The sequence below is a fragment of the Alnus glutinosa genome, chromosome 4 (assembly GCF_958979055.1).
Source record: "Alnus glutinosa chromosome 4, dhAlnGlut1.1, whole genome shotgun sequence".
In the NCBI taxonomy this organism is placed as follows: Eukaryota; Viridiplantae; Streptophyta; class Magnoliopsida; order Fagales; family Betulaceae; genus Alnus; species Alnus glutinosa.
Genome location: NC_084889.1, coordinates 15,146,215 through 15,277,477, shown reverse-complemented (window position 1 = coordinate 15,277,477; position 131,263 = coordinate 15,146,215). Strand labels below are relative to the sequence as shown.

General features: G+C 34.4%; 7 protein-coding genes, 2 long non-coding RNA genes and 1 pseudogene across 15 annotated transcripts; 6 read left to right on the top strand and 4 right to left on the bottom strand.

Moving 5' to 3' along the window:
- Positions 1-6,821: 6,821 nt before the first annotated feature.
- On the bottom strand, positions 6,822-8,136 carry LOC133866162 (phytohormone-binding protein-like). Its single transcript, XM_062302711.1, has 2 exons — positions 7,953-8,136; positions 6,822-7,111 (listed from the first exon to the last, which is right to left on the bottom strand). The coding sequence occupies exons 1-2, from the start codon at positions 8,134-8,136 to the stop codon at positions 6,822-6,824; spliced, it is 474 nt and encodes a 157-aa protein (XP_062158695.1).
- Positions 8,137-32,313: 24,177 nt separating this feature from the next.
- LOC133866161 (protein TRACHEARY ELEMENT DIFFERENTIATION-RELATED 7A-like) lies at positions 32,314-32,877 on the top strand. Its single transcript, XM_062302710.1, has one exon. It carries the CDS (start codon positions 32,314-32,316, stop codon positions 32,875-32,877), a length of 564 nt encoding a protein of 187 aa, XP_062158694.1.
- Positions 32,878-50,509: 17,632 nt separating this feature from the next.
- On the top strand, positions 50,510-51,072 carry LOC133867482 (uncharacterized). Its single transcript, XR_009900061.1, has 2 exons — positions 50,510-50,606; positions 50,682-51,072. It is a non-coding gene; the product is annotated as an uncharacterized LOC133867482 (long non-coding RNA).
- A 1,651-nt stretch (positions 51,073-52,723) lies between these two features.
- Positions 52,724-54,049, bottom strand: LOC133866160 (phytohormone-binding protein CSBP-like). Its single transcript, XM_062302709.1, has 2 exons — positions 53,866-54,049; positions 52,724-53,013 (listed from the first exon to the last, which is right to left on the bottom strand). The coding sequence occupies exons 1-2, from the start codon at positions 54,047-54,049 to the stop codon at positions 52,724-52,726; spliced, it is 474 nt and encodes a 157-aa protein (XP_062158693.1).
- A 7,566-nt stretch (positions 54,050-61,615) lies between these two features.
- LOC133866159 (uncharacterized) lies at positions 61,616-65,187 on the top strand. Its single transcript, XM_062302708.1, has 4 exons — positions 61,616-61,927; positions 64,051-64,156; positions 64,253-64,606; positions 64,720-65,187. Exons 1-4 carry the CDS (start codon positions 61,616-61,618, stop codon positions 64,752-64,754), a joined length of 807 nt encoding a protein of 268 aa, XP_062158692.1. The 3' UTR covers positions 64,755-65,187.
- A 643-nt stretch (positions 65,188-65,830) lies between these two features.
- Positions 65,831-67,376, bottom strand: LOC133867321 (uncharacterized). The gene is made up of 3 exons (XR_009900037.1): positions 67,088-67,376; positions 66,118-66,219; positions 65,831-66,021 (listed from the first exon to the last, which is right to left on the bottom strand). It is a non-coding gene; the product is annotated as an uncharacterized LOC133867321 (long non-coding RNA).
- A 3,860-nt stretch (positions 67,377-71,236) lies between these two features.
- LOC133866158 (TMV resistance protein N-like) lies at positions 71,237-83,357 on the top strand (annotated as a pseudogene).
- Positions 83,358-83,869: 512 nt separating this feature from the next.
- LOC133866157 (uncharacterized) lies at positions 83,870-84,742 on the bottom strand. Its single transcript, XM_062302707.1, has 2 exons — positions 84,404-84,742; positions 83,870-84,307 (listed from the first exon to the last, which is right to left on the bottom strand). The coding sequence occupies exons 1-2, from the start codon at positions 84,740-84,742 to the stop codon at positions 83,870-83,872; spliced, it is 777 nt and encodes a 258-aa protein (XP_062158691.1).
- An 8,522-nt stretch (positions 84,743-93,264) lies between these two features.
- Positions 93,265-97,269, top strand: LOC133866691 (abietadienol/abietadienal oxidase). Its single transcript, XM_062303304.1, has 7 exons — positions 93,265-93,859; positions 94,005-94,154; positions 94,648-94,887; positions 95,460-95,625; positions 95,841-95,962; positions 96,165-96,292; positions 97,003-97,269. The coding sequence occupies exons 1-7, from the start codon at positions 93,314-93,316 to the stop codon at positions 97,124-97,126; spliced, it is 1,476 nt and encodes a 491-aa protein (XP_062159288.1). The 5' UTR covers positions 93,265-93,313; the 3' UTR covers positions 97,127-97,269.
- A 14,070-nt stretch (positions 97,270-111,339) lies between these two features.
- Positions 111,340-117,601, top strand: LOC133867076 (uncharacterized). 7 transcript variants are annotated; one of them, XR_009899989.1, is made up of 8 exons: positions 111,340-111,480; positions 111,577-111,647; positions 115,309-115,357; positions 115,545-115,652; positions 116,494-116,575; positions 116,705-117,004; positions 117,128-117,190; positions 117,334-117,601. XR_009899989.1 is itself a non-coding variant. In XM_062303757.1 (7 exons), exons 1-6 carry the CDS (start codon positions 111,432-111,434, stop codon positions 116,991-116,993), a joined length of 648 nt encoding a protein of 215 aa, XP_062159741.1. In that variant the 5' UTR covers positions 111,340-111,431; the 3' UTR covers positions 116,994-117,004; positions 117,334-117,601. The 7 variants fall into 7 exon arrangements, 3 of the variants coding, with proteins under 3 accessions (XP_062159741.1, XP_062159740.1, XP_062159742.1); XR_009899987.1 differs by having other exon boundaries at positions 117,128-117,209; XR_009899988.1 differs by having other exon boundaries at positions 116,705-117,190.
- Positions 117,602-131,263: the final 13,662 nt, after the last annotated feature.

The window sequence follows — 131,263 nt, the reverse complement described above, 5'->3', positions numbered from 1 at the left end:
TGTTTATTTCGAAGCATAAACGATATAATTCCATCTATGACGTCCCCATATATGTCACGTAGCCATTCTTCGATGTTGTAATGTAACCATCGTTGTATATATACTTTAGCCTTATAGAAGCACAATTATCGACTACTGAATTTATTTGTTATGAGAGTACTGTTTTTATTATTATTATTATTATTATTATTATTATTATTATTATTATTATTATTATTATTATTATTAATTCAGTTCTAGCGATGTTTTCATCAATGAGAAAGCACTCAATTACGGCATTTAGCAGCTACAATGTTAATAATATAATGAATGGCTTCCTCCATATGAACTCATTTGCCCATAAGAGAAAGTGCTTCTTTGGCAAGCCTATGAACTTCTCTATTTACCATCCTTATGACATGAGTTACCTTCTAATTCTGCAAACTATTCAGCATAACTCTGGCATCGTCAATCAATTTGCCATATATGCACGAATTCTTTTCTTCCTTCCTCAATGAATGTACAACATGGAGAGCATCATCTTCATGTAACGACCCAAAAAAAAGCGCTAGCTACATTTGCGCTTTCACCCAAAAAGGACTAGTCAATTTGGAGCTTCCATATAATTCTATATAAGGCCCAGTTTCACATAATAACTAAGTAATGTAGGACTTAGCACTCATGATTATCTTTATAAACCATACACTCTATGTGAGCTACTCTTTATCTTCTCATATGGACTGGGTGTTACAAACTTCCGCTTTTAAACTTCTGACGTGCTCGTCATGCGGTGCTCCAAAACCGCAAGGCCTGGTGTTACAACCTGTCTTTGATACCATTTGTAACGAACGAAGAAAAAGCGCTAGCCTGATTTGAGCTATCACCCAAACATGATCAGTCAATTTGGCGTTTTACTAAAATCATTTATAAAGCCTAGTATCACCTAATAAGCAACCAATGTGAGACTTAGAACCCATAAACATCTCTTATAAAATACACAATCTCAATGTGGGCTACTCATTTTTTCAATATGAGACCGAAGTGTTACAAACTCCGTCCTTTAAACCCATGATGTACTCGCCAGGGCCATGTCATGCGGTGTTGACAGTACCAAATGACGCATTACTAGGTGGCTCTAGCACCATTTGTAACGACCTAGAATAAAACGCTAGCCATATCTGTGCTATCACCCCAAAATGACAAGTCAATTTGAACCTTCAAAAGAATTCTTTATGAAACCCAGTTTTACCTAATAACTAGGCAATGTAGGAATTAATACTCATGGTTATTTTTATAAACCACTCAATCTATGTGGGCTACTCCTTATCCTTTCCGTATGGGACTGGGGTGTTACAAACTCCCCCTCTTAGCCTCCTGGTGTCCTCTTTAGGGTAACTTCATGCAATGCTCCAGTACCACATGACCTGGCGTTACATGTTATCTCTGATACAATTTGTAACGACTCAAGAAAAAGCGCTAGCCAAATTTGCACTATCACTCCAAAAGAATTAGTCAATTTAGAGCTTCCCTAGAATCACTTACAAAGCCCAATTTCATCTGATAAGTAATCAATGTGGAACTTAGCTCCTATAAGAATCTCTTATAAACTACCAACTTTCTATGTGGGCTACTCATCTTCTCAATATGAGACCTAAGTGTTAAAAACTCTCCCTCCCTTAAATCCCTAGCCTCCTCATCAAGGCCATGTCATGCGGTGCTAACAGTACCAAATGACGCATTACTAGGTGGCTCTAGCTAGTACAATGTGTAATGACCCAAAGAAAAGTGCTAATTAAATTTGCGCTATCACCTGAAAATGACAAGTGAATTTGAAGCTTTCCTAGAATTCCTTATAAATGTCAGTTTCATCTAGTACTTAAGTAATGTGAAACTTATCACTCACGACTATCTTTATAAACAACTCACTCTATGTAGGCCACTCTTTATCTTCACCATATGCGGACCGGAGTGTTAAAAACTTCGTTTCTTAAATTCCTGACACCTAGTTTCAACTAGTAAACATGCAATGTGGGTGTTGGCACTCATAATTAACTTTATAAACTACTCACTCTATGTGGGCTACTCATCATCTTCCTCACATGAGGTCGGGGTGTTACAGTTTTATTTTATATTTAAAACTTCACTTATCACTTCTTACTTTTGTTGTTTCTGCAATCAAATCCATAAACTTTAAAAAAGTGTCAAGTATCAATCTTTCAATTTCACCAATTTGTTATAATTTTTCGAAGAGGGGTGTCAAAATTCATAAAATACCCCTCATTTTTACGGAAAAAATAGCAAGGATTTAAGTGTTTCAGGATTTAGTAGAATTTGTAAAAGATCTTTGAAATCATATATATATATATATATATATATTAAAAATAAAACAAGGATATTTTTAGAATTTTGACAAGATTTAACAGAAAATCATAAAATTCTAACGGAATAATAAAATTGAAAAAAATTGAAAGATGAATACACTAAATTGATACTTTTTAAAGTTTAAAAATATGATTGCAAAAGTGATAAAAGATGATCTGGGTTTAAAAATAAAATTGCAAAATAATGAGAGATTGGGATGGTAAGTGTGGTAAGTAAGTGACGTTTTCTCTTGTAGTTAATTTGAATATTACCTTTTAGCTTAACTTCTTCAACTGGTCATTTTTATAACGGAAAATGTCCAAACTGACGCTGTGGAGGAGGCCAAGCATGGTGACCATAAGCACGGGAATGGACATGGTCATGGTCATCCAGGACACGGTGCTGCTGGCGAGATAGAAACCGAACAAAATTAGACAAATCCATCGTCCTATACATGCAGTCTGTCTGATTAATGTGTCTAAGTAATATGTAGCTTATCTAAGTTTGCATGCCAATAAAGTCGAACTGCAGGTTGTATAGCTTATCAACTCCCAACCATAGTAGCAGGTTGTACTTTTTTTCATGTGTCTTCTGCAGCTTATGCTTTTTTTGTATTATAACTATTTTGCTTGAAGATGTTAAATCTCCACTGTAATGTCAGGACGTCTAGCATTTCTCTGCGTATTATTTCAATCGTTCACCCTATATATGATGACAAATTGAAAGTGACGTTTTAGAAATACAATATTACTTGCCAATTGCAAATGTTGAAAATATAGATAACTAATAAATAAATATTCCTTTAAAAATAAACAAAATCAAAAATAAAAAGTATGTACAATATCTTAGCTAGTCAGTAAAGAACCAAGGACCAAAGCAAACCCAAGAAAAAGGTTATGTTATTTTCTCCATCTCCAACCAAAGTTGACGACTAACACTAATTAACTCATTTTTAAACAATACAATTTTGTCACATACAATGCGGAGTTAAGAGAAATTTTCAGCAGGTCTCCCCACCAACTAGCAATTATGGCATAAACACGTGCTATTGTCAAAATATGAAAAAGATAAAAAAAATTGTGGCAAAATACTTCCCAACAACAATAACAAGCGGGAGAAGTCAAAACAAAATAATTGGTTACTTCTTTTAATATATATATATATATATATATATATATATATATATATATATATATATATATATATTTTATCCAAATAACAACTTCCTTATTAATTGTATATTTATTTGCATTCAAATATTCCTAAAAATTGCTATTAGTTTGTTCTTAGGCCATTAAATTTCTTTATCTTTGGTGATTAAGAGTCAGTTTGGGTTTGCGATTTTAAAAAGTGCAATTTTAAAATAACGATTTTAAAATGTTTGATTTGAAAAAAATTATTTTTAAAAACGCAGTTAAGTGTTTGTCAAGATCACAGTCTGACCTTTAAGATCAGAAGTTAGCATTTAAAATTATGCGTTTCAACAAAAGCACCCCATTGCTTGTGATTTGAGAAAACAATTTTATGTGTTTTCAAATTTGCAACTCCCAAACGATTTATTTTATGCAATTTGATTTAAAATCGTACTTTTTGTCAACGAAATATCAATCCCAAATGCACCCTGAGTTGGTTTCACTAAATATTTCAATTTTGACGAGATCATAATCCTTGAAAATTTATTATAATTAACAACTGGTATTGTATTCTTCAAGAAATTTTTACACTACAGACATTTTTCTTATACTTAATTCACAATTGTTGCTTTTTCCAGTTGAACTTTGGTCAATGGATTGGTGTCCACGAATTTTTCCACGTGACAAAGACATTAAATTTATTTGATTCCTATTTGCTTTACAAAAAGGAAAAAAGTTTACAATTTTGGACGAAGATAAAACCGTACCAAAAGATTTATGGATTTATGTTCTTTTTTGCAGTGACTATTAAGGCAAATCTATATATATATATATTTTTGAATAGAATCTTTTCTTCTTTCTTATCAGATGAGCTAGGATGATATATAGATGGCCTATTAATAGTTTTCTACAAAGCTTTAGCCGCCTCGTCTAAATGTTTCTTTCGAAGTGTAAACGATATAATTCCATCTATGACGTCCACATATATGTCATGTAGCCATTCTTCAATGTTTGCAATGTAACCATCGTTGTATATATACTTTAGCCATATAGGAGCACAATTACGGACTACTTAATTTATTTGTTATGAGAGTACTGTTTTTATTATTATTAACGTTTAAAAATATGATTGCAAAAGTGATAAAAGATGATCTGGGTTTAAAAATATAATTGCAAAATAATGAGAGATCGTGATGATAAGTGTGGTAAGTAAGTGACGTTTTCTCTTGTAGTTAATTTGAATATTACATTTTACCTTAACTTCTTCAACTGGTCATTTTTATAGAGTAAAATGTCCAAACTGACGATGTGGAGGAGGCCAAGCATGGTGACCATAAGCACGGGCATGGACACGGGCATGGACATGGTCACCACGGCCATGGACATGGACATGGTCATGGTCATCCAGGACACGGTGCTGCTGGCGAGACAGAAACCAAAAAAAAATTAGACAAATCCATCGTCCTATACATGCAGTCTGTCTGATCAATGTGTCTAAGTAATATGTAGCTTATCTAAGTATGTATTCCAATAAGGTCGCACTGTAGGTTGTGTAGCTTATCAACTCCCAACCATAGTAGCAGGTTGTACTTTTTTCATGTGTCTTCTGCAGCTTCTGCTTTTTTTGTATTGTAACTATTTTGCTTGAAGATGTTAAATCTCCACCGTAATGTCAGGACGTCTTGCATTTCTCTGTGTATTATTTCAATCGTTCACCTTATATATGATGACAAATTGAAAGTGACGTTTTAGTAATAAAATATTACTTGCCAATTGCAAATGTTGAAAATATAGATAACTAATAAATAAATATTCCTTTAAAAATAAAGAAAACCAAAAATAAAAAGTATGTACAATATCTTAGTTAGCCAGTAAAGAACCAAGGACCAAAGCAAACCCAAGAAAAAGGTTCATGTTATTTTCTCCATCTCCAACCAAAGCTGACGACTAACACTAATTAACTCATTTTTAAACAACACAATTTTGTCACATACAATGCGGAGTTAAGAGAAATTTTCAACAGGTCTCCCCACCAACTAGCAATTATGGCATAAACGCGTGCTATTGTCAAAATATGAAAAAGATAAAAAAATTGTGGCAAAATACTTCCCAACAACAATAACAAGCGGGAGAAGTCAAAACAAAATAATTGGTTACTTCATTTAATACATATATATATATATATATATATATATATATATATAGTTTATCCAAATAACAACTTCCTTATTAATTATCTATTTATTTGCATTCAAATATTCCTAAAAATTGCTATTAGTTTGTTCTTAGGCCAATAAATTTCTTTATCTTTTGTGATTAAGAGTCTGTTTGGGTTTGCGATTTTAAAAAGTGCAATTTTAAAATAACGATTTTAAAATGTTCGATTTGAAAAAAAATTATTTTTAAAAACGCAGTTAAGTGTTTGTCAAGATCACAGTCTGACCTTTAAGATCAGAAGTTAGCCTTTAAAATTATGCGTTTCAAAAAAGCACCCCATTGCTTGTGATTTGAGAAAACAATTTTATGTGTTTTCAAATTTGCAATTCCCAAACGACTTATTTTATGCGATTTGATTTAAAATCGTACTTTTTGTCTACGAAATATCAATCCCAAATGCACCCTGAGTTGGTTTCACTAAATATTTCAATTTTGACGAGATCATAATCCTTGAAAATTTATTATAATTAACAACTGGTATTGTATTCTTCAAGAAATTTTTAAACTACAGACATTTTTCTTATACTTAATTCACAATTGTTGCTTTTTCCAGTTGAACTTTGGTCAATGGATTGGTGTCCACGAATTTTTCCACGTGACAAAGACATTAAATTTATTTGATTCCTATTTGCTTTACAAAAAGGACAAAAGTTTACAATTTTGGACGAAGATAAAACAGTACCAAAAGATTTATGGATTTATGTTCTTTTCTGCAGTGACTATTTGTTCAAGCTTTTGGTAATTGGAGATTTTGGAGTTGACAAATGATGTCTTCTTTTGAAATTTGATGTAAGTTCTTTATCAAATGAATTACCTGATATATTGTATTTATATATTTGAATTTGCTTTACTTGATGGTGTAGTAAACACAATACAATCTAATATATATATATATATATGAAGTTGTTCTTGGATATTTCCGGTGTAGCTGGAGCCTTTCTAAGAGCATATATCTGGTGGTCTTCTTCTCCCTCTCTCTCTCTCTCGCTCAAACTTATGTATGTATTATTATCTTCATAATTAATATGAAATTGTTCAGGTGTGAGATTGTGACACCCATGGCATATAGCATAATTAAGAGCACAACCCTGGTTTATAATCATTAAAAGAAAAGAAAAGAAAGACAAGAATCTAGGAAGCACCATTCAAGAAATAAGATTCTAAGCACTTAATAAAATGTAATGTTGAGTCCACTGTGTTTGATGGCATGGCACTTTCTTGATTTGTTTGAGAGTGATGATATGAAACTCTGACATCAACCAAACTCTCCTGCTCTCCAGTCGAAGTCAGTATGAAAGTTGTCTTGTAGGAAGCAAAACCAAGACTCAGATACCCCCCTTCCACTACCTCCAATGTAATTTGATGCAGAGACTCATCAAGTTCCACAATCTTCTCCTTCTGATATGCCATTGCCGAAACACCTCCTCCACCTTGTTTATTTATTAACTTATCTTGTTAATTAATTTATTCTAAATTAACAGCAAATATAACTATTAAAAACTATTATTGACTTTTTAATAAGATATAATATGCATGGTATCAAAGCTAGAGGTCACGAGTTTGAACCTTAACTTTCACAATTCACTCTTCATTCTAATTAAGTATTACACATGCTGGGTCTCACTTATTAAAGGGGATAAGTTTGAGCCCACAGGAGAGTGAAAATATTAGGATATTAACTAACTAAAAAAAATTTCCTACAATAAAGCCTCTAAAAGTGACATGTGTCCATTAGCATATGAGAAACACATGTTTTTTTTAATATCTTAAATGATACATATTGCTTTTAAAGGCTGGTTTGTAAAAAATTTATGTCCTTAATTAAATAATTAAATCAATCATTTCCTATCTTCTTATTAGAAGGGATGAATTCAATTATTTAATTTAATTCTAAAACTATCTACAATTTAACCAACTTTCAATTAAATATCTGTGTCTTGGGTCTCACTTATTGAGGATGATTTTGAGCCCACACGTGAGGGGAAGTATTATAATAGTAATTAAATAGTCAATCAATCATTATTAGCTTCAGCTCTTAGGAAAAGTGGTGATTTAACATGGCATAAGAAAAAATAAAAGCCTTGAGTTCGAACTGTGTCTCCATCATTTACCTCCCATTTCAATTAAATATTTCACGTGTTGAGTCTTCCTTATTAAGGGAGAATGTAAAAATATTAACAAAATGGTCTCCCTTATATATATATATATCTATAAGCCAATTAAATAATCAACAAAATTACTGATGAAAATAGATAGACTGACCATCGCAAAATTTGAAGAGCAGGACTGAACCAAGGCCACCGTCACCTTCGATCAATTCCACATCCTTTACTAAGTTTGGGATAGCTTTTTGAGCCACAAATCTCAATTCTTTTGTCAAAGCTCTCCAGAGGACCTCCAACCCAACACCAACTTTTGCTTGGGAGGTTTGTACTTGTTGTGTCATGGCTCCTCTCAAGTCTCAAGTGCAAGTTTTCAAAGGGTAATATGTTATATATGAGAGACAATATAAAGGTTTGTGAAAGGTACTTTTTGATGAAATGGGTGAACAATGGAGGAATGTGAAAATGGAAGGGAAAATGTACTGATAATGAACTCCAATTAATGGCTGGAGACAGACCCCAAGTGAATCCAATTAAGGCTGGAGACAGACCCCAAGTGAATCTAATTAAGGCTGGAAACAAACCAAAAGACAAAAGTCTATATCAATTCTTCATTATTCACATTAACAACCAAATAACATTTAAATAGAACTACAAGTAGATAACGTCTAAAGTGATAATACCTAATATTCAAATTCAAATATACTCTGATCCTAATATTAACTAATCTTATCCTAATGAGTTGGAATTCCATTCAAACTCCACCTCTTAGGCTCTTACCTAATTTGACCCTATCAGTTCTTATATTAAGGCATATATATATATATATATATATATATATATATATATATATATATATATATTTGAATTGAATCTTTTCTTCTTTCTTATCAGATGAGCTAGGATGATATATAGATGGCCTATTAATAGTTTTCTACAAAGCTTTAGCCGCCTCGTCTAAATGTTTCTTTCGAAGCGTAAACGATATAATTCCATCTATGACGTCCACATATATGTCACGTAGCCATTCTTCAATGTTTGCAATGTTACCATCGTTGTATATATACTTTAGCCATATAGGAGCACAATTACCGACTACTTAATTTATTTGTTATGAGAGTACTGTTTTTATTATTATTAACTTTTAAAAATATGATTGCAAAAGTGATAAAAGATGATCTTGGTTTAAAAATATAATTGCAAAATAATGAGAGATCGTGATGATAAGTGTGGTAAGTAAGTGACGTTTTCTCTTGTAGTTAATTTGAATATTACATTTTACCTTAACTTCTTCAACTGGTCATTTTTATAGAGTAAAATGTCCAAACTGACGATGTGGAGGAGGCCAAGCATGGTGACCATAAGCACGGGCATGGACATGGTCACCACGGCCATGGACATGGACACGGTCATGGTCATCCGGGACACGGTGCTGCTGGCGAGACAGAAACTGAAAAAAATTAGACAAATCCATCGTCCTATACATGCAGTCTGTCTGATCAATGTGTCTAAGTAATATGTAGCTTATCTAAGTGTGTATTCCAATAAGGTAGCACTGTAGGTTGTGTAGCTTATCAACTCCCAACCATAGTAGCAGGTTGTACTTTTTTCATGTGTCTTCTGCAGCTTTTGCTTTTTTTTGTATAGCAACTATTGTGCTTGAAGATGTTAAATCTCCACTGTAATGTCAGGATGTCTTGCATTTCTCTGCCTATTATTTCAATCGATCACCTTATATATGATGACTAATTTAAAGTGACGTTTTATTAATAAAATATTACTTGCCAATTGCAAAAGTTGAAAATATAGATAACTAAGACATAAATATTCCATTAAAAATAAAGAAAACCAAAAATAAAAAGTATGTGCAATATCTTAACTAGCCAGTAAAGAACCAAGGACCAAAGCAAACCCAAGAAAAAGGTTCATGTTATTTTCTCCATTTCCAACCAAAGCTGACAACTAACACTAATTAACTCTTTTTGAAACACTACAATTATGGCATGTACAATGTTTCTTTTGAAGCATAAACCATATAATTCCATGTATGACGTCCACATATAAGTCACGTAGCCATTCTTTAATGTTTGCAATGTAACCATCATTGTATATATACTTTAGCCTTATAGCAGCACAATTACCGACTACTGAATTTATTTGTTATGAGAGTACTGTTTTCATCACTGAGTAAGCACTCAATTACGGCATTTACCAGCTACAGTGTTAATAATATAATGAATGGCTTCCTCCATATGAACTTATTTGCCCAAAAGAGAAAGTGCTTCTTTCGCAAGCCTATGAACTTCTCCATTTACCTTCCTTATGACATGAGTCACCTTCTAATTCTGAAAACTATTTAGCATAACTCTGGCATCGTCAATCAATTGGCCATATATGCACGAATTCTTTTCTTCCTTCCTCAATGCATGTACAACATGGAGAGCATCATTTTCATGTAACGACCCAGAAAAAAGCGCTAGCTACATCTGCGCTGTCACCCCAAAAGGACTAGTCAATTTGGAGCATCCATATAATTCTATATAAGGCTCAGTTTCACATAATAACTAAGTAATGTAGGACTTAGCACTCATGGTTATCTTTATAAACCACACACTCTATGTAAGCTACTCTTTATCTTCTCATATGGGACTGGGGTGTTACAAACTTCTGCTTTTAAACTCCTGACATGCTCGTCATGGCCACGTCATGAGGTGCTCCAAAACCGCTAGGCCTGGTGTTACAACCTGTCCTTGATACCATTTGTAACGACCTAAGGAAAAGCGCTAGCCAGATTTGAGCTATCACCCAAAAATGACTAGTCAATTTGGAGTTTTACTAAAATCACTTATAAAGCCTAGTATCACCTAATAAGTAACCAATGTGAGACTTAGCACCCATAAACATCTCTTATAAACTACACAATCTCTATGTGGGCTACTCATTTTTCCAATATGAAACCGGAGTGTTACAAACTCCCTCCTTTATACCCATGACGTACACATTAGGGCCATGTCATGCGGTGTTGACAGTACCAAATGACGCATTACTAGGTGGCTCTAGTACCATTTGTAACGACCTAGAAAAAAATGCTAGACATATCTGCACTATCACCCCAAAATGACTAGTCAATTTGAAGCTTCAAAAGAATTCTTTATAAAACCCAGTTTCATCTAATAACTAGGCAATGTAGGAATAAATACTCGTGGTTATTTTTATAAACCACCCACTTTATGTGGGCTACTCCTTATCTTTTCTGTATGGGACTGGGGTGTTACAAACTCCCCCTTTTTAGCCTCCTGGTGTCCTCTTTAGGGTCACATCATGCAATGCTCCAGTACCATATGACCTGGCGTTACAAGCTAGCTCAAAAGCGCTAGCCAGATTTGCGCTATCACCCCAAAAGAATTAGTCAATTTAGAGCTTTCCTAGAATCACTTATAAAGCCCAATTTCATCTGATAAGTAACCAATGTGGGACTTAGCTCCTTTAAGAATCTCTTATAAACTACCAACTTTCTATGTGGGCTACTCATCTTCTCAATATGAGACCTAAGTGTTAAAAACTCTCCCTCCCTTAAATCCCTAGCGTCCTCATCAAGGCCATGTCATGCAGTGCTAATAGTACCAAATGACGCATTGCTAGGTGGCTCTAGTACAATTTGTAATGACCCAAAGAAAGTGCTAATTAAATTTGCGCTATCACCTCAAAAATGACTAGTCAATTTGAAGCTTTCCTAGAATTCCTTATAAATGTCAGTTTCATCTAGTACTTAAGTAATGTGAAACTTATCACTCATGACTATCTTTATAAACAACTCACTCTATGTAGGCTACTCTTTATCTTCACCATATTCGGACCGGAGTGTTAAAAACTTCGTTTCTTAAATTCCTGATGCCCAGTTTCAACTAGTAAACATGCAATGTGGGAGTTGGCACTCATAATTATCTTTATAAACTACTCACTCTATGTGGGCTACTCATCATCTTCTTCACATAAGGTCGGGGTGTTACAGTTTTATTTTATTTTTAAAACTTCACTTATCACATCTTACTTTTATTGTTTTTGCAATCAAATCCATAAACTTTAAAAAAGTGTCAAGTATCAATCTTTCAATTTCACCAATTTGTTATAATTTTTCGAAGAGGGGTGTCAAAATTCATAAAATACCCCTCATTTTTAAGGAAAAAAAACAAAAGAAAAAATTGCAAGGATTTAAGTGTTTCAAGATTTAGCAGAATTTGTAAAAGATCTTTGAAATCATAAATATATATTAAAAATAAAACAGGGATATTTTAAGAATTTTGACAAGATTTAACAGAAAATCATACAATTCTAACGGAATAATAAAATTGAAAAAAATTGAAAGATGAATACACTTAATTGATACTTTTTAAAGTTTAAAAATATGATTGCAAAAGTGATAAAAGATGATCTGGGTTTAAAAATATAATTGCAAAATAATGAGAGATCGGGATGATAAGTGTAGTAAGTAAGTGACGTTTTCTCTTGTAGTTAATTTGAATATTACATTTTACCTTAACTTCTTCAACTGGTCATTTTTATAGAGGAAAATGTCAAAACTGACGCTGTGGAGGAGGCCAAGTATGGTGACCATAAGCATGGGCATGGACACGGGCATGGACATGGTCACCACGGCCATGGACATGGTCATCCAGGACACGGTGCTACTGGCAAGACAGAAACCGAACAAAATTAGATAAATCCATCGTCCTATACATGCAGTCTGTCTGATCAATGTGTCTAAGTAATATGTAGCTTATCTAAGTTTGTATGCCAATAAGGTTGCACTGCAGGTTGTGTAGCTTATCAACTCCCAACCATAGTAGCAGGTTGTACTTTTTTCATGTGTCTTCTGTAGCTTCTGCTTTTTTTTGTATCGCAACTATTGTGCTTGAAGATGTTAAATCTCCATTGTAATGTCAGGATGTCTTGCATTTCTCTGCATATTATTCCAATCGATCACCTTATAGATGATGACTAATTTAAAGTGACGTTTTAGTAATAAAATATTACTTGCCAATTGCAAAAGTTGAAAATATAGATAACTAATAAATAAATATTCCTTTAAAAATAAAGAAAACCAAAAATAAAAAGTATCTACAATATCTTAGCTAGCCAGTAAAGAACCAAGGCCCAAAGCAAACCCAAGAAAGGTTCATGTTATTTTCTCCATCTCCAACCAAAGCTAACAACTAACACTAATTAACTCTTTTTTAAACACTACAATTATGGCACGTACAATGCGGAGTTAAGAGAAATTTTCAACACGTCTCCCCACCAACTAGCAATTATGGCATAAGCGCGTGCCATTGTAAAAATATGAAAAAGAAAAAAAAAATTATGGCAAAATACTTCCCAACAACAATAACAAGCGGGAGAAGTCAAAACAAAATAATTGGTTACTTCTTTTATTATATATATATAGTTTATCCAAATAACAACTTCCTTGTTAATTGTCTATTTATTTGCATTCAAATATTCCTAAAAATTGCTATTAGTTTGATCATAAGCCAATAAATTTCTTTATCTTGTGTGACTAAGAGCCTGTTTGGGTTTACGATTTCAAAAAGTGCAATTTTAAATAACGATTTTAAAATGTTCGATTTGAAAAAATTATTTTTAAAAACGCAGTTAAGTGTTTGGCAAGATGTAACGCCCCGCTTTTACAAAAAGCGTAAGTGAAATTTTTTCGAATTTTTATGTGACATTACTAACTTATCAGAGGTAAATATTGGCAACGTAATATACGTAAATGTAATATTGACACTTTAGAGCTTCTACTGAAATACCTCAAAATATATAATAAGCCAGTCAGTAATTATACAAATAGTAGTAGTAGTTATGCCACACAGGGCAAGATAGTCATACAAGCCAAAATATCTACATATAACTGTAGAATTATAAATATTGTCTTGAGCTAGGTTAGATAAACTACAACAGGGTAGTCCCAAAAAGAAAGGCTGTCCAGCCTTACAAAAAACCGAATCTGGAACCATCTACGAGTCGGGATAGTCCTGATATCCTTCTTCTTCATAGCCTGAATCATTACACAGTACAGAGAGAAGACAATAACATAAAATACTAAAGTGAGTCCATTGTTTCCAATAATATAATGAATGCTGATCTATTTAATAAATGTAACATAATGCAAGGGTTTCATGATTATATGTATACACAATATATAATCTTTAGTCGCGAGCCACAGACATAAATTGAACATAAACATAATCATAAGGCAATGATATGACAATTTTAAATGCAGAGTTTTAATTATTATCTTTTGCACTCCCCTCATGATGGAACCAACGGTCCGGATTAACGTGTTGTGGAAGCCAACGGTTCCCCTCACTTAAAGCTTATTTGTTTGTTACTGGAATCCAAAGGTTCCAGCAGACTATGAGCCAAAGGTCATAACCCGTTTATTTATTAAGTGTCACGGAAGCCAAAGGTTCCACTGCAGCCTTCACCCCCCCGCTGCTCACCAGCTTTGTTATTAACCATTTTAGTTAAAATAGAAAATATGTAAAATCACATGTGCAAACAAATAAATAAAGCAGTAAACATATATTATAGGAAAGTCAACCAGCTTCATCCTCAGTAAGTATAGAGATACTTAATAGTTTCTGCTCCAAAGATTTTCCTCTACAACTACATAATAATAGATTAATAAAAGCATTTATGAAAACATTCATTATTATTACCATATCTTTCCCTAGAAATTGCAATGGCTATGGATTTAGATATAATAAACATGATCTCATATTTATTTATTTCAGTTTAGTGCTTACTTTCACCAACTCTTCATAATAGTACTACTAGAGTTATTCATTCTTTAAGAAAATATATATATATATATATATATATATATATATATATATAAATCTTTAGCACATAGTGAACTTTTAAAACAATAATACAAGTATCATCTAATTAAGCACACATATGAACTTGCCTTTTAATTAGCACACACATCGAAATAATACACACTTATAAATACATCCTTTATAGTGAAGCTTATAATAAAAGCGCACACACACACACACACACTTATATTTTCTTGATCCATTTTAAACACAATTCTCCCACTCCAACTTACTTTCTCATGTAGTAAACACTCACCCACATGCTTACACATATACTCATATGTCCATAATATAAGTTAGCCAATTTTTCACACAGCTTACATATATGTACATAATTAAAAGTAAGGGCAAATCATAATTTCAAAATAACAATAGGACTACTTGTTCTATGAGAAGTTTAAGGAAGAAGATACTCACCAAAGCTTCTTCAAAAGGCTCAAAGGGTGGAGAAGAGTTGCTGTCCAAAGAAAATTCCACTTATAAGGCTTGGTTCTTTAGTCTAAAAACAAGGATAGTTTCTGCTTATACTTCTCTACTGATTTTGTGATGAAAGGAGGGTGATTTGAAGCTTAAATTTGGCTTGCTAGTTGCTGGGAAGTAAGGTGAAATGAGAGGATTTTCGTGCTATAGCTACTGCACTAGAACAAGAGAGAGTTTGAGCTAAAACTTGGTTTCCTCTTCATGAAAATCAACTTCCCATGCATCCTATATATAGTGATCTTGAAGGGCTGAGATCAAGCCATCAAGGAAACTCTTCAATGGCTGGATTTGAGCCAACCAATCACCCAAAATCGTAGCCCAAATCCTCTAGGCTACTATTTCGCATCTTAGGTAATGATTATTTAATATCTATAGAAATCTTGTTAGCTTTGAACCAAATTGGGCTAACTAGACTAATTAAATGGGGGTATGATCGTGTGGTCCTAAGAGCAAGGTGTGGGTCCAAAAATCAATGGTTGAAAATTGATCCTCGCTGTTCAACGGAAACTGTGCTGCATTGGGTAAAGTCCCTCGATCAAAAATTTAGTCGATCGATCGACATCGCCCATAATCGCTCGATCGACCATAAAGTCGCTTGATCGATTCTATCTACCCGCAAATTTTAAGTCGCTCGATCGATCCACTTTTCAATCGATCTACATTGCTTCCAAAGTCGCTCGATCGACTTCAGAGTCGCTCGATCGACTTTGATTAATAACTTCTTACTAATCCAATTTCTCTACATGCATAAATATATAATTTTATTAGACTACTAATTCTTAAGCCATATGCTTATGCATGCACGTATTTTAATAACTTAAGCATGGTGTTTATCCCAGGTATTACACAAGATCGCCGTCTGACCTTTAAAATCAGAGGTTAGCCTTTAAAATTATGCGTTTCAAAAAAGCACCCAATAGCTTGTGATTTGTAAAAACAATTTTTTGTGTTTTCAAATTTGCATTTCCCAAACGATTTATTTTCTGCGATTTGATTTAAAATCGTACTTTTTGTCTACGAAATCTCAATCCCAAATGCACCCTGAGTTGGTTTCACTAAATATTTCAATTTTGACGAGATCATAATCCTTCAAAATTTATTATAATTAACAACTGGTATTGTATTCTTAAAGAAATTTTTACACTACAAACATTTTTCTTATACTTAATTCACAATTGTTGCTTTTTCCAGTTGAACTTTGGTCAATGGAATGGTGTCCACGAATTTTTCCACGTGACAAAGACATTAAATTTATTTGATTCCTATTTGCTTTACAAAAAAGAAAAAAGTTTACAATTTTGGACGAAGATAAAACTGTACCAAAAGATTTATGGATTCATGTTCTTTTCTGCAGTGACTATTTGTTCAAGCTTTTGGTAATTGGAGATTTTGGAGTTGACAAATGATGTCTTCTTTTGAAATTTGCTGTAAGTTCTTTATCAAATGAATTACTTGATATATTGTATTTATATATTTGAATTTGCTTTGCTTGATGGTGTAGTAAACACAATACAATCTAATATATATATATATATATATATATATATATATATATATATATATATATATATATATATATATATATATATATATATGAAGTTGTTCTTCGATATTTCCAGTTAGTTGGCACTCATAATTATCTTTATAAACTACTCACTCTATGTGGGTTACTCATCATTTTCTTCACATGAGGTCGGGGTGTTACACTTTTATTAGGGTTGTGTGTACATGCAGATATCACTTTTAGATATCCGCATCCGCATCATATTTTTATTAATTGCATCCGCACGTTTATTGCGGTTATTCAATGCGATTATTATCCGATATTCGGATATTAGGTAATGCGACTTTTAAGTCTTATTTGAATCTCTATTAAGATCTATTTTAAACAATTTTAAAAATAATTTAGTTCAATTTTAGTGTTTTAGGATTGTTTTAAATTTTTGTAAGCCCTAATCTTTTGAAAATATATTGATTTCATATTATTTTTACCTAATGTAAACATAACCTATACCTAATCCAAAATGACGTTATTGGGTATTTAACACCAAAGCGATGGCGTTTTAATGAATTTATTAATTATATATATAGACACACACACACACACACACACACATGCACACAAGAAATATATAAAATATACATGATATATAAAGGGTATGTGGATGCAGTTATTCCTCATAGCCTAAAACAGTTATCCGCATCAGCATATGCAGATAGCAATGTTTGTTAACCACATCCGCATGTGTCGATTGCGGATGCGGATGGTAATTCTAGTAAGTATTACTCTTGCATCCCCTTCCCCTTTTCCATGTAAACTTGCTCATAAAAAATAAAAAATAAACACCTGTCTTGCAAATAAAAATATATAATTTTATCCTTTTGGGAAACTAGTTGGTCAGAATTTAAAATTAAATGGCACTTTTTCACGAGTAATGTTAGATGGAGGATTAGAGTCCTCCTTGTGTCATCCCAAAAGTGATGTGAGTTTTAAATAATCATTAAATCAAAATCTAATATTGATCTATCATAAATCTAATAGTGATTTTAAAAGTCAAATCACTTTTAGAATGACTCAAAGGGATCTCTAATCCACCTTTGAACATTACTCATTTTTTTAAATGAGAAATGCAACGCAGTCATTTAAGTGCATAATTTTTTTAGGGGGTCAAAAAAGGTCATGAAGTAAAGACAAAAATCTTGGGCAGTGTTGCTTGACTGCAAGCTCATCCCTAAGAGATGGCAAATGAGATTTTGGCATAACAACTCGTCTGCAACGCGTCCCTACGAGATTGCAGATGAGCCTTTTTCAAAACAGCTCATCTACAATACGTCCCTACGAGATTGCAGACGAGACCCGAAAATTTACAATTTTCGGACCACCAAATTTTTGATTTTATTTCTACTTTTTCAAGTCTATTTAGAGGCTTTTGGAGCATGACTTTTGTAAGGATTGGAGGCAATATTTCAAGAGAAAAAAATAAATAAATAAATTCTTCATGTTCTAAGAGATGAAGTTTAGGTTTTTCTATTTTCTATTGTTCATCTCTCTTAGAGTTTTTGTTGTCAACTACAACCGTTCTTCATTCTTCAACAACAATTGAAGCCTATTGGAATTCAGTAAAAGAGATCAAGAAGAAGAGACCCGAAAATTTACAATTTTTGGACCACCAACTTTTTGATTTTATTGCTACTTTTTCAAGTCAATTTAAAGGCTTTTGGAGCACGACTTTTGTAAGGATTGGAGGCAATATTTCAAGAAAAAAAAAACATTTTCTTCTTGTTCTAAGAGAAAAAGTTTAGGTTTTTCTATTTTCTATTGTTCATCTCTCTTAGAGTTTTTGTTGTCAACCACAACCGTTCTTCAACAACAATTGAAGCCTATTGGAGTTCAGTAAAGGAGATCAAGAAGTGGAGTTGCTTAGAGTTCTGAAGTTACTGCGTAGGAAGCAAGTGGGTCACTTGTTTCGGTACAAGAAAGAGTCTGTTACAAGGTTTTGTAAATGTGATTACTTGTAAACCTAATTCTTCTTAGTGGGTTGATTTTCCAAGTTTGACTGCTCCGAAGTGGTTTTACTTTTAAAGAGTTCTTCAAAAGGTTTCCACTTCGTCATCAAATTACTTGTGTTGATTTTTTAATTTTTTTTATTGCTTTCATAATATTTTGTGATTGTTTATGTGATTGCTAATTTTTAAATTTTGCATTTTTTTTTTAGAACACCTATTCAACCCCATTTCTAGGTGTTCTTTGGAGTATTGAGCTAGTTTTATTTTTCACCCAAAAATCCATGGATAGATAACCAATGGTATGTAAGAACATTCTTAGTAGCCTCACCAAATTTTACTAGCCAAAATAGTTAAAACCTTTTTTTTTTTTTTTCCTATTTTGGTGAGTCACTTTTTTAAAGCACCTTCAGTAGCCTTACCATTTTAACTATTCACTATCACTATAACATTTAAATAATTTTTTTTTCACATTTCTTTATTCACAATCACTATTCCATTTGAATTCCAATTTTCTCTATTAAACTGGCATTTATTCCAAATTCAGATAAGTGATTATAGTGCTAGAGCAATAGAGATTTAGTTTATGGTTCATACTTGTAAAACTAGGAAAGAACATGGGAAGTACATCCATCATAGATTACATGTCTTGATTTTGTATTGACCACCATAATGGGAAGAATGTCGAACTAAGACATGTAAAAAATATTTATGTACACTACAAAAAATGAGCCTTTTTAAGTCGTTTTACCAAAACGACTCAAAGTGGAGTCGTCTTAAAAAAAACAACTCCATTTATAATTACTTTTTTTTTTTATCGGTTTCCTAAAACCCTACTGGTTATCCGATTGTGGCTATTTCTAGTTTTTTGATTATCCGATTAGCGGTTATTAATTGGTGGTTGCATATGTACAACCCTACCCGGTACCATTTCATTTAGTAATATATCTATAACGTACCCTAACCCTATATACTATATATAGCACTAAATTAACAAAAATATGAGTCATTATATATATAAGTTATTATTATATTTAGTATATATATTATATATGTATAAACCCATTATATATATAGTATACTATATATAGCACTACATAAGTTGTATTTAGGGCTATAATCGAGACGAGTCGAGCTTTAAGGTTTTAAGACTGGCTCGTTTATGAGTTGAGCTTAAATAGTCGATCTCGAACTACAGCCGATCTATGAAATATGTGTTCAAACTCGACTCGTTTAAAACATGAGCGAGTTCGAGCTTGTTGAGAATACCATTCGAGCTGTGCCATGTTACTCGATAAGCTCGGTTCAACTAGAGCTCAAGTTAGGTTATTAAATTTTTCAATGTGTGATTAAAGTAGAGTTCAAGCCCGAGTTTGTGAACAACCACTAAACATTTATTATGGTAAATGTATAATACATCACTGAATCGAAGCGCCTTTTTAAATCAATCCCTCACTTATTTTTTCAACATTCGCTGCCTATGTTTTTCGCGAATTTGAAATAAGTCATTTAGTGATTTTTCTGTCCATTTTCACAACATCTGTTAGTGCTACGTCAGCATTTTCTCCCCATCATCTTAAAATATTATTTTATTTTCTAATTAAAATTTTTTTTAAAAAAAAAAAAATTGAAAAAAAAAAGATTTAGGGTTGGCTATCCAAGGGCCCTAGGGGTGGCCGCAGCTAGCCCTATCCCCTAGGGTGGCCGTACACCACCCCCTGGCCCCTGGGGGTGGCTTTCGGGCCACCCCTAAGGGTCCAGCGGGTGGCGCGCAGCCACCCCTAGGGCCCCTTGGCGTAGCCCGAAGGCTACTCCTGGCCCCTAAGGGTGGTTTTCGAGCCACCCCTACACCCATTTCGGGGTGGCAGCGTCGCCATCCTTGGCCACTGTGGGTGGCCGCCTGCTACCCCTTGGCCTTTAGGGGTGGAGGGGCGGCCATGAGCCACCCCAGAGGTGGCGCCGAAGATGATGTACTTGCCAGAGGCTATGGGTAGACCAGAATACTTGGGCCATGTTCATGGAAGGGCTTTGGCCACTACCGGCTAGACCCACTTCTCACTCATCTGCATCAACGTCAAGATTGTTCCCGGATGCTGCATTAGTCTCTCAAATTAATTTAATGACGGCGCAAATGCAAGAACTACAGGAAGAGAAGAGAACCATGAATGAACGGTCCGCAGCACAAGATCAAGTGATAGCGGATATGAAGAAGATGATAAAAAATCTTGCTGCCTTCAATGCAGCAGCGGGCAACACTTCGGCTGCTCAAGACACCGAGTCACCTAATGTCATGAGGGTGAGATCTTCAGTAGCCAGTCAACCAGGTTAGCTCCTAACATGATTAACTAATTAACAAAGTATGAACTTTTTTTCATTATACGGTTGAAAATGCTTTGTGTATCGCTACTAGTTTCCCTATATATATAAAATTGCGTAACACATTTTATCTGAATCACTAATGTAGGTATTGCGCCCTTGTCTCGAGACGATGATTCGCATGAGTGATTGTCGTGACATATAGTATTAGTATTCTTTTCAATGTTGGTGGAATATCGAAGTTTATAAATGATGTAAACACTGTTTATATGGTTTTATCAGTTGGACTTGATCGGTTTGTGATTGTAGGTAACTTATATATTATGTTTAGAATTACTTTGAACGTTTTGGAGTTTGTATTATATATGTTTAGGGTTGAGTGACATTATGTTGATACAACGTTTTATTTGTTATTGTTTTGTTTTTATGGCTTGATGTACACACCACCAAGCCATAGTGATTATTTATGAGTGTATGGAGTTCAGATTATGAGTGTATGTGATCGTTTATGGGTGTATGGATATTTAAACAATATTATTACTATATCATGTATTACCAAAAAAAAAAAACTAATGAAATTAATTAATTATTTATTTAGAGTCGTTTTTGGACCAAAATGACTCAAAATGGTTTGAGTCATTTTGGTAAAAACGACTCTAATTGGAGTTGTTTTAGGACTAAAACAACTATGACCTAGACTTAACACACTATATGTTGAGTTGTTTTGAAAACGACTCAAAAAAAACCGACTCAAAACGATTTAAGTCGTTTTTATGCCAAAAAACAGCTAAAAAAAAAAAACGACTCAAAATTGCTTATTTTTGTAGTGGTACTAATCTACATATAGTAAATTACAAATTGTAGCTTCCAGTGAACAATGCTCACTATTGTTGGTGAATACTTTTCACTCACTAAAACGTTTTTGCTATAGTAGTGAGACTGCTGGAAGTAATTTTTACCAAATTGCCTTACCAAAATAGTTGAAAAGTTATTTTGCAATTAGTTTGTCCATAGGCCAATAAATTTCTTTATCTTGTGTGACTAAGAGTCTGTTTGGGTTTGCGATTTCAAAGTACGATTTTAAAATAACGATTTTAAAATGTGCGATTTGAAAAAGTGATTTTTAAAAATGCAATTAAGTGTTTGGCAAAATTGCAGTTTAACCTTTATAATCGGAGGTTGGCCTTTAAAATTATGCGTTTTAAAAAAAAAAAAAAACCCCATTTCCTGTGATTTGAAAAAACACTTTTCTGCATTTTCAAATCGCAATTTTTCAAAAACGCAATTCCGAAACGGTTTATTTTCTGCGATTTGATTTAAAATTGTACTTTTTGTCTATGAAATCTCAATCCCAAACACACCATGAGTTGGTTTCACTAATTTCATTTTCAACGAGATCATTCTCCTTCAAAATTTATTATAGTTAACAACTGGTATTGTATTCTTCAAGAAATTTTTACACTACAAACATTTTTCTTATACTTAATTCACCTTTGTTGCTTTTTCCAGTTGAACTTTGGTCAATGGATTGGTGTCCTCGAATTTTTTCACGTGGCAAAGACATTAAATTTATTTGATTCTTATTTGCTTTACAAAAAGGAAAAAATTTTACAAGTTTGGACTAAGATAAAACTGTACCAAAAGATTTATAGACTCACGTTCTTTTCTACGGTGACTATTTGTTCAAGCTTTTGGTAATTGGAGATTTTGGAGTTGACAAATGATGTCTTCATTTGAAATTTGCTTTTAAGCTCTTTATCAAATGAATTACTTGATATAATGTATTTATATATTTGAATTTGCTTTACTTGATGATGTAGTAAACACAATAAAATCTAATATACATATATGAAGTTGTTCTTGGATATTTCCAATGTAGCTGGAGCCTATCTAAGAGCATATATATATATATATATATATATATATCTGGTGGTCTTGTTCTCTCTCCCTGTCACACATATGTATATATGTATTATTATCATTATAATTAATATGAAATTGTTCAGGTGTGAGATTGTGACACCCATGGCTCATAGCATAATTAAGATCACAGCAATGGATTATAATCATTAAAAAAAAAAAAAACAAGAATCTAGGAAGCACCATTCAAGAAATAAGATTCTACGCACTTAATAAAATGTAATGTTGAGTCCATTGTGTTTGATAGCTTGGCACTTTCTTGATCTGTTTGAAAGTGATGATATGAAAATATGACATCAACCAAGCTCTCCTGCTCTCCATTCGCAGTCAGTATGAGAGTTAATGTCTTGTAGGAAGCAAAACCAAGACTCAGATACCCCCATTCCAGTACTTCCAACGTAATTTGATGCAAAGACTCATCAAGTGCCATAATCTTCTCCTTCTGATATGTCATTGCTGATACACCTAGCTCCTCCACCTTGTTTATTTATTAACTTTTCTTGTTAATTAATTAGGTCCAAATTAACAGCAAATATATCTATTAAAAAGTAGTATTGGCCGTTGCGTCTCAGCTCTTTCAATGATGTTAAAAGGTTGACCATGGGCTTCTCCGATTTCCATTGTCATCCATGTACTATATATATGTACTTATTTTACTAAACACAAACACAAAGGAAGAGGATAGGGGGAGAGAGAGAGTAATTAGGAGGGGTCAGGGGTCATGCACCAGTGAACATGACGAGGCTGAACTGAGAAGAAAGAGAGACATCTTTTCAGTTTCTCTGCCGCATCACCACTAGCCTGCTACACTACGTACGCGTTTCCTAGGGTTGCCTTTTATTTTCAATTTCTTTATCTTTTCTTTTTAAGAAATGTTATCTGTTTGGCAAAAGAATTTTGGACATATCATATTTTATTCAACTTTTTATAAAAAGTCAAACCTCGAAATTCGTAAACTGAATAAGAATTCAATTTTGATTTCAAAAATTCAACACCCAAATGGACCTTTTCATCCACTGATGTTAGCTAGCATTCATTTTTTTTTCTTTTTTTTTTAAGTTGATGTGACTTTTAAAATTATCATAATGGTAATTTTAATTTTTGGAGGGTAAAAAGAAGAAAAAAAAATAGTTTTTACCATAAGTAATGCTATAAGGAGACTCATATCCTCCTTAAATTGATGTGGCCTTTAAAATCACCATTAGATATGTGATATATCACTATTGAATTTTGATCTAATGGTAATTTTAAAAGTCAAATCAATTTTGGTAAGACTTAAGGAAGACATGAATCCTCCTTATAGTATTACTCTCTCACCATATTACTCCATAACCATCTCATACTCATTTCCATACAACAAAATTTTAAATTTACTATTAGATTTGTGAGATCTACATTGGGCCTCGAATATGGGTCCCATAAATTCAATGGTGAATTTGAAAACAAAATGAATAGGAAATAGATTTGTATCATTTTCCTTTCTTTTTAGATAACTGGAAATTACTTTCTTGGGGGCTTTATTTTCACTTTTTTATTTTAAAACAATTATGTTTGCTTTTATCATTGGTTAGCCGGATAATAAATAAGATTAATGCTACCTACTAAAGAAATATCATATCTTACAAAATATTTTAGAAAATTCACATGACAAAGTCTAACGGCTCTTAAATGAACCTTTGTATTAAAAACAAAATCCATTGGTTTGATAGGGGGTTTTTGCTTTTATTATTGCCCGTTGGGTAGCTGAAAAATGAATATAAATAAGAGTAAAGCTGTGGTACAACACAAACATCCTACAAATATTTTATAAAGTTCACGTAGCGAACTTTAGTAGTTATTGAATCAACCATTGTTTAAAATAAATAAATATATATATAAAATGACTACTAAACCTTACCACAGTGGAATATTTATGTGATATGTAGTATTATTTTATAAATACATATTCAATTTTCGTATATGTCTGTCAACGGACTCTAATAGATTCGAGTTATTATTTACTTGATAAATGTACCCTTTCTATAAATATCCATTCAATTATTTACTCTTTTTTCTCCATGTGTTAAATTATTCACTTATTATGCCGAATCAAATCCATCTATTTGATATATATTTAATAAAAAAGTAGTGAAAAAAAAAAGAATAATCAATAAAAATTCAACTATTTGATGTATCATATCCTTTTTTGCATAAGTCTAATTGTTATTTAGTTGTAAAACTTTTTCAATATTTTTGAATGTTTGGTTGCGTTTGTAAAATTTGGTCAATCGATCGAAAAACATTTTTCGTTAAATTTTAAGTAAAATAATTTACATTCTCTTAAGATGTAAAACATTTTCCATTCTTAAGTCCTTTCTTCATACCTTTCCTCTTGGCTAGCTAATAGTAATACCTTCAATGATATTGAGAAATAGAACAAGTATGATAACATCTACAAGGTTTGTATGATTCATTTTTCGATTGAACATTTGATGCACTATCATATGACTAAACGGTGCATTTCAATTGTTCTTGATGTTAAGCTTGCGTTTGGGATTCTTTCTCTTTTTAATTTTGAGATTCTTTTGGGAGCTTTCTATCATACAACAATATAGTGTAATAGAAGACTAATTACATCTCTAGCTTATATGTTTACAAAAAAGAACTCCATTTGTTAACAAGGACGGAGCCAAAAGTTCTTATGGACAGGGGCCAAGGGCAGTAGGCTAAATTTTTATTTTTTACCTTATAATTTTTATTTTTTACCTACATTTTTATTTTCTTTTTTGGAATTGAGGGGGGCCATGGCCACCCCTAGCCCCCCTTTAAATCCGTCACTTTTTGTTGTTATGTGTACAAAGTAAGGGAAAACAGTTATATGCTGGCAAGATGTTTGATGAAATACTTGAGAAAAATATAGGGTTTGTTTGGAAACACGATTTTGATGCATTTTTGCTTTTTAGCAAAAAAGCATAAGGCAACATTGTTTGGTTAAGTTTTTGACCTTTTACTTTTCCTTGGCCAAACGTATTTTCCCTCCTTGGCCAAACGTCTTCTCCCATAAGTTTTTGACCTTTTACTTTTCCTTGGCCAAACGTCTTTTCCCTCCCATAAGAGATGCTCTCTCTACCCCTTAAATTGTCTTTTCACCTCTCTGCCCCTCAAAATCCACTGCCCCAAACCCTTGAAGCTCTCACCACCACATGTAATACCCTGAAATAATAAAATAAAATAAATGAAAAGATTATCCGCTTGAAACACGTTTGGTTCCCTTATATTATTTTAATATAAAAATAAATTTATCTTTACTCTCTTATTCATTTAGCATTTATTTAAAACAATATTTAAATGATTTCCTTTTCTTCTTTTTTTCTTCTAACATTTAATTTAAAGAATATTTAAATGGTATAGTGAAATGATAAAGGAAGCTATTGTGGAGTGCATTTAAATAGAGAAGCAAAAAGTGATTTAGTTCCTTAAATTGAGGAAAAGTTTAAGGGAAGCTGCTCCTAGTGTTCTTATGTAGTTACTTCTCTTCCATCGTGAGATACCTTAGTGTCTTTGAGATTAGCAGATTGCGAGGTGGTAGAGTGAGAAATTTGCTAGGATGAAGATGCAGAGAGGATATCTCATATTGTTAGGTTGGATTAGTATTAATTAGCTATTATTGTGAAAGAAATGTTTATTTGTAGGCTCTAAATCTATGATTAATGATACATATCCTGTTTAATGACTTATTATTAGAATCTCAAATCCATTAATTATGCTTTCCGCTATAGTATACTCTGACAATTAGTGTAGCGTGGTTGATTCAATCAATTGGTTTGATGCCACTACGAGTGACACTCCAAATTAAGTAAATATAATTATTTAATTTTGGGGGTGTCGTTACACCAGCACACCCAAATCCACAAATCTCTGCAACAATCTCCGTCAGAGAAAAGCTCTTAGACACTATAACGCACCAACTTTTACAAAAGGCGTAAGTTATGATATATATATATAAAGGTAACCCTCACAGAACACTTCAGAATTACTGTATAAACCTCAATTAAATAAATATAAAAAATGTGTTCTTACAGAATAAATACACTATAGCATTAATTACACATAAGTGCCACAGCCGGCACAATAGCAAATACAAAGAAAGCGTTTACACACAATATAGCAAACAAATACATAGTAAGGGAAAGTAAATACATAGCAAAAGGCAAATTAGATATATTAGTATTTCATAAGAAGGCAACATATATTCTCATTCGTAGATATCAAGATCGGTAGACGAATCCTGGCTGACTTGATCTTCCTCCTTCATACCTGCACATCCATTTATGCGATTGTAGACATTATCACAATAATATATGCAATTAAGTGAGTCAATTGTTTTAATAATATAAGGGTTACTGATTGCATTAGATATCTTATTAAGAAAATATCATATTCATATGATTATAATGTCAACTAAAGAAATTTCCAATTGGAAACCATTAACGCAACTAATAAAATAAACATATATATGAAGAGTTAATAAACAATATAACTTCAACCATACACGTATACATGCATTTCATAAGCCATAACAACGCAACACTTACATACGTATATGTCTTAATTAGCAATAAAACAATAATGAGACGAAATGACAATTTTTGAATGCAGTCTTAATACTTTTTTTTATCACTCACTCGTATTAACGCCATTAAATCCCTATTCGACTTAATACCCATCAACCTTAAAATCCTTTTTTTTAACTGGTAACATGTTACTTATTGTGCTTTAGATAATCAAAAAGTTATGTATGTAAGATTTTATTTCCATATATGGCCTATATGCCACATAAGGAATCATTTATTAATAATTTAATAAATAAATAGTATATACGGTATTACGGTTAGGTAATTTAATTAATTAAATTACCGTAATGGAATCGATTAATTGATTTAAAATCAATTAATAATATTGTTTCCTTGATGGGAGGAACAATACGGTATTTACCATATTTGAGGGTCCCTGACCTAGCCTATAAATAAACAGCCTGTGTACACCATCAGTACGGCAATACAGTCATAGGTATAGGTTAGAAGATCCCTCAAATAATCTTTCTTGTTCTTCAGATGGATCGTGGAGACGCTTGAGTAAATATGGCTAGAGGTAAGCCTGAATCCTGTTTTATTCGTTTTCCGCTGCGCATGTTAGATTAAGTAATATGTTGATTATTTCTAACAATGTAATTTATAGTGGAACAAAGTTTATCCATATAAGAAAGCTAGCTAGCCAATTCTATGGTCCTTCCTCCAAGTAAGGGAGTTTCGAATGGATATTGGTTTTTTTTTATTTATTTATTTATTTTTTATTTTTTTTATTTTTTATTTCTTTGAAAGGTTACGAAACAAGTTGAATCCCAATCCCCTTACTAAATGCCTACATGAAACTTAAGACATGGATGCACATATCCGCACCAGCGCATAGATGGTCCTATAAGTTTTTCAAAGTGACTTAGTGCCCCCTTACCAGAATTCATGCATAGAACAGTATGGAATGAATGGCTTATGGCGTGGCAAGTTGAGTTGAGAATGTCCTAGATACCACAAGCATTGTTGAAGGAGGCCCGGCCCTCTGAAAAGCGATTGCAAGATCTTGTGCCATATATATATATGAATGTATTATTAACATATCAATTAACATTATAGCTAGCATACATATGCCAATACTAACATCTATTAACATATATGTGTGTGTACATGTGTATTAGATGTACGATAATATATAATATTATATGTAAATGCATGTTATAGTGTTTGGCTTAGATATTTTATGGCGTAAAATTAATATTAATTTACCTAGTAAAAATAATTTGAAATCTAACTCGAGCTCGAGCTCGGTTTGTTTAATTAAACGAGTCAAGCTTATGTCCAGCACGAACTTGATTGATTTTTGTTTAGTCGAGTTTGAACATAAAGTTTGATTCGAGCTTGAGCTCATATTTGTTTTTCCTGTTGAGTTTGAATAGCCAATACTCAACTTTGTAGTGCAAACTTTTTCTTCTTGATTTGCTCTTCTTATATGTGGCCCATTAAAAAAGACATCAGGTATAATTAATGTGGATCAGGGTCAAGTTTGCATAACTATAGTTTTGCAAACTAATCCTACTTGTATCTTTCATAAATTCTGTACTGATGAAAATGTTAGAAATTAAATTTGTATAAGAACTCGTACTTGGGAAATTCTGAAGCATATATTATTTTTGAAATGATAGCTTCCATATATTTGTAAAGGTATCTATCTACCCGGTTGATTTGATAATTAATTTTACCATGGGACAGTAAGATGAACAAAGGAATATATATATATATATATATATATATATATATATAACACTTTTAATTTGTTGTAGTTGCTCGTCAATGTGACTTCTTTCTTAATGTTTTTTTTTTGGGGGCCAATTTATAATACCTTATTGATTTCTTTACAACTAAGACTGATCAAGACCTTCATCTTAATTAGGGGAAGAAGTAACACTTGACCTTGGTAATTTTCAATAAAAAATATAAAAAAAATAAAAGCAAGAAGAAGAAGAAGAAGAAGTGCTTACCTCATTACTCCATGACGGACACAACTTTGAAAGCCTTTCACGATTTGGTTAATTTATAAAGGCCAAGGCTTACGCAAAAATTCCTTAGATTTTGTTATATATTCTCCTATATTATTGGCTATATATGTGAATATGACTAGAAGTGCATGCATGCGAAGGTGATCAGATTAATTTATTTCATAGGTCTTGTTTAATGCGCCATCATTTTCACAAGATGACTGTAACATATATATAATATTACAACCAAATTTTTTTCTTTGTTATCGACTAATTAAGGGATAACATTACTAATTCATTCCAATAATCTTAATTAAGGCCATTGATGTCTAAAAGGTCTGTACTCTTTGGTAGGGTTTTGCTCCCAAATTGGCTGAGACACGGGCTTACGTACGTAAACCAATATATTTATTGTCCTTAGAATCTTTTTAATTCGTTTATTCTTACAGCTACGTACGTACCTACTATAGTACTATTGTCATCATTGATCTTATAAGATTACCGGATCCCTATCAAATCTCAGTATCTTGTGCCAAAGAAAAAAAATTTGAGAAGTGTTTTCCAATGCAAACAAACCAATCCCAAATCTTGAAATGGGAGTCAACTCACTCGATTATCGCAAAAATAGCAAACCAAATACTCCCTACAAATAGGTGCTCAATGCTGCCCCATTCTCCACAACTCAATCTATCAACTTCATATATACTAAAAATCTGACTATCTGAATTGATCGTCATCAAGATTGAAAGAAAACATAAAACTAAAATAAAATGAAGTGGAATAATAGAAAATAGAGACTTGCAAAAATAATAAAAGACACAAACTTAAAGTGGTTCGGTAGTATGCTTACATCCACACACGAAAGCCCTATAGGCTACATAATGCTTTTATTGAATGATTGAATACAAAGAGTGCTCTCTTATTTATAGAGAGAAGAATAAGAATGTGTATTCTATCTTAGCAATGCGGGACTACCAACATATTATCTTTAATATTCCCCCTCAAACTCAAGGTGGAAACTTGTGAAATCTTGAGTTTGCTTCTTGAACACAACACTGAAAAAGGTGATGGGGCCAGATTTAGCTATTGAACATCGGCAACTTTTGGGCTAGAACAGGCTAACTATGGGCCTTACATGGAAGCCAACTGAGAGCTGAAATGGACATGGGCTTAAAACAATACCACAAATGTCAAATTACAAATAATGGGCAAACAATGGACCAAATATGAAAGTCAACAATGGACTGAAATGGGCCTGGGTTTGAAACAATACCATAAAGGCTGAGTGTAAATAATGGGCCAACAAAGGGCCAGAACAATGCATGTGGGCAACTTTTGCCTCTTTTTTTTTTTTTTTGGGGCTTTTTTTTTTTTTTTTTTTTGCCTCTTTTGATTTTGTTTTGCTTTGAACGAGAATTCCTTTTTTTTTTGTTCTTCTCGTATTTCACTTTTTTTTTCTTTTTGTTTTTTGTTTTTTGTTTTTTGTTTTTTTGTTTTTTTTCCTTTTTTTGGCTGTCTCCCTTACAATTTTTAGGGTTTAACCACACTTTGAAACTAAGAAAAATAAAAAAAGAAGTGACGCGCCTCCAAAGGAGGCACTTGAAGCCAATTGGCTTTTTCTTTTTTCTTTTTTTTCTTCATCTTCTCTTTTTCTCTTCCTTTTTTTTTTTTTTTTTTTTTTTCGTCATCAAATTACAACAAAATAAAATCAAATAAAAAAGGAAAACGATCTACGGTAGCGAAACGATCCCCTCCACCGGAAAAACTTGATAGAAAAATGTATTAATTGATAGAAACGATCAATTAACCAATGGGGCTGAAAAAGTCGTAGAGCTGCGAATTGGCCATGTTCTATGTAAGATCTCCGACGTACAAAGGCGTGAACACAAACTGGCCCACTCTGCAAGAAACGACACTGGGCAGAACGACTCGACACCTTTTTTTAAAAAAAAAAAAAACAAAAAACAAAAAAAAAAAAATAAAATAAAACTTTTACTGTCTCATATGGTTTTGTCGTATGATATAATGGGATTAGAGACAGAACCATGAGAAAAATAAGGAAAGAGAGGAAGAAGCACAAGCCTTTCCTAAGAATATAAGCTTAAAACATAGAGACAAGAAAAAGAAATACTATTCTCTGTGACTCAGAGAGACATGGGCAAGAAACCAAGGAACAGTACTAAAAGGATTTCGTGATTGTAAAAACAATCCAAAATAAAAATGAAATTACAGAAAAATAAAAGAAAATAAGGGTTTCGTGATTGTGAAAACAATCTGAACCAAAAAGAAATAATAGGGAAATAAAAGAACTAAAAAAAAAATAGAAATAAATAAATTACAGAAAATATAAACAAAAAAAAAGACTTAGTCCAGAATCTAACAATTGGCGTTAGCCTATTAACTCTGATACCATGAAAGAAAATATAAAGGTAAAATAAAATAAAACGGAATAATAGAAAATAGAGACTTGCGAAAATAATAAAAGATACAAACTTAAAGTGGTTCGGCAGTATGCCTACATCCACACACGAAAGCCCTATAGGCTACATATTGCTTTTATTGAATGATTGAATACAAAGATTGCTCTCTTATTCATAGAGAGAAAAATAAGAATATGCCTTCTGTCTTATCAATGCGGGACTACCAACATATTATCTTTAACAAAGATGGCCTCTCCCTAGACCAATCACTTCAACTATCCATACTTCCCTCCACCACCCCTCGCTTTCCAACCACCAAACCAAATACTCCTTACAAATAGGTGCTCAATGCTACCCCATTCTCCACAACTCAATCTATCAACTTCATATATACTATATATCTGACTATCTGTATTGATCGACATCAAGATGGCCTCTCCCCAGACCAATCACTTCAACTTCCCATACTTCCCTCCACTACCCCACACTTTCCAACCACCACCTCACCACCCTTTTCAGCCGCCCACTCCCTCAAGGTCACCGCCACCACCACCCCCATCTCACCCTTTTGCTCCACCACCTCCTCATGTACGCCCTCCGCCACCTGCACCGTCACCAGACAACAATATTCCCACAGTAATAGTCATTGTGTTCATCTCATTTGGAGGTCTTTTCTTCCTTGCATTCCTTGCAGCTGCTGTCTTTTGTTGCATTAAGAGAAGAAAGAAGAAGATGGTTGAAGAAACCGACATCATTCACGTCGATGAACAAAGGAAGGTCAAGGAGGCTATCATAGAGGGGGCCCATGGACCTCAGGCTGTGATATTGTCAATTGAGGATGATGTGCATATTGATGAAGTGATTAGGAAGAACGAGAAGTTTGGTGAAGGTTTGCATGATAACTCTGGAGACGGCAGATCAGCTGGCAACCTTGAGGAGAGAACATCTTCTTCAGGTTTTGATCATCACCACCTTGAACACAAGGCTAATTGATCACGTACACGTCAATTACATGAATATAATATCCCTCATCAGTATGAGGATTGCAAATAATTATGTAATAATTAAGATTGTGATTATTTTATTTTATTTCTCTTGCTTTTAAGAATAAAAGTTGCAGCCCATCAGTAATTGCACTACAAAAAATCATGCAAGTCACCACGTGGTCTAGATAGCCACGTCACTAAATGTGGCACGTGGCCATGTGGCCACGTGGATTAGGGCATGTGGCCACGTCCAGCCACGTGCACAAGTACCACGTGGCCAATATGTTCCACGACCACGTGGCTAACTGTTGTATTTTTATTTGTTTTTTGGACATTTGAAAAAATAATCTAATACTTTACATGTGAAATAAATGTTTTAAAAAATAAAAACAACCACTACAAAAAAAAAGGGCATTTTGAGCCGTTTCTGTTAGAGCTGTTTTAAAAAAAGGCTCTAATTTGAGCCATTTTTAACTAAAACGGTTCTAATTTGAGCCATTTTTAACTAAAACGGCTCCATTTAGAGTCGTTTAAAAACGCGGCTCTAATTAAAGGCGTTTTAGTTGAAATGGCTCTAATTAGAGCCGTTTTAATAAAAAGAGCTCTAATTAGAGTCGCTTTTTTAAAACGACTCTAAATGTTTAGAGCCGTTTTTACTAAAATGGCTATAATTAGAGCCGCTTTAGTTAAAATGGCTCTAATTAGAGCCGCTTTTTTAAAATGACTTTAAATTTTAGAGCCATTTTAGTTAAAACGACTCTAATTAGAGCTGTTTTAATAAAAAAAGGCTCTAATCGGAGCCGCTTTTTTAAAACGGCTCTAATTAAGTTGAGCCGTTTTTACTAAAATGGCTCTAATTTGAGCTGTTTTTTTGTAAAAAACGGCTTAAATTAGTTTAAGTCGTTTTAACAAAAGCGGCTCAAATTAAAGTCGTCTTAACGAAATAACAGTAGCCAAAGAGAAAATTCAAGTTTTGAATTTTACTTTACTTTTTCCTTTCACACACGTAAAATATCTCCTCACTCTCTATGATCTGTCACTCTCATCTCCCCATATTTTCCTTTCTCCCTTTCTTTCTTCTTTCTTGTTCTTCTTCTTCCTTCTTCCTTCCCCTCTCTCTCTCTCTCTCTCCGACCACCATCTCTGGGTCTCTTGAGACCCACGGCGTGGGTCTCCAGACACCCAAGTCCATGGGTCTCCAAAGACCCACCCAGCCAGAAGTCGATTTTCGGTGATTAGGAGCGATTTCCGGCGACTGGACAAGGGTTCGACGACGACAGAACCAGGGGAGGCTTCCGGTGAAATTTCTGGTGACCTGATTTCCGGTTGATTGTTGTAAAATATGTTGTTTTATTTGTGATTTCCCAGTTCATATTTGATCTCTATTTCCTTTTTTTTTTTTTTGTCTTTTATGATTATGCAGATGACAAGGGGTGTCCCAGTTGCGATAAATAATGCTACCAATGCAGATTTGCTCGCACTATTCTTGATATTAACTGGATGTTTCTCTGTTTTGGTGTTCTTGATGGACTGAGCCGTGAATATGATTATGCTTGACGGTTTTCTGGTGGTGTGGTGTTCTTGCGAGGTGTGGGTTGTGGTAATGTTAGTAACCTAATGGTCTTAGATGCTGTACTGATTTGGGGTTATTTTGATCGGCTGTATGTGGTGTACTGGAAAGGGATTTTGATATATATAAAATTTTTTTATTTCTTTTTATTTAGAGCCTAAAACGGATTTAAAAATTTTTTAATAAAATTTTTTATTTAGAGTCATTTTAGAGTCCCTAAAACGACTCTAAAAAAATAATTTTTTTTTGAAAAATTCTTTATTTAGAGCTTTTTTTGGGTGCCTAAAACGGCTCTAAAGAGATTAATGAATGTTTTTTTTAAAAAAATTTTGAACCGTTTTAAGTTCTTTAAAACGGCTCCAATTATTTAGAGTCGTTTTGGTAGAAAACGGTTCAAATCGGTTTGAGCCGTTTTTTACAAAACGACTCCAACCGATTTGAACCCTTTTTTACAAAATGACTCCAACCGATTTGAGCCTTTTTTTACAAAACTACTCCAACTGATTTGAGCCGTTTTATAAAGCGGTTTAAACTGGTTTGAGCCGTTTTTATTAAAATGGTTCAAATTAGAGCAGTTTTAATACAAAACGGCTCAAACTGAGATTTTAATACGCTATATGTTGAGCTATTTTGAAAACGGCTAAAAAAAAAGGGCACAAAATATTTTGAGCTGTTTTAAGACCTTAAAACAACTCCAAAAAAAGGGCTCAAAAAGCTTCTTTTTTTTTTTTGTAGTGAACTTTTAATTAATACTACGTACATATTTTGGTATATTCTACAGTTTGAACTCTAATTAACTCTAGTTTAGTATTTATATAGCATGCATATATACGTATGACTAGTCTAGAGTTTATATTTGTGTAATATATATATATACTTGTTTTAATTAATGCTATATACATATTTTTTTTAGTATATATATACATAATGTATATATACTATATATAGCACTAACCCTAGTTTAGTGCTATATATAGTATAGATACGTAGGGTTAGGGTTGTGTACTACACATATAAAACATATACTTTAAAAAATATAACAATTTGCAATATATTAATACTATATATATAAACCACAATTGTGCTTGTCTGGGACGCATAAGAAAGTGAATGCACAAGTTCATGAGGATCATCTGCAGAAAAGCCAACCTCGTCAAATAGAACATGGTAATGTGTTGGCCTTATGGTTCCGAGCATTCCAGCATACCCTACAAAGATAGAAATTTGCATGCCTCTATCATTATATAGATCCGGTTCAATGTTCAAAACTTGGTTGAATTGTGACTCGTTGACGCCATCTCTAAATATAATGATTCGACCCGGGCCAGTGTTTCCTAATTCGGCCTGAACTCTTATAGAAGTTAATCAAAAGCTCCCTAATTAATAAGGGTCTTCATCTCCAGTTTCAGACACACGCTTAAATAACGAATCTAGTATTTCAAACCTTGGAGACTGTGTCCGAACAGATGCCCTATACTTATATTTCAATGGCCACTGCCTTGAGCTGACCGCCGCAACAATTGATTGTATGTCAGACTGTCCTGGAGGGTCATGTACATGAAGGAGGGTGAATTGAACTCCATTCAACTCTCCACATTGTATACAAATCTCATATAAGTCATTGTATAGTATATACATGTGTTAATAGTATATTTTATTTATTGAATCCTAACCCTAGTTTAGTGCTATATATAGTATATATACGTATAGTTAGGGTTTAGATTTGTGTACTACGTACACATATAAAATATATGCTTCAAAAAATATATATGTCAACTTGGGGTTTAATACTATGTACATAATGTATATATATACAATTTATATACCATAACCTCATATTTGTGCTATATATAGATATATATTTAAACTTTATACTTTAACAAATTAATACTACTTTAATTTAACATATATACTTTTTTTCGTATGTTTTATTTATTGAACTCTAACCCTAATTTAGTGCTATATATAGTATATATACTTAAGGTTAGGATTTACATCCGTATAATATATATTCCTTTAAGAATATATGCCAATTAACTTCCATACAATACTATATACATAATATTGTACATATACTATTTATATACCATAACCCTAGATTGAAGCTATATATAGCATACGTAGGGTTAGGGTTCACATTAACTTGTGTACGTACTATATATACATTTTGGTATTTTATACTTTAACAAATTAATACTATATAGTTTATTTCAACTCTCCACATTTAGTCAAATCTCGTATAAGTCCTTGTTTATCTTAATACATGTGTTAATGGTATATTTTATTTATTGAACCCTAACCCTAGTTTATTACTATATATATATACCAATATATATACTTTTTTGAGTGTGTTTTATTTATTGAACTCTAATGTACCATATTCTAGTGTTATACATAGTACATACATTTAGGGTTAAGGTTTACATTCGTGTACTATTTAAATACTTAAAAAAATATATGCCAAATAACTTCCAATTAATTTGCATATATACATATATAATATTGTACATATACTATTTAAATACTATAACCTTAGATTTGTGCTATATATAGTATGTGTACGTATATATAGTTAGGGTTTACTTTTGTGTGCTATAAATATATATACATTTTTAAATTTCACGTTAAAAAATTTAATACTACTTTAAATATTTAATTTAATGAACTCTAACTTAACCTAACTAGTTTAATGCTATATATAGTATATATACTTAGGGTTAGAGTTTAGGGTTTAGGGTTAAGTGCGTATTTAAATATATATATATATATATATATATATATATATATATATATATATATATATATATATATATATAAGGGGTTTAGGGTTTATGGTTTAGTGCTATATATAGTATACCTAGGGTTAGGGTTTATAAGGGTTTATTACAAATACATATTATATAGTGTATATATATATATATATATATATATATATATAATACTTTAATTTTAATAAAAATCTTATATAGTGACGTGGCTAAGTAACACGTGGCACAATAACCACGTGTTTCAGCCCACGTCACACAATGGGAAACATGTATTAGATATACACGTCGCCCAATAGCCACGTGGATTTGACCATGTGGCTAATTGTCATATAATACTTTAATTTTAATAAAAATCTTATATAGTGACGTGGCTAAGTAACACGTGGCACAATAACCACGTGTTTTAGCCCACGTCACACAATGGGAAACATGTATTAGATATACACGTCGCCCAATAGCCACGTGGATTTGACCATGTGGCTAATTGTCCATGTGGCAGTAAGCCACGTGGACAAATTTGGGCCTGGTTGCACGCGCAAGACATTTCCACGTGCCACCCGAAACTTAAAGAAAAAGAAAATAAATAAAAAAAAATTTAAAAAATAATCTTATTAAAATTGGAAACTATCCATTTTAAATCTCTCTCTCTCTCTCTCTCTCTCTCTCTCTCTCTCTCTCTCTCTCGCTCTTTCTCTCACTCTCACAGCTCCACCGTCCTCCGTCCATCACCACCGCGCGTCCGGCATCCCCTCCAGCGAGCAGCTCCACCGTCCACCCCCTCTCTCTTAATATCTCTCTCCGAACATCTCCCTTTCTCTCTCTCTCTCTCTCTCTCTCTCTAAGCAAAAAGTCCCACTGTCCGGCAACCACCTCCGAACGGCGACACACTACCCGGCCCCAAAAGGTATCTAGCTCTCACTCTCTCTCAGTTCCCTCTCTCTCTCTCGGTTTACAATAGTGTTCTAACATTTTTATTTTTTCCAAAAATGCAGGTACATAGGCAACCATCAATCCTTACAATGCAAAATTCGCTATGAGTAATTTTTTTCATTTATGTCTTGAATTTTTTGCTATATCTTTCTACATTTTATTGATTTCTTTGTTATATTGTCTCATTTTTTTTAGGCAATCAGTACATAGAAAAATGTAATATATAATTGGAGTTTTTTTTCCTTTTTTTTGTCCCATGCAATGTTACTGATTTTTTGTAATTTGTATATAAATGAATTTTTTTTTTTTTTTTTTTTTTTTTCTATTTTGGTTTTGCTGTGGTTGGTCATTACGTAGATGTTGGAATTTTTGTTCGATTCTATGTTTTTTTTTTTTTGTTTTAATTGTTGATGTGAGAAATTTTGATATATATTTTAGTGTGCTATTATGAATTTTGGTATTTTTGGGAAGTGGAAAAAATTAAACAATATTCGCTATTATTTTAACTTTATTAAAATATGTTCGTAACCAACAATGACAAACTAAAATTAAAATATGAAATTATATTCAACAAATTGTGTTATGAATATGTATAATTGTGGCAAAAACAATCGTGCTACTAATATACATAAATCCTGATGGTAATTTCAGAAGAAAAAAAAAACACACACACACACACACACACACACACACACACAAATCTTTTACCGTCCACCATTTACAATAATATTCGTACTAAAAAATTTAAAACAAACGTCATGAATCATCACTAACGATGATTGACCTTTTCTCTCTCTCATTTTTAACTTTAATTGTCAATGTGAGAAGATTACAGATTTATGAGAAGCATTCAGTACAATTCGCTTAAAAAAAAAAATTAAATTTCCCACATGATCCATATTTAAAATAATATGCAAAATCAGTAGTTTAAAACTAACATCAATCTTAAACAAGTGTAACGACCATGTTCGAACCTTTTTTTTTTTTAGAGTTTAATTATTGATGTGAATAAGTTATTCATGATTTTACGGTTAGGCTATGAACATGGATGAGCTCGACTGTTTTCGACATAAACACAATATTAAAAGAAGAATTTTTCACATATGCATATTTAAAATAATATGCAGAATCAACAGTTGAAAAAAAAAATCAAATTTAAACAAGTGCAACGACCACGTGTTTATCAATTTATTTCATATTTTTTTAAAGTTTAATTGTTGACGTGAGACGGTTCTAAAAATTTTAAAGTGCTTTGAACATAGACGAATTTCAGTATATGCACCAAAATAAAATAAGACCAAAATTTTCAACGTATGCATATTTAAAATAATATGAAACGAATCAACAGTGTAAAACAAACGTGAAATTTAAACAGTTCAACAACTACGTTCTTACCTTTTTTTCTTTTTCTTTTTTTCAGTTTACCTGTTGATGTGAGAAGGTTCTAAAAATTTAAAGGTGTTATGAACGCACGCGAATTTCGGTATATTCGACCAAAATAAAATAAGAACAAAATTTGATGACATATGCATATTTAAAATAACCTGTGGAATAATTTGTTTAAAAGAAACGTGAAATTTAAACAAGTTCAACAACCACGCTTTTACCTTCTTTTTTTGTCTTTTTAGTTTAACTGTTGATGTAAAAAGGTTTTAAAAATTTTAAGGTGCTATGAATAAGGAGGAATTTTAGTATCTTTGAACAGATGACCAAAAAAAGAAAAAAAAAAAAAAAAAAAAAAAAAAAAAAAAAAAAAAAAAAAAAAAAAAAACCTCAAATTTAAGATAGGACTATGGAAATTTAAAATTTATATAGTCAATCAACAGTTTAAAACAAACATGAAATTTAAACAAGAGTTTTGGGCCACTATTCTTTTTTTTTTTTGCTCAAATTAAATATTTTAATTTGTTTCGGTCTGTTGATTCGCGTACAGACAAGTATGGACAAGTCTTGGATGTCAGCCCCTAGGGGTATGATATAGTATAATGACGGGTGTAGAGCGTTCGTAGAATTCGTCGTTACTAACTGTGTACGGCCACCGATGGTAGAATTTACTGCCCATGTAAGTACTGTCGAAATAACCAGTGCCACTCCCTAGATTACGTTCTTGCCCACCTGACAAAGGGTAAGGGAATGTCCCCGGGATACATTTTGTAGTATATGCACGGTGAGACAATTAGCAAACCTGTTCCTGGCCAGTATTTGAATCCTGTAGCCATAGATGCGACGTCCGGTAGCACAAAATAGAGGGGAGGCAAAGAACAGGGCGGAGGCACAGAACAGGGTGGTGACATGCATGCCATATTGCGTGATGCATTCGACATGCACGATGTTAGGGAAGCCATTAATAGCCAGTCGCAAGCAGTTAATGAAGGAGCGGCTGGAGGGGATTCATTGAAGTACTATGAGTTGCTAAAGACTGCCGAGAAGCCACTTCACCCCGGTACCAAGCATAGTAAATTGAGTGCTACTGTACACATGTACAACTTGAAGTGCGTTGAAGGTATTAGTAACAAAATTTTCTCTGATATTCTCGAGCCTATGAATCAGTTGTTGCCTCCTTGTGATGAGACCATGCCAGGTAATACATACAAGGCAAAAAAGTTTCTCAGTGACATGGGGCGTGGGTATGAGAAGATTCCGGCGTGACGTAATGATTGTATGTTATTTTGGAAAGGCAATAAGGACTTAGATTCATGTGGAGAATCTAAGTGGAAGGATGACAATCATTTAGACGAGGATGGTGAGCCCATATCATCAAGGAAAAAATGTCCAATGAAGGTGTTGCAGTGGTTTCCACTCATCCCACGGCTATAGAGGCTTTTCATGTCGGAGCATACTGCGCCCTATATGAGGTGGCATGCAGAAGGCCGCACTAGGGATGGCATATTGAGGCATCCGGCCGACGGGAAAGCATGGAGATCATTCGACATACTACATCCAAAATTTATGGCAGACAGTAGGAACGTACGGCTTGGTTTGACATCTGACGGATTTAATCCTTTTGGGAACATGAAAACATTCCACAATACATGGTCGGTAATGCTTGTACAGTACAATTTGCCTCATTGGATGTCCATGAAACAGACGTTGTTCATACTATCACTGGTTATACTTGGCTCGAGCTTACCTGGTATGGATATCGATGTCTACCTTCAGCCATTGATTGATGAGTTACAAGAACTATGGAATGTAGGGGCATGCACATTTGATGGTTCAAAGAAAGATAATTTTAATATGCGAGCACAGTTGATATGGACAATAAACGACTTGCTGGCATATGCAGATTTGTTCGGGTGGCCTAACAGGGGTGTGAAGGCATGTCCTTGCTGTATGCATTCGACAAGGTCTAAATATTTGAAGAACGACAAGAAATTTTACTATATGGGGCACAAGTGATACTTGTCAACGGAGCATCTGTGGCGGTTAAACAGAAGAACATTTGACGGTACTGAAGAATTTGAATGTGCTCCAAATATGCCATGCGGGGGACAAGATCCTTCAATAGTTGGACGGAATTGCATTTGGGGATGAGAACGCGGGTAAGAAGAAATGGAAGAAGCGGAAGACGGGTGTAGCAGGTGTTGATGATGTAGTGTGGAAGAAGAAAAGTATTTTCTTCAGACTGCCCTACTGGAAAGACAATTTACTTCGGCACAATCTTGATGCCATGCACATAGAAAAAAGTGTCACGGACTAAATACTTGGCACTATTTTGGACATCAAAGGATAAACGAAGGACAACCTAGCAGCCCGACAAGACTTGGAAGAAATGGGGTTAAGACATAAATTGCATCTGTTCACAGCTGCAAATGGTAAAACATATATGCCCCCAACTTGCCACACGATTTCCAGAGAGGAAAAATCAAACTTTCTGAAGGTCCTTCGAAATGTGAGAGTCCCAGACAAATATGCCTCAAACATTTCTCGGTGTGTTCGACTAAAGGAACGTACGATTTTGGGGTTGAAGAGCCATGACAGTCACGTATTGATGCAACAACTCCTCTCAATTGTATTGCGCTTGTCACTGCCAGATAAAGTGGTTAGACCTCTTGTAGAGATGTCTGCATTCTTTAGAGGCATATGCTCAACCAAGTTAACAACAGATGAGATGGACCGACTGCAGAGTGACGTCTGTATCACTTTATGCAAGCTGGAACAAGTATTTCTCTCTGAGTTTTTTACCAGCATGGTCCACTTGGTCGTGCATCTTGTGCACGAGTGCATACTCGGCGGACCCGTACAGTATAGTAGATGTACTCGGCAGAGAGGTAAAATTTGAATATATATATATATTAATTATTTCGAAATTGGTTTGACAATATCTAACTAAGTTGATGTGCATGTGTGTATACTAGGAGCCTTGGGAGATTCAAGTCTAATGTGCGCAATAAAGCGGCTCCTGAGGGGTGCATTGCGGAGGGTTACATAGCAACCAAGCTAGTGATGTTTTGTTCGAGGTATCTAGATAAAGCACTAACCTTCCACAACAGACCTCAAAGAAATCTTGATGGTTCAAAAGGGGCGGGAGTGTGAGTAAGTCTGCACTGTTTGACAATGAACTAGATTCACTGTTTCATTGGGTTCAACTCTGACGAGTTCCTTCAATTGCAGATGTAAGTAGGGTTTATATATTATGCGCATTCAAATACGTTTCTGAATAATAATCAGTACGTAATGATATCCGCTGAATGTAGGATGGACAAGAACACGCTGAGGCGATCATGCACTAGGGGTCGAATAACGGACGATCTTATTGAAGCCTAACATCATGAGTAGTTCTGCGAATGGTACCGTGCATATGTAAGGAAATAATGGTATTTAATTATATAGTATATATACTGCGTGTTCAATGTAATTTAAGTATCGATTACTAAAGTATTTAACCAATGTGATCTCTATTAATTGTAATACACGCATAATCAGTACATAATGATATCCGCTGAATGTAGGATACACAAGGACACGCTTAGACGATCATGCACTAGGGGTCGAATTACGGACGATCTTACTGAAGTCCAATATCATGAGTAGTTCTGCGAATGGTATTGTGCATATGTAAGGAAATAGTGGTATTTAATTATATAGTATATATACTGCGTGTTCAATGTAGTTTAAGTATCGATTTACCAAAGTATTTAACCAATGTGATCTCTATTAATTGTAATACACACATAGGTCGATGGACTGGACGATCAACGTAGGGAGGAATTAGGTCACAAATTAGTTATGCATTGTAGAGGGTTGAAGGAGATAGCAGTCAAGTATAACAGGTACGTGGTCAATGCCAAACTGTTCCGCATGTTTGCCCATGGTGTGGGAAGGAGGACTCAGAACAGCGGCATATGTGTGCCAACCATTAATGGCGAAACATACTATGAGAAGTTAACCAATATAGTTGAGGTCGTGTACTATGACAGGACTAAGTACGTCCTATTCAAGTGCGATTGGGCGGACCCCACGAGAGACAGTGGATTCAGGATAGACGATTATGGCCTAGTGTTTGTCAATTTCAACCACCTTGCCCACAGGGGAGAGCTGATTACTAATGAGCCTTAAATGCTGACATCTTAGGATGACCAAGTATTTACGTCAAAGATGAAAGGAACCCAGATTGGGTTTGTCCCGTGAGGACTAAACCAAGGAATGTGTACTACGTGGGTTAGGGTGAAGGGAGTCATGACGCAGGTGCAACCTATCACGAGTGCGAGCCGCTCGTATTATCCATTGGTAACCTATATGATATGAATGATGAATTCGAGCACGACAAGCCTGATATAGATCCGATTGAAGCACCCGTTGGTTGAATAAATATTAATTGCTGGTACAATTCACTTAAATTCAATTACATAATTTGTAACATATAGTAATTAATTTGAATAAATCTCATTGTCTAATTTGCATATTCCTTACTAATATATAATTGGGTAATTATACTTTTAACGTGTTTAATTCGTTGCCTAAATTTGTCTCGCAAGTTTCAATGGACCAGAGACCTCCTTCTTGTGCGCACCGAGCACCAAGCATACCAGTGTCGTCCACGTCCACGTCCACACCCTAGGGATTACTGTATACTGCACCACGGCCACACCACACAGATGGCACTTATAGACCATTATTGCCGGGCATGGCAGGTTACCAGTCAGAGCACGGGCAGACCGTTTCCGCTAGATATTCTTGTTCGCCATATTCTATGCCGCTGACATTTTTCCAGCTAAGGATCACCTCATCAGGTCATGTGGCTCGATACTGGGCACGAGAGGGTCTTGATGGAATCAGTAGCCTTTGGGCTAATATGCCGTACAATCCGTTCCACTGGTATGGACCTGCTCCATGTGGCTCTAATAAGGAGACGCAGGACTACGGGCTCCCGTTGAACCAGCCGGGTGAGGGATAGATGCTAGCTTCTGGGGAGAGCCAGATGCCAGCTCCGGCCCAGAGTCAGATGCCAGCTCCTGGAGAGAGCTAGGCCCGGAGCCGAGGGAGAGCCAGGGGTCAGTTTCGGGGGAGAGCCAGGGCCCGGATCTGGGGGAGAGCCATATAACTTCGCGATGTTAGGTCCCGATCAGTCACCTCCCAACGGCCCCCAGGGTATGTCCCCAGACATCGGCCAACAGCCGCCCCCAGGGGAAGGGGTTGGCGAGGAGCGTGCAGATGACCCTGCGACCCAGCGCATACAACCCGACCAGATTCAGTTGATGGGTAAGTACATATTTATACATAATTAAATCCCTGAATATATGCAATTAATATAAAGTTTGAAATAATATACATCTATCATTGTTTATCTTAATTTATTTTTTTATTATATTAACTTAAGTATTTTATTTTCTTTGGTAAGGGTACAATCCAGATAGGAGCATCTACTATGATGTGTTTAAGGACCCTGAGAGGAATTGGGTGCTCATGACGGGGAAAAAGATTGTACTGCAGTACAATACTGCGACACAACCTGTAGGACAAGCCTGTAACCGGTTTAGGCGCCATAAAGGAAATCTTGTGAGGAGTGGGTCCTAGATACATATGCAGGACGAATGGTTGAGGGTAAATAAGCATATTACGAGGGCTATGTGGGATGCGCTGATGGTATGTTTAATAAAGATGTTTATATACATATCCGTATTTTGATTAATTAATTTATTTATTTATTAAAACTTAGGGTTACGTTTTTATTGAACTTATAAACTTAATGTTTAAATTGCATGTGTAGGAGGAGTTTTATTTCTCCATATCTGTAGATGAGCGCAAGACACAACACGAAGCATGGGTTGATATAGGACGTAAGCACTGTTCTTGGAAGCATTCAATTAAAAAAGAGCTCTATATTCGAGATGGTGACATGCCAGAAAGTATACGTGCAAGAGTGCCTGCTAAAGTTTTTGAGAAGTATGACAGAGCAAATGTGGAGCATTTGTTGAGGGAATGGTGTACCGAGCAAAAAAAGGTGCGTGGGTCTTTGATTGTATAACTATTATGTGTATTTTCAATAACTGTTCAATTAATTTTATGTCTTATTTAAGTGTGTCAATGCTTAAATATTAGGAAATGATCACTATGTAGGCGGCATGTGAACGGATGAAGTGGATGCGAGAGCAGAATGACCTCCCTCATTGCTTGGGATCAAAAAGCTATGTCAAGTTTAATCACGATGAGTTATGGACATATATATGTAGATGTTATAATATTTGTATCTAATTGTTTTTTAAAAATAATATTCTTGTTTGTTATTTATTTCATTTGGATGGCGACAAGCAACCACTTCTGGCACTCCTCCCAATCGAGCCAAGTCATTTGTCAAGACGCACGAGAGGAAGGACGAGAGTCACCCGAACGAGCGTACATGGGTCCTATGCGTATGCTACCGATCTTTTTTTTTTTTTTTTTAATATTTCTAAGTTATACGTGTGCTAACTTATATATTGACTACATATATATATATATATATATATATATATATATATATATATATATATATATATATATATATATATATATATATATATATATATATATTGACAACATACAGGAGATGATGACACCGAGTTTATCGAGTGACCCTGCTGCTACTCAGAGCGTGTCAGAAGACACGGTGCATTGGGCACCGAATGATGCGTGCAAACAGGAGCTGGGGAGGCCTGAATACATGGGGAGGGTTCGGCAAGTTGGGGCGAACGGTACTCCTATATGGGGGACGTCTTTTTCATACCGGGCTTGCTCACAAGCAGGACCATCCCATTGTACATCTCGGAGCTGCTCCATACACGAGGGTAAGATTGCCACGATGGAGGTATTGCTACGGGCTCAAACCGAGAGGAATGAGGCCTTGGAGCAGCGTATGCGGCACTTCGAGACGTTGGGGTAGCGTATGAGGTACTTCGAGGCCGTTCTCACATCCATGGGAGTATCACATACAAGCCCTGGTGCTCAGCAGTCTTCACCTCCAAACGGAGGTAGTACGTCGTCCGTCTATAATTCATCTGTAGGTATGATTACAATTGTGTAAACTGCTTATTTTTTTATCAATGCTATGGACTTGATATGCATATAGATTAATGTTTTAATGTTTTTATTATTTGCAGGCAATGTGACAACGATTGGTTCGGTGTCTCCCCAGGGTTCGGTCTCGCCCCTTGGACGGCAGTATTCTCCATCACCGTTGGGCTAGCACTCTCCCGTTGGGACACCCTCGCCTGATACACCGTCCCTTGCACAACATTCGCCTGTTGGTGAGTCCACACCTGGTATGAGAATTCGTGATCCCCAAGAACGACGGCGTGAAGATTTGTAGAGTTTTTATTTACAAAAACTCCGTTCTATTTTGCTACGTAGTTCTGTTTTGTTAATAACAATAACGTTTATTAGTAACTAATTTATTGTTGTTTTGGATTCAGAATTATTGCAATATTGTTTATGGTAAATTTCAAATGTTGTCCTAATATTTTGGTGATATTTTGAAAAAGAAAATGTATTTAATCAATTTTTTTTAAGAATAAATAAATAAATAAAAAATGGGTAAATTTTGTGCACCAAGTGGCAAAATTTGGCCATGTGGCTAATATACCACGTGGCTGATGTTGACCACGCGGAAATAGCCACGTGATTGTGGGTCACGTTGCCGACTGTGGTGATGTGGTCAGATCCACATGGCCAATTGTTGCAACGTGGACGATAATCCACATTGCGACTGGGCCACAGGGACTCTCGCCACGTCGCTGACACGTCAGCCACATGGGTAATTCATGTCGCCCACGTGTCGCGACGTGGCCAGTAAGCCATTTGGCCCAGTGGCGACTTGGACAGCTTGGCCACGTCGCCACTTACACATGGTGACCTGTTAGCCACGTGGATGGCCCCCATCCACATGGCTAACTGCAAGTGGCCAATCAAAAAAAAAATTTGTAGTGTGAAAAAATAAAACTTGGGACTAAACAATTGTGTCAATGTCCTAAACAATTCTTATATCCTTAGAAGGTTTGATCGACTCAAATTAATTTTAAGGAAAAGTACACATAACATTTTCAAACTACCACCTTATTGTCAATGTCTCTCCAAACTATCAATTGTATCAATGTCCCATCTTAAACTATCAAAAAATATCAATGTCCCCCTAATGATAAAAATACCCTTAATAAAAATTTAAGGAGATACATGTATTTTTTCCTTAATTTTAATTGTTATAGTATTGATTAAATTATTAAATTTACCTCTTCTTATTAGTTTAAAATTTTAGGACAAGTGGTGGTTTAACATAGTATTAGAGCAGATGTCCTGAGTTCGAACCTTATCTCCATTATTTACCTTTCATTTCAATTAATTATTTCACATGTTGGACATTAGTTATTAAAAAGGAGTATGAGCCCACATGTCAGGGAGATGGTTAAAGTATTGATTAAATGATTAAATTTACATTTTCTTATCTCCTTAACAAGTAATGCTACAAGGAGGATTAGAGTTATGTCATCTCAAATGATATGTGGCTTCCTAAGCTACGTATGTATAAGGATCTTCTCTATTGTTGGGCATTGATCCGGGTTGTACTTTGAAAAAGAAAAAGGTAAAGGAAAAGGAAATGAAATGAAATGATTTGTTTCTTTACGATGAGTAATTCTAAAAGTCACTTTTTTGTCACTCCAATAATGATATGACTCTTAAAATTACCAGTTCATCAAAATTTAATAGTAATCAATTACAAACTTAATATTAATTTAAAAGCCATCTCATTTTTATAGTGACAAAAAATAACTAGCTTCTAGCATTAATTACTCTTTCACAAGTGGCGCAGGCATTATTTAAAGTTGGAGACTATAAATGATGTAAGATGGTACGTCATCATGTTTGAGTCAGACAAAGAAATGAGATAACGTTTCAGACAATACATGGTCCCGAGCCTAAGGTCCTGTTGTTGATTGTCAAACCTTGGGGAAAGTTTCCAATTTTTTTTGTGCCCCCAATGACGCAAGGAGGGACGCGTGCAACCTATTAGCCAGGGTTGTGATCATTTTTGCAAGTTTATGTTGATCTTGGAAGGAACGACCAAGAGAAAAACAAAGGAGTAAAAATCGGCTTCATTTCTTAACTTTAATCAAAGAAATAACTAACAATGCTATGGTTAGTTTCAATCAATTATTGTTTAAAAATAAAAAATAAAAAAAATTAAAGATTGGTTGAGATGTCAAACTTCTTTGCGGCTTCATCTTTTCACATTTGCTTTTGCATGAAATAAAAGCCCCATTATAATAAGAAGCCAGCATACATGCATGTGATTGTTGATAGTTTTGTGAAACAGAAACATCATCGGTCCTTTATATACCACGTTGCCATGCCAACTATTCTGTGGCCTTGTAGGGGAGGGGAGGGGCTATAACACTTTCAACCATTCCTAGATATCATAGAGTGGTGCGAAAATTAGGTGGCACATTATTTATGGTTTTCCCAAAGAGTTAGGTCAGGAGATCACATATTATATATTTATCATGTGATTATAGTCATATTTCTTTTTCACAGATTGTAAACATTATTAAAAACAATTTGGCTATAACTTAAATCCATTAAGATGGTAATAATAATTAGAACATAAAGCTAGCTCGAATTGCACTATATCAGGATGAATACAACTATATTTAATTTATTCTTAAATAAGTTAAAATATTAATTTAAATAAATAAATTTTTATTATTTTTTAAACAAAAAAAAAATGGATAAATGCTTTATTCGTACCTGTGGTTGGTCTAAATTACAAATAGCTTACTGAGGATTAAAAAATAGGAATAAATGCAAAATCAATCATTGTAGTTGCCTAAATTACAAATCACTCTCTTTGATATAAAAAATAATTCAGAGATTCTCTGGGTAGGATAAAATAACAATTTAGTTTTTACACTCAAATTTCTTCCAAAAGCTTGATGGATTCCGTTAGTGTGTCACGATTAATAAAAAATATTAAATATATTTAAAATTAAAAATTTAATTTGTTTTTCTTTTTTATTAAAAAAAGAAAAAAAGAAAGGGAGAGCTGTCAACCCTTTGGGGGAGGGGCCCGGCCCATGAGGGTGGCTGAACAGCATGTAAGGTGGCTCACATGCTATCACATAGGTAAAGTGACATGACGACCACCCTTTTTTGTGTATTTTTTTTTAAAAAAAAAGGTAAATAAATAATTAAATTTTTAAGTTTTTCATTTGATATTTTATATGTTTTTACTGCACTTAAAGTCAAATGCTTACTTGGCACACTGATCCTAGCTATCAGTATCATAAAAAACAACTAACTTTTGCTCTCTCTCTCTCTTACTTGTCTATAAATAGGGAGAGCCACATTGCAGTAACTCATCCTTCACTAAGACAGAGTCTTAGCTTTCTTAGAGTGTGTTTCCCAACTACATTCTCTGCTATCCCTCTTCCTTGTTAACAGAAAAATGGGTTACTCCAAGACTTTTCTTCTCCTTGGTCTTGTCTTTGCTGTTGTGCTTCTTATCTCCTCCGATGTCTCAGCTCGTGAGCTAGCGGAGGCCGATCCGTTAGAATTTTTTAACATTTTTGCAATCAAATTCATAAACTTTAAGAAGTATCAATTTTGTGTATCAATTTTCTAATTTCACCAATCTGTTAGAATTTTTCAAAAAAAGGTGTCAAAAATCCACAAATACCCCTAATTTTTTACCCAAAAAAGAAAATTGTAAGGATTTAAGTATTTCAGGATTTAGCAAAATTTGGAAAAAAAAAATCTTTGAAATTTTATATATATATATATATATATGTGTGTGTGTGTGTGTGGGGGGGTGGGGGGGGGGGGGGGGGGGGAGGAGGGGGGCATTTTGAGAATTTTGATAAGATTTAACAGAAAATCCTATAATTCTAATGGAATGATGAAATTAAAAAAAAAAAAAAAAAATTTGAAAGATGGATACACTAAATTGACACTTTCTAAAGTTTAAAAATATGATTGCAAAAGTAATGAAAAATCGGTGTGGTAAGTAAGTGATGTTTTCTCTTGTAGTTTGAATATTACCTTTCACCTTAACTTCTTCAACTGGTCATTTTATAGAGGAAAATGTTCAAACTGACGCTGTGGAGGAGGCCAAGCATGGTGACCATAAGCACGGGTATGGACATGGTCACCACGGCCATGGACATGGTCATGGTCATCAAGGACACGGTGCTGCTGGCGAGACAGAAACCAAACAAAATTAGACAAATCCATCGTCCTATACATGCAGTCTGTCTGATGAGTGTGTCTAAGTAATATGTAGCTTATCTAAGTTTGTATGCCAATAAGATCGCACTGCAGGTTGTGTAGCTTATCAACTCCCAACCATAATAGCAAGTTGTACTTTTTTCATGTGTCTTCCGCAGCTTCTGCTTTTCTTGTATTGCAACTATTGTGCTTGAAGATGTTAAATCTCCACTGTAATGTCAGGATGTCTTGCATTTCTCTACTTATTATTTCAATGGATCACCTTATATATGATGACTAATTTAAAGTGACGTTTTAGTAATAAAATATTACTTGCCAATTGCAAAAGTTGAAAATATAGATAACTAATAAATAAATATTCCTTTAAAAATAAAGAAAACCAAAAATAAAAAGTATCTACAACATCTTAGCTGGCCAATAAAGAACCAAGAACCAAAGCAAACCCAAGAAAAGCTTCATGTTATTTTCTCCATCTCCAACCAAAGCTGACAACTAACACTATTCAACTCTTTTTTAAACACTACAATTATGGCACGTACTATGCGGAGTTAAAAGAAATTTTCAACACGTCTCCCCACCAACTAGCAATTATGGCATAAGCGCGTGCTATTGTAAAAAAATGAAAAAGAAAAAAAAAATTGTGGCAAAATACTTCCCAACAACAATAACAAGCGGGAGAAGTCAAAACAAAATAATTGGTTACTTCTTTTAATATATATATAGTTTATCCAAATAACAACTTCCTTATTAATTGTCTATTTATTTGCATTCAAATATTCCTAAAAATTGCTATTAGTTTGTACATAGGCCAATAAATTTCTTTATCTTGTATGACTAAGAGTCTGTTTGGGTTTGCGATTTTAAAATAACGATTTTAAAATGTTTGATTTGAAAAAATAATTTTTAAAAATGCAATTAAGTGTTTGGCAAGATCACAGTCTGACATTTAAAATCGGAGATTAGCCTTTAAAATTATGAGTTTTAAAAAAGCGCCCCATTGCTTGTGATTTGAAAAAACAATTTTCTGTGTTTTCAAATTTGCAATTCCCAAACGATTTATTTTCTATGATTTGATTTAAAATCGTATTTTTTGTCTATGAAATCTCAATCTCAAATGCACCCTGAGTTGGTTTCTCTAAATATTTCAATTTTGACGAGATCATAATCCTTCAAAATTTATTATAATTAACAACTGGTATTGTATTCTTCAAGAAATTTTTACACTACGAACATTTTTCTTATACTTTATTCACATTTGTTGCTTTTTCCAGTTGAACTTTGGTCGATGGATTGGTGTCCATGAATTTTTCCACGTGACAAAGACATTAAATTTATTTGATTCCTATTTGCTTTACAAAAAGGAAAAAAGTTTACAAGTTTGGACTAGGATAAAACTATACCAAAAGATTTATGGATTCATGTTCTTTTCTACAGTGACTATTTGTTCAAGCTTTTGCTAATTGGAGATTTTGGAGTTGACAAATGATGTCTTCTTTTGAAATTTGCTATAAGTTCTTTATTAAATGAATTACTTGATATATTGTATTTGTATATTTGAATTTGCTTTACTTGATGATGTAGTAAACACAATAAAATCTAATATATATATATATATATATATATATATATATATATATATATATATATATATATATATATATATATGAAGTTGTTATTGGATATTTCCAGTGTAGCTAGAGCCTTTCTAAAAGCATATATCTGGTGGTCTTGTTCTCTCTCTCTCTCTCTCCCTCACTTATGTATGTATTATTATCATCATAATTAATATGAAATTGTTCAGGTGTGAGATTGTTACACCCATGGCTTATAGCATAATTAAGAGCACAACCCTAGATTATAATCATTAAAAGAAAAGAAAAGAAAAGAAAAATCTAGGAAGCACCATTCAAGAAATAAGATTCTAAGCACTTAATAAAATGTAACATTGAGCCCACTGTGTTTGATGGCATGGCACTTTCTTGATCTGTTTGAGAGTGATGATATGAAACTATGACATCAACCAAGCTCTCCTGCTCTCCAATTCCAGTCAGTATGAGAGTTGTCTTGTAGGAAGCAAAACCAAGACTCAGATACCCCCCTTCCATTACTTCTAATGTAATTTGATGCAGAGACTCATCAAGTTCCACAATCTTCTCCTTCTGATATGCCATTGCTGATACACCTCCTCCACCTTGTTTATTTATTAACTTATCTTGTTAATTAATTAGGTCTAAATTAACAGCAAATATAACTATTAAAAAGTAGTATTGACTTTTTAATAAGATATAATATGCATGGTATCAAAGCTAGAGGTCATGAGTTCGAATTTTGACTTTTACAATTCATCCCTCATTTCAATTAAGTATTACACATGTTGGGTCTCACTTATTAAAGGGGATAAGCTTGAGCCTACACGTGAATGAGAATATTAGGATATTAATTAACTAACATAAATTTCCAACAAAAAGCCTCTAAAAGTGACATGTGTCATTTAGCATGTAAGAAACACGTGTTTTTTTTTTTTTAATAGCTTAAATGACACATATTGCCTTTAAAGGATGGTTTGTATAAAATTTATGTCCTTAATTAAATAATTAAATCAATCATTTCCTATCTTCTTATAAGAAGGGATGAATTCAATTATTTAATTTAATTCTAAAACTATCTACAATTTAACCAACTTTCAATTAAATATCTGCGTTTTGGGTCTCACTTATTAAGGATGAGTTTGAGCCCACACATGAGGTGGAGTATTAGAATATTAATTAAATAATCAATCATTCCCTATTAGCTTAAGCTTTTAGGAAAAGTGATGATTTAACATAGTATAAGAAAAAATTCAGGCCATGAGTTCTAACTGTGTCTCTATCATGTACCTCACATTTCAGTTAAATATTTCATTTGTTGATTCTTCCTTATTAAGGGAGACTGTAAAAATATTAACAAAATGGTCTCCCTTATTAAGGGGTTATCTTCATATATATAAGCCAATTAAATAATCAATAAAATTAATGATGAAAATAGATAGACTGGCCATCGCGAAATTTGAAGAGCAAGACTGAACCAAGGCCACCATCTCCTTCGATCAATTCCACATCCTTTACTAAGTTTGGGATAACTTTTTGAGCCACAGATCTCAATTCTTTTGTCAAAGCTCTCCAGAGGACCTCCAACCCAACACCAACTTTTGCTTGGGAGGTTTGTACTTGTTGTACCATGGCTCCTCTCAAGTCTCAAGTGCAAGTTTTCAAAGGGTAATATGGTATATATGAGGGACAATATAAGGGTTCATGATAGGTACTTTCTAATGAAATGGATGAACAATGGAGGAATGTGAAAATGGAAGGGAAAATGTACTGATAACGAACTCCAATTAATGGCTGGAGACAGACCCCAAGTGAATCCAATTAAAGCTGGAAACAACCCATAAGACAAAAGTCTATATCAATTCTCATTTTCTCATTAACAACCAAATTGCCTTTAAATAGAAATAGAAGTAGAAAACATCTAAAGTGATAATACATAATATTCAAATTCAAATATACTTTAATCATAATATTAACTAATCTAATCCTAATGAGTTGGAATTCCATTCCAACTCCGCCTCTTAGGCTCTTACCCTAATCTTACCCTATCATTAAACCACAAGACAAAAGTCTATGTTAATTCTCATTTTCTCATTAACAACCAAATAACCTTTAAATAGAAATACAAGTAGATAACGTCTAAAGTGATAAAACCTAATATTCAAATTCAAATATACTATAATCCTAATATTAAATAATCTAATCCTAATGAGTTGGAATTCCATTCCAACTCCACCTCTTAGGCTCTTACTCTAATTTGACCCTATTAATTCATCTATTAAGGCAAATATATATATATATATATATATATATATATATATATATATATATATATATATATATATATATATTTGAATAGAATCTTTTCTTCTTTCTTATCAGACGAGCTTGGATGATATACAGATGGCCTATTAATTGTTTTCTACAAAGCTTTAGCCGCCTCGTCTAATCATTTCTTTCGAAGCATAAACGATATAATTCCATCCATGATGTCCATATATATGTCACGGAGCCATTCTTCGATGTTTGCAATGTAACGATCGTTGTATATATACTTTAGCCTTATATGAGTACAATTACCTACTACTGAATTTATTTGTTACGAGAGTACTTTTTTTTTTTTTTTTTTAATTCAGTCTAGCGATGTTTTCATCAATGAGAAAGAACTCAATTACAGCATTTAGTAGCTACAATGTCAAGGATATAATGAGTGGCTTCCTCCATATGAACTCATTTGCCCATAAGAGAAAGTGCTTCTTTGGCAAGCCTATGAACTATTCCATTTACCTTCCTTATGACATGAGTCACCTTCTAATTCTTCAAACTATTCAGCATAACTCCGGCATTGTCAATCAACTGGCCATATATGCACGAATTCTTTTCTTCCTTCCTCAATGCATGTACAACATGGAGAGCATCCCCTTCATGTAACGACCCAGAAAAAAGCGCTAGTCAATTTGGAACTTCCATATAATTCTATATAAGGCCCGTTTTAAATAATAACTAGGCAATGTAGAACTTATCACTTATGATTATCTTTATAAACCACACACTCTACATGGGCTACTCTTTATCTTCCCATATGGGACTGAGGTGTTACAAACTTCCGCTTTTAAACTCCTAACGTCCTCGTCAGGGCCACGTCATGCAGTGCTCCAATACCATAAGGCCTGGTGTTACAACCTGTCTTTGATACCATTTGTAACGACGTAGGGAAAAACGCTAGTCAGATCTGGGCTATCACCCCAAAATGATTAGTCAATTTGAAGTTTTACTAGAATCACTTATAAAGCCTAGTTTCACCTAATAAGTAACCAATGTGGGACTTAGCACCCACAAACATCTCTTATAAACTACACACTCTCTATGTGGGTTACAAACTCCCTCCTTTAAACCCATGACGTACTCGTCAGGGCCATGTCATGCGGTGTTGATAGTACCAAATGATGCATTACTAGGTGGCTCTAGTACCATTTGTAACGACCTAGGAAAAAGCGCTAGCCACATCTACGCTATCACCCCAAAATGACTAGTCAATTTGAAGCTTCCAAAAAATTCTTTATAATGCTCAGTTTCACCTAATAACTAGGCAATATAGGAATTAGTACTCATGATTATTTTTTTAAACCACTCACTCTATGTAGGCTACTTCTTATCTTTTCCATATGGGGCTGGGGTGTTACAAACTCCCCCTCTTAACCTCCTGGTGTCCTCTTTAGGGTCACGTCATGCAGTGCTCCAGTACCACATGACCTGGCGTTACAAGCTATCTCCGATACCATTTGTAATGACCCAGGAAAAAGTGTTAGCCAGATTTTCGCTATCACCCTAAAATAACTAGTCAATTTAGAGCTTTCCTAGAATCACTTATAAAGCCCAATTTGATCTGATAAGTAACCAATGTGGGACTTAGCATCTATAAGAATCTCTTATAAACTACCAACTTTCTATGTGGGCTACTCATTTTCTCAATATGGGACCTAAGTGTTAAAAACTCTCCCTCCTTTAAACCCCTACCGTCCTCGTCAGAGTCAAGTCATGCGGTGCTAACAGTACTAGATTACGCATTACTAGGTGGCTCTAGTACAATTTGTAATGACTTAAAGAAAAATGCTAATTACATTTGCACTATCACCACGAAACGACTAGTCAATTTCACTTAGTAACAAAGCAATGTGAAACTTATCACTCATGACTATCTTTATAAACCACTCACTCTATGTAGGCTACTCTTTATTTTCACCATATAGGAACCAGAGTGTTACAAACTTCATTTCTTAAATTCCTGACGCCCAATTTCAACCAGTAAATAGACAATGTGAGACTTGGCACTCATAATTATCTTTATAAACCACTCACTCTATGTGAGCTACTCATTATCTTCTTCATATGAGATCGGGGTGTTACACTTTTATTAGGGGTGTATATGCGGATGTCACTTTTAGATATCCGTATCCGCATCATGTTTTTACTAATTGCATCCGTGCATTTATTGCGGTTATTCAATGCGATTATTATCCGATATTTGCATATTAAGTAATGCGACTTTTGAGTCTTATTTGAATCTCTATTAAGATCTATTTTAAACAATTTTAAAAATAATTTAGGTCAATTTTTAGTGTTTTGAGATTGTTTTAAATTTTTGTAAGCCCTAGTATTTTGAAAATATATTAATTTCACATTATTTTTACCTTTTTGCTTAAGTATTACATGAAAAGCAACACACCCAACCAAAAAAAATGTAAACATAACCTATACCTAATCCAAAACGACGTTGTTTTAATGAATCTATTAATTTATATATATATATATATATATATATATATATATATATATATATATATATAGATAGACACACACACACATGCACACACACACACACAAGAAATATATAAAATATACATGATATATAAAGGGTATGTGGATGCGGTTATTCCTCATATCCTAAAATCGCTATCCGCATCAGCATATTCGGATAGCAATGTTTGTTAACCACATCCGCTTGTGTGGATTGCGGATGCGGGCAGTAATTCTAGTAAGTATTACTCTTGCATCCCCTTCCCCTTTTCCATGTAAACTTGCTCATAAAAAATAAAAAATAAACATTTGTCTTGCAAATAAAAATATATAATTTTATCCTTTTGGGAAACTAGTTGGTCAGAATTTAAAATTAAATGGCACTTTTTCACGAGTAATGCTAGATGGAGGATTAGAGTCCTCCTTAATCTAATATTGATCCATAGTAAATCTAATAGTGATTTTAAAAGTCAAATCACTTTTAGAATGACTCAAAGAGATCTCTAATCCTCATTTGAACATTACTCATTTTTTTAAATGAGAAATGCAACTCATTCGTTTAAGTGCGTATTTTTTTTAGGGGGTCAAAAAATGCCATGTAGTGAAGACAAAAATCTTAGGCAGTGTTGCTCGACTGCAAGCTCGTCCCTAAGAGGTTGCAGATGAGATTTTGGCATAACAACTCATCTGCAATGCGTCTCTACGGGATTGTAGATGAGCCTTTTTCAAAACAGCTCATCTACAATACATCCCTACGAGATTGCAAACGAGACCCTGAAATTTACAATTTTTCGACCACCAACTTTTTGATTTTATTGTTACTTTTTCAAGTATATTTAAAGGCTTTTGGAGCACGACTTTTCTAAGGATTGGAGGCAATACTTCAACAAAAAGAAAAAAAAAATCTTCATGTTCTAAGAGATAAAGTTTAGGTTTTTCTATTTTCTATTGTTCATCTCTCTTAGAGTTTTTGTTGTCAACCACAGCCGTTCTTCAACAACAATTGAAGCCTATTGGAGTTCAATAAAGGAGATCAAGAAGAAGAGTTGCTTAGAGTTCTGAAGTTACTGCGGTAGGAAGCAAGTGGGTCACTTGTTTCGGTATAAGAAAGAGTCTATTATTAGGTTTTGTAAATGTGATTACTTGTAAACCTAATTCTTCTTAGTGGGTTGATTTCCCAAATTTGGCAGCTCCGAAGTGGTTTTACTTTTGAAGAGTTCTTCAAAAGGTTTCCATTTTGTCATCAAATTACTTGTGTTGATTTTTTTTTTATTGCTTTCATAATATTTGGTGATTGTTTATGTGGTTGTCAATATTTAAATTTTGTATTTTTTTTAGAACTCCTATTCAACCCCATTTCTAGGTGTTGTTTGGAGTATTGAGCTATTGTTATTTTCACCCAAAAATCCAAGGATAGATAACCAATGGTATGTAAGAGTATTCTTAGTAGCCTCACCAAATTTTACTAGCCAAAATAGCTAAAATCTTTTTCTTTTTCTTTTTTTTTTTTAAATTTTGGCGAGTCACTTTTTTAAAGCACCTTCAGCAGTCTCTCAATTTTAACTATTCACTATCACTATAACATTTAAATATTTTTTTTTCACATTTCTTTATTCACTATAACCATTCCATTTGAATTCCAATTTTCTCTATTAAACCGGCATTTCTTCCTAATTCAGATAAGTGATTATAGTGCTAGAGCAATAGATATTTAGTTCATGGTTCATACTTGTAAAACTAGGAAAGAACATGGGAAGTACATCCATCATAGATTACATGTAAGGACGGAGCCAGAAGTTCTTACGGGCAAGGGCCAATGGCCAAAAAAAAAAATTTGGGTAGGGACTAATAAGCTAAATTTTTATTTTTACCTTATATTTTTTAATTTTTTAGAATTTTTATTTTCAGGAAATTGGGGGGTGCATGCCCCCCACCCCCCTCTCCCTCCGTCCCTGATTACATGTCTTGATTTTGTATTGACGACCATAATGGGAAGAATGTCAAACTAAGACATGTAAAAAATATTTATGTACACTACAAAAAATCAGCCTTTTTGAGTCGTTTTTTGTTAGTGTCGTTTTACCAAAACGACTCAAAGTAGAGTCTTCTTAAAAAAAAAAACTGTTAGTATTTTATATTGGCAACATTCTGGTTGACAAAAACACTTTATGTAACGGTTGCTTTTTAACAGGATTATCGGTTCTATTTAGAGTCTTTAAGTAATATGGACAGTGTCTCATTTCATGCCATCCATATGGTCACAAGTTTCTAAGAAGATGTCCATGAAGAGTCCATGCAATTTCTAAGTCAGAACAGTCGATTCCTGTGCAACCGTCCGAGCGGGCCATTGAAGGCGTCCGGACACCCCGCAATGTCTAGAAGCTTTAGCGTTGAAGAACGTCCGGAGGTCAGGGCAACACCGTCCGGACGCTAGGTCAAGCTATTCAGAATCTGAGTAGAAATTGAATTTCATGTTTACACACGGATCAGGAAATAGAAACCCTTCGAACGGAAGGGCAACACCGTCCGGACGCTTTTCAGGTTTCCAGGAAGATTTATGCACACGTCTCAGTGTTTTTATCATAACTCTCTGCTCGAGTATCAGATTGATACGAAATTGGTGTCGTTGGAAAGCTAAGAAAAAATCCTACAACTTGAATATCTAAAGAGTAAATAAAAACTTCCGAAAGGCCCACCGTCCGAACGGAAAGAGAGTATCGTCAGGACGGCCACCAGAAATTCGAGATATTTCAGAATTCCTTTTCAGACACGGAAACTGTTGACCATCCAGAAGCCCTTCGCTTGCCATCCGGATGCCACCCAAAGGACACCGATTTTGAGTAGAATTAGGTTTTCTGAGGCCTATAAATAGAGGCCTCTAGGCATGTGTTTTGTATAGAATTTAGTATTGAATTCTCTTAGCTTGAGAGGGTGTTTAGGGAGAATTGAAGATCCAATAACTCTCAAGCCCTTGACAGTGTGTGCTCCTTGTTCGTGTGAAGTCTATCTTAGGGGTTGGCCCTAAGGTAAATGAATCCATCAAATAGCCCTTCAAGTAGGAGACTTGGTTGGGAAGCGTTCACAATGGGCTTCGTGTTAAGTATGAGTGCTTTGTTTTATAAGTATGAGTGCTTTGTAACTTGCTTTGTTTTTGGATAGTGGATTTCCTAGGTTTGGCTGCCCCGAAGTTGTTTTTCTCTTCATAGTGTTTCCACTTCGTCAACAAACATCTTCTCTCTTTTAAATTCTGCATTTAAAATATTTTGTTGCACACAAACACACACTTGGTTATTTAGAAGTCATTATTTTATTTTTCAAAAACGACTCCATTTATAATTACTTTTATTTTTAATCGGTTTCCTAAAACCCTACTATATATATAAGTTATAATTATATTTATTATTTATGTTATATATGTATAAACCCATTATATATATAGTATACTATATATAGCACTACATAAGTTCTATTTAGGGTTATAATCGAGACGAGCCGAGCTTTAAGATTTTAAGACTCGCTCGTTTATGAGTTGAGCTTAAATAGCCGATCTCGAACTACAGCCGATCTATGAAGTATGTATTCAAGCTCGACTCATATAAAACTCGGGTGAGCTCGAGCTTGTTGAAAATGTCATTCAAGCCGTGCCAGGTTACTCGACATGCTCGGCTCAACTAGAGCTCAAGCTAGGTTATTAAATTTTTCAATGTGTGATCAAAGCAGAATTCAAGCCCGAGTTTGTGAACAACCTCTATACATTTATTATGGTAAATGTATTATACATCCCTGAGTCCAAATGCCTTTTTAAATAAGCAGAGTTCACTACTTCTTTTTTCAACATTCGTTGCCTAAGTTTTTCGCGAATTTGAAGTAAGTCATTCAGTGATTTTTCTGTCCATTTTCACAACCTCTGTTAGTGCCATGTCAGCATTTTCTCCACATCATCTTAAAATATTATTTTTTATTATATTTTTTTATTTTCGAATTAACATTTTATTTTTAATTATTTTTAAAAAAAATTGAAGAAAAAAAAAAAGGTTTGAGGGTGGCCGCGGGCCACTCGCTGACCCCTGGGGGTGGCCTCGTCTAGCCCTGGCCCCTAGGGAGGCCATGCGCCACCCCCTAGCTCCTGGGGGTGGCTTTCGGGCCACCCCTAAGGGTCCGGCCTATGCCGCGCAGCCACCCCTAGGGCCCCTTGGGGTAGCCCGAAGGCCACCATCGGCCCCTAGGTGTGGTTTTCGAGCCACCCCTACACCCATTTCTGGGTGGCCACGCAGCCACCCCTGGCCACTATGGGTGGCCGCGTGCCACCCCCCAGCCCTTGGCGGTAGCTTTCGTGCCATCCTAAAATTGGTACGGGGGTGGCCCTAGGGGTGGCGCCGAAGATGATACACTTGCCAGGAAATGGGTAGACTGGAATACTCGGGCCATGTTCATAGAACAGGGCTTGGGCCACTACCGATTAGACCCACTTCTCGCTCATCTGCATCAACATCAAGCTTGTCCCAAGATGCTACATTAGTCTCTCGAATGAATTCAATGATGGCACAAATGCATGAACTGCAGGAAGAGAAGAGAATCATGAATGAATGGATGGCAGCACAAGATCAAGTGATAGCAGATATGAAGAAGATGATAAAAAATCTTGTTGCCTCTAATGCAGCAACGGGCAACACTTCGGCTGCTCAAGACACAGAGTCACCTAATGTTGTGAGGGTGAGATCTTCTGTAATGTCCATGACATTATTTAATAATTAAAGTATAAATTTAAGTAAATAATTAATTAAACTTAATTAGGTGAATTTAAAATGCAAGAATATTTTTAAAGACTAAAGTTTATAAAATGGGTTTATCAGGATTAAATAAAAATAAGTCTATTTAGTGTGTTAAAATAAAACAAAGTGTTTTATTTTTAATCTATGGACTTGTAAATAGTGGCCATGAAAAAAAAATAGAAAAATAGAAAAATTAGAAATAGAAATAGAAAAGAAAATAAGTAGGAAAAGAGATAGAAATAATAGAATAAAGATAATAAAAGATAAATGAAGAGAGAGAAACTAACCAAATAAAAGGAGTTCGTCTATCCGTAGGACGAGAGTCAGACGCTCGTCCGACTCTCGTCCTACGTGGCATAAAAATATAATATATTATATATTATTATATTAAAAAAAAAAAAAAAAAAAAAAAAAAAAAAAAAAAGCCAACAAAAGCCAGCACGCGTGAGCTTTCCCTTTCCCCCCAATTCTTCCCCCCCAATGCCCTAACATTTTCAAACAGGCTGCTGGGCTGCTCTGTCTCCCTCTCCAATCCGGCATCTCCAATCCGGCAACGCCCATTGACACAAGCCACACCCACAGACCAAAAAAGCACCGCCCACCACCAACCACTTCCTCACCGAACGCACCGACGACACCCACCCACGGCACCAGCACGAAATCCGTCCATTAAGACGAACGGGCCAACTGACTCTCTACGGTCCGTCTCTCTCTGACTGATTTTTCATGAGTTTTTGAAGTTATTGATGCTTGTGATTTATTTTTGTTCTTGAAGGTTAGATTTTTTTTTCTGCAATTTTTTTTTTTTTTTTGTTTATGAATATGGGGCTGGTTTTTTTTTTTTTTTTTTAGAAACAACAGATTGTTTTCCTTGGATTGGTACTAAAATATGATGATTTTTTTATTTTTGTTCTTGAAGGTTAGATTTTTTTTTTCTGCAAATTTTTTTTTTTTTGGTTTATGAATATGGGGCTGGTTTTTTTTTTTTTAAGAAACAATAGATTGTTTTCCTTGGATTGGTGTTACTTGCTCTAAACACTAAAATATAATGATTTATTTTTGTTCTTGAAGGTTAGATTTTTTTTCTCTGCAATTTTTTTTTTTTTTTTTGGTTTATGAATATGGGGCTGGTTTTTTTTTTTTAGAAACAATACATTGTTTTCCTTGGATTGGTGTTACTTGCTCTAAACACTAAAATATAATGATTTATTTTTGTTCTTGAAGGTTAGATTTTTTTTTCTGCAATTTTTTTTTTTTTGGTTTATGAATATGGGGCTGGTTTTTTTTTTTTAGAAACAATAGATTGTTTTCCTTGGATTAGTGTTACTTGCTCTAAACACTAAAATATAATGATTTATTTTTGTTCTTGAAGGTTAGATTTTTTTTCTCTGCCATTTTTTTTTTTTTTTGGTTTATGAATATGGGGCTGGTTTTTTTTTTTAGAAACAATACATTGTTTTCCTTGGATTGGTGTTACTTGCTCTAAACACTAAAATATAATGATTTATTTTTGTTCTTGAAAGTTAGATTTTTTTTCTCTGCAATTTTTTTTTTTTTTTTGGTTTATGAATATGGGGCTGGTTTTTTTTTTTTAGAAACATTTTTTTCCTTGGATTGGTGTTACTTGCTCTAAACACTAAAATATGATGATTATAAGCTGCTCTCATTTCATTGCAAAACGATTTTACATTTTTTTTGTGTTCTCTTGAGCAAGATTTTTTAATTGGATTTTTGTTCTTAGTCTCTGATTTTTGGTACATGGGTACGTGAGATTTTTTTTGGGTTTGTGTCATCATGTGGTTAGTGTTTTTTCTGAAATTTTTCTTAAATTTTGTTCAAGTAGTGTAAAAATAAATTACAGATGATGGTATATTAACTTCTCCTTTATGATTGTGGAATGAGGCTTCCATTTTTTATCCTTTTTTGTTAATTAAGATTGTGCTGCTTTATTTGATATGTATTATTTATATGTATATATTTTTAGTTTCTATCATATGCTTTATATTCACTCAAGTGACTAAATACAATTGATTGATTAAACTTTTTATGCGGAATAACTCTTAGATGGACTTTGAGCAATCAACCTTGAATTCACAATGCGAAGAAGATTGTTCGTTGATACATGAACAATTTCATGATGTTGTGCCCATCCAAATAGACCTCGAAAGCGGTATATTGGGCCTTTAATTCTTACTTTTAATTTTTGTAACATATCGTAGTAGAGTGAAAGTTAAAAGAACTTAATGTTTTATTTATGTTGATATAGATGAAATAGAAACTGTAGCTGATGAACAGTTGAAAGATGGTGCGGACAATTGCAGTTCCAAACTGAAGCCCATAGATGAAGATGAAGTAGAAACTGTAGCTGATGAACAATTGAAAGATGGTGTGGACAATTGCAGTTCCAAGCTGAAGCTCATATATGAAGTTAAAAATGTTGAGGAACCTAAGGAAGGGATGCTATTTGGCTCCATAGAGGAACTTCATGAGTATTATAGGAGTTATGCAAAGCAAGAGGGTTTTGGTGTGGTACAGAAGAAGAAGAAAAAGAATAAAGATGAAAATGTACATTACATCAGTCTAGGATGTGCTCGTCAAGGCAAAAGACAATCCAGCTCAAGTAATAGCTTTTGCAAGCCTTCTCAAACAATTAGTAGCTCAAGCTCAAGTAATATTACCTTTTAAATGACATTTCCTTTAAAAGTATTTAATATTGAGTAATATTTGTTTCAGAGCTTCATGAATTCACAGTCAATATGTTCTGTTGAAAGAGAGGTAGATGCAAAAGAACAGGAATAAGAGGAAAATGTAAAATTTTAATTGTAAGTGATGAGGAAAAGCATGTTGTCTACTTTAATGCTTGTTTTTAGTCCGTGCATCTCTCAGCACTATCAAGTCCTAGAGACATACAATATGGAGTATGAGCAGAGTTGCATTAGTCCCCTTCTTGATGTGTTACGAAGTCTTAATGAGGAAAGGGTAACTGAGCACTTGAGAAAGATCAAAGCAAGAATAGCACAGGAAGAATATGATCCAGCTTGTGATAATGTTGAAGTTGTTAGTGTCATGTATGAGGCATGTACATTGTTCTTTGTGATGTTTCTTCATATTTACTTGTTTTGTAATATAATCAACATCATGTTAGTTGCCAGTGATGGCTTGAAAATGGATAACAAATAGTGTTTTTGTTTCCTGGGTGAATTGCTACTCTCCTTTTTTTTATTTATTTTTTGTTTTCAATAATATTTGTTCAAGTACTAAATCAGCTTCTCTGTGGAATGATATGTTGAAGGTATATGTTTTCAATAATTTTTTTTTTATTTTTTTGCATATATTGCAGTTATGGAATGGTTAGGGATGAATGAATTTGTGGACATTATTTAAAATTGTTAGGAATGTGATTATTTAAAAGTATAGATATGGTTAGGGATGAATGAATTTGGCTTGAAAGTATAGATGGACACTTATGTATTGCAATGAAGTATGTGAGGCCATTTTAAGGGCACTTTTGCGAGGAGAGAAATCAGTTTCATATAGACAGCCAAAATTTTACCTTAAAGTTATCATAGCTCCTATTCATCCAAATTGTTGATTGTGTAGGTGATTTTTTTTGTTCTTTGGTTTCTTTTTTTTTAGTTTCTTGAGATTGACAAATATGTCCATTACATTTGTTCTCTTCGCCCAATTCTGCATACACACTCAAAATATACCGAGTCTCAACCAAAAATATTATGCAACAGACATGAAATAATCATATCAAGCACAACTTCTCAAGATAACCGAAAACCTATTCATGAACACACAAGACAGACTAGTTCAAAGAAATTATCATTGATTATCAAAATTTAAACAGAGATAACTCCAAGATAAATTGAAGTAACACTCATACAATAATTCAAAACTTTATTTGACAATTCCGGAATAAATTTAAAAAAGAAAAAAAAAAAAAAAAAGAAAGAAAAAAAAGGCAGCATGCACTTCCAAATTTCAAGTGGCCGCAGATGTTCCCTTGTTCCTTTTGAGTATCTTGCGTACCTAAACATACACAGAAGATAACCAATCATTTAGCCAAAACATATCAACAAACTCAAGAGCATATAATATATAAGCAAATAGCCAATAATAATTTACCTCCTCTAAAATTGGTCTTGAACCTGCGAGGCATGTGATGAAGGTACCTCATTCGGCCAGTTTCGGTGGTCTTTCTGTGAATGGCCTTTACACTCCAGTTATCTGAAACAAAACCAGTAAAACAGCTCACAACAAAGTATAAATAATTTCACTAATTTTTTTTTTTACTAAAAATTAAAAGAACTCAATGGTGTTGTTGGGCAAGCACCGAGCAGTACTTCTTTCTGTCAGCAAAATGCCTTCAAAAGCAACAATAGTCACTCTAAATGCCAACCAAGCAAAGTGAAAATGGCCAAATCTAGTGCAAACGAAGGACAACAGCTTCAAACAACAATTGAAAAAAGAAAGAAAAGGAAATCGAAAACGCACCATAACAGATGAACAAATCAAACAGCTTAAAATAATCAAATAATAAGGAAAAGCAGCTTATATAATCATCACAGAATCAAGAAAATCATAAAAGTAACAAAACCCACAAGATTCCATACACCAAAATTTGTCATTCACATTTTCCAAGCAACCAAACAAAGCATGGAATGAAATTAACAAAGACAACAAAACTCGACACAGCAAAATAATTTCCTTAATCTACGTTTAATCCAGATTTTTCCGCTCATTAATATTATTTTTCTTTCCACTGGACATCAAAAATGATTTCGATATCCCAGTTGCTTAGCCAATCACTTCAAAAACCCATGAATAATAAGTCAAAGAGAGAGAGGGGAGGGACGGTGTCGGCCGGCTGGTCAGAAGACCGTTCGTCTTGGTTGGCAGCGCTCGGTTGGTAGGCCCTTTGTCTTGGTGGCCGGTGGTCCGTCGGTGGGGGAGGGGGACGGTGGAGATTTGGGAAATGGGAGGAAAATGAAAAATCAGAACGCTCGAATTCAGCTATTCCTTAAAGAAAATCAAATCCAAATCAAAACAAAAACCGTAACACAAATCAAATCGATATGTAAACATGTATACATACCTTCTTCTTACCCGTACACGACGTATGGTTAGTGAGACTCTGAGCTGGTGCCGTGGGTGGCGTTCGGCCGGTCGATTTTTGGACTGTGGCGCGGCCTGTGTCGATGGGCGTCGTCGGATTTCGAGCTGGTGCCGTGGGTGGGCGTCGCCGGTGCGTTCAGTGAGGAAGTGGTTGGTGGTGGGCGGTGCTTTTTTGGTCTGTGGGCGTGGCTTGTGTCAATGGGCGTTGCCGGATTGGAGAGGGAGACAGAGCAGCCCAGCAGCGTTTTTGAAAATGTTAGGGCATTTGGGGGAAGAATTGGGGGGAAAGGGAAAGCTCACGCGTGCTGGCTTTTGCTGGCTTTTTTTTTTTTTTTTTTTTAATATAATAATATATAATATATTATATTTTTATGCCACGTAGGACGAGAGTCGGACGAGCGTCTGACTCTCGTCCTACGGATAGACGAACTCAAATAAAAGAGATTGAATAATGAATTGGACAACAAAACTGTCGGCCATTAAAAGAAGAAAAAGAAAAAGTCTAAGCTAAAAGATAAACTAAAAGACAAATAAGACAAAGAATAAAAGAAGTAAAAGATGAAAACAAAAAAAAAAAATGAAAGGATAGACGTGGGGCACAGGTCGCCCCACGTTCCTAAAAGAAAAAAAAGTGAAGGGCATTCGCCCTTCACACCACAATGGCCACGCGGCCATTAAAATTAAGAAAGGCCGAATGGCCAAGGCTCCGGGAGTCTTCTTTTTTTAGTTTACTCACTTTCTTCTATGGGTTTTTATGGAAAACTGTGATCTACGAAGATCCAACCGTCCAAACTCAAATTTGATTTCGAAAACGTGATCTACGAAGTCCGATCTATGTTTCTACTGATTAGTTTGAGGTAAAACGTTAAACTCTTGTCATTTGAGATTTTGAGTTAAATCTTAAAATGTGGAGTTTAATCTTGTTAATTCTTTAGGATTTGCACGGTTTAGAGCTTCCTAAACACTTCTCTAGTGTTGGATTTCGTTTGGGCAAGTTTTGGTAAGTTTTCAAAAAATCCTAACTTTTGGGTATTTAATTTTAATTGAGTTTTTATGTAGAGTTAATGCTATTGGGTTAATAATATTATGATTGGAGTAGCGTTTTGGTGATTTTGGTATAAGATTGGAAACTCTAATTTGAAGGGTAAAATTAATTTAGGGTTTTTAAGTGTTTAAAACTTATATTGTTAATTTGTGGATTAATTATGATTATAGTGATGATTAACCCCCAAATTAGTTTTGGGTTTTGTAAAAAAATAGGTATTTATGGGAATAGGTTCTAATGTTATTAAAAATAAATAATTATGGGTATTTAGTTTAAATAGTATTTGTAAGGTTAACCATAAGATTTTCTTAAGGGCTAATGTTATTTTAAATGTGTTAATGATTTAAGTTAATAAGTTAATAATTATTGTAAAAGATGAATGAAAATAATATTAGAGTTAATGATATTGAGAAAATGTTAGTGAAAAATAATCTAGAGATTAGTGAATATAATCTTAGGGCTAATATTATTATAAGTGTTAGTGAAAATAATTTACGGTTTTGTAAAATTAATTGCGGGTTAGTAATTTTAATATCTAATTCTCAGTAAATACTTCTGGTAAGTATTGTTTGAGTTTTAGATAGTGTCTAAAATTTATAGGTAGACGTTTGGAACCCTTAAAAATATTATGGGTTTTTCAACGGTTTAGCCTTAAGCGATTCAAGTGCTAATTAGGGTGTTAATTATTTAAAGTGCTAAATAGTACAATGTGTTATTCCACAGTGATACATTGCAAGGTGGTGTCTAGGAGACCTAGTGCTTAATATTCGCGTAGCCAAGGTGAGTATTCTACTCACTGAGAAAAGATATTTTTATGTATTTTATAGCAATGCAAATGATATATGATTTTCTTACTGAACCAACGATATGTTAACATGTATGTTTTGGATGTTTTAAGTAGTTTCAATTATGTTGAAATATCAATGATGTTACAAAATGATGCATGAATGAAAGGTTTTGAATTGATTTTAAGTATCTGAAAGTGTGTTGCAGTTGGGATTTAATTATGCAAAGAAGAATGATGAAATTTCATGTTGATTGGTTCATGGTATTTGAAGAAAGCATGATTTGCAAAGAATAGGAATATAGAGTCAGAAAGCATGATTTGCGAAGAATAGGAGTATAGAGTTTGAATTGTAAAGCATAAAGCATGAACACATAATAATGAAAGAGAGCGTAAGGCTCATAATAACGAAGAGAGCGTAAGGCTCATAATAATGAAAGAGAGCGTAAGGCTCATAATAACAAAGAGAACGTAAGGCTCACAATGAATAAGAAGACTATCATGAGCATGCATAACATTGCTTAAATTGTATGATGTTTTCATGATAAGTATATTGTAGTTTTGCTAGACGTATTAGTATGCATAAGAGTCTTGATAAAAAAAGAACTTGTGTATATTGGTATCGGATGGTTGCATGATTTAAATGCCATTGTTTTCTATAACAGAACTTCTACGTATAATCTTAGCTGCCTAGTATGTTTAAATGTTTTCTAGTAGTCGGTGTTCGCTATATCAGCTATGGGGGTTTTCAAACAAAAGCTTATAAAATTGGTGGCTGTTATAGTGTACGCATGACTAGAAATGAAAAGTTGGTTCTTTGCGAAAACTCAGTAAATAGTATACCTCTGAGGCCTTAGTGTATTTATTTATGCTAAGACAGCGGGCTCATAATTCCACCTGTACAGATGCGGCAACCCCCGAAACTGTGCAGACATTGATGCTTTGGTTGCAGGTTCTGCGGATATAGATATTGACTTGTCCACCTAGCGTATGGGATACTATGATTTGAGCACATCACGACAGTCATAAGTCACGGATTCATGGGTAGTTCGCATTTTGAGTATTTTATCTATGGCTCGGGTCCTACATGACACATGTATTTGTTAAGCCTATATTTTAGAATGTAATTAGTGTAATATGTTATATAAGTCTTAAATAGATAGACTTGTAAATGGCTCTTGTTGTAATTAACTGTTGTATATTAGATGTATATCCGCTTATGATATGTGTTCCGCTGCACATTGATTACTATATTCCGCTGTTAAATGTAACTCTGATTATCAGGTGCATGTTATGGGACATATGTCATATGTTGGCTGAGCGACATGTAGTCGTGCCACTGTGAAGATTCGTTTGTACGTTTTCAAAAAAAAAAAAAAAACGGGTCGTCACATCTTCAGTAGCCAGTCGACCAGGTTAGCTGCTAACATGATTAACTAATTAACAAAGTGTGATTTTTCTTTTTCATTATACGGTTGAAAATGTAATGTGTATCGTTACTAGTTTCCTTTATATATATAAAATTGCGTAACACATTTTATTTGAACCACTAATGTAGGTGTCGCGCCCTCGTCTCAAGACGATGATTCGCATGATTCGCATGAGTGACTGTCGTGACATACAGTATTAGTATTCTTTTCAATGTAGGTAGAATGTTGAAGTTTGAAAATGATGTAAACACTGTTTATATGGTTTTATCAGTTGGACTTGATCAGTTTGTGATTGTAGGCAACTTATAAATTATGTTTAGAATTACTTTGAACGTTTTGGAGTTTGTATTATATATGTTTACGGTTGAGTGACATTATGTTGATACGACGTTTTATTTGTTATTGTTTTCTTTTTATGGCTTGATGTGCACACCACCAAGCCATAGTGATTATTTATGAGTGTATGGAGTATGAATTATGAGTGTATGTGATTGTTTATGGGTGTATAAACATGTAAACAATATTCTTACTATATCAGGTATTACCAAAACAAAAAAAACAAAAAACAAAATTAATGAAATTAATTAATTATTTATTTAAAGTCATTTTTGGACCAAAACGACTCAAAACAGTTTGAGTCATTTTGGTAAAAACAACTCCAATTGGAGTCATTTTAGGACTAAAACAACTCTAACCTAGAATTAATATGCTATATGTTGAGTTGTTTTGAAAACGACTCAAAACGATTTAAGTCGTTTTTATGCCCAAAAACGGCTTAAAAAAAATAAAAAAGACTCAAAATTGCTGAATTTTTGTAGTGGTATTAATCTACATATAGCAAATTACAAATTGTAGCTTCCAGGGGAGGCAATGGATGTTGTGAATGAGAACTGGGAGAAGAAAATGGGAGAGGTCCGAAACAGTGATGCTCTGCGTGATAAAGAAAGAAGAAAAAAATGAAACAGAGAAAAATGACCAAATTTAATAGTTTTTTAATGATTTGGTAAGTGAACAGTGCTCACTATTGTTGGTGAGTACTGTTCACTCACTAAAACTTTTTTGTTATAGTAGTGAGGCTGCTGGGAGTAATTTTTAACAAATTGCCTCAACAAAATAGCTAAAAAGTTATTTTGGTGAAGCTGTTAAGAATGTTCCAAGTGTAACATTTATTTGTAGAATGTATCAACTAAGATAAATGCTAGACTACCAAAATTATCCCTAAAGTTTAGTTCCCAACAATGTGGCACCCTCCTTTTTCTAAAATATTAAATCTCTTTTTGAATTCATACCAATTGTGAATCTATTACGAAATTGCTGGAGCTTTGCTAATCTAATTTATATTTGAGAAATCTAATGACAATTGCACATCACTACAAAGCATGAAAAAGGTCTCTCCTGCAAATAATCAAGTTGTCAGCTTTAAGGAAGTTGCAAAGAAGCTGCTCATTTTTGTTTTATGATGCATCATGCGAGTGACCAAATTTACCAACATGTCAAGATTTCCATCCAAACCGATTTATCGGCAAATCCACGACTTTGTTGTCACTTCTATCTTTTCCAATGAAGCTTTCTCTGTCTGTGGGTGTTTGCTGAGATGAGATGAGTTCCATTTGGGCTCTCATGGCTAGTTGGTTAACTTCCCCCTGGCTCTTCCTCTTCTTCAACCCCACCATTCTCACCATCTTCCTCACCTCGCACAAAAACCACAACCCTAGCTCACTCAAGCCCCGTCTTTGCTCGACCGAGTTAGGTCCTTCAACCTCTCTCTCTACAACTTCTAGCAGCCCGATCACGCCAACCCGAATCATCCTCCGACCCAACTCTCCTTCTCTTTTGGACTTCAACCACTCTGTCTACAAATCTGACTTGTCCATCCTGGAAATGGGTTTTGCAATTCACTTTGAATTTTCTCCAGTAACTAGTAGTCTTGCAACTTCCTCCTCTTCTTCCATTCCTTGATGGGATGTATTCTTGATTTTTAGAGGTGAAGATACTCATAAAACTTTTACTGCCCATTTATGTGTAGCTTTACGTTACAAGGAAATCCATACCTTCATGGACGACACACTTAGAAGTAGATTGGAAATTTCACTAGCACTTGTCAAAGCCATTGAAGAGTCCCATATTTCAATCATTGTACTCTCTGAAAGATGTGCATCATCTCGATGGTGTTTGGACAAGCTAATAAAGATCCTCGAGTGTAGAAAAATAAGGGGGCAACAGGTTCTACCGTTGTTCTACGACGTAGATCCGTCAGAAGTACGTCATCAAACCAATAGTGTTGGAGAAGCATTCACTAAACTTGAAAAAATGTTCAAGAATGATGTGATGAAGGTGAAGGAGTGGAAGAAAGCCCTAAAAAAAGTGACCGATTTGTTCAGGAAGCATTTGGGGAACAGGTATTTCTAACCACTCTTGGGCCTTTCCTTTTAGATTATTCTAGATTTTTTTCTTCTAATAAAAGGACTAGTAGTTTGTAGGAAGATTGGCCTTTAGGGAGGGGAAGATTATCCCTTAATTACCTCATGCCCTACCATTGTCATTGCTTATGGAGAAAAAAGAATAAAAAATCCTTGTAACTAGATCATATTGCTATTCTTTTTGTGAAAGTACTCATTAGATGTTTTCTTATCATTCTATATTGGTAGGAATGATCCTGAATTTATTCACGAAATCATTGAATGGGTGAATTCGATATTAGTTTAAAAGACATACTTTCAAGTTGCCAAGTATCCGATTGGAATAGAGTTCTGTGTACAAGAGGTGAAGTCACTTTTAATTATTGAGAAAAATGACAGTACATGCATAGTAGGAATCTTTGGAACTAGTGGAATTGGTAAGACAACTCTCGCCAAAGCCATCTACAACTTGATTGCTTCTCAGTTTGAATGTAGTTGTTTTCTTGGAGACACAAGAGAAACTTTCGGACAAGGGGGTCTGATCTATTTGCAAAATAAACTTCTAAGAATCCTAGGAAGTTCAAGTCTAATGGTTGACAATGTTGATCAAGGAATTACTTTGATAGAGCAGAGACTTCGATGTTTAAGGGTCCTTATAGTTCTTGACGATGTGGATCAATTAGTCCAATTAGAAAAGCTAGCTGGAAAAGCTTATTGGTTTTGCTTAGGAAGTAGAATCATCGTAACAACAAGAGATAAACATTTACTTCGGGCACATGGAGTTGATTAGTATACTGGGTGAATAAGTTGGATTCCAATGAAGCTCTTCAGCTCTTTAGTAGACATGCCTTCAAAAGTGACGAACCTAACAATGATTTTGTGGAACTCACAAAATATGTAATAGGTTATGCAAGGGGACTTTCACTGGCTTTAGTAGTGCTGGGTTCGGATCTATCTAGTAAAGGCTTGCATGAGGGGAAAAGTGCGTTGGATAGGTACAAAAGAATACGTAATAAAAAAATTCACAAACTACTTAGAATAAGTTATGATGGGTTGGAGGACACTATGAAGGAAATTTTCCTTGACATTGCATGTTTTTTCACAGGAGAAGAAGTAGGTTATGTCAATAAAATACTAGACAAGTGCGGTTTCTTTCCAGATTATGGTATAAAAGTGCTTGTGGATAAGTCTCTCATATCTATTGATGAGGTTCAGAGATTAATTAGTATGCATGACTTGCTGCAAGAAGTGGGTAGAGAAATTGTTCAACATGAATCACCCAAAGAACCTGGCAAACACAGTAGGTTATGGTTTCATGAAGATGTTCATGATGTCCTAGAAGGAAATATGGTATGACTTATGTTAAAAAAACCTTTATAATTTACATTTGTTTCTTTCCATAAGTTAAGCAACTAGAAAAAAAAAAAAAAAGAACAAAAAAAAAAAAAAAAAAGAACAAAAAAAAAAAAAAAAGGGGTGAAAAATTAGATGGAGATATATGTATTTACACAAAAGAATTGAGTAGAATGAATTTAATTTCAAACTCAAATTAAAAGTAAAACGTAATTACAATAGAGTTCGACTGTTTAATTGGTTGTGTTTTTGTAAAACCATTTGTAAAATTGTTTTCAAATGCCAGGATAGTTAATTTATTGCAACCTCTTTTGAGATTACAAAATAAAAATTTTGTTTGATATTTCACAAAACAACAATTTTACTTGAAGTTAAATGTTTGTGGGACTTCAAGGGTTGAATATGTACGTAAATATTAGTGATGCTCATAATAGAAGGACAACATCTTAATTAGGTTAATCCCACCTTGAAAAAAAAAATCAATTAGAAATTTTAAAGATTGTAATTAACTTTTTTAAAATTTTAAATATAATTTGTGGAAAATAAAGATTTTTAATAAAAACACATTCTACAAATACAAACCACAATATTTAAAAAATAAATAAAAGACATTTTTTTTTAAAAGGAAATGTGGTCCTACACCGTCATAATCAAACGTTTGGAAAACACATTCTCACTTTTTCAGGCGTGCACACTGGTCTTAATATATATGAAAAAAGAAAAGAAAAGAAGAAGTAAAGGCCTGCCTCCATGGTTGAAGGCCGCCCCTTTAATGGAGGTGGATAGAAGCCCACCCCCTGCATGCCACTTGCAAAGAGGTAATGGGGGGTGGCGCACCTCCCCCCCTCCCCTTTTAATTAAGAAAAATAAATAAAATCATCATTGGTAACTGCTTTTATTATTTCAAAGATGTGAGGGTCCCTAGTTTTTATGAGTATCTTGATTTTTCTTTTAGGAACAAGTAAGGGTAATATATTAATATATTTGATGATAATTAGTCACCTTAGGACATTCACTCATTTTTAAAATCTAAACATAAAAAATAAAAAATAAGAAGAAGAAGAAGAAGAAGCAATATATGAAGACAAATAGATAGGGTATAAGCTTCACACACACTATTAAGACATTATCAAGACACACACAATATCAAGGCAAGAATTACAGTTCTAGCAAGTGTTAAAATGTGGAGAACTTTATGTTAACATTTTGTGGGTACACTTAATTGTACATTGTCCTGCTAGGGAACAAACAAAGTTGAGGGCATATTGATAGATTTGCCTGAATCAAATCTGATGGTACACTTGAGTCCCAAAGCCTTCGAGAAGATGACAAGGTTCAGACTGTTTATAAGCCATAATGCATGCTTTTCTGAAGAGCCTAGTTTTCTCTCTAATGAGTAAAGATTGCTTGATTGGTCTAAATATCCTGGAGTATCTTTTCCATCCAATTTTTGTGGAAGAAACCTTGCGATTTTAAGAATGCATCATAGTTGCCTAAAGCGATTGGAGGGAGGACATGTACAATTGTTGTTTTTAATATTTGTTTGTTTAAATTTTGTTGTAAACTTCCTTCTAACTAATTTATTTGTTTTTCTTTTATCATAATTCCAAGAACCAGACAATTATGGATTTCACTAAATGTGAGCTCCTAAGAAACTTCGCTGATGTTTCAATTGGGTACCTAGGTAGGATTGAGATGTTAAATCTAGGTGGTTGCACAAACCTTCGGAATGTTCCAGATGGCATTATCAGCTGTAACATTTAAAGTTACTTTCTCTCAACTGTTATTCAAAATTTAAGTTACCAAAGAAAGTGGATTCCCTCTATTTTATCCATAGAGGAATCTGCAATTTCAATAGGTACAGAATTACTCCAACGGTTACCTTCTCCAAATACAAGCGATTCTAATGATGATTCTTCCTCAATAGTATTTTCGAAACTTCAAGAGTTGAATCTTAACAATTGTGCCCTATCAGAATCAAATTTATTTTGGACTCTTGGTTGTTTCTCCGCATTGGGAAAATTAAATTTATCAAGGAGTGATATCGTTACCCTTTCTCAATGCATCGAAAGATTTGTTGGATTAAATGCCTTGATTTACATGAATGCAAGCAACTTCGAGAAATTCTAGGACTTCCACCAAATGTAGTAGAGGTGTTAGCTTGGAAATGTGTGTCCTTGGAAATAGTTTTAGAAGAAAGTAGAAGTTAAGGTGAAACAGTATTTCCAACACAACAATTGTTGAGTGATCTAAATATATCAGGTAGAGCTATTGTTAGCCTTCCTACATGGTTCAAAAGGTTTGTTGGATTGAAGAAGCTTCACTTGAAAGATTGTAAGCAACTTCGAGAAATTCTAGAACTTCCACCAAATGTATTAGAGCTGTATGCTAGCAGGTGTGTCATTGGAAATATTTTTAGAAGAAGGTAGAAGATGTGAATTGTTTAATACGTGGGATCCACCCAAGCTTGTCGGGGTTAAAACGATATTTTTAGCACAACAATCGTTAACATGTCTAGATCTATCAGGTACCCCTATTGTTAGCCTTTCTACATGGTTCAACACATTTGTTAGATTGAGGCGGCTTTACATGCGAGGTTGCAAGCAACTTCGGGAAATTCTAGGACTTCCACCAAGTCTAACACAACTGGAAGCTAGGGGGTGAATGTCATTGGAAATATTTTTAGAACAAAGTAGAAGATCTCAATTGATTAATACGGGTGGCCCACCAGAGCCTGTCAGGGTTGGAATGGTATCTCCAGCACATCAATCGTTAGGATATCTAGATCTATCAGGCAGTGCTATGATTAGCATTTCTACAAGGTTAACACATTTGTTAGATTATGGTGGCTTTTCTTAGAAGATTGCAAGCAAATTCGAGAAATTCCAGAACTTCTACCACTTCGTATAGAATGGGTACATGCGCATGGATGTACGTTATTGGAAATATTTCAATTTAATAATATATGCGATTTACCAATGCTTCGATGGATCGACTTGTCCGATTGCCCTTAACATAGAAGGAGTGATGTACAAATTTATTTATTCAGTGAGGTTTCTCTCTCTCTCTCTCTCTCTCTCTCTCTCTCTCTCTCTCTCTCTCTCTCTCTTATACATGTTGGAGCATTCTCAATAGCTTTTTTATAGCCCATGCTCTTCCATACTTATAGGGAAAATGTCTAAAAAATCACAAAAAAAAAAAAAAAAAAAAAAACACTCACAACAGATACCCTATCGGTTCCCTAAGCATTGAGAATACTACAGTTATACCCAATGTGTATTCTCTCTCTCTCTCTCTCTCTCTCTCTCTCTCTCTCTCTCTCTCTCTCATACATGTTAAACCCTAAACCCTAAATTTAAGAAAAATTAAAAGAAAGTTGTTCTGAATGCTTTTAGTTTGTGCCTTGATTTGTAGGTGGTATCATTAAAAATTTTTCATATATATATAACAGGGACATCCTAAGGTCCATCAATTTGGCTGTATATTTTCAGGAAACAAGATTCCAAATTGCTTTAGCCATCGTAAAGAGGTGCTTTCTCTAGTGTGATTGGTTTCAAAGATGCATGTACAAAATGAGGATTCTTTTGTTATTGGCGTTGAATTCATCAATGGTCAACAAATCTATACTAACGGGTCTTTTCTGTATCTAATTCAACCGGCTTAGCTAAAGACAGATAATCTTCGAGTTAAATTTAAATGTGAGGATAGTTATCCTCGAAAACCTTCAGATTTAGTGTTTTTTAAAAGTTGCGGATTCCATCTACAACAACTATATGAAGAGAAAGCAATAGCTTTAATGGATGGAATTAACTTTCAAAGAGACGTTGTGATGATGATGATGATCATGGCAACTTGGAATCCAATGGTACCCACAACAAAAGAGGCATTCTTCAACCTTGGGCATTGGAATTTCAGATGCGGAGGAAATACCGGTTGGATGAATCACAACAACCTCAATCAAATCACCCCCAACACTTAAACCAGCCAGGTTCTTTTCACTTTTTTCTCTAAGTACCCCATAATGTTTGTTAATTTTGTTTGGGGTGTCAGAATTGCTTGTTAACGGTTGAATGAAGTGGGTTCAAAGGGTTAATTGTAGTTCTTGATTTTCCCACTTAATTATGGATGAAATCTTCGTGGTTTGGAGATGATCATACCATTTTTCGGATCTTTTGGTGCAACTGACAAATGCGGTTCCATGTGTGAATGCGTGGGACATATTCAACATTTGACCATTGAGCGAGCTTGTTTGTGCAGGGCAGTCAACTTTTTGGGACAGAGTCACTAGCTTGGGCTATAATAATGTAAGTGCTATAAATAATCCAGTATTATTTATACTCTTATTTTGTAATTAAGATGTGGATTTTATATTTCATTACAACTGAATTTTGGCTTCCGAGGGAGGGGAGGGGGAGATTCAAAGCCGATTTTTTTACTCCTTGGAATTAATATTGCTTTATTTGAGGGTCTTGTTCGTGTTGTTATACTTGTTTGCTTTATGATTTTTGTGGCATAAATTCATCAGCAATGATAAATAATACTGGAGGACCTTGATGGAAGCCCACAATGAAGAACATAAATGTTAGAAGGACATCTCTTAAGGTTGTGGAAGTGGGTGCTACTTGAAATTGATTTTGTAAAATTTCTACCTCTATTAATAAAAGAATTTAAAAAATGGAAAGTTTATTCTCTCTTTTGAACCAAATTTATACAAGATAATGTCTGCAACCAACTTCTTGGAATAAGACTTCTAGTTGCTGTAAAGTTTTAGTTTTTCAAAATGTGTTGATGTTGATCGATCATGTTATTGAAGTGAGACTTCCTAATTAAATAATTTTAGCACAATGATTTATTTTCAATTTTTTATAAGATTTTATTTAATATTGGACTTGTAATAAATGTGAAATTCTAGATTGATATACTTTATAGAAAATGTTAGAGATAAAACCAATTTCACTATAATTCTTTTACAAACTGATGTTGTGGCATCTTATGCGGCAATTGCTACATATTGAACTTAAAACTTTTAATTAGGAAAAAGTTTGCATAACCCCCTCAAACTATCATCCAATTGACAATGTCCCCCTAAACTTTCAACTATGACAATGTCCCCCAAACAATTAAAAATTGTCAATGTTGTCCAATATCGAAAATACCCATAATAAAATTTTAATTAGGGGTAAGGATGATGAATAGGAATTTCAATAGCACAAGTGAGAAGCAACCAAGATAATATTCATATTTTCTTCCTTATTTATGTAGATGATATTATAGATACCTTAGATTTGATTTTCTCCTTTATTCGGAGTCTTGCAACAAGAGTTCCCATTAAAGAATTTGGGGGACCTTTGTTATTTTCTTGATATTCAAGCACTTCGTACACCTTAAGGTTTGCATCTCTCCCAAAAAAATATATATTGTGGATTTACTTCATGGTGTTCAGATGATGGGTGCAAAGAAATTCCCTTCTCCTTGTGTTTCGGGTTCCAAGTTGTCCAAGCTAGATGGAGACCCTTTGAGTGATGTTTCAGATTATCGAAATTTGGTAGGAGACTTTATGGTATTGCACTTTAATAAGGCTTGAAATATCTTTTTTTGTCAACCAGCTATGTCAACATATGCACTCCCCAACTATAGGTCATTAGACAGCGGTGAAATGAGTCCTAAGATACTTAAAAGGAACATTGCATCATGACCTTTTATGTTCTAAAGGACCACTACAAATTCATGCATATTATGATTTCAATTGGGTCGATGGTCCTGATGATCAAAACTCAACATGTGGATTTGGTTTTTTTTCTAGGTTCTTGTTTAATTTTCAGGAGTGCAAAGAAACAATCGGTAGTGAGGCACTGGAGCACAAAGAATGATACTAGTCTATGGCAGTTACAATGGTTGAATTATATTGGTTGCGTATGCTTTTTAAGGAGTTAAAAATTCCTTTAGCTTCTCCTTGAACAGTCTTATGGTGTAATAACATGGGTGTTTTGGCTTTGGTGTCCAATCCCTTTTTCCATGGCAAGACAAAATGTGACATCCCACACTGCCCGGGTATGGAATGGAGATGTGCTTATATATATATATATATATATATATATATATATATATATATATATATATATATATATATATATACAGCATCAATGTATACTATGGAGTACTTACTTAAGGGACTGAGAATATCATTCATGATATTTTGGAACTCACTTAGAGCATTCTTTAAGCCAAAAGGCATTACGTTCCATTCATATTGCCCAAAAGGAGTAACAAATGATGTTTTATATTTATCTTTTTCATGAATTTGGATTTACCAAGATCTTCTTTTCATATCAAACTTAGAAAAGATAACAAATCCACTTAATCTGTTGATAAGGTCTCTCTTGTTTGGGATTGGATACAGTATCCATTCCAAGACTTTGTTTAGGGGCTTATAATTGATAACCAATCTTGGGGTTCCTCTTTCTAATTCAACATTTTTCTGGACAAAAAAGGCTAAGCATGACCAAGGAGACTTGCTTTTACGAATTATTCATTTACTTAATAAATCATTTATTTCGTTTTGGCAGAATTCCATAGTCTCTTGGCTCATCTGTCTTGGTCTGGCCTTAGTGGTGATCTTTCGTTCGTCAAAATCTTTGACACAAGGAAAGCTAACAATGTGCTTTTTCCTATGCCAAAAAGCAGTATGGAGATCAAAAAAAAAAAAAAAAACGTCACTTTTGATTCTGTTTTCAAAGGATTGGATTCTTTGTTGGAGGATTTTTTGATTTAGTTGATCTTCGATTCTTTTAACTTTAATCTCTTCTTGTAAAAACTCGATTTGTTGAGTTTTTGACTTGATTAAGTTAATAGACTTGAAAATTAACCAGTTGTTAAAAATTCAACTGGTTAATTTCTTGTTCTTTTAGAAACTTAAACGATAGGTAATTAGTCCATTACTATCTATTGTAAATGGATACAACAAGGTAATAAATGGAAGACCTAATATGACTTTGTCAATCATGTTCTTAACCAATACAAAGGATAATTTGAAGCTTATATTGTCCTAACAAACGTAGGCTTTGTTTATCTCAAAATTAATTTGCATTTTACTGTTGTTGGCAGATCTTAAAGTTTCTTTAGACTTACTATAATACTTTGTAGGAACTAGTCCTTCCTGTATACAGTTTAAATCTGTACCACTGTCAATTAAGACAATGACAGAGAACTCAAAATCTTGAACTCTAATTTTAACCTTTGAATGCCATTTTTTAATTTGGATTCGGTTAAGATGACTTAGACAATTTTCTTCAAATTGTGACGTGTTTTCATTAGGTGGCTCCTCATTATCAGAAGATGAATTGTTAACATCATCATCTTGATTGTTTGAGGCTTTCTTAAGTTTTTGCCCTACTTTTAAGAGGTTCACATCTTTTTTTAACTCTTGATTTTCTTCCTTAAGTATTTTAATCTCAAACTTGATTTGATTTACCTCCAATTGCAAATGATTGTGATTTGTTTCTTTGGTTTATCAAATCTTTTTAATGTGTTACTTAAACTTCCCTAGTCAAGGAAATAAAGCTTCATGTCCAAACTTTACCTTGTCTAGGCATTCCAACCATTGGTTCATTTAAGATCATTGAAACTGATGCCTCTGATATTGGTTATGGTGGTATTCTTAAGCAACAAGTTCATTCCAACCAACCTGAACAAATTGTTCGTTTCCATTCAGGAGTTTGGAATTCTGCATAGAGTAATTATAGTACTATTAAAAAAGAAATTTTTTTCTATAGTACTATAAATTTCAAAATTTCAAGATGATCTTTTGAATCAAAAGTTTTTAATAAGAGTTGATTGTAAAAGTGCAAAACATGTTTTGGAAAAAGATTTTAAAAACATTGCATCAGAAAAAAAAAAAATTTGCAAGATGGCAAGCAATTTTGAGCATATTTGATTTTGATATTGAACATATCAAAGGAAGCCAAAATTCTATTCCTGATTTCCTAACCCGAGAATTTTTGTAGGGAAAGAATGACGGATAAGAAGTCCCAAAAAGTTCCCACCAAGGCTTCGGCCATTAAGCCTAAACTAAGTCCAGATTATAAACCATTTGAGTTAGTCACCCCTACCACCCAAGATCTGGTATTAAGAAACTCACTAATACAGATGGCAAATTAGTATACCACTCTGGGTACCATTCCCCCAAGGCCTACTTTTCAATCCGCTTAATAAGCCAATTTGACCCATTTGTGGAATCAACACCACCTAAGCCTTTCATCTCTCCCAGAAGGTTTGAAAGAACTTCACCATACCATGCTAAGTCCTCAAGTCATAACTTGTTTTTTGTTGAGTCAGATTTTAGCCACCTAAAATCTCTTGAAGCCATTACTAAAGCCTACTACCCCTCACTTTGGCATTTTCCAGCCATCCACCTAGAAAAGTCCCTTAAGTTTTACAAAGACATCCTTTTCCAAACTAAATCCATGCAGATCAACCCGATCTATTGTAAGCGAGAGATGACCAAAGTTATCTTTCACTCTCTTTTTATAATGAAATTCATTTCTCAAAGTGATTGGGGAACCCCTCATGCCTTCAGAAGCCTTGAAAATCATAATGTGCGATTAAGCTATCATGATTACATTAAAGCCTGGTACAAGATATTCCTGTATCAAAATGAAACTTACACCCACTTCTAGTTTATTAATTTTGATAAAAACTTTAAAGGACCAATTCCTTTATGGTTTCACAGGTGGTGCCAAGTCCATGGTTTAGTCAACGAGATCATCCCAGAAGATGTCCAAGAAGCAGTTCGATACTTTTCAACTGTCAAAAAATTAAGCCAGTATGAAGCTTTGTTGCCAATCACTCTCCACTTCTTTGCCCAATACAAAGTATCATGGATACTGAAATGGCACTACAATTTGAGCCAGAACTGTGTCTCCAGACAATTCTTTGTCAAGTGGTGGGATAAGTTTGATTTCTCAAGAGTTCAATCCCGCTTGAATACTGAGTTCCCTATCAAGCCAACTGCTAATCCAACAGCCCAAGTTCAAGCTCAGCCATCTGAGCCAATCAACAAGCTTCCTCAAGCTCCTAAGTCAAAATCTTCTACCTCTTCAAAAGGGAAGAAGCTCTCTAAGAAAGACCTCAAAGAAATTGCTCTAGCTTTTATGCAGCAATTCACAAAGGCAAGTGATGATGAAGAAAATGAAGAAGAAAGCTTCACATTAGAATCTTCTACTCATTTAAGCCAACTATAGTTTGACCCTTTCTTAGGACAACTTCAAGATGCCTAAGACCCCTTCTATGAGTTAGACGACTGAGTGTCCATAGTGTATTTTCTGACAGTAGAGAAGACAAATAAGTTGATATGTTTTGTCAGTCTCCAGACAAAAAGTATTATTCATGAATAATGACTTTTTTCACTATTCATATGAGTTTATCCATTACTTCCGTCAGAAGTCTGAAGGAATCTTATCCTTCCAGCTTTCACCCTGAGTCTTCTAGCCTATGTAAATATTGGGTTTTTAACTCAGGGTTCTTAATCTTACTTATTAACTCAAGAAGTAGTAGTTGTTCTTCTTCTTCTTCTTTAGTTATGACATTGATTGTTTTACAACAAGTGTCATTACAATCAAAGCTTATATTAGGACTTGTTTTGTCACTACTACAAGAGCAATAGTTTTCACTAGAGCTTGTTAGATCTTCAAACTCATTATCGCTGGGCTCAGTATCTTGTATCTTTAATACTTTTATTAGTTTGTCTTTGTCTTCATTGAGATTTTTGTTGCTTAATAGTGTTCTTAACTTTGCAATCTTTTGCAAAGTGGCCAGGCTTACCACACTTGTAACAACCTGATCTATTCTTAAATCTTCGTTGTTTGGGCTTTTGTCTATCTTTCTTATAGTATTCATTTGGCTCAAAATCTCTTTTCTTAAATCTTTTAAACGTTCTACTATAATCTTTGTGCTCTTTGTGCTTGTGGGATTTCTTATGTTTTTTGGATGGTGCTACTGAAGGTAGGCCATACAGTTCACAAAAGTTTCCCATTTCATATTTAGCTTTTTTCTTGTCCTTATTGGCTTGATTTGATATTTCCATATCACTACACATCTTTAGACCTTCTTTTTGGATAGCACTTATGATATTCCTGTAAGTGAGACTATCATATTCTATCACATTATCCTCATTAACAAGGACTTGTTTGATCTTATGGGCAAACAGATGGGGCAAACCGTTAATGAATTTTTCTTTCCAAAAAGGTTAGTTATTGTCGTCCCTTATCATAACTCTGGAGATGAATACATCTTTGTACCATCTAAAATTACTTAAGGTTGGGCATCTTTGGTTACTCAACTGGTCATGAATCCTAGATGTAAGGTGGTTAGGGGTTCCAACGAAGTTTTCTATGATGGTATAGAACAGGGTGTTAATAGCATCTGAATTTCCTAATCCAATTGCTTCATTGAATATAGGATTTCCTTCAGGGTCAATCTTAACAACATATTTTACGCTGTCTTTTGACTCTTCAATGAGATGCTTTTCCCACCAAGTTTGCAAGGTTCCTATGAAACCTGAAACCAAGAGGTCAACAACCTCTAGTTGACTTAAGCCATGATTAGTAGCATAGTTATTTGTGACCATGGTCATATGTGTCAACTTATCCAGAATCTGTTGTTCCGACAAACCATTGATATTCCGTTCGTATAGTTTATCCGCAGAGACTGAAAATTGTCCTTGGAAATTTCTTTCTTCAAATTGAATATCCAGAGGGATTGGCCTAGGATACCAATTTTTGGTAAAGCTTGTAGGAGGAAATTTGGATTAATGCATTCTTTTTAGCTCTAAACCTGTGAATGCTTTCTTAATTTGCTTAATTTTGTTGTCAGAATCAGATTCCGAAGTTGTCTTTGTTTCAGAAGAAGAATCAGGTATAGTAGCAACAACCACAGTCTTGGATGTACTGGGTTTTTGTTTTGCTAAGACCAAGTCCTTAAGCATTTCTTAAATTTTCTCAACAAATCTATTTTTGTTAATCTGTAGACTATTTTCGAGTTTTATGTCTGGAAGTTTAATTAAAGGTTTTTGTTGCTTAATAGGCTTATTATCAATTTTTTTTTCTTCAATTAGATCTAATTGTTTACCTATGGAGTTTATGGTATTGATTAGTGTAATTGTTTTGCTCAATGACCTTTTTTACATCAGTATTCTCATAAGCAAGCTTAAAAGGGGAGGCTTTAACTATTGATGTACGGTGATTAATCACTATGGTTTCAAGAGGAGGGTGTCTTGAAGAGACAACAATGTTATCTTCTTTTGTCCATTTTTCCTTATTTATGGTTTTTACCGTATTTTCAACAGGGTAAAACATATCAACAAAATCAAAATAGAGCATTTCTATTTTGACTTCATTCATTAACTTCTTCCAGTGACTTAAGATTTCTTTCTTTTGTTCCAAGTTGAACCTTTCTCAGTAAATCCTTCTTCTTTCAAGATTAGTTTCAGACTCAATATCTTGGTTAAGTCTTTTATAATCTATCTTGAAGAACTTTCTTATGGTTCTTAATTGGGGGTCAACAGGGGGATCAACTATAAAGTCAGATTCTGTAGGGGAGTTATTTCCTTCTTGGAAGTCTTCCTCATAAAGTTGGTTGTTGGCAGTGTAACAGGGATGGCTAACTTGAGAAGTTGTTTGGACAGTTTTTAACTTAAGGTTTCTTAAGTCTCTCTCAAGATCAAGATCTCTTCGTTTGAGTTCTTCCGTTGTGGTTGAACCAGCAAACGAATGTCTGGCTTGGGTTTTTCCCTTAGTAAGTCTAGAAGAAGTAGATCGCGTAACGTCTTCTATATGAAGATTTGACTTAGTTCTGGGACCTAAGTTTATCTTAACAGTACCATCTAAATATTGCTTGATAAAACCTAAAGTGTCTAAATTATTACTTATGTTAACGGGGAGACTTTCATTAGCTTGGGTCCAATCGCTTGGTAAGGTAATGTCAGACCACTTAATGTTTTGAGGAACGCGAATATTTGCATTACGTTGGCTACTTTGAATTAACAGAGTTTGGTTCTTAAGCCTCCTAGCAATATCTTGGAAGTTCATGTTGGTTCCAGTGCACTTATAATAGATCCTATAGATCAAAGCTAAAGGTTGAACTCCTTCTAAGACCTTGTATCCAGAAGTCTTAATGTTTAAAGTTAAAGCTTTTAACATATGAGGATCACTTAAACTTACAATGAAGTCTGGATAACAGTCAAAATGAATTGGACCATTATACACGCTTGACTCAATTAAACCAAGAACGCTATCACTAAAATCAGTGAATCGTGCATCTCGAAAACATAACAAAACAGAAGCGTTGAGGCCTTTTATTGTCAGAGGCTTAATGGCAACTTGAACCAATCCAATATAGATGTAGTTGTGGCCATCGGACCTATGTTTTCGAATGGACTCAGAGCTAAAGAGCTGGCATGTTTCATGTTCCTTACTTAAAGCATAGACTTGCTCAACAATTTTGATATGGTGTTCGCTTTTGAAGGATGTCATAGACCATTTTTTCTTGTAAATTTCTTTACTAGGAACCTTAGGGATGTTCCAATCATTGAAGTCAATGTTGGAGTCATCAGACTGATACTCAACTTGTTCTTCATTAACAATCTCAGGGATTCTACTCATAGAAGACCTAGAGCTAACAGATGAGTTAGATCTGAACATTCTATTCATCTTAACAGGTAGACTGGTGCTTTGAGCTTTTCAGCTCAAACCCTTTATTGTTCTTCTTCTACCCATGGCTATGTCTCACTCCTATTCTACCTATGACTTTGTACACATACCCTCTCATACCCACTGCTCGTGCCTCTCTCTGGGGTCTTATCATTTGGACCGGGAATTGTTCAAGGCAGTGGCAATTGCATATGCAATTCCAAAACCCTTCTGAGATTTTCCACAACCTCTCCAAAAGCCAAACACTTGTAATATTTCTTTTGTTATATTTCAAGATGTATCCATCAGAACGATTATGATCAAGTTCTTTTGTAAGTTTTAAGTTGTTTTAATCAAGCTTTACTTTGAATTAAGTTCTTATAATTTTGTTCTATTTTTATCATTAATTGCATTCCTGCAAGGCCGGCTCTACCGCCTAATAACCCTGTCCCTGCATCATCATATTCATTTGCATTCCTGCAAGGCTGGCTCTGCCGCCTGATTACCCTCTCCTTGCATCAGGGTGAGAGCTGGAAGACTTATATATATATATATATATATATATATATATATATATCTTTCTTGGCACAACGCGTTTTAAAGTCGTGATGGCCATGAACCAATCAAAAATTCGCAATAAAGCATGCTTATGCGAGAGTAGTACCGGGATTGGTGACCTCCTATGAAGTCTGTTTTGAGAGAACCAAAAGTGGACAATATTGTGTTGTGGGAGTAGGTCGTTTCAAATGGTATTAGATTCATTACCCATCATGATATGAGGGGAGTGTGCACAAGCCCATGATAATCACCATCAGGCACTCTCTGAGACATCAAGAATGGAGTGATCCTATGAGGGTCGCTAACGGAGACATTCGGTCCCAAAATGAGGTGATTGTGACGTCCCACATCGCCTAGGTATGAGAATGAGGATGTACTTATATGTATATTTGTACATTTCTTAACACAACACATTTCTTAGCCGTGATGACCATGAACCAATTAGAACTCCACAGTTAAGCGTGCTTATGCGATAGTTGAACCAGGATGGGTGGCTTTCTGACAAGTCTAGTTCAGGGAAGCCAAAAGCGGACAATATTGTATCAGAGACAATGCCCAACCTAAGATGAGGGGAGCGTGTACAAGCCCATTAAGGTTGCCAGCAGGCACTCGCTTGGACGCCAAGAATGGGGTGACCCCATAAGGGTTGCCAGCAAGGGCGCTGGTCCCAATATGGGGTGATTGTGAAGTCCCACATTGCCTAGGTATGGAAATGAGGATGTGCTCCTATGTATATTCGCACCATTCTTGACACAATGCGTTTTAAAGCCGTGATGGCCACGAATCAATCAGAAGTCCACAATTAAGCGTGCTTATGCGAGAGCAGTACCAGAATGGGTAACCTCCTATGAAGTCTATTTCAAGTGAGGAAAAATCAAACAATATTGTGTGGTGGGGGTGGATCATTACACAAAACATATAGAGGTTGATTATCATTTTATTAGAGAGAAGGTTGTCAATTGTGATATTTTCATCAAGTTTATTTCATCTGCATATCAAGTGGTTGACATCTTTACCAAATGTCTAACCACTACATGCTTTCTTTAGCTAAGAGACAAGCTCATGGTGTGTTCTCCCGCGAGCTCTGCCCCGCTAAGAGACAAGCTTAAGACGATTTTCAGTGTTTTATATGCGGGTACGGGTTGGATTTTGCCTAATGCATGCGGGGCGGGGCAGGTTGCAAGTTGGTGTTTTAAAAAAACCCGAGGACCGTTCTAGACTCTTCCCTTTTCTTTTAACCTAGCGCCGCCCAACTTCTTCTTCATTTTTATTTTCTCTTTAGTTTAGCCTCCCCTTCCAGTTTTAATATCTGTTTCCACTTACTGATGCACCAGTAAAACAAGAGGTTTGAGATGGATAACAAGGCGGAAGATTTGGAGGCTGTGCTGAAAGAAGCCGTGGATTTGGTACCAAAACAGAGCAACCTATTTGTCCATTTTTTTTCTACTATTCTGAGAATTATTTTCTCTTTTTTGGGTGTTTTTGCTTTTGGGTTTTTCGTTTTAGTGCTTTTCCTTTCTGGGTTTTTGGTTTCTGGTAGGTTGGTGATGAATATGAACTCTATTTGGTGCTTTTTGTTGCTGGGTAGTATTTTTTTTGGTTTTGTGTTTGCGATGAATTCGTACTTTACATAGATTTTTTTTTTTTTCAGTGTTACTGTGTAACCCTTCCCCTTGTTCTACATTGTTCACCCCGCACAGGGCACACAACAGTGACAGCACACAGCACCGCTCTTGATCATCTTCTTCACCTATGTTGATGGAACAACACACAGCATCTTCTTTACCAAAAAACCCACCCCGCCCCGCCCCGCCCAGCCCAACCCGCATCCCCCGCCTTGCACGATTGCCATTGATTTTATGCGGTTTACAGGTACTATTTCCTAAACCCGCAAGAGTGCTGGGCGGGGGCAAAAAAAGGGGGGAAAACCCCCCCCACCCCCCAGGCGCCCCATGCTCACCCCTAAGCGGGAGGGTGTTAGTGTAGATGATTATATATCTCCCATAAATGCTACATATTTTTATGCTTTTACAGATTCTCATACTGATTGTTCACCATACGTAGACTCGTAATCCATATCGCATTTGACGACATCGACAAGGAAAGAATCAAGCTTATATTAGACAACATTCTACTAGGAAAGAACAATCCAATCATAATTGGCAATCAACAGCATAAGGCAATTCCCATATGTAAATTTTCTGTAATCATTATGATCCCATGATTTATGAGATCTCTATTCTCTTGTATGTGTACATATCCTTGCCAAATTGATATGTCAATGTACAGATAGAATTCTGCCCTTCATTACAAACTCTTTCTGAATCTTCAAAAGGAACAATGATAAAAATAAATAAATAAAAGAGTAAAACTCATTAAGTCTATAAAGAAGCAGCAGTTCTCAAATAAACATCGTTGGAAAAATTTCAAGTTCTCTAGCCTCCAAACTTTCTTGTCTTCAATCTTAAACTCTCCCTTGTAAAATCCCTTTTGTTCTTAACTCTCACGTGTCATCTCCATTATAATCTAAAATCATTATCTATCCGTGTTATATTTAATATTTTTCAATGAATCTTTGCTAATATCATTTCAAAGATATATCCGTGTTATATATCCTCACCAATTCATCTTTGTTTCCCATCACAGAAAAGCAAGAACTGTGTGTCGACAAATGGGTACATGGGACTGGGATATATAAGATCCCCAAGGAAAAATAAAATCGTGCGCTGACACAATCAAATTTGTTCTCAATCCATCTAGAAGAAACAAATAAAAAAATAGAAATATAAATCTGTATGTAGATTCTTACATTTCTTTTTCTTTTTCTTTTTAAATATTCTGCAGATTCTCAGAAAAATCCAAAAATAAAATTAGAAATGTGAACAAGCATATATATATACATTTAGTCGTCTTTTATTTATACTTTTATATAATATTAAAATAAGAATATATCAGATGGTGTTTCCTGTACTCTTTCTGACTTTTTGGTTTGATCAAATAATTTGATGCCAAAACCAACAGCTAGCTGGAAGGGTAAATAAATGAATAGATTGAAACGTGCCTGGCTGGTTCTGGCTGGCATGCTGTGATCTAGGTATGAATCATTATACACATTGCTAATATTTATTTGGCAAAGTTGCGGCAGAAATTCAGGGCCTTAATTCTTGGAAAGAGCCCCTGAAAACTAGCCTTCAACTGCCTTAGCATCTTTGACTTGATTAGTGGCTCCATAATGGACAACACACCTCTAGTCTTATCAACATATGGCAATCCCAGTTTTGTCCCCCCTAACGAGCAAAACAACCTTGTTATTCTTTAACTTACATTTCTGTATTCAACACAAAATTAATGAGATATAATTGATATGTCTAACATTTATTTAATTAAATGTGTCAAGTTATATTTCATTGATATGATTTGATATTTATAATTGTCAATTTTTAACACATCTGCAAACTCAACATGAAATTAACATATTAGAATTTAGGGTTAAACACATTTTTAGTTCCTGATTTTTCATAACTTTATTTTTTAGTCCTTGAGTTTCAAATTGCATCTTAGATGGTACCTCAATTTTAGGAAAAGATCAAATTAATACCTCGGTTAAGTTTTCCATCCAAAAACTAACGGTCTGCTACGTGTCAACCTCAGATGTTGACACGTGGCACTATATAAAAAAATTAAAAAATTAAAAATCTTTAAAAATCTTTAAAAATTAATTAAAATAAATAAATTAAAAAATTAAATTTTTTTTTTAAAAAAAAAAAAAAAGGGGGTGATTGGCCAGTCAAGGGGTGTCCGAACCACCCCTAAAACAAAAAAAAAAAAAAAAAAAAATGGCAAGATCGGTTTTGCCCTTGGGGTAGCCGAACCACCACCAAGGGCCACGGGGGTGGTTCGGCCACCCCAAGGGCAAAACGTAAAAAACAAAATTTGGAGGGTTTGGGAAAATCGATCTTGATTTTTTTTTTTTTTTTTTTGTCAAGGGGTGGCCGAACCACCCCATGGGGGGTGGTTTGGCCACCCTAGACCGGCCAAGGAGCCACCCCCTTGTGTTTTTATTTTTTCAATTTTTTTTAATTTTATTATATTTTTAATTAATTTTTAATTTTTAATTTTTTATATAGTGCCTCATATCAACCTCTGAGGTTGACACGTAGCGGACCGTTAGTTTTTGGATGGAAAACTTAACCGAAGTATTAATTTGGTCTTTTCATAAAATTGAGGTACTATCTGTAATGCAAATTGAAATTCAGCGACTAAAAAATAAAGTTGTGAAAACTCAAAGACCATAGAAGTACTTAACCTTAGAATTTAAAAGTTTAATCTGTTTATATATATAATGTTATAGATCGACATGATATAAACGTTAACCCTAAGTCACAAACCCTAACCCCAACCCCAACCTGAAGGGATAAAACAGTCACATCGGTTCATTTTGGTGGGTCGCTCGAAGCTAATATTAGTGATTAATTAAGTGTCCACGCCGTGTCTCATTCTTGAGCTCCCAAACTGGTGGATGTCCTTGGCTTTTAAGGCCTTAAAGTTGACAAGTCGAATAATAATATATTGCTTAGAAATAAAATAATTAAACACATAAAGAAAGTTAGTCAAACTTGTGTGAACATGGATGTTAATTAGTCACGAGGATATCTCTTTAACTTGAAGAGCACTCACCTGATTTTAAGCTTAATTTTTGCAATTGAAAAATACAGTTTGAAACTTTAAATGCACCGAAAAAGGACTATTTTGGCTCATTGTAAGTAAACCCATCTCACTTTTCCACGAATAAAAACTTTGCTCCCTTCCCCTTCTCTTAGTTGTCTCGATCTCTTTAATTAACTAGCTCTCCTTGGGAGATACAATTGTTACCGTTTTTAGGAGTTAGGTCACTCTTTGTTTCGACAAGATCATAAAATATTTCCCTTTTTAGATGTTGAAATTTGGCCCTACGAGGGATAAATGATCAGCCAAAACGACAATATGTGAGTAGTGTCGTTTAAATAGTAAAGGATGCAATAATGGAGGCTTGTCTCTATATTTAGTGTCGTTTACAAAACGACACTATTCAAACCATATTAATTAAGTAGTGTTGTTTTTTGTGCAAAAAAGAACACTATTCAAACGAAACTAAACCCCTTTTTTTTTTTCTTATAGTGAGCTATCATTCATAGCAAGGTATTTTAATTTTTTTTTTCTCCGCATTACACATCTTTTCCTATTCTTTTCTTTGAAGGGTCGAGTTTTTCATCACCTTTTCTTGCCAAGAAGGTTGAGCCTATGAAAAGATACCGACTTTCCTATTTGATAATAAAGTAATGATATTTTTCACATTTATTTTATATCGATTGACGTGACGTATTTTAATTAAGTGATTTTTCATGTCAACAGTCACTTAAAATATGTCACGTCAAACCGGTGTAAAATAGATATAAAAAATAAGTGTGAAGATCAATACACTACGTAATCTTAATAATATTCTTTATATTTGAAACTAATTAATTAATACACCCTTATTTCAAATAAAAGTTCTCTTCCACGAGGAAGTTCTCTATATTTTTTTTTGGCTAGATTAACAATCTTCTAAGTGTGCATAAGCAGTAGAAAGGTCATTCTCTTAAAGAATTACGTTACAAATGGAACTAAGATATGATCATATCTCATAGAGAATGATATAATTAGTTTTATATTTGGAACTTGACAGTGCAATGACCAAGTCCCTAGAGTATAACTCACAAAATATATTTAATTAATTTCTAGAAATAACTTTAATTAGGAAATACTGCAACATGGCTCTACTTAATTATATTACTTATTCAACGAAGCTTCTTTGCATTTTTTTTTTAATTGTATTTTCCAACTTACTATAAATAAATGACAAACGTTTCTGGCTGGTTTAAGCTCTCTCTCTCTCTCTCTCTCTCTCTCTGTGTGCCAATTTTTTCTCAAACAAAATGAGAGAAATTTATCCAGGAGAATGGGCTTTTATGGTTGCAATGCTATTGTTCATTGTTTTTCTCACTAGATTATTACTAACAAAGACGGCAGAGAAGAGCGCACACAGACTGCCTCCGGGAAGAAGAGGGTGGCCGCTTGTCGGCGACAGCTTCAGCTGGTACAACGCTGTCGCAAGTTCTTACCCCGCAAGCTTCGTTGAGGAGCAGGTGAAGAGGTTTGGGAAGATATTTTCATGCAGCCTGTTCGGTAAATGGTCGGTGGTGTCAGCCGACCCAAGCTTCAACCGATTCGTAATGCAAAACGAAGGGAAACTGTTCCGGTCGTGCTATCCGAAATCTTTCAGAGATTTGGTGGGGAAAAATGGGGTGATCACTGTTCAAGGAGAGCAACAGAGGAAACTACATGCGATTGCCTCCAACATGATGCGGCTGGATAAGCTCAGTTTCCATTTCTTGAAAGACATTCAGATGGTCATGCTTCAAACTTTTAGCAAATCCCACGACAATATTCAAGTTATTTTGCTCCAGGATGTTTGCCGAAAGGCAAGTAACATATATATATGCATGATGCACGTTATATATATATATATATATATATATATTAATGTTGGCTAATTACTTCTTCGTTTGTTTTTTTCTTTTCTTTTCTTTTTCTTGAATTATATATGCATGATATATACATATATAGGTGGCTATCAATCTAATGGTTAATCAACTATTGGGAGTTAGAAGCGATTCAGAAGTAAATGAGATTGCTCAATTGTTCTCTGACTTTGTGGATGGCTGTCTATCTATTCCGATAAACTTAAAGGGTTTTGCTTATCACACTGCCATGAAGGTAACATATCAAAATACTTGTGTCAGTACTCTATATCTCAGTTACGTTCTACTTTATAAACTCTCTCTCTCTCAATATATATATATATATATATATATATATTGATCATACATCTTTATATGTCAGTAATGTTTGTGGACAGCATTACTAGTGAGAATTTTTTTTTTTTTATTCAAAAAAGTATACTTTATTTTCTCGAGTTTAGAAACTAATATTCGAGCTTACAAATTATTAAACTGTACAATTAAGTTAACCACTCTGTCAACTTTTTTCATCCTTTTGAATGAAATGTCAGTCACGTGTGCCGCACATACATAACTTTTAACAACGAGATGTTTCAAAAATACCCCCAAAAATAAAGTGTTAAAAGATAAAAGCAAAAAATGTACTATATATCCTACTTATATATTATTAGTAATTCTAGCACTGTCAATAAAATATTTTCAGTGTTCTGAATATATTTTGTATGAATGTACGTAATATGGTTTGACAGGCAAGGGAGAAAATCATAAGCAAAATAAAGAAGATAATTGAGGTGCACAGACAAGAAGGTGCATCACAAGTTGATAATGGTGTTCTTGGAAGACTGCTAAAAGAAAAAAGCTTACCCGATGATGCGGTGCCGGATTTCATTATCAACCTTCTCTTCGCCGGGAACGAAACAACGTCTAAGACAATGCTTTTTGCTGTTTATTTCCTCACTCATTGTCCCAAAGCAATGAAGCAACTTCTGGTACGTGTGTGTGTGTGTATATATATATATATTAACGGAAAATTTTACTTATTACTCTTGATGTTTCATTAATTACTTTTGTAATTAAGTACTCAAACTTTAAAAATATTCCATTTATGATATTCATCTTTTAATTTTTTTTCAATTTCAACCCTCCGTTAAAATTTTCCGTTAAATCATATCAAAATTTCCAAAATAAATTTGTGTATTTTTTTTATAAAAAAAAAATTATAAAACTTTTCAAAGATTTAGGAAAAGGTATTTTTGCAAATTCCGCTAAATTCTGACCAACACCTAAATCCTTAAAATTTTATTCTTTTCTTTTTTCCTAAAAAAAAAATGAGGGCTATTTTGAGAATTTTGAAATGATTTAACGGAAAATTCTAACGGAGTACTGTTGAAATTGAAAGATGGATACTTAAATTGACATTTTTTAGTTTGAGTACTTAATTGCAAAACTAATTAAAAATCAGAGGATATAAGTGAAATTTTTTCTCATTTAATCATTGAAAATAATCGCATAGGATACGTATGTTTCGACTCTTTTCATCATATTTTTCATGCCTGAGCAGGACGAACAAGATAGTCTGAAGAGACAGTGTAATGGAGAAGAACTTCTTACGTGGCAGGACTACAAAGCGATGTCGTTCACTCAATGTGTTATCGATGAAACACTTCGTCTTGGGGGTATTGCAATTTGGCTAATGAGGGAGGCAAAAGAAGATGTTAATTACCAAGGTATATATATATATATATTTTCATTTTTTTCTATATGTTAAATGCAGTCATGAAACATTTTATTTGATAGTCATAGGTTATATTATATTTCCTCTTTAGATTTTTTTTTTTTTTTTTTTTTTTTTTTTTGAGATGGTTCTAATAATATGTGGTACGTATTTACGGAAATAAGAATCCAATCATATATTTATGAATAATGTTGTTTTAATTTGTAGATTATGTTATTCCCAAAGGATGCTTTGTTGTTCCATTTCTTTCGGCAGTTCATTTGGATGAGAATGTGTATGAGGGAGCTCAAACATTCAACCCTTGGAGATGGATGGACCCTCAAAATGAGGTTAGTCGATCTACATAATAATATATATATATTGGAATTATTACTTAAAAGATTATAGCTCTCGTCCTTAATTTCCTCCTCTTCTTCTCAAATTATCCTTAATTATATAGCACAAATTAAAAAAAAAGTTTAAAATAAAAACACTTAGATATATGTATGCTGGTATTTTCCTTCAATTTTACCAACGACATTTTAAATGAAGGAAAAGAGAAACTGGAGAAGTAGCCCATTCTATGCACCCTTCGGAGGAGGTGCAAGGTTTTGTCCTGGAGCAGAGTTGGCTCGCCTGCAAATTGCTTTATTTCTCCATTACTTTGTGACTACATACAGGTGCTTCATCTCTGATCTCTCTCTCTCTCTCTCTCTCTCTCTCTCATTTGTTAGTCTAAAATAACTTCCATAGCCTCTATTTCTTAATAACGTATGTGAACTTCTCTCTTCAATTACAAAATGGCTAAATGAGAAATCAGGATTATATTAGTTATCCTTTTAAAATTTTGTCATACTTATCGTAAGAATATATATGAACTAATATTCTTTCTTAGAAAACTTCACTTACCCCCAAACTGTCAAGGGTTTATAATCATAACTCCGAATTATCAAAATTGGTAATATTGGGTTCCCATGTTTAAACCCTTGGTTAAATCCTAACAAGGGATACCAAAATGTACAAAATACCCTATTATTAATTTTATTTTTATTTTTTTTAAAAAAAAATTGTGATCCATCGCCAAACTGTTTCAAGTTTTTCTTTTTCTTTTTCTCTTTTAGGGCAAATTTGTATTTTTTATAAATTATACAAGGTATAAGAGACATTTTACTTGTTAGCCATTTGATTTAACTTAAAACCCTAACTGATAAGGGTGAAATTAAAAGAGATCAAGACATGGAAACCGACATTAACTGCAAACTCTTAACAGCTCCAGGGTAAATAAAGTTTTCCCTTCTTTCTTTTACTCTATTTCAAATGGTAAAAGGTTAATTATATGAGATTAATATTGCAAAGTAAATAAAAATAATAATCTATTCTATGTTGTCAGGTGGACCCAAGTTAAGGAAGATCAAATATCCTTCTTTCCCTCAGCTCGATTAGTAAATGGCTTCCAAATCAGCTTAACTAGACGTCATGAACAAAGCGAGATGAAGTGCCAGATTACTTTGTAATTTATTTATTTTGTATTTTCATCATCCCGCCAGTTTACCTTTCAATGATTTGTAAATTCTTTTACTCAAACTCTCATGATCATATGTTCTCTTATATCTACTATATATAAATATCTAGTAAAGAGTTTAAATTCATGTAGGAATTATTTTAGATTATTGTGCTCACTTAAAAAATGTCGTTGAACAAGTGTACAAATCAAGATCATATGTTTGTTTTGCACTATAATCAAGTGCAATCTTAAAAAACAATCATATGCAATTTATGTTTCTAATTCATATAGGACCTTGGAAATTTCAGGAGTAATTAAGGCTAGCAACTATACGGGACTGATTTGCCAACATGTTACTGTTCTTATTCCATATGATAAAAACCACTTTATTCAAGGGTGGAACCAGGATTTTTTTTTTCTTAAAGAGGTCCAAACTTATGTGAATAAATAAATATATAGATACATATAGTTTTCTATGTATGTGTGCGTGCGTTTTTATGTAAAATAAAAGAAAGCAAGTTTTAAAAAGTATTTTTTGACCAATTGATGGTTGTGTACAAATGAAAGCTAGGTAGGTAACCTTAACAACTAAGAGCACTAGCAGTAGTTTCCTTTACGATAGATAATGTACCTTGGCGGTGGGTGTTGACTGTATGTCAACCTGGGGGCCGAGGAGGGGGAGAGATCTATGCCCTAACCATTGGAAGCGGCGAATGGCTTATCGTTACTGTCTGGCTCTCGCTTGATAGAGACCCATGGGGAGGAGTGTCCACCCTAACCACTGGCGAAGGTGGATGGCCATTCGTGATTGCCTAGGTCTCGCCAGACAGTTGTGGGGAGGGGGGAGGCCAGGGGGCCAGGGGAGTGTACCCTGAGTATGAGTGGTGGAGGGATGTGTACCTAGCTTGACTATCAGCGGCACTGGGCTGGGAATGAGAGAAAAATTCAATGATCCTCCGTTCCAGATCAGGGTATTGTGATCTCTTTTTAGGCGTCATTTATACCTATAGAATTCAACAATGTATTAGACGTATATAACATGTTGAAACATCATTGAATATATCAATAAAATATTGCGAAAGGTGATAACCAAGTTTGTGACAGAATATAACATTGGTATGACTTAAATGACAAAATAACACTAAAATAATTTGCTTGACTCGGCCATATTTGAGGGTGATAAACCTCATTGAGACTAACTCCAAAATCAAAACTTGACAACCACCACAGTCACTTAGAAGCTGAAACGCTTAATTAGAACCTGACTAATTAGAACCGGATCCGGTTATGATTTATGAAGATGACCAATGCAATTTAACATGTATAATTCAGCACAAGCATAACATATATGACACCTAAATTTGCATCACTGTCAACTACGCAGACTGAACAACTACTATGTTAAAAAAAAAAAAAAAAAGTGAGGAAACTATTCCAAACATGCTTTCTTAAAGGACATGTTAAAAACAAAAACAACTCACAGGTGCAAATTTTTCCAAAGAGCTTCATATACAATTCACTCAACATTTAGTCGATGAATCGTAGCCCCTTTAAAGATTTCTATTATTTAACATAACCTAAATCAATAAGAAAAATGTTAATGAGTATTTTTCTAATCTGATCACAAATAAGGAAGTTGTTCATCAATACACTACTTTCCATGTTCAAATAAGTGTTTCATGTTAGAGAATATATTTCCTTTATTGAAAGGAAATATATTATATTGATATTGTATGTTACTTTCCTTTTATAAGATTGATTGCAATTAGGTTTGATGGTATCATTCTTACCTATCTCAATTCTCCTATAAATAGAAGTATTTTGTATTGTAAAATAATCAAGGAATAAAAATATAATGTAGTCCTTTGGGCTTTATCCTATGGGCGTAGGACATAGACCAAACCATGTAAAATTCCTTGTGTTCTTATTTTATTATTCCGCTTTTCGTTTTATATTTCTATAGCATTATCTTTTCTTTTATGATATCAGAGTTATAGACTAACGCTGGTGTTCAATTCCTGGTCCTAGGAATTCTTGTTTTATTGTCTCTGTTCTCTTCTTCATAGGCAATACTTTTGTAGATCCCCTTACCCAAAAAATAAAAAACCGTTGTGTTTTTTGAATCAGCGTCCTGCAGTTTTCCACTGTCGAAATCTCCACCGACCTCGTGTCCCACCTATCTGGCACTAGCTCGAACAGCGACTCCACTGATCCTCTCTGATAATTCACCAAAAGCTCTTCCCGCTCCGATCAGCGCCTAGACCCGCTGTGGTGGCCGGTTCCATCACCCTCGTCGTTCACCCAAGCCGGCGTATTGTAGCTATTCAGCTCCAAGCCACCATCTACCTTATCCCCACAACAAGCTCACCACTTCGTGTCTCCAAATTCGCTCCTGCAAGTCCTTTTTTGTGTTTTGTTATCTTGTTTTGAGGTTATATTCGATCCATTGGTCCAAAAGGTTCTATTTTGGTTTATCTTTCGAATCTCTGTATTGTGTACTTTCTCTCAAGAGAGAGAGAGAAGAAGAAGAAGAAGATGAGGAAAATCGAGAAAAAAAAAAAAAATCAGAGGTCAAGTTGCCCATATTATTTTAGCCCTTTGTTAGCTTATTATTTTGGTCATTGTTGGTCCAATTGTTGATCTAGATCCATCTTTTGGCCTTTGTGGTATTGTTTAAAACCGATTCCAATTTCAGCCCATAGTTGGTTATCATTTTGGCCCATAGCTAGCCAACTTTTTTGGCATTTGTAGCATTGTTTACAACCCATGCCTTGTTTAGCCCATAATTGGATTTGATTTGTGAGCCTATTGAAATTTAAGGCACATCTCTAATCATCGTTGCCAATCATCACCATCGACCGTCATCGATCATTGTCATCTCCAAACAAAGAAGGATAATTTATTAAAAACTCAAGCTTCAGAATCCTTGCACCTTGAGTTTGAAGGGGGATGTTAAAGAATGAAAGGAAATATATTATATTAATATTGTATGTTACTTTCCTTTTATAAGGTTGATTGTAATTAGGTTTAATGATAATCAAATCAATTAGATTTGATTACCATTTTTAGCTATCTCAATTCTCCTATAAATATGAGTATTCTGTATTGTAAAATAATCATTGAATAAAAACATAATGTAACCCTTTGAGCTTTATCTTGTGGACGTAGATTATAAACCGAACCACGTAAAATTCCTTGTGTTCTTATTTTATTATTCTGCTTTTTATTTTATATTTCTATAACATTGTCTTTTCTTTCATTTTGGATGGTATTTATTGTTTTTGATTTGAAAAGGGGTTTGATGTGACATAAAAGTTAAAACATGTTTTGTGTTTTTGTTATTTATTTATTCTAAAAATAGAAAACAAAAATTTATTTACTCCAAGCAACAGTTTACTTAATTTGTTAGGTTACAATAGCTAGTGGAGTAATTGATTATGCTTATAAAAGATTTAATAGTGATAAACCTTGCTTGATTAGTTGATTAGGTGGAGTAGGATCGGAGCTCCAAATTGGCTATTATTTAGTCTTGGTCCTTATAGGTAACCTTTTCGGGTCTAAGTCATAGATATTTTGTGATATAAGTAAAATATATAGCCTTTCAAGAAAGTATCTTAAAATTAAAACCTAAATTGAATAATATATATAATGACTTAAAGCAATTTTAAGAAAAACAGAGATCTAGGTTGAATTAACAAGGATGCAAGCCAATGCCATATATATCATGACATGCACTTATAGAGTGACAATACATATTGCTGAAGCTCCTAAACCAGATCCAGCTCTGCCAAATTTATATATTTACAGAGCTTGAAACCAATTTTGATCTTAGTTTGAATTTTTATCTAACCAAAGCTCAAACATTTCATTATATCTCCTTAACATTAATTTTCAAATTGTAAAGAGGATCCCTTGCTTCTTCACTCGATCTTCAAACTAGAAGATTTACAAAATTTTATTTGGTGTACTAGACAATCAAAATAACAATGATTTATGGTACCCTTTCCACAAGACATGAATATAGAGGCTTTGATGTGGCTTTTGAGGAAGCATCGTTCAAAAATATGATTTGTTTGAGTAGAATCGAAATACAAGAAAGATTGCATGCATTCCACTTATGTGAGTGGTATCAGGGAGAAAAGAAAACATAATGTTAATTTTGAAGTGCTGCTTTCATATTGATGCAGATTTTCTCTCTTTGCAATAAACAATAGTCATCTCTCTCATATTATTCTCACTATGATAAATCTTATCAATATTTTTTTGCCAATACAACACCCAATTTTATCACATTTAAAAAGCAAAATGCAATGAAGACTACAATTAATTCTCAAATCATCCATTATAATTCCAATAGGACTTTTACCATTCCCTACTCAAGCACCTGCTCAAATTCTTAGTTATTACAACAACATAAATTTATACAAATATTTTACAACATACTCCCCAAATTACTCCCATTGTCAAGATATAGTTTAGCAAAATGCAGAGGAGTTCTCAAACCTAGATGCAACTATTGAGTTGGCCATCAATTCATCATTTGAGTTCTATAATTATCCAAGCAAGACAAATTTATGCAAAAGGGAATTTTCGGGTTTTGCCACAAGGCCCACAACTTCTACAATTCACCTAAGATTTGTCTGAATATTCGAATGGGTATTCAAAGAAGGCTATCAATCCATTACCATCATGCAACATTCTGAATTTTGAATCACAATAGGGGGTAAGATTTGAGCGAGAGAGAAAGAGGAAAGAAAACACACCAAAGGGAGAGAGGGAGGCGAGTGGCCGCATAGAGGATGAGAGAGAGAGAGAGAGAAATAAGGTGAATGGTTTTTTTAGTTACATTTCTCGGTGTGAAAACGGCGATAATTAGTCCACACCATACTTAATACTTGGCATTTTTTAATAAATGCCGAGAATAATTCTCAAATACACGACGCCTTTCTACATACGATGAGAATCTAACGACATATCAAGTAAACACTACAAAAATTTCAAGAATTCTGGACAGTTTCAAACCGTTCAGAAATTGAAAAAATCGTTTGGAATTTGTTCTAAACAGTTTATTCTGGACGGTTTTAAACTGTCCAGAAAAATTAGTTGGGAATTCAGATTCTAGACAGTGTGGGCCAAACTGTCCAAAATTCCAGACGATTTGGCTCAAACCGTCCATAACAAATTCTGGACGGTTTGGGCAAAACCGTCCAGAACTAGAATTTGTTATTTTTTTAAAAAATAATAATAATAATTTTTTATAATTATTATTATTTATTTTTCCAGCAGTCATAGCTTCTACGCTCTACCGGAAATATCCACTGAAAATCAACTCTGGTTCTACCGGAAATCCATTGGAGAATTGGGCTTCTTCAATTCTTCTTGGGTTTGACAAGTCACTGGTCTCCTTCGGGTTGAAAATCAACGAAAGATCCGGTCACTGGGTACATATCCCGGGTGTCGAAAAATCCTTTACAAATCAAATCCAAAAATTTCACAATCCAAACCGAAAAATCATCACAATCCGTGAATCATCAAATGGAATACCATTTTCAAAACTTTGTCTTTCAGCCGTGAATCATCACAATCCAAACCCAAAACAAACACAACGTAAATCAAACCTAAGAATTTCACTTACCCAAAAAAATAAAAAATAAAGATCCGTCCGGTGGTTTGGAAGAGAGTGGTGATGAGGAGGCCGGAAGGGGGGAGAGAAAGGTAGAGGAAGAGAGAACCGGCCAGATCTCTCTCGGTATCCGGCCAGAGATCCGACCGGGCGTGGGTTTTGGCCGGATCCGGCTGGAGATCCAACCTTCCGCTTCAGATCTGATCTCAGTGACGTCACCGACTCTGTGTCCAGATCCCGTCACCCGTCTCAGTCGCCGGCTGGAGAGAGAAGAAGAAGAAGAAGAAGAGAGAGAGAGAGAGAGAGAGAGGGAGAGATGAGGTCGAGAGAGATTTTTTGTTTGAAGGGAGAGAAATCTAGTTCTTTCTTTTAAAAAGAAGAAAAAAAAAATTCAGGCGGTGGAAATTTTTTTTCCAAACGATTTAGTTGAAACCATCGTAATTTATTATTTTACGACGGTTTTCAAAAAACCGTCAATAAATGGGATTTTTTTGTAGTGAAACGCTGTTAAAATTATAATTTATTGGCCTTTTTATTAAACGCATTAAAAAAAAGCCCCAAAAGACTGGTTTTTTAGTAATAAATTCCGTGCGACGATTGCTCGAGTGAAGCTGCGACAATTTTAAAAAAGGAGGGAAAAGAATGTTATTGTTGCCAAACTGTAAAAATAGGGCTTTCTAGTACTACAAACGTAGTTCCAACTGTTTAATTTTGTCATTTGTCGGAATGAACAAGAAGAACATTTGCCATGGACAGAATGTTTGAACAAGATTACTTACACGTTTTAACACCATGATAAATTACCAATTGGCATAAAAGCTTTAATTGATATATAGGATAAATTAATTTAATTAATGTTTTAATGCTATAATTATATATATATATATATATATAATATTTACTTAAGAAGTTATTTTACAAAACCACAGTGCATTTGATCGATTGTTTTGTGTAGTTTAATAGCAGATTATATATCCTGCATATAACAAAATCATCTATAGAGTATTTTTCACACATAATGGTTTGTTCCAAGTGTTATTTAGCTTATGTTTTTCCCCTAGCTAGTATCATTTAACAGTCAAGGTTTGTTAATTACATCAAAATTTGCGCATTTTATCAGACCCGCAATTCCAAAAGAGACTAACGTACGTAGTGATCGATATCATGTATTTAGATGTGCAAGATAAAGATAAAACTACTATAACACTCAAGATCGAGCAAACCTTAATTAAACATAATTGTCTTAATTTGAAACTACAAATCATAATACCTTAATAAACTATTTTTTTTTCCAGAAGATAATAAAACCATCACAAGTAATAATGTGCCAACAAAGCACTTGTGTTACTCAAAATCTTCCAGCTATCTGGGCTTCCTACCGCATCATCAACTCTCGATCTATTGAACTAGTATACTATTACACCCTACATAAAGGGGTTTTGTGTGATCCTGACTCAACCTCTGACCAAATGAGAGTCACCCTAGTGATGAGTTTCTTTCACCTGGTTCACTCAAGGGCACTCAGGGTACGTAGAAACATCTAAGTAATGGACCACACGTAGTAGTTACAGTACTTAATCCTTGAACTCTAGTACAATGTTATCTCTGATCTTTGAAGCCATTAAATCTTAATATTTTCGAACTTGATCATTTTCTTTTCAAAGTATACTCAGTTCCATCTCTTTCTTATCTCTATATCTTATTGGTTATGCATATGCTTTAATATTTCTCTTATTCAAATTTGATTAATCATGAAATCTTTACTAGTACCATGTTATGCTTTCTTTTATTCAAATTTAAACATAAACAATATGTTTACATAAATGTCGAAGAAACATAACAAAATAACTAGCAGTTCATAAATCATCTTTAAGGCATAACACTAAAAAGTGGCCGAGCAATATTCACAAAAATAAGAATTTAGTTGTATTACTTACCTCGATGCTTTTTAAAAATAAAAATAAAAAGTATTTAGGCTAGGCTTTGGATCCCCCTCTAAGGATTTATCCCATATTTTTTTCTTCTTTTTGGAAATTTTCATGGATAGACATTCTCTAAGGCCACTTGGGCCTTCAAAGGCCTTTCTTTGAGTTCTGGTTTCAGCCGAGCACATAACTGCATTGGACCCTAACTGAAGGCCCAACTCAAGATTACCTTGTTAGACTTTCTGAAAATTTAACTAGTATCATCCTCAATTGGACTACCTATTGTGCCCATTTGTGCAATTCTTATTGTGGGGCCTTAACCTAGGGCTGTAGAGCTATTAAAGCCCTTCCTAATGGTTGTTTTGAATTTTTCCGAAATTGGGCTTTATATGTAACGCCCCGAATTTGAGTTTGCAAATTCGTAAGCCGAAACCTCCGGTTTCCACGTGACATAACTACATCAGAGATAAACTCTTGCAGCGGAATATATTTTTCTTCTAAAGTCTTATGAATTGATAGCATAACACATTAGAGCTGACTGAAATACCTCGATACATTTATTAAAAGTTACTTAGGTTTATCTTTACATGCCATATGCACACTAGGCGCATCAAAATTAGTGACACAGACAGCACATAAGCATACAACATAAATCATGCCCAGCGTAACATTATTATAAGTGTTTACATGCCACAAAATAGAACATATTTAAATATAGGTAGCTATTTTAAGGCTAGTACATAATAATTCAATAATAGTTTTAAAAACCATCAAAGCTGGCATATGGGTCCATGTCTTTAATCTCTTGATCTGCATCAGTAACTATGCAAATATGACGTTATCATATTTACATAGACAAACAAGTGAGTCATCTATTTTAATAACTAAGTTACCATCAAAATAATAACAGTTCATAAATAATACAAATGTAAAGGTTGTATGAATCATAGTAACCATTTAGTTAATTTGTGTTTTATAATCATCTTTCTTCAGACCTCTCGTTCTAGGTTATCTGAACCCATTCACATCTGTTGCCTCCCACTTAAAGTCTTACCTGTTTTTACTAGAATCCTACTGGTTCCAGCATTAGTTATATATTAAGACTTTGGACTGTTATTACCCAGTCCACTGATAGCTCCAACTTTCCAGCTCTTTTGTTATTGTTTTTTGGACCCGGTAGCTACAACTTACCCTTCCACTGGTAGCTACAACTTGCCAGCTTGTTCATTAATACATATCTTAATTAATTAGGCACAATATGAAATGCATGAACAACACCCATGCAATGAACACATACCACAAAATCCTAATAAAACGTAGAATCGTCATCAATAAGTACATCCATACTTACTCTCTTCTCTGTTTAGTTCCTTAGACTTCCTTTCTGCATATAAATACATCCACACAATAATATATATATATATATATATATATTTATATCAATTATCTATCAAACAATCATTTTTTATAGATCATCATCTCTTTATATTTAGTATTATCCATCACTTCATTATGTTTGAGACGATCACTTATAACAATCTTAAAACCTTGATTCATGATTTGATGACGAGGCTATATGACCAATACCACCAAATATGAACTTAAAGAATTTAAAATATATCATAAGGATAATAAGAGTAAATACGATCAACTCATGAAAGTCATGATAACAATGAAATGTAAAAGAAAATATAAATACGACCAACTCATGAAGTCATGAGGACAATGAAATGTAAAAGGAAATGTAAATACGATCAACTCGTGAAGTCATGAGGACAATGAAATGTAAAAGGAAATATAAATACGATCAACTCAAGGAGTCATGAGGACAATGAGATATAAAAGGAAATGTAAAATACAATCAACTCATAAAGTCATGAGGACAATGAAATGTAAAAGCAGTTTATATTACTTTTTAATTTAAGTCTTTTATCTCTTAAGCTTATTGGGTCTTTAAACAACTCATAAAACAAATAATGAAATCAATTAGTAAGAATGATGTGCCAAGTGGTTCATAAGATATTCCTTTGAAAGTTTCATGTTCAAACTATATCTTTTGAGTTTTTCAGACTCGATATAGTGGAAGTGAATCAAACGCTTTCTTAGGAATATCCAAGAAGTCACTCCATGCATCAAGATCACTTACCAAGTTGATTTGGAGAGAAAAACCTTCAAGAACACCCAAGTGGCCGTGTGGTAGAAGGAGAGAAAAAAAGAGAGAAAATCAAAGTACAAGCTTTCACGAAAGTTGCCTATGATTTATGTGGAAAAACAAAGACCCTTGCACGCTTATTTATAGAAGGAAAGTAGGGGTATTAAGGTGCAAAATGTAATAAAAGAGCTAACTTATTAGATAATATCTTGCAAGCAAGTCCTTACTTTATTATCTATTTAGATTTAGGATTTTCGTCCAAATGGAGAGCAGCTTACTCCAACCTACTTTTCGATGGTCAAACCTAGGGGTGGGTATCGGGTAAGTCGGGGTCGGAAATGGTGTTTCCGATCCCTGACCGGGAAAAGTCGGTAAAGTCAAGTAGTTACCCGACTTTATTTCGACCAAGAATAATTTTGAAAATGTCGGATAATTCGAATAAAACGGAAAAGTCGGTAATGTTCGGTCGGTAAATCGGTAATGGGCCTTTTCAAGCAAACCAAAAGAGCACTGCACTGACCACCAGAACCAGATCGGACTGCGAGTCTGCGAAAAACAAGTTAAACAACAAAGGATTCAATGAAAACCAACCAAAAATTTCAACCGAACAAAAAACTATTCAAAAAAATTAAAAAACTAACAAAGCAAACAAACTAGAGTCTAGAACTAACCTGAGTAACCTCCAGAGTTTGTATCGTTGGACGAGTTGAATGAACATAGAACACGGGATTTCACTACCAGGACTCCGGAACACGAGACTCGCGAAAGTAGGAGACAAAACTCACTACTTAGAACGACGGGCAGAGCGCGGAGGGGCATAAGGCCATGGGGCCGTGGGCCGTGAAGGCGTGAATGGATCCGCATCTAGTCGTCAAGGCGTGGCCACGTGGGGCAGGGACTGTGGAGGGGAGACGGCTAGGGTTTGGGACTCGGGAGAGGGGAGACGGCGTCTGAGGCTGAGGGGCTGTTCAAGTGAAGTGAGGGTTTTGAGAGAAAATTATGAATATATAGGTCCCTTAAGCGGCGTTGTTTTAATAGACAATGGAAAAAGTTCAATAGCAGCAAAATAGCGTGTTTTGTTAGTTTTAACAAAACTAACAGCCTTATCTATATAAAATAAAATAAAAAACAAAACAAAACAAAACTATTTTGGTCAGTCGGGTAAGTCGGTAACCGACTGAAAAAACCATTTCACCGGTTACCAACCTACCGAAAAGTCAGAAATTTTTTTAATTTCGAATTTTGATTTTATAATTAATTGGTAGGTGGTAGACGGTCGAAGTCGGTTCGGTGGCAGTCGGCGTATTTTCGGTAATCGGTAATCGGATAATTTCCCACCCCTAGTCAAACCGACTTTGATTGACGTGAAATTTTGAGGGTAGATAGAGGACTTCAAGACAAACACTTTCTCTTTTTGGTTCGACTCATTTCGAATTCGTTTTGACTTAGTTCCGGTCAAGTCAAAGTTTCTATCTATTAAGCCAAAATATCTTTAAACTACTTTCTGCGTTCACACTTGTTTTACTGATTTTTCTTTCTTTTCATGATTACTCTGGACTTATACTCAAAAATAGTGTTCTATAAATTCAGAAATGTGGAGGAAACCCACAGAATTGTGCTACAAAGTTAAAAAGCAAAGGAAGCCTCATTTGTTAACTAAAAGTCTCTTTCACACTTAAAAGTCCAACTTTTTGTCTAACTAGACTTAGCTTTCAACTAAATTTTCTAAACTAAATAAATATCAACTTGTCTCAGTTCTAGAGGCAGTTAAGGCCGGTTGGTCTTGAGCTTTTAATTTATTTATTCTAAAAACTCAATAGTTTGGTCATTTAGGCACCGGTTTTGGTCAAAAAGTCAACTGCCACCAAATTGAATTCTAACTTCACATAATTCAAGTATTAACTATCTATATACTATATTGAGTATTTATAAGTCATACAAACGTATTTATTAAACCCAATTTTAGAGGTCAAACTTTAACAAAAAGTGTCACTTGTCACTAAATAGTCAATTTCTAAAGTCAAAGGCCAACCAATGGACTTTTTACTAACTTTTGCCATATGATAGATCCTTCTTTTGTAAGTACTACGGTCTTTGATTCTTCTAAATCTGAGTTCGTTTGACTTATTAAACCCAATTTTAGTGGTCAAACTTTAACAAAAAGTGTCACTTGTCACTAAATAGTCAATTTCTAAAGTCAAAGGCCAACCAATGGACTTTTTACTAACTTTTACCATATGATAGATCCTTCTTTTGTAAGTACTACGGTCTTTGATTCTTCTAAATCTGAGTTCGTTTGACTTATTTTCAGTTTAGTCAAATTTTAAAGCTTAAATGTTACATTTAGGTCTTAAAGGTTTTAAGGTTTGATCTTTAAGTTTTCAAAACAACTTTAGGTTTGCTTATAAAGACTTATGGATATTATTTCCTCAACAATATAAATGATTTCTTAAGAATTTGAATTTCCCAGATATTGTCTCCTCAACAATATCAAGGGTTTCTTAAGAGTTTGAATTTTTCGGGCGTTACATTATAGGCCTCCATTCTCAGCCCAAACCGAAACGCAACAAGTTAGGAATTTCATAAAGATAAATGCTACAGACACTCTTGAGTGCACACTTCCTAACGTTGTAGTGAAAATCACCATTAAATCCAAAATTCAATAATGATTCATCCAAAATCTTATGAAGATTTTTACTGCCACTTTAGAGTGTGTGTACTTGAGAGTCTGGGAGTGAGAGTGTGCGTAACATTTTTCTTTCAAAAATTTCAGTGATGTTTGCTCGGTTTTTTGTCTTCTATGACTTCTACATAACTTTGATTAAGGAATGGTTTGCACTGTTGGAATGCTAAATCGAAAATGAAGAACAAAATACCCTTTTCATCATCAAGTTAGTCCCTAAAAGGTCCTAAATGTGGATCTTTCAAGGGGGTAAAAATTAAAATTCTAGATTTGCTGTAGTTGATCAAAATAGTTTTTTCCATTCAATCAAACACTCTATTGTGCTAATCATCAGTAGTAGTAGTTTAGTGGTCTTAAAGAAACTCTCAAGTGGTTGGGCATGCACTAAAGCATAGTTTCATATCCCGCATTGGGAGTCCCCGTACAAGCCTAATTGGTGTTTAGCTGCCCTCAATTATGGTCCAAAAACTCTAGGGACACCTCCTTTAATCTTCTAGGTCTTAGTTTTACTTAATCATAGGCTTAAATACTAATACTTTGTTTATTTCGATATAAAATACTTTCCGTCGTAAAATATTTTCAATGAAATCATTTTTCAGAAAAATGATTTTTTTGAAAATATTTTTCGGCGTTTGACTCGTACGAAAAAATCACTAATAGCATAAAACAGAATTCGACAATTGTTGCTGAATTCCTATGAATTAGATTCCGGCCAAACTGACGGGAATTTGACTAGTACGGTCGGAATCCAGCCAGTTTCACCAGAATTGGACAATATAGTCAAAATCTGGTTGTACTGGTCAAATCCAGCCGTACTAGTCAGATTCCGGCCAATTTGGCTTGGATTTGGTCTGTCGGAATCTGGCAAAGTCACCAGATTCCGACTGAAATTTCTAGACTCTGGCGACAATTGCCGTATTCCGGCGACCATTGCTGGAATCAGACCAGTGCCGTCAGAGTCCGGCAATTGAATAATAAAATTCGGGGATCTTCGGCAGTAGAGTCGGGTTACCAACAAACTCCAGTGCCTGGCGGTGGCGGATTCTCACAAACGTTTGGAAGAATGAAAAATTTAAATCCAAAAAACGATTTACAGTTTTCAAAACCGTAAATTATTTTTTAAAAATTAAAAAGGCTTTTATGGTCAAACTGAAAATAATTTGCGTTGACCATTATTTTTGTCTTCACCAAACAACGAAAAATGCTTAAAACATTTTTCAAAAATTATTTTACACCGAAACAAACAGAACTAAGAAAACCAAGTCCAAACTAACTAAGGGTTGACTAAACCTTCTAGCTAGGAAAAGCTTGAGCTTTTTCGCTTTTCTTTCTTAAAATTCCAACATTCTCTAAATCAGTAGCTAAACAGACATACAATCCTTTAATTCTTTATGAATTGGAGCCCTAATTAAAATTTAAAAAATAAAAAATAAAAATTGAATACTTCATAAAGCTCTATCATGCAAAAGCAAATATTTGAAAAACCTTAACTCTTTTTTCATGAATTTTTTTTCTTTGTTAAATCTATGCGAGTTTAAAAATAAAAAAATAAAAAATTATTTTGTGAAATTAGAGTTAATTCATGATTAGATGTCAATAATACTAGTAAATTGAGAAATTTTAAAGTTTGAGAATGGAATTGAAATCCGTGTGAAACTTGATGGGTTTTACCTATTATCATTTTATCATACATTTGTGGGTGTCGTAGATGGGCCCTTCTTTTGTAGCCAAAGTCCACGAAAGACAGAGTCCGTTTAGGTCGGGTCGGGTCGGTTCGGGAGAAATGAAGGTGGAGTTGGTAAATAGGGCACAAACGGTACCCATACTTGGTATCCAAATCGTAAAATCTCCAAACTCTTCTTTCTACCTCTGATTCCGAGCTCCTGAAGAATCCTCTATCAAACACAGAGAGAGAGAGAGAGAGAGAGAGATATGGCAGGAAGAGAGGTCCGCGAATACACCAATCTCACCGACCCTAAAGGTATTTCTATTTCTTCTCTTTCGTAATTGTTTTGCTTTTTCTTTTTTTTCTTTTTTTTTTTTAATTAAAAAAAAAAAAATTGATTCAATGTGACAGACAAGAAATGGGGAAAAGGGAAGGAGAAGATAGATGATGAAGACGTCACCTTCCAACGCATGGTCGCAAAGGTTAGCCGCATTGTCTCACCCTCTCCTCCTCCTCTTCCTTTCTACTCTTTCTTTCTTTATCCAAACAAATAATTCCAATAGCCTTAGTGCAATTGCACACCCACTTGTTAATTTCAGTTGCATACGGTATCCTCACGAGTAATTTTCTTGCCTTATAGTCTGATTATTTTAGAATTGTTGAAAATACCATTTCTTTTTAGTGCTCAGGGAACAAAAGTTGTTTCGAGACCTTCTATTGGTAAACCATTTCAATTAATTTATTTTTTAGAATTATTTTTTGTTTGCCTTTAATTATGTACTTCCTCCGTTCAAAGTAGATTTCTTAGTTTGAAATTGCATGACTATTAATAAAAATAAAAGGGTTAAATTCAAAAATGGTCATGTGGTTTTCAGTTTATCAAAATGCTCCTTGGGTTTTAGAAGGTGATAAATGATCATAAGCCTTCTCTATATTCAATTTACAGAACACGCCCGGTTCCTATGATCTGATTCTACTCTCAAGGTATTCATTGGTAATAAAGGACTGAATCTAAGATCTGTCTACCCCTGAGGAAAGCATTTTTAGTCCTGGAAATAACCTTCTCCAACACCATTTGCAGCCTTTTAGCAAGAACTTTGGAAATAATTTTAAAGACGCCAGCCACAAGACTTGTAAGACGGAAGTAGCATTGAGGCTTCTTTCAAACTTGACTCGAACATGGAACTCATGGAAACATTCATGATAGCTTCTTTGAGCACCTCCCAATAAGATTGAAAGAAAGCCAAAGAAAAACCATCAGGGTCAGGGCCTTACAACCATTCAAAGCTTTTACCACCTCAAGAACCTCACTCTCCTAATAAACTTTCTCCATCCAAATAGCCTCCTCATCACTAATAGAACCAAAAGGAAGACCATCCAATTTGGGCCGCCAACCAAACTGTTCAGAGTTGAGACGATTGTAAAACTGCAGAATATGCTCTCTAATTTCTGTAGTGTCTGAGTAAACAGTGCCATTAATCTCTAAAGATTCAACGGTGTTATTTCTTCTATTTGAGTTAGCCAAATGGTGGAAAAAATCCACCAACGGTTTATTTTTTTGTCTCCCTCCCTCAACCAAATTGCCATCAATTTCTGTCTCCAGCTTACTTCCTCCAACGGAATAGTCCTCTCCAAATCATTAATAATCTCATTGTTTCTCAGATTCTCAACGTCAGATAAGGATCTTTCTTCTTTAGTAACATCAAGACCTCAAAAATCAGAAATCAAATGATATCGGATGTTGTTGAAGTCACCGCACTACACCATGGTAAATTCCACCAACGAAGCAACCATACCAGTTCATCACTTAGCAATCCTGTATCACAGTTGACATTAGGACCATAAATACCTGTAAAAGCCCAAACAAAATTAACAGCGACATTTCTTGAAGAACAAGCGTTAATAAAGTCCCCCACACACTCAATTTTTTCACCACCCTCCTATCCCACATTAACGAGATTCCACTGGATGTCCTTCTCGAACCCATGTAACACCACAAGCTACGCATGTCAGCCATATACAACAACTCCAGCTTGGTTTCTTGTAGGCAAACAAGGTTAGCCTTCCATTCTCTAAGTAAATTATTGACCCTCAACCGTTTATTCCTCTTATTCAACCCTCCCACATTCCAAGACAAAAGTTTATGTTTCACAAAGAACGATTTAATCCCTCCCCTTCTGCCTTTGCCAAAAAAGCCTCCCTTAATTTTGTAATTGATAGAACAAGATAGCTCTTTCAATTCATGGTTCCCTCTATTAACCAACTTAGAAAGAGAAATAGGGAACTAAACTGAACCTTTTGCTTGCAACACGCTTCGATGGTAGTGAACAAAGCCATCAGTTCTTCCTCAAAGCCCTCACAGGACAACCTACAAATTGATGAAAAACCTTGACTTTCTGCAACACCCCTTTTGAAGAATCTAATGCAGGAGAAACTGGGTCCTCAATTCGCCCCCCGGGGGGGGGGGGGGGGGTTGGGTTCAGTGGTTCACAGTAGCTAGGCTCTTCCCTAGGATAGATAACCATTTCCGAAGGTGGAGGCATCTCAACACCAGAACAACTAAACTGTTCTTAATGCCCAACCAGAGAAGGGACTTCTTGAATTCCCGGGTTAACCTTCTTGCTGAAATCTCACCGAAAAAAGGATAGTTTGCTTTGAAACGACATGAACCACGCCTTGAGCCAGTTCTTTCCTAGCAACACTACCCACCGACAGAATTTCCGGCATTAGCTCCTGCACCTGACCCATGCTACAATCCTCCCCCCACCTCTTCTCAAGAGGAGAAGGCAAGGCTCGAGGATAAAAGCCTTGGGACAAGAACCCTCTTCTCCTCTCTCAGGTTTATCACCCAACCCAGACCCTTAGGTTCACCTGCAATAGTTGCAGCACCTGGTCAAGAAACAGTGGACACATCAGTAGGCACCCAATCCCAAAGACCTAACAATCCTTAAACGAGAGTCTGAGGCCCTAGCACTTGGAGCGATGCTGGCAAGTTCTGTCCTTAGATTGGTGGCTTCGACAAGAGGAAGCAGCGGCTGGGACTCAGATGACGACGCCATTGACTTGGAACTACCGGCAAGACTCAGAATCAACGCCCCTCAAGACGCTTTGACTCCCCTTCCGAACTTTGTCAGAATGAGCAGAAATGGCTCTTGGAGATAGTGTCGGTGCTACTAAACGGCCAGCGGGCTTAGCCGAAGGGGTAAATTAACCTGCCCCCTTTAGTAGAATCAACAGGTCTCTAAGAGCGCGAAAATCCAGGTTACACAACACACCCCTAAAATCCTTCGAGCAGTCTGCACCGGCTGGATTTCTGGGATGCTCTGAGCTTTCCCCTACCTTCAGTTCCCTTGCATTGGAATAAGTGCGCTATGCTCTGAGAAGTTTGCCAAAATATGCCCGACCCTCTCAGCACCTCTGCATACGAACATTTACCGACAACCTCCACCGAAACTTTGTGTGCAGAGGAAGGGAGGTTGGGACGGAGTATTTAATATGTTCACTATTTCATTAATAAAATGGTTGGCAGATTGGTTAAAAAGTTGCCCTATGGTTTTGGTTTTCCAGCTGATTCGTAGAATGGGTTGGGTGGTCTTATCCGAAAAGGATATGTATATTAATTATATATATTCTTGGGTGATCCTTTCCTTAGCAAAATAGAGTGTAATATATTAGTAAAAGTATCAGGAAATAATTCAGTGAGCTTTGATGTCAATATAGTAAATATATCAATAATGTAGTCCATCACTGTTAAGTTGACCTTTTCCAATGAAATTGAAATTGTCTTTTTTTTCTTTTTTCTGGTACATTGGCACCTTCTTGAGGATTTTTCTATATTTGAGGATATTGTTGATCTAATTAGGTTAGGAGATAATTAGACATTTTTCCATCAAGTTCTTCCATGTAGTAAGGTCTCGATTTGAGAAAAGTGCACATGTAATATCTTTTTTCTGTTGGCTCTGAACATTAGGATTTAGAGTATAGAAAGTGTTTTTGCTGCACTACGTATTACACTGTTCTGTTGTAGTTTAGTCCACCTTAGTCTACAACTTGCTATTTTGTGCAAAACCTTGAGGGGAGTTTTCTGATAACTTGCCCGGGCAGGGATCTTGGCTTCTTTTACCGGGCAATTGATGCAAGCAGATGCAAGAGGTTGCAGGAGAGCGTGGAGGCTACCTTCATGGGCGAGGCGGTAACCACCCCCCCCCCCCCCCCCCCCCCCCCTCCCCCCCTCCCTCTCCCTCTCCCTCCCCCTCCCCCCCCCCCCCCCCCTCTCTCTCTCTCTCTACATGCCCGGAGTGTATGTATTTGTGTGTTACTCTTTCTTTATTTTTATTTTTACGTTTCATTTCTTGAACTTCTTTTATTTGAGTATGCAGCCCTGGACAGTGATGATCTACTCTATCTCAAGGAGCAGATGGAAGCTGAGGAGGATGCAGAACGCCTCCTTCGTCGCACTGAGAAACGAGCATTTGCAGCATTTAAGATATCCTATTTTGTTCTTGAAGGAGGGGCAATTCTGTTGGTCTGAAATGAAATTTTTTCTAACGTTTTGATTTGCACATTGCACTTAATTTACTGGTAATTAAAATTTTAGTGAATGTTGCTGTAGAACTTGTAGGCTCTCCTTTGATCTGGCTCTTAATGAATGATTCTATTGGTTTTTTTGCTTAATTTTTAAGCCGTCATTTGTTTCTTATTTTTATATAGGTGATTGAAGATATCTAACTTAACAAAGTAGTTTAATGTCATGGCATCCAAAAGGAGTTGTGCTAGGTGGCCTGGACATATCGTAACTGTGTTTCATTTCATGTGTGCGTCTGAAACTCATATAGCATGAAGAGCCCACTCCCATTTCTACATACAAACTGGTATCCTCCGTAGTCATTGTCCTGACTATCTTCTCTCCTTTTCCTACCTACTCTTTTTAAAAACAAAAAAAAAAAAATTCTTCTTCTTCACTACACTTAAAGAAAGAGTCATTTAAGACTAAATTAATACTAGATTCTTCTTGTGCTGTGGCCATTGTATCTGAGCCTCTGTGTACCTAGCTAATACCATTGACATTGATACCTCTGGTATTTTTATTCCTTCTACTTGCTGAAACACATTTTACTTGACAAGTGCTGTAAAATGCAATGAAGTTCAGTTATGGCATTTTTTATCTGGTTTCCTAACACATCTGTGGAGAAGATTGCTTGGGTAAGGCTGAAACTTTTCCCTATGTTGATGCAAATGTTGTTTCTGGTACCTCTCTCTCTCTCTCTCTCTCTCTCTCTCTCTCTCTCTCTCTCTCTCTCTTTCTTTCTTCCTTAACCTCTGGACACAAAGCTGCAAGTTTAGCTGATTCTTCACCTGCATCAGTCCCCTTGCCACTTCGAGTTGAGCCCAAGCCCAAGAGTGGAATCAGGTTCTCTCTCTCTCTCTCTCTCTACACAAAAAATGCGCATTTCAATCTTTGCACATTTTTATTGAGCAAAAACTTCACGCTGTCTAGTTGCCCTTTTCTTCTGATATCTGTATTCCATCTGGATTGTAGACAGCAAGATCTTTTGAAAAAAGTAGTGGAAATCAAACCCAAACGGCAGAGAGGTTCCAATCCATCTGATGGGAATCAGTCAACTCCACCTTCAAATGATTCTGCTCCAAAATATCTTTATCCTGATTCTCACCTAAAGAAGGAAAAAGAGCAGCCTGAGGCTGACCAAGAGGAGAAAGAGCAGCCTTTGTCAAGATCCAATAAAGCAGAGGAAGATACTAACATGGAAAACCCTGTTAAAAGTTTGCTAGGTTTGGCTTATGCAAGTTCGGATGATGATGAAGACTGAAGAATGAATTGGTATCTGTTGGTGCAACACCACATCCGTTCATTGTTCTTTGTTGATAAGTAGTTTATTGAAGGAAAAAAAAAGTTATTCATTGATAAGTACAGCATGCTTTCTTTCTCATGACATATTTTCAGTCTGACCAGGACCAGTTGTCAATGAAGCAAAACTTAGGATTTATATTATACTGTACAACCAGGGTAGGATTTTCACTTTTAGGTACTATATTTAGCCTTCAAGTTGTGCCATTGTTCCATTTGATATCTCCTTTACTCTCTGTCCCAGCATCTAGATCCTGAACTGCATCGTACAGCTCCTGATGATTTTGTCAATGACCTCACAGATCTGGCGTCTGCAACCTGGGAATCTTTTTGACACTTCTAGTGTAGCTTGCCCCTCTGGCACCTGTTTGACTGAAAGAAGCTCCATTTTTGCCAAACCATCCTCAGAATAATTTCCAGGAGCTTGTTTTTCTGTAGCTGCTCTTTCCCCATCTCTGACCCTTTTTTAAGCTTAATTTTTCCTTTTATATTTATAGTTTGTAAATATGCAAAGATAATTCGGATGTCCTATTGTTCTATGTTTCCTTTTACTTTTCCTTTTGGCTTCAATATGTTGAGTATATGCATTATTGTTTGGAAAGATCAAATGACAATGACAATTGACAACAATGAAATTACCTCCTTTGCCCCTGATTTTGGTGCAATAATGAGGTTGGCTAGACTGTTGTCTCTAGGACATCCCCAACCCCCAACGGCGTAGTTGCATCCATCATTGATAGAGGAGACTGTCCTCGCACCCATAGTGTATTTTGGTCTGTTCAAACCCTTGTTGCAGTAACCAAACCGATGGTGTCTCGGTCGACCTGATCCGGTGGCCCTAAATTTGTATCTGGACCCATCAATGAGCTAGGTGTTTAGGATCGGCAATAGTGGGTGCGATGATCATGGATGATTATTTCCATTGCCTGATGATAATGGTATATCAAAATTGAAATGCTAAAAGAGAAAACTTTAACCCCCCCCCCCTCCCAAAAAAGAAAGAAGGTTGGATGTGCATGATCCTCTGGAGTGCAAGCTCCCTCCCCTGCTTGGGTTGTAAAAGGTTGTCATTGTAGTTTTTAAGGCCCGTGCTAGTGCCTGTCCCTCCATGGGGGGCGGGCACTCATCACGTTCATTTTCAAATCTATGTTTCAATGTCCATTTATCTTTTTTGTAATGTCCTTATGTTTCAATTTTTAAGATATCCTCCCTCAATCTACCATTTCAATTGCAAGATCTCTCTCATGTGACTCAAAATAACAAAAATACCGATGTGAACCAATTGATCACAAAACATAGGAAAATGATAAATTAGATCGTTCGAGGGAACTGCAACCACCAATTGCTAATTTGAGAAAGCCTGATCTTTCAAAAAACACAGTAACTATATTTCACATAACAATAATCAAATTCCTATCTTTTTCATTAATAATCCTCTTTAAATAGAGGAGCAATACTGATCGGTTATAAAGATAACTATTAATCAAAATAGAACTCTTTAACTATAGAGCACACTGATTCTACTCTTTTACACTCTCTCAACTTCCCTTTACACCTTAGAGATAGCTTACATTGTCCTCAAGCATCTACTAATCTCCTTTCAATTCAAAAATTTTGTGTTGATAACTCTTGCAACTTTATTCTCACCGCCTCTCATTTTTTTTTTTTTTTGTAAAGGACCTTCAGACACACAACAGACTCTTGGAAGGGAAGAGTGAGAATAGGCTGTATCCCTTGTGGCTTGGAAGGAATAAGTTCCATGAAGCCAAGGCTTTTACTGATTTCTTAGGAATTAGGACATCTTCTCTTATTTGGCATTTTCGATTAGGACATCCCTCTTTTGATCTGATTAATCGTGTTGTTCGGGATAAACAATTACTTGTTACCTCATATGATTTTAATAAATCTGTTGTGTATGTTTCTTGTCAATTGGGCAAAAGTAAAAAAGCTTCCTTTTCATTGCTCTTCTCGCATTTATGTGGCTCCATTGGATCTAATACACACTGAAATTTGGACCTCTCATGTGAATTCAATTAGTGGCCTAAAGTACTATGTAATATTTATTGATGATTACTCTAGGTATAGTTGGATATATCCCCTCCAACTTAAATATGAAGTTCTAACAAAATTTGTTCAGTTCAAACTTCTTGTTGAAAATCAGTTCTCCACTAAAATAAAACAGGTTTAATTTGATGGGGGAGGTGAATATACCTCTCTCCATTTTCAATCATTTATTGCTAAACATGGGATAACCCACAGGAAATCATGCCCTTTTACATCACAACAAAATAGTCTTGCCGAGAGGAATCTTAGACATGTTCTAGAACCAGGCTTAACCCTCTTAGCACATTCATCTCTCTCCAATAAATACTGGGTTGATGCCTTTGTTACTGCAGTGCACATAATTAACCAATTGCCAACCCCCATTCTTGCTCATAAGTCTCCATTTTTCAAACTTCATTCTACTGAACCCGATTATCAATCTTTAAGAGTCTTTGGTTGCCAATGTTTTCCTCTACTTCGTCCCTATAATGCTCACAAACTTGAGTATCGTTCCAAACCATGTGTGTTTTCTTGGTTACAATTTTATAGATTACAAATGCTTGGACCCTATTACTAATAATATATATTTGTCAAGGCATATAATATTTGATGAAACTACTTTTTCAATAAAGGATACAACCTCCTCTCAACTTCCATCCAAGATCAATGCTACAGGTGATTCTCCTTTCTTTATATCTCTTCATATTCCCCTTATTACTACTACTTCTCCATCTAATAATTCTACCTCAGCATCTATCCATGTTCCTATTGTCTCTGTGTCTACTGTCATAGATAATCTTCTTGCTTAGGCATGTATATGAGTTGAGTTCGGGCGAGTAGTGGTTGTCCAAACTTGGCTCGTTAAGAAAGTTTATGAGCTCAAGTTCGGCTCGAGCTCATGATGGCTATTAAATATGGAGTTCGACTCGATTCGCCAAGAGTAAAATCATGTCCAGACTCGAGCTTCAGCTTAATTTTTTGATAAGCCGAGTGTCTTATCTGGCACTTGGTTCGCCCGGTTCGTGAAGAAATATCAACTTTTGTTTTATGTTATTCTTTTTAAAAAAAAATAGGAAATATCAAATTTTAACAATCATAATAAAAATATCAATTATTTTAATTAAATTATTCAACTTACAAAACATTTTTTTTACAATTACAAATAAAATTATACATAAACAAATTAAACAATCACAAATCAAATACAAATGGTCAAATGCAATTACAAATCAAAATTATCAATAATTTCTCAATATTCTCCAGTTGTACAGCTTGTCCTGAATTGCTAGACTCAGGTAGACTATCTTCAGAAACTATCATAATGGCTAATAGTTTTAGAGTTGATGACAAAAATAAAATAAATTACAACTTACCAAGACATTTTTACAATTACTAACAAATTAAACAATCACAAATCAAATACAAAGACTATGCAATCAGGCAAGGACTTAGCGATCAAAGTCCATTTTGTAATGGCCCATGTTTTGATACCAGTTCAATGAACTTCACATCTATAAACCTGCACACACACAAAAAAAAAAATTAAATTAAAATTTTTACTCCCTTGCATTACTTAATCAAGTAAAGAATCTTTCACTTGATAAAAATGTCACGCGATGTTTTATAAAAATGCAAAATTTAATTTGCCATAATCATTAAATAGGATTTGAAAAAGTCATACATTACCTCAAGTCCTCAAGTCTTCATGTCTTCTACAAACTTGTATTTTCCAACAAAATTCACCAAACAAAATATGCAATAATATTAAAACAGATAAACTTACTTAATACAAATTCGAATTGCTATTATAACTTTGGTAAGACAATCTCCACTTCAAATTCCTCCTAAAGTTCACAAAATATAAATAAAAAATATTTAGAACTTTGTAAATGCAAAAGAAAATCATAATCACTAAATACTAAATAGGAAGTCTTAATTACCTCTACCTAAAGTCTTCATGTCTTCAACTCTTCATGACTTCAACAAAAGTAGAATCTCACAAGTCACAAGTGTCACAGCTAAAATATGCAATTATATTACAACACTTAGTCACTTATACAGCAAAAAAAAAAAAACAAAAGTAAACTGCTACGGAATTGCTGGTAAACAATCTCCACGTCCTCTTCCTCCACATCCTCCTCCGCCTAAGGTTAAAAAATAGAAAATAAGAAATATTTAGAACCTTATAAATGCAAAGGACAATAACAATTACAATTACACCAAAATAAAAACTTACATTGTGCTTCCTTTTAATCACATATAATGTTCTGACCCAATCAATCCCACACAATAACATTTGCACAGTTTCTGTAGATAACTTAGATCTATAAGGATCAATGACCCTCCCACCAGCACTAAATGTGGACTCTGAAGTCACAGTGGTGTTTGATATTGACAATATATCACTTGCCATCATAGACAAAATCCGATACTTAAGGGTATTTGCCTTCCACCAATCCAATGCATTAAATTCCACACCATTTTCAATAATGAGAACATTCTCCTCCAAATAAGATTGTAAATCAAATTTTATCGGTTGTTGCAATGTATCAACATTTCTGATGAATGAGTCATAAAGGTCTCTACCACTTGTTAGAACATTCTTCTTCCCAACCACATTAATTGACCTGCTTGAAGAGGATTCAATAGCATTGATTTGTAAATTATGCTCAGCAACACTAGAATTATATTCTTGGGCATACTCAACATATAACTCATTCAGAACTGAAAGGATACAATCAATATTCGTTACAGCTTTCGACTCTTGATAGATTATAGGGAAACAAAATTGTATCAGCGTCATCTTATTCCTTAGGTCCAACACAGCAACAGTTGACATCAATAAGTTGCACTCTCCCCAGTATTTCTAAAACTTGGTGTTCATTTTACAGGCCATTGCTTTAATATACTCATTCTCATCTTTGCACTTTGTAGCCAAGACATCTTTCATCCTCCACACTTCAGGGAGGAATAAATTAGTAGTAGGGTAGTCACTCCCTGAGACAATATTGGTACTTGATTGAAGACCCCTAATAGCTGACACATATTTTCAATTTTATCCCAATCCTTATCTGATGGCAACCAAAGGAAACCAGAATCAATGCATGAATACATTAGAAAGACCTCCTTGAACTCAAGTGTTGTTGCCAACATCATATATGTACTATTCCACCGTGTAGTTACATTCAAAAATAATTTCTTAAAGGTTAATTGCAATTGCTTTGCAATTTCTCTTAATTTCATCAACCTTCCATTTGATGCCATCAAGTATTTTATTATGTTCCTAACACAATCAACAATTGAAGAAATCTCACCTAGACCATCTTGAACCAATAAATTGGTTATGTGTGCAACACATCGAACATGAAACAATTTTTCACCAGCAAAAATGGCTTTTCTCATGTTAAAAACATCTCTCAATACTCTAATTGCTACATCATTTGATTTTGCATTATCAACAGTAATTAAACAAATCTTATTCAATCCCCCAATCTTGAAAACATTTTTGTAGTGCATTTGCAATAAGAAAACCGGTGTGTGGTGGTGGCACATTACAAAAGTTCAACACATGCTTATTTAGATGCCAATCAGAATCAATGAAGTGACATGTGATAACCATATAAGAAATTTGCTAACGCAACGTCCACATATCAGTCGTTATGTTAACTTTGTGAACACGTGTTAACATAGTTTTCAATTTTCTCTTCTCAATCTCATAAGTGGCAAAGCAATCCTTCTTTGTTGTAGCCCAAGATATTTTTACCCAATGTGATGACAAAGTCTTGGCAAACTTGTTAAAAAATTGATGCTCCACAATATTAAAAGGATATTCATGATATAGAATCATATGAGAACAACCTTCTCTAGCCTTCCTTTCATCATAAGTAAAATTTGTTACGCTGCCTACACCATAAACTTCCGTACCTTCAAGAGACAAAACCTTTTGCTTTTTTCTCTTATTGGCACCAATGTATGATAAACAAGTTTTCAAATGCCTACCCATCGTACTTGTATAACTTGATTTTGATATAGTGAATGACATCTTACACCAATTGCATTGATTTTTTTCACACATTTTATCTCCACCTCAGTAAAATGTTTTCAAACTATAAAAGTCTTATTCCTTGGCTTTCTCTAATAAGCATGCTTTAGAGGATCTTCTTCAGTTGGAACTTCAATAGAATCGATATCTTGAGCTTCAATATTTTTTGTGGAACTAACACTACCAGCATTGCTAATTTCATTTTCAAGAGAATTCTCATTTTCATCCCACTCTACCGGATCAGTGTTGTTCAAATCTCCCTCCATGCCTTTTAAGAAATTATAACAGGTAGTTTGTATTATTACAAAAGAGCATAAATTAGAAACTATAATACAATGCATATTAACTAACACTAATTCAGTAAATAAGCCTTATCTCCACCAAATTTCTACAAGTTCATTTTCGTGCGTTTGTCCTAAAATTGCATTAAAATGACAATTTTTCACATGTGTTTTCAATTTCAATTTCTAATACATTTTCAAACGATGACACTTGCATCAAAGTTTTTTCTTTTTGCATGTAATGTTTATATAAATGATTATATACTTAATTGCAACAGCAACCAACCAAGTAAATAGATCAGAAAAAGAAAAATACAGCAGAAACTCATTCCAATTAAACCATTACAAACAAGACCAATCTTTCTAGTAGTCTTATTATTTTATCATATTAATGTTGGAATGGTGTCTCTTATTATATCCAAGAAATAGCTTCACTAGCAGTAACTTGACATTCATACTTATGCTAGTTATGAACACATTTCTATGCAGAAGTTCTAGGAAATTCCAATTCCAGATAGGTTTGCTTTTAATGAAAAATACAGCAGAAGCATATTCCAATTAAACCATTACAAACAAAACCAATATTTCTAGAGTTTGTGTTAACTTATAACGGAAAAAAAAAAAAAAAATTCTTTTAAATTGAGTAGAAGAATTTTTTTTATTTATTTTTTTAATCTGTTTAGTTATAAAATTAAAAAAAAAATAGTATGATAAATTATTATAAGATAAATTAAAATAGTATGATGAATTATTATAAGAAAATTAAAATGGTATGCTCAACTTAAGAAACCAGGAGATTTATTACCTAAGTTATTCAACTTAGAAATCTTTGTTACCTAGATTATTATAGTCTTTATATAATAGTGCATTTGAATTTTCAACTATCATACTTCAAATATCATCTAAAAATAAACAAATACACAATCCATTCAAAAAAAAAAAAAATAGTGCACTCGAATTTAAGTACTTGGTACTCACTGCTCAGTATGCTCTATTCCGATGTGTGTTTATAGATTGTAGATGGAAATAGCTTCTCCTAAAAGATGAAAAAAAAAAAAAAAAATGTACTAATTAAAAGAAAAATTATAAGTGATAAGATCATAAGAACATCGAAGGGCAGTCGAAAGTTATAAAAAGAACTAGCTTGCTTGAAGTTGAAGTTGAAGAGGATAACTAGCTTGAGCTCTTCTTCTGGAATCAAGAGATGAGGAAAATGTTGACATATAAGCTCCAAATTTTTTGTTGCATTTGCCATCGTAACGTGTGAGAAGAGTAAAAGGTTCACAGAAATTTTAGAAAATAAGGGATTTGGCGGTTAGATGAAATGGCCGATGATGGAAACGTGTCTTCTGGTTGGAAATCGACAAAGACGGTTTGGATTCTTTGGAAACTCTAAAGGAATTACGAACCAAATCGTGTAGAAGCCTTGGCTGCCCTTCGATGACGAAAAAAAATAAAGGGGGGGGGGAGGGGGGTGTGGGGGCTTGGATTGAATGCATGCCTAAACGGGTAGTTGAAGGAGAAATTCACATTGGATGAGAGCATTTAAAATTTGAACAACCGGACAAGCTAGTGCGTTTTCTGCATTGAATGCCATTGAATGCAATTGATGATTCCTAAACATTGAAAAATAAAAGAAAATACAAAAAAATAAATAAATAAATAAATAAAAATAAAACTAAATTGGCATGCGACTGCAACGTGTCACGTGGAACATTTGCTGCATTTCATTTTTCAAATGAACAAATAATTACCTACACGCTAATGTAGCTTGAGCTTATACTAAATGTTATGCTGACCGTTAAATATTATCACCAACTATTGGGTTGTGTTTAGATCGTCCGATCATATCCATGAGAGTAATCTCATGGCTAATTCACACACCATATAATTTTGCTTTCACATATTGCATTACAGCTGTTTTCCATATTTCCTCTTACGAACGGCCACGATCCACCTATATATGATCCTACAGTCGATATTCAAAAGCAAAACTGAGCTTTGCTTCACGTGACACCTGACACAACAGTCCTCGGTAATGTCAAACGTGCAGCCTGACAGCGATGCTTGAGCTTCTTGCATGTTTCAACAGAAAAATAATCTTGTGATTCCTATACACATCATCATTTCTTTTATCTTTTTTCAGAAGAATTTATCTGTTATCTTCTAGAATTAAAATTCCTAATTTCTGACATGTCTTCTCATGGCTCCCCCAAACAGAATATAATGTTAATTAATATACTATTGATATCGTGGAATATATATATAAAAAAAATAAAAAAGATAAAAGAAGGTGCATATATAATAATTAAAGTTTTGAAAGCTTGAAAGGAAAGTGTTCTTAATTTGATGTTTTTACTATTGGTAGTGTTGTTATATAGTAAATAATTTTGACTTTGCGATTCATGTGTTAAATATGAAATAATATTTGTAAAATGTCGTAATTAGACTTTAAATTCATAGTTGGCAAATGTTTTCTATATCATGAATTCATGATATTACTATTTTTGCATTTTTACATTTTTTTTTTTTTAGCTACCTGTAGAATTCTAATCTTTCATTAGATTAAGATATATTCTAATAATTCTATTTTTCATTGCTTTTAGCGTTTTGGTGAAAAACACGCCATTTTTTACTTTTCTCAATTCTATAATTGATTAACTTATAAGCCCATAAGATTAGAATTTGGATCACACTTAATTATACAATGATACAAAATAAGTATTGTTGATATGATTATTACATTATACATTGTGCCATATGACATGAGATTTAATATCATATAAATTATTATATCATACTTAAATTTAATCAAATGAATTGTTAGATCATATTACATAACTATTGTTGTTAGATCATATATAGTACATTGTTAGAACTTAGATCATACTTAATTATACAGTGATACAAAATAAATATTGTTGATATGATTATTACATTATGCATTGTGCCATATGACATGAGATATAATATCATATAAATTGATAGATCATACCTTTTTTTTTTTTTGGATGAATAGATCATACTTAAATTTAATCAAATTAATTGTTAGATCATATCACCTAGCTATTGTTGTTAGATCATAGTACATTGTTAGAATTTGGATCACACTTAATTATACAATGATATAAAATAAGTATTGTTGATATTATTATTACATTATATAATAAATATATAATGTGCCATATTACCTAAGATTTAATATCATATAAATTGTTAGATCATATACATTTCATATAAATTCTTGTGATAATACATATGATCATATGTACTTGCGGAGCAAGCTTTTTCTGGATGATTTTGTAAAAGATCTATGATTTCTCTCAAAAAAAAAAAAGTCTAATATATGAATTCTATTAATTATACTTAATTTATGATTATAAGAAACACATTTTTTTATTTTAATGCTAATAAATTGATTTGGGATTATACCAATTACATTGTCATTGTATATGATATGATTATTTGAATAATACGAATAAGTATCAAGATTTTCATTAAATCATATGATTAACAATTTATTGTTAATTCAACAATAATTAAATACTTAATTATTAAACTTAGAGTCTTAGTCTCTTAGATCATATAAGATATAATCATATTAATTATCTTTTATAATTAAATTATATATTATATAGATACTTATAGATATAACTAATAATTATATATTGTATAACAATAACTAATTATTGTTAATTAATAAGTGATATACTAAATAAGTTATTTTTATCAATATATATGCATATATTTATTAATAAATATATACAAGCCGCGCTAATAAGATAGCCGAGCATTTTTACGAGTATGTTCGCGAACTTTAAACGAGCAAGCCGGATTTTATACATGTATGTATCGTTTAATAATCAAGTATAGTTTCGTGTCTACGAATGACTCATTTAATAACCGAGTTGCGCATGAGCTGAGGCCAGCCCGAGCGAGCTCACGGGTAGCTTTGCTTCGTTTACATCCCTACTCTTGCTACTATTCCTTCAAATCCTTCTCCAATCACTACTACTTATTCTTTAGACCTTATCCTTCCTATCTCTAACCCTGCTTCCTCTAAACAACCTTCTCTATCAATCTCTTCCTCTCACCCTATGATCACAAGATCTAGAACAGGCTCTCTCCGCCCCAAAACCTTTCCTAATTTTCAACTCTTTCAATCCACCAAGTATCCCCTCATTAGCCATCACACCCGTTCTGCAAGAGATTGAACCAACATGCTATAGCAAAGCTGTAAGTGATTCTCAATGGAAAGAAGCAATGCAACTTGAGTTTGATGCACTGATTTCCAGTGGTACATGGTCCTTACGTCCTAGACCTCGCTACCATAATGTCATTCGCAACATGTAGGTATATAAAATTAAAAGGCAATTTGATGGCTCTGTTGAAAGATTTAAAGCCCGGTTGCTTGTTAAAGGCTTTGATCAACAATGTGGTGTCGATTATATGGAAACTTTTAGTCCCGTGATCAAGCCTTCCACCATTCGCATTATCTTATCCCTGGCAGTTCACTTTTCCTAGAGCATTCGACAATTAAATGTGTCGAATGCCTTTCTCCATGGTCACTTAGCTGAAGAAGTCTATATGGAACAACCTCAAGGGAATAATAACAAGAGCCAATCTAATTCTATTTGTCGTCTTCACAAAGCTATTTATGGTTTGAAACAGGCTCCCCGAGCTTGGTTCACACGGTTATCTCCATTTCTTCTTGATATTGGTTTTAAAGCCTCACTCGTGGACAACTCTCTCTTAGTTTTAATCTCTAGTGCAGTTCAGATTTATATGCTAGTGTATGTGGATGACATTATCCTAATAGGTACTCATTCATCGGTCCTTGGCTCCCTGATTTGTAAAATGCAACAAGAATTCCCTCTTAAGGACTTGGGTCTTCTTAGTTTCTTCTTGGGAATTCAAGTCAGTCGTAGCTCCTACGGTCTCTATCTCAAAAGAAGTATATAACTTTTATACTCAAATGTATTCATATGGATGGAGCAAAACTAGCCAAGTCTCCTTGCTCCTCTGACTCCAAATTATCCTGCTACGATGGCACTGCTTTAGATGATCCTTCCATTTATCGACATGTTGTAGGAGCTCTCTGCAATATTGCACTTTAACTCGCCCAGATATTGCGTTCTCTGTGAATCAACTCTAGCTACCAACATCTCCATTCTCCCATAATTGTTCATCTATCAGCAGATAAACGTGTATTACGTTATTTGAAGGGTTCTATTGATCATGGAATCTGGTATACTAAGAGCTCTTTACAACTTAATGCCTTTTGTGATTCCGACTGGGCTAGTGACCCAGATGATCGTCGCTCTACATCTGGATTTGCTGTGTTCTTAGGTTCTTGCTTGATCTCTTGGAGTATGAAGAAACAACTGGTTGTCTTCAAGTCCAGCATTGAGGCTGAATACCGCTCCTTAGCCATTGCAACTACTGAATTATACTAGCTACGAATACTCTTCAAAGATATTCATATTCCTCTTCCCATCGAACCAATTCTCTAGTGTGACAATGTTAGTGCACTCTCCTTGGCAAGTAATCCCTTGTACTATGCGCGTACCAAACATATTGAGGAAGACTATCATTTTGTCCGAGAAAAGGTTCTTAATCAAGACATTTCAATTCGGTTCATTTCTACCCATGATCAGATCTCAGATATCTTCACCAAAGGCTTGTCTTCTGCCAGATTTCTCACTCTCAAATCCAAGTTGATGGTTGTTGCACCACCTATCACCTTGAAGGGGGATGTTAACCTAAGTAACACGCCAACTATAGCTCAAGGTGTACAACCAGCTGCGGTAGCAGGTATTTGTTTATAACCGTAATCATAACCAGGGTCCTCGGTTATTCATATTTCAACAACCGCAACAGATAGGCCGGTTGCGGTTTTTACCAACCGCCGGTTATCCGGTTATTTTAAACCGGTTATTAATCGGATAACCGGTTTTTATATATTGTTAAATTTTCCAATATTTTTTTTTATATAATATTAAAAAAATATTATATTGTGTAAGATTAAATTATATTGCTTTTTCTAAAAAGAATTCTGATTTGAACTTTAATGGAGCAAAATTCATGGAATGAAAAGATTACTCCCAATATATAAAATTTCCCTAAGAGCTTCTTTGATGCATGTGCCTGTTGCTGTAGAACCAATATATGGGTTTTTGGATATTTACGAATTGATGTTACGATGTTCTCCTCTTTCTTTCTTTTTTGGTGGGTATGTAATTATTTAATGCTCTTATGGTTTTGAGCTATGATGGAGCAACCAGGGACGGAGCCAGAAATCCTTATGGGCAGGGGTCAATAGGCTAAATTTTTAATTTTTTAGCTTATATTTTTTTTTTTTTGAGATTTTTTTTAACCTTGTAATTTTTTTTATATTTTTAACCTGTAATATATATATAATATTAAAAACCGGTTGCGGTTACCCGGTTTTTCAGAATGTAATAACCGGTAACTGCAACCGAGTACCCGATTATCCGGTTGTGGTTATTTCCGATTTTCCGGTTAGCTGTTATTCGGTTGTTTCTAGTTAATAACCGCACCGCTTGTACACTCTTAACTGTAACTTCAGCAAGTGCAGATCACGATCCTCCAGATAAGGCTTAACTGCATGAGTATACCAATGCAGTTGCAACTCTACCATATCTGAATGTAATAACATATTCAAAGATGATAGAAATAATATGATCAATTATTTTAACCTAACATGCGCAGCGGAAATAAAATAGAACAGTTTTAGGCATACCTCCGGCCATTGTTGCTCAAGCACTTCTCAAGAACTTCTAAGAACAAAATTATGAGGTGTCTTCTAACCTATGCCTATTGCTTGATGGCTGTACTGATGGTGTACACAGGCACTCTATTTATAGGCTAGGTTAGGGACCCTCAAATGGTAAACACCGTATTGTTTCCTTCCATCAAGGAAACAATATTGTTAATTGATTTTTGAAATCAATTAACCGATTTCATATTTACGGTAATCTAAATTAATAGAAATAACCATAATACCATATATGTTTATTAAAAAATATTAAACATAGCAAACACCGTAAATGTGATATAAAGGTCACAACAAAAAATGAATAATATATTACATTCTCCTACTTGGACTTTATAACACATGACCATATGGTATTACGTTCTTTAGTTTGGCCAATCTTTTATGGAATCCTCCAACTCAGTTAAGAAATGTTTCACATGAATCATGGCTGTAAAACCATTATAAAAGTAGGTTGTCCCTTCCATGTATCACAATGTAAACCATTTCTTACGTGAGTACCTTATGGATAATTAGGCTTTATGAATGAACTTCCTATAAGTCATTCGGGTCCAACTTTATTCATCCTCATGGATAAAATAACAAAAGTGCATAATAAACTTTATTACAATAACTTTATGTCTATAGATCAAAGATGAGTACAAAATGAATCAACAAGTCCCATATGGTCCACATGACCTTTAAACTGTTTTACCAGTAAACCTTTTGTCATGGGGTCCGCAACCATTGATTCTATACTAATATGCTCAATGAAAACTTCATGTCTCTTAATGTTATCTCTAACACTAAGATACTTGATGTCGATGTGCTTACTTCTGCTTCCACTTTTGTTATTCTTAGAGAAGAAAACTGTAGCAAAATTATCGCAAAAAATCTTAATGGGTCTTGCTATTGAATCGTCAATCTTTAGTCCACCAATGAAGTTTCTTAACCACAATGCCTGTGTAGTGGCTTCATAGCATGCAATGAACTTTGCCTCCATGGTAGATGTAGCAACTATAGTCTGCTTGTTGCTTTTCCAAGATATAGCCCCTCCAGCTAGAAGAAAGATATATCCTGAAGTAGACTTT

What these genes read in the sequence shown, in the direction of transcription:
- LOC133866162 (XM_062302711.1), bottom strand. Translation starts at nt 8,136, where the DNA reads ATGACACAACAAGTACAAACCTCCCAAGCAAAAGTTGGTGTTGGGTTG. An exon ending in GCTCTTCAAATTTTGCGATG is followed by an intron (nt 7,112 to 7,952) that starts GTCAGTCTATCT and finishes AAGGTGGAGGAG; the next exon opens with GTGTTTCGGCAATGGCATAT.
- LOC133866161 (XM_062302710.1), top strand. Translation starts at nt 32,314, where the DNA reads ATGGCCTCTCCCCAGACCAATCACTTCAACTTCCCATACTTCCCTCCA.
- LOC133866160 (XM_062302709.1), bottom strand. Translation starts at nt 54,049, where the DNA reads ATGGTACAACAAGTACAAACCTCCCAAGCAAAAGTTGGTGTTGGGTTG. An exon ending in GCTCTTCAAATTTCGCGATG is followed by an intron (nt 53,014 to 53,865) that starts GCCAGTCTATCT and finishes AAGGTGGAGGAG; the next exon opens with GTGTATCAGCAATGGCATAT.
- LOC133866159 (XM_062302708.1), top strand. Translation starts at nt 61,616, where the DNA reads ATGGGTAGACTGGAATACTCGGGCCATGTTCATAGAACAGGGCTTGGG. An exon ending in AGTCACCTAATGTTGTGAGG is followed by an intron (nt 61,928 to 64,050) that starts GTGAGATCTTCT and finishes AATAACTCTTAG; the next exon opens with ATGGACTTTGAGCAATCAAC. An exon ending in CCAAATAGACCTCGAAAGCG is followed by an intron (nt 64,157 to 64,252) that starts GTATATTGGGCC and finishes ATGTTGATATAG; the next exon opens with ATGAAATAGAAACTGTAGCT.
- LOC133866157 (XM_062302707.1), bottom strand. Translation starts at nt 84,742, where the DNA reads ATGGTCACAAATAACTATGCTACTAATCATGGCTTAAGTCAACTAGAG. An exon ending in ATTTTAGATGGTACAAAGAT is followed by an intron (nt 84,308 to 84,403) that starts GTATTCATCTCC and finishes TTTGCCCATAAG; the next exon opens with ATCAAACAAGTCCTTGTTAA.
- LOC133866691 (XM_062303304.1), top strand. Translation starts at nt 93,314, where the DNA reads ATGAGAGAAATTTATCCAGGAGAATGGGCTTTTATGGTTGCAATGCTA. An exon ending in TCCAGGATGTTTGCCGAAAG is followed by an intron (nt 93,860 to 94,004) that starts GCAAGTAACATA and finishes ATACATATATAG; the next exon opens with GTGGCTATCAATCTAATGGT. An exon ending in TACTTTGTGACTACATACAG is followed by an intron (nt 96,293 to 97,002) that starts GTGCTTCATCTC and finishes CTATGTTGTCAG; the next exon opens with GTGGACCCAAGTTAAGGAAG.
- LOC133867076 (XM_062303757.1), top strand. Translation starts at nt 111,432, where the DNA reads ATGGCAGGAAGAGAGGTCCGCGAATACACCAATCTCACCGACCCTAAA. An exon ending in CAATCTCACCGACCCTAAAG is followed by an intron (nt 111,481 to 111,576) that starts GTATTTCTATTT and finishes TCAATGTGACAG; the next exon opens with ACAAGAAATGGGGAAAAGGG. An exon ending in AAGCCCAAGAGTGGAATCAG is followed by an intron (nt 116,576 to 116,704) that starts GTTCTCTCTCTC and finishes TCTGGATTGTAG; the next exon opens with ACAGCAAGATCTTTTGAAAA.